The following is a 102,577-nucleotide window of genomic DNA, read 5'->3' as shown; positions in this document are numbered from 1 at the left end:
GAATCAGTGCCTCAAAAAAAAAAAAAAAATCTGTAATAGAGTGCAGCAGGACTACCCAGAAGTGGGTTAGCATATCAGCACTTCTGGTTACCTCGCTAAGTCAGTGGGATTTTTATTATTTGCCTGAAATAAGCTCTATCATTAATACAAGCTTAAGAGATTTTCATGTTTTGTTCTGTGATATAAAACATGTCAGTGAATGCCCCACTCAAAAAAAGGCGGCTGCTAACAGCTGGCTAAATGAGACTACAGTGGTTTTTGCAAACATTAAACAAACACTAGTCACTTAGTGGGGGTGATGCTGAGTCACGCAACTGTGATGTAGTTTGTTTAAAGTCTAACATTAGCTTTTTACTTTTGGGGATTGCATTTAGACTTTGAAAATCATCAAAAGTAGTGTTCATTTGTGAAGATTACCTCGCTGAACAAAACGTTTAGGTATCATAAACTTCTGTTTGTCACAAAGCTTGTTTTATGCATGGGAACCAGAGTGGTGCTAACTTCCATGATGGCCTACAAAAATACATAATCCCTGCAGCACTTTACGAGGGCCAGTAATGGTTCAAGTTCAAGGACCAATGCCTGTTATCTAACCGAATCGGACTTGGAAGCTGTAAGTTTTGCCATGTTTTATGCTCTTTTAGTGATTATTTCATAGGTTAACCTGTTGAACTCTGCATTAGCATGCTGTGTGGCTAATATGGCTTCTACCACAGGCTGGGCCAAACTTGGACTAATGTTGTAATATTGAGGTACGGTTAAGAGAAGCTGTGTGACTATTAAGCCTTATTTGAGGAAATTTACTGGACAGACATATAACATCGAGTAACCGAACGCCCAGCAACTAGCTTGCTCAGGTGACATGAGATCCACAGATAACCTTACACTTAATGTTGCTGTACCAAAGTAGTTAATTTATCATACCGCATACCGCCCTATTGTGCTAACCTTAATAACCACAGGGGAAATTCTGTCACTGCAACAGCCCTAAATTGAAGTAATAAATTCCTCATTGCCTGTTCTCCTGCTAACGAAGCGTGCAAATGGCGCCTGCATGTACCAGGATGCATTGCATGCAAGCTTCTGATGCCCACACCACTGTAGCTTATAGCTTTCACTTTGTTGGTCAAAACATAGCTTTAAGTGACAAAAATGCACGTCTAGCATCAGGGTCAAACATGGTGCCATCTGTACGACTGGTTCTTACCAGACCAGCGCCGATTTTGGTGTCTCATTTTGGTGCCACATGCCTGAGCTGTCGGTCAAAATAGCTGCCCTCTGGTGCAGACATTACAGGCAACAGAAGCATTACAACACATGCCATTGCTAGTTAACATGATGTCTCTGGCAGCAGGCAACATAAGCCTACCGTTGGCTAGTAACTATCTTAAAGACTGTTAAAATTCCAAGCTTAATGGTTGGAAGTGTTGCTCTATTTCACCCAACAGTGGGGGCAATGTGCAACGACATATTATCAATATATTGTCCAATTTCAAGTTCAAATTTAGCGGTGAAAAAAAGACATTCTTTAATGTTGTCAGCTATCATTTTGTGCTTCAAAACACTGACTTCAACTTCAATGCTGACTGAACATCCATGTGAAAAGTGCAGACTTTTCCTTCAGATGGTGACGGGTGTACAGCCACTGTTTTATATGAATGTGCTTCTCATGCACCATGAGGGCCACAGACTATTCTTATACATGATTCAGAGAGTGAAATTCACTATTAAAGAGGAGCCGGGGCCGCTACTAGGACAATGTCGCCATTACGCCTCAGTTCTACATGAGAGCCAGGTCAGCCGAAAAAAAGATTCCTGGGATTCCTCCCTGGCTGGCTCCAGCACTCATGACAACAGTGACAAAGCAGCCATGAAGGGGGGAACTGGACGTAAAGGACATCCATCCTGTTAACAGAGCCTTGAGCTTGAAATTAAAACAGCCTTCAGAGCAGCTCTCATCATTACTGGCTTTGTGGTGAGCTCTGACGCAGTATGGCGCTCTGAAGACACAAAAGCAGAGGGTGAGTGTATTCTGGCCCTGCAAGACAGTAAAGTAGAATAAACACATGAGGCAATGACTGTGGTGTGTCAGTGTGTAAAAGGTCACAAAGCAGGGCAGTTCCTGGCAAGCCTCACAGAGCTTTAATTGGAACTTTTTGGGTTTATCTTTAATACACATTCTTGGAGTTGATTAATTTTCGCACAGATAGAGTATGTGAGCGCCTTATCTGAAGTTGGGTATCAGCCAGATGTGATCTACGGTACAAGCAGCGGTGTGTCAAGATGTGTCCAGGAGGGAGGCTTTGTTTCCCGCCCCACAGGACGCATCTCTCAGTTTCCAGCTGAGGAAGTGAGTCACGAGTGTGTGCCGAGTTCAGGTTTCCGTGCGCACTCAACTTTGGCCATGGACACCGGTACACTGCCCAGCTCTCACCGCTTCAGGAACACCTCTTAACGTCATCCGTATCTCTGACTTACTGTACCATCCTGACGCCTTATCTGACCAGCATGCGCCCACCACTGCCTCAACTCGCCAAAGAGATAGCAGCAGCCCTTCACTCACCGCTGGAATGGGTGTTTTCGCTCTGTGTACGTGAGCACAAAGGGCAGGAAATTGTGGCCCAACAGGCCTCTTACCTTCCAGCATGATGGATGGATTTTGTATCATGGAGACAGACAGTGCGAGTCTGTTTTTCTAGGTCCACAAAAAGCTCTGTCAGGAGGATCTCCTCGTCTAATGGATAGGTAGTGTGAAATGAGAGGTATAGACATTTATCCCTGTAGGCCGACCAAAAGCTCCGGATAAATCCAAGATCCTCAGACACATCAATCATGACAATTCTAGGGGCTGAGTATTGTCCCCTCCAGGAAAAACAACCCATTATTTGACCTACTGATGATCTTTCTAAGAGTTTATTGATGAATTGAAGAGTGTCTGAACATGCCTGCTACAGAGAGGCAAGTCCAGAGTGTCACTGATGCATGCTGGGATAGACTATCATGACGCTTAGAGGAAATTATAGCAGAGGTGGGACCAAATCATTGTTTTGCAAGTCTCAAGTCTTTGCACTCAAGCCCCAAGTCCTAAACTTTTAGTTTTGTGTCCAGAACAAGTCATATGGACTTTTCACCAAAAGTAATGGTATTTTAAACACACAGTATGTGAATTGTGCAGCTAGAAACAAACGAACAACAACAACAACAATAACAAAAAAATCAATAACAAGACATAGTTTGGTGAAATTGTGAAGTGGTGTAAAATGATCTTCACAGTTTAACAGCCACCATAGCTGATAAACATTTTTTTTTTTTTTTTTTTACATTTTTTGACATGTGGAATTGTTCCACATTATAGCTTTATCAACAGAACCTTGGCTTACTGTTACTTGTGCAACTTCAGATGTCAAACAAAGTTGTTGCATCTCCGTCTGTAATTTTCGATCTGCATGTTATACATACTGCAATTTATTTTTTGTTGTCTGACTCCTTGTTTTTGCCCACAAATGAAAATTTCAACTGGTATAATTTTGTCTGACCAGCACTCAGTATGTTTTTCATGGTCTGTGGATCTGGAAAACTGAGTGTTGACTTGCTCAGGGTCAATTGCTAATCAATTATATCTTTCTAAAAATCCATGAGCTAAAAAGGCATCAGAATGCTTGATTCATGAATGTCTCAGAGCCTCCCTGCTGACTTGGACTATTCAGTGTTTGTGCTGCACGTCTGCAGAAATGATTCAGGAAGACAGTGGTCAACTCGTGTAAACAAATGGCTCAGCGTGGTGTACAGACTGTTGAAAAATGAAGCAAATCTACCCCAGCAATGCTGTAAAAAAAGGAGAAAACAAGAGAATACTAGAAGATAATACCTACTCTAGCCAGTGCCTGTTCACCCTGATGCCATCTGGCAGGAGATACAGAAGTATCCGTTGCCGCTTCTTCCCTCGGGCTGTGAGACTGCTTTATTCATCCTCTGCACTCTACCATGAATAACAATTTATTTTTATGACTTATTTATTCAAGGATTAAAAAATGGCAAGAACAAGGGATGTAGAGGGCCCAAGTGCCTGTGAGTGCTGCAGATTAAATCTGCCCCTGGACTCGCTGAGAATGAATGGTGTTCACGCTAGTTGATTCAGGAAATTAAGGGAAATGAATTGATTCATGGCACACGTTTTAAATAACACACTTTGTAACCTTTAGCCTTGGTGTAAGGTATCAAGTATTTTTTCAAGTCAAAAGGCACAAGCCCAAGTGAGCTCATGAGTAATGGGTATTAAAGGCCAAGTCTAGTTGCAAGTCTGATTTTGTCAAGTTGATTCTAAAATCATCAAATTAGTCCATACCTATGAATTATAGCATGGAGGAAATAAAGATACAATATTCTCCAGCATTTTTGCTCAGTTTTCCACCACTGCACTTTCCATGTGACTATTCAAGTCCTCTAATTATTATCATACAAGTCAGAAAAAAATGTAAACATCAAATGCAGGATAAAGAGAACAGGTGCTGTGTGACATCCATGAACTTCACACATCAGTGATTATCAAAGGAGAGCTACTTTGGAAAACATCTTTGACATGAAGGGCGCATACGTGGCGCACATTCCAGTCGCAGCCTGCTCGCCTCGCGCTGTATTAGAAGTGAGGTGATTGCAGGTTTTTGCAGAGACCACTGTACAGGCATTCTGCAGCTTTCCAGAGATGGAGCACCGTCTGCAGTCGTCCAACATGCCACGTGTCCACCGGGCCAGCCAGCCAGCCACCATCTGCCTTGAAGACAAGACTGGCACTCTCCCCCGCTATAAAATGCAGCTGGGAGAATCAACAGCTGTTGAAGAAGAGCTCTTTCCAAATAACAAGGGGTGTGTGTTAAAGGGAGGAAGGGAGGGTTACTGTACATGAAAAGGAGGATAGTGAGGATGTGAGGCGGGTGAGTGAAAGTACAGTGCTTATGTCTTAAAAGGTAAATCTGTCAGCACTTGTGCAGAAGCCTTTGGTAATAGCCGCTTAATGATTAAGTGCAAGAACAATCCAAAATGTTTTTTTGTGTTTTGAGTACGTGTGACTTCAGCTCCATGATAACCTCTTTGTTTGTGCTCTGAGAATCAGAGGATAAGAAAATCTGTCATGCTGGAAAAAAGTGAGAACGGAGTGCATGTGGCTCCCTCTTTGGCAGATAAATTTGCATGCTAACATATACGTATACAGCATGTGGATGCAGACATGGGATGCACACACCCACACAGACATGCTCTGGTGCTTCAATTAACGTGCAAACGATTTCTCTTATCTCCCTCCACACCCTTCCTTTCTCCTCCCTTTGCGCACATCCTTGAGACGCCGGACTCCAGGTGAATTTCAATGTCAAAGACATGAAGGTAACGCAAGCGCTGCAATCTGTTCATTCTGTCAAGTGGTTGGGTGTGAAGGTGTGCGCGTGCACTCGTGTGTACTGTATGTGCAATGTGATTGGTGGGGGGTAGGCCTATTCATCTGTCTGGTGTGATCGTGGCTCTCTCTGTAACTGGGCCTAGGCGTGAGTATGCACTCTGTGATCTCCCAGATAAGAGTCATCCATCTGCTGTGTGTATCTGTCAGGGCCCAGGCAGCTCCGCTTATCGCTGCACTCATCCATTTCCCTCAATCATACTCACTCCATTCTCCATTCTCATCCCTCTCTGTTTTCCCCCTCTGCACAGTTCAAATGCTGCGCTTAATCTTGATTAGCTGACAAGCGGACAATCACGCACACACGTGCAAACACAATGCCTGTGAAAAGCTGCAAATATGCATGTGGCGTGCAGCTTCTTGATTTGATCTGTTTCGGCCATTTAAAAAAAATAATGCGAATATAGAAAAACAAAAAACAAATATTCAACAGACTTTAAATGAGCGACATGAATTAAGAGTTGATGTCCGAAAAGGAGAAGGAAGTAGCAGCATTCTTGTCTTTTGTACTAATAAAGTCAAGTCAAAGTTTATTATAGCTTGAGATCACAAAGCATGTCTCATAAAACAGAACAATAACAGAAATATTTCAAAATATTTAGAAAATTATAGTGAAATACAAATATACACAAAATACACATGAAAAACTCTTTTACATAAGACAAACTAGATGAAGTTGAAGGCTGAGGCAAAGAAGAAAAGTACCTTGGCAAGAAAAAGCTCTGCCACCAAATGATGATGATGATGTTGAGTTTATTTATTCTTGGAAATGTCAGGAGACCTGCATTTTGTGATCACAGAGCCCTAACAGGTATATGTGGACTGACTAAGGATGATAAAAAGGATGGTACAAGTCTGTGTAATATTTTATAGGTTAAAAGTACGACCTTGAAATCGGATCTAACATGTGCAGGGAGCCAGCGCAGTGAATTACTTACAGGGATGATATGATCAAACCTTCTGGAAATGGTTAATATTCTAGCAGCAGTGTTTTTTTGTTTTTTTTATTGTTGTAATTTTTTAATGGTTGATTCAGGAAGGTCAGAGAGTCTGTGACTGGAAATATGCACACTTTGTAATGTTGTTGATAAGTTTTTCAAAAGAGAGATCTGTCACAAACACAACAAAGAGATTTCTAATAGTAGAGCTTTAGGAAATTGTTGAACCACCTAATTTAAGAATGAGATCATTGAATTTTTCTCTGATTTGCTTTAGACCAAGAACCATTTAAGAGAGGAATTTAAGAGGAGAAAGTGATGACTCCATCACTTGGTTCCTATTAAGCGTTCTTCAAGCTTAACCAGCTGATGGCAGGCGTCAAGCTTGATGAAGATGTACAGTAGAGCTGAGTATCATCTGCATATGAATGGAAACCAAGATTATAATGATTATTTAATGCACCAATCCATCAATAAACAATCGATCACTTATACCCGCTCCACTCTCCACGGTCCGTCCCCACAACAGAACCACTGTGTTCATCACCTTTACGCCTAATTAACAGCACTTCAAAATGAAAAATGTTAAAAGGAAAAGAAAAGAAAACCAATAACAACAACATGGCTGTAAACTACATTCTCCTTCTTTATTTCTGTACCTCACAAAATAATTTCTTTTTAAACTGATGTTTTTACACTGTTAGATTTCTTCCCCTGAGTCACTTCTACACAAACACCCACAAACTGATATGCACATACTTATAATAATACGAAAATGACACTGTGCCAAAATAAATTTCCCTCTTTAGTCATGACTCCCCCCATCTGTCGAAGAACATTTTACAACAAAGCTACATTAATTAACATTAGTTAATGCAGTAATAAGCATTAACTAATGTTACTTGTTTACATCTAACAAGGGCTCAGGTAAAGGACTAACAGGACTAATATTAGTTTGTAACTGAAAGATGTTAATTATCATGAATGTCATGAAGTTCACAGCTGAGCCATTTCAAAAAGAATATTGTAACAAAAGAATTACTGAACAATAATTTTCCATTTATTTATACTCTATGTGACCCCTATTGTAAAGCTGAAAACATGCATTCCTAAAGCCTTTAATAAGACATACATATAGACATTTGTTAACCATTAAAGCTTATTATTGTATTAATTAATGTTAATAGAACCTTTACAAACTATTAAATACTGTATAAATACCTTAGTTAAGGCTACTACAAGGAACTTTCATATTTTGTTGATTTTGGAGGCCCCTGCAGACAAAAACAGGGGTGTTTCCACTGAAGTAACATCAAAAATAAGATTATCAAAATAAAAATGTCCTCCTGCTTCCTTTTAATTGGCTAAAGCACCTCTTACTGTAACTTTGCCTGGGAAAATATAAACACAGACTCTTTCATGTGATTTCAAGGAGAATCTGACCTTGTGGCAGGTATTAAGAACAACTCTACAGAAACAGCCAATCTTCTCGCTGACGGTTTCATTAATCAGTCAGTAATCATAACCACTGAAAAACTCCTTGTAGTAGCTTTAACATGAACACCATTAGTAAATGATTATAAGACACATTAGTTAACTGTTAGTTAATAATTATTACTGCATGAACTTATGTTACTTAATGTACACTTATTGTGAGGCGCTAGTTTCTTTTTTTTTTTTTTTGTATGTTGCCAGGGAGTAAATTATTTCTTTCTGCACATATGCATGCATGCATGGAAGTGCATAAAGAATGCAAGCTTTCACAAACAAGCCTGCAGCATACATGTCTGCATGTGCAGAAACACACTCACTCACACACACACACACACACACACACTCATACACAGGTAGTTGGTATTCAGGGGCCTTACCTCAACCTATCAGATTACTCAGTGTAGATGTGCCTCAGAGAGTAGCAGAAGCCCTTTTCTTTTTCACTTTACAGGAGAAAATATGCTTCCCAACATCAATCACACAGATGAAGAATGAGCTGCTGTGAGTTATCTTTTCATTTTTCAGACTACAGTGAATCAGTCTGAGTAGCAGATTCCGCCGAACTACACTGTGAAACGTGAGAGCATGAAGCAGCATGACAAGATGATTTGTGTACAGTAGCAACACCGGCTCAGCCCAGAGGAGTGTAGTTTACACTGGGGAATCCGTTTAGGCCTTTGCCACCCCATACATAACAAAGGCTTCACAGACAACCCTCAGACCGCAAAGCAGCCCGAGGACGGCTTTGTTGTCCCAGCAATCTGTACTTAGTTTGTCACGATCAATATTGTAGGAACCAACCGCATTATTAATTCATAGTCATAAAAACATGTTGTGCTCAGAGGGGGGCTGAATAAAGCTGCTTCAAAGAGGAGACAAACACTGCGTTTCACATGGGATCACTTCATGGGGTATAACGTGTTTCCATCATCAGTATTAATAGTATATGTGCCCATCCTAGACTGCATACCCTGGGTGCTGCCGCTGGTGGGCCTACAGCAGGACAGGTTTTTGCTGGTGGAATATTTATAGCTGTGCATTAAAAGTGGAATCAAGGGTTTAAGTGTACCATTGCAACACCGCTGCTGCTCCTTTGTCTGGGCCTGTCCAAAAATGTCCTCCCCGGGGCTATTTGCAGTGCTACATTCAAAATGTCAGATATCAGACGCTGCCGTCACATCAAAGATGGAATACATGAAAGAACAGCTGTATCTCAGTGGGTTTTGTTTGATTCTTCTCTTCAAGAGGAACGTGTTGCAGCCAAGCATATCAGAGAGGTGACTTTTATGTAAATAAGTCACACATGTGTGGTTTGTTATTGAGAGTTCTGAGGATTTGAGACAGTTGAGTAAAGGAAAGATGTCACCGTTTCTTATTTATGCACATTTAAAAGTTTAAGTACTGACATAAAAGAGTTGTAGAATAAACTGTGTTCACCCACAACTAACATTAACAACTACAGTCTGACAAAAGATGTGACAATAATCTGAACTACGGTGCCACCTTGTGGTTCTCTTATGCACAAACTCCAGTTCAGTGAAACGAAGGTTCTCAATTTTTTTTCAAGTATCCAAACAAAAAAAAAAAACTGGGAACCCATGCATGTATTTTGGAATACATTTTCGTGATGTTGTAGCTGTCATCACTGTTTTGATGTTTTTTTTTTCTGTGTCATTACATCTGCTCAGGGACTACAGCTGAAAATTGGCCGAGATGGCTAAAGTGGCACATTTACAGAAATGCTATATTAATATGAATTATTAAAATAAAGTGTCCTGTAGCTTTCAACTCAATAAATTCTTTTTAAAAACATTTTTTTTAAACTATTTTTATCTTATTTTATTTACCATTTATTCCAATGTGAAAGAAAAAGAGAACACAAGAGAAATGTATTATGTATATACATAATGTATTAAAAATATTTGCCCTAAGTCACCACACACACATCAAGTTTTTCATTCTTAGAAAACAACAAAAAACAACAATAGGTGTCACCTTGGACTTGAATATGATAGAGAGTCAGTTTCTACCATTAATGAGTGATGTGTGGGTGATTTGTGCTCCACAGGCAGGAGGAAGATTTATAGAGCTGCAACGATTAGTTGATTAATCGAGTGGTCAATCAAAAGAAAATTAGTTACTAACTATATTGATAATCAATTAATTGTTTCAAACCTGCAAAAAATTAGCAGGTTCCAGATTCCTAAATGTCAGGATTTTCTGCTTTTCTTTGTCTTTTATGACAGTAAATGAAAAGTGTTTGGGTTTTGGACTGTTAGTTGGTCAAAAGAAGCAATTTAAAGAACATCGTCACCTGGGCTCTGGGAAGCTGTGATGAGTATTTTTCCACAAAATCGGAGAAAATATTTCGATCATCATAAATAAAATGAATGAATCTAAAAAACATTTCACAAACCCCCTGGCAGGGTGCCACATACAGGGGTGTATTTCAGAGATATTGCAATGAAAAACAGGCTCATTTATGCAGGAAGTGAAAACTTTTTGGAAATAGAAAATGGACTGAACACTGCAATCATGTGAACCAAAATTACATTTCAAGTATGGTTTACCTATTCACCATACACTTAACAGTTGTGATGCTCTTCTATATTGTTTTTTTATTATTATTATTATTATTGTTATTAAAAAAAATTCCCCCTCTCCTCTTTGTTGCTAAAAGCAGTAGATTTGACTATAAAGTTGAGTCCCTTCTTTCTAATTGTGACTGTTTTGCAGCTTGAATTTATCTTGTAAATATTATGTATTTATGACATTTATTTTCCTTTATTAATGATTATGATTATCCTTACTTTAATGAATCTCAATTTATCATTTTATATCTTTGCCTTAAAAGCATCAATATTATAAATATGTATGTAGATAGATATATAGATATAGATGTATAGATAGATGTGTGCTGTTGTATTGTTGTCTTATGTTATTGTATGTCCTTTTTCTTGTTATATTTATATTGCACAATGATATGCATTCACAGCATGGAGTACAAAGTATGTGAAATAAGTCAAAGTACATCATTTAGAAAATGTAGAATGCTACTGTACATGTAAATCACAACAAACAGCGAGGTGAAACAACTGCCTATTTTATTAGGTCTGAGTCAAAAGGTGGACATTTATCTTAAAGCAAACAGAATTAACCAAAGCAACAAACGAGTAGGTATCTTTAAACTACAGTGTTCTATAAAACACAGCACACAAAATATAACTTTCTGATCATGTTTATGAAAAAACCTCCAGATTATTTGATAAATTTATCCATGGATTAAACACGTGTACTTGTCTCGTCCAAAAGACAAAGCTGAAATATTATTTACAGTTCATTGCTAAGAAAAGTAAGCAAATACAAATACTAATTTTGTTACAGTGCACTCCATAACGTTGCTGTGAATTGAACATCGACATTTACTGACACTGTGTGCACAGAAAGAGCCTTGTTAAGTAATGTAATCATCCTGTCCTACATTTCATGCTCACAGGCATGCCATGATGTGGACGTGTAGAAAAACAACATAATAAATACCAGAAAACACAAATCTTAGAACACATTACATGAAAACAAATCTTGAATGTTTTAGAAATCAAATTAAGTTAAAATCTAAAAGAAAATACAAAACTCTATTTATTGTAGGAGCGCGTTACAAAAATGTAGGAATTCACAGAAACATTGGTCAAACTACGCCATGATTTTTTTTTTTTTTTTTTAAAAACATCAGAGATGGTTTACAGGTTGTTAACAGGGGTGGACGTCGGTGTGGAACAAGACTGAACATAGAGATGAAGAAGGAGAAACACAGGTAGCATATTAAAACAATATTTGTTCCTATTTACTACAGTAGAGTACACGTTTCCTTATACAGCCAACACTAACCAGAGAGAGTGTAAATGTCTGAAAAGTCAGTAATGTTCTTTCAATAAAACTACCACCATGATCATCCCTGAGAACAAATTTTGGTTCAGTACTCAGTGCATCTGAAGGGTACTGTTACAATATCAATTTAGCTTGTGACATGTTTATTTTATCACGTCAAATCTAAAAACGGCCAAAACTTTATCTTTAAATGACCACTAGCAATAATAATAATGATGATGATAATAATAATAACAATAATAATAATAATAATGATAATAATGCCACTGAAGGTTTCTGCATTACATGTCTGAAGAATTTGCACTGCAAAATTTTATGCCGACAAGCAGCGGCCATTAAAATCTCACCGATATATGATGTTCCTCATTTAACAGAAGAACACTACTTGTATGAATTGGTTTAGAAAAAAAACACTTTGCAAAAAGTGAATTATAGTACATCAGAATACACAGTACCGACTGTATAAAATAGAGGGGAAAACATGCTGCCTTGGCTTTGTTATTATAGTTAACCCTGATTTTTAGATGTTTCTATGTTTTTATTTAGGTATAAAACAACAAAAACGGATTTTCTGTGCATAAAAATGACAATAAATTGCTCTGGTACTCCTCGCCAACCTGGGCATCCTCCTCGTCGTCCTGGTCTCTGGTCCCTTGATGACTAGTCTTCTTCGCCGATGCGTCTTTTCAGGCCTCCTCCTCCTCCTCCTGCTCACTGTCATCAGAGCCTACAGCACAGAAGACGGTTAGAATTTCAGGGGATCCTTGGTGATATGAAGCATGATTTTGATAACACCCCAAACTCTTTATTTAGTGTTAAAGAAAAGCTTAGTCAGATCTGTGAAATGAAGGCAGCGGAAGTAAAAAAGTACAAAATGTGGAATCAAGATGAACTGCCGACCCCGACCCCGCCCCCCACTGATTGTTTGTTGTTGTGTTGTTGTGTCTTACCGTCAATCACAATTTCTCCACCATCATCCTCCTCCTCTGGGCTCTCATCTGAGGAGGAGATATTTCCTGTCTATTCAGTTTAGCCTGTATTACCCAGACATTTATATTACAGCTACAACACAAGCCAGCTGAACTTGATGCTATCAAGCTCTTGGCCTCTAGTTCACAACATGAGCAACAGCAAACACTGTGGATTTTAAACACAAATCATTTCATAACAGCTATTTCCTGACATCTATTCTTCATAATGTGCTAAATTAAGCTTAGAAATACAAATATATGTGTAAAATTTAATTTAAAAGGATAGTTTATATTATTTTAAGTGGCATTGCATGAGGTATGTAGTGGTAGTCAGTGTATTACCTACAGTAGACAGTAGACAGATCAACACGCCCCCAGTTTGGAGAAGCAGCAGGAGTACTGTGAGGGAAGCTAAGCAATGTACTGCTGTGGGACAGGGTCAGCAGCAAAACAACAGTTGGCAAATTCTGAAATTTTACATCACAGAACACAGGAGTTGCTCATCTACCGCCGCCCTGATCAGTTAGTTACTTTGTGTTACTGCGTGACTTCTGTGTTTTAAAAGGTTAATTTGGATTCACCAAACCAACTAACAGATTGAGGCAGTGGTGGACCAGCAACTCCGGTGTTCTGTCAGGGAAAATTATTGTTTGTGCAAAAGGAGTCTGACTGAGCAAGAGAGAAAGAGATATTTGGCTTATACGAGAGTTTCCTGTCAATGCATAACATTAACGTAAAGCGACAAAAATATCCCAAATATAGAGTACACTTAAAACTTTTTAAGTGGCTAAAATGCATTTTGCTGCTAACTCACAGCAAACCACTGCTTAGCTTCCATGCTGTTACTCCTCACTGCTTCTCCAAACTGGAGGTGTGCTGACTGCCATCTACTGTTGAATGATGCTGAATGAGACCTAAAACCACCAGCACTTCGTTTTTTCTCGTCTTGAAGTCAATGGGATTGAACAGTTTTTTTTTTATTATTCGTCTTAAATGAGGTCTGAAGTTTTCACAAACTTAGGTTTTCATGTTTTGTTCTACAATATAAAATATGGCAGGTAAAAGCCCATAAAAGTGTTGTACTTTTGTGAAGATTATCAGTATCAACTTTCACCACAGTGCATCACAGAGCCCAACTTAAAATAATCTGAACTATCCTTTAATATGAAATGTGTGTCTGTGTATTTTATAAATAACTGGTCAGTGTAGCCCAACCAGCCACGTGGACCAGTGGGACTTTAGCCATCTCTATAAATTCTATTTTAGCACTGACCAGCGCTTGGCCCCCTTTCTTCCTCTTCCTCTTCTTCTTCCTCCTCCTCCTCCTCTTCATCGTCCTCTTCCTCCTCCCTACTGTGGCCCTGTTCAGCCTCACCGGCTTCTTCACCAGGTTCATCGTCTGAGTCAGAGATCACCACACAGTCATCTCCATTACCGTTGTCGGCCGCTCGGGCCCCGCTGCCGCCACTGGAGAAGAGACACACACACACCTGTGTTAACACACACACACTCATTGTTCCGGTATGCATCCCACCTGGTCTTACCAGCTGGAAAATAAGGAAGAAAAAAAAAATCAGGAAACTCTTAAATTTTAAACATAAACTATAATTTGAAGGCCTTGGGGCTGAGAATATGTCTAGAATTTATAGCTTAATAATAAGTGGTTTGTCCACTGACTACACATTACACACTGTATTTGTCTGTGGCCTAAATACACAAATGTTTTACCTGCCGTTCTCCCTCGGTTCCCAGAGTGGAGTGAGGTAGTATCTCAAGGGGTCTCTGTACAGGTCGTCCTTGAGTATCTAAAAGCCAGCACAGACGTCATTTCAATACATTTCAGTTCAAAACATGTTGATACATGTGTCATAGTTGCATTAATTAAAAAATAACATTTACTACTGACGGTAAAATTCTAATCATAAACTGGAAAAAAAGCTGAATGAATGAAGAGGAAATTACATTTTGTTAAACCACTCAGAATTATACCCTCTCCTGGCACAGATGTGGCGCATAATGATTACAGTTAATGGTTGTCTAGTGGGACAAAATGTTACAAAGACAGAGAAAAACAGATGTGGGTTGGCACATCTGAATTAGAGCTGTTTGCAGAGATAAAACTAGACTAGTCAACTTGTTTAAAAGCAATAAAAAGCAGTGAACTATGTCATATTGGTTTGCCAAGTATGGCTTATGTTAATTAATTCTGACACAGCGCACATGCAATCTTATTTTCATTGTCTAGAGCAAAATACTGCCAAAGCCCACTGGTGTTGTAAGACTTCATCACTACTTCCCACCTCACTGGTTCATATCTAGCAATTAGTTCAATGGACTGGTATTTCTGGTGCTGACTAGCCAGGGTAGCAACATTTAATCGCTAAGATAACTAATCACCCACATCTCTAGTTTGATTATATGCCATGCTCAGCTCAATGATCTCTGTGTGTTCAAACTTGGGGTGGGGGAAGTGCCTGATTCTTAGATGCATCGTGATGCGGACAGAGATTCAGAATTGATTCACAAATGCCAAAAATCAATTTTCTAAATGTTAGTTAACAACGCGATGTTGAGGGGGTGCAAAATGGCAGAATTCAGCTGTGCAGCACCCGAACAGTCTACAGCATACACACGCTGGAGTTATCTTGTTAGGGAGGAATGTACTTCATCTTCTCAAAAAGCAGCAGTTGCAAGCATGTTTTGATTAAGTCTCTAAATAACTGTGTTTGTGAGACAAACGTGAAGTGTACTATGGGTAAATTCCAAGCCATCACCTAGAGATTAATGTTATGACGTTAACAGAGCAGGGTTTTGATGAGGATGCAACTGCAGATGGACACAATCCAACCGCCACCCCATGATTTAAAAGCTTTAAATTTTGATGCCTCAGAACACATCAAGATGCTTCGAAAAATAATTTACTCATTGCATCGTAGCCCTCTGAATCAGAATCAAATCAAACCATGAGGTACCAAGAGATTCCCAGCCTTCCTATAAACATGAGACTTTGTCAGCATGATGATACCTGTGCTACATCATCTTGTCCTGGGTTGCTATGGTCACTGAACCAGCTGAAAAAGGTCTGATAGACCCCACGCGACGACTTCCTGGGTTCGCTGTGGGCTGTCAGGTTGTGTCCACGGTGCCACAGGATGGGGTTGGAGAATGACATGGGAGATCCTGAAACATGAGTGTCAAATTTTAGGTAGCCTCAAAATAAGATCAATACTCTTTATATGAAATGTCTGTCAGTTAGACAGATAGAGATTTCTTTAAACCTTTGAACCTAATCTTCCCTTGGCACAACAAGTGCTCATTTACATAATGTGATGCAACGGCCCTGCCAAACTAAATCTGTCAAACATTACAATACAACAAGTCTGGAGCAACTGTGCGAGTGGTGGTGTATGAAATTACACCGTTCTGAAAGGTGTTAAAATCTGTCCATACATATTTACATACATAGGGAACACAACAATAGCAATACCGTCACACTTAATTGTAGCATTAACTGCACGGCTGCAGTGTTTTGTCATTGTGAGTGTGAAGTTAACAAGTTTGTTGAACTCTGTCCCTGTTTTTCTGACTATGTACTCGTTACTCTCACCACTTTTTGGCAGTCGCTCCGGAGAACATGCTGTTATTTGTCCTTTTATTACAAAATATGACTTAATGTTTTCTTGTACCAAATGAAAAAGAAAATAATATAGTTGGCAATAAATTCAAATATCAAGTAATAGTAATTTTTTTTGATTAATCGTTGCAGCTTTGATTTGCAACTAGGCATTTTTCCATGTCTGTATACCAGTGTTATATACTGTTTATTATCACCTGGCTCTACAGCAAATAAGACTTTAAAGTGCTATAATGCAAAGTAGACTCTGTGCATAACACTGTGCATTCATTACGTATGAAAACTTTGCCTTGGCTTGACAACCACATGCGTATTTTTACCTCCCATCCCGAGGTGCAGCTCCTTCATGATGATGTTGTTCTGGAAATATGGGTTCCGTCTGAAGTGGAAACGGATCCTGTAGCCTAGTTTGTTATTCTTGAAAGACTCGATCTGGAAAAACATGAGGGCAAACATGAATTTTGCTACTAGGCATATACAGCAGTCAGACTTTGTAAGAACACGCCTACTCTTCCTACCTCAAGATCAGTCATGTAACTAAGAGCGTCTTCATCAGTCTCGTCAATGTGAGATGAGAGATGAGGATGGTTCAACAGCTGGCACATCACAGTTAAGAGAAGACCAAACATATGTGTATTTAAAATACTCAAACACAACACAAGAATGGACAAAAGAAAAAAAAATCTTTTCTTATTTTAAGGATACAGCTGTCACCCAGAAGCCAGGGATGGTTTTAGCAATGGAGCTGCGCTGATCCAGATGTGGGCGCCGCTGACGACTGATCTTCAGCTCCAGCCGTTGGTGAAGCCGGGCGCTTTTCTTCTCGAGAGCTTCCAGCCTCATTTGTACCTGTGCCAGGAGAGCCACTGACTGCCTCATCTCAGGGGCCATCTTAACTGACACAATGGCACACTCCCCATCATCATTGTCCTCATTGTCTGACGGGAAAGAGGAGCTCGGAGTAGATGATGATCCAGATATGGACTCATCACCTTCTTCTCCTTCTGGCATCTCATCTGCATCTTCTCTGTCAGTACTGTGCACAGACGTGGAGCTGTCTGCAGCAGCTGCCTGCGTTTTAGAGCCTGTTTTTGAGGACTGATGGTGGGCCCCACGTTGTTTGAATTTGCTCCCCTGTTTCACCTGTTTAGCCTTTTCAGATGAGCAAGGAGTCTCTTGACTGTCCTCCCCGTCTCCTCCTGTGAGACTGGCAAGTGCCTCAGCAGCTGCTATGGCTGCAGAGTCAGACTGGTCCAGAGGCGTTGAGGAACGCTGCTTTGCTCCAGCTGTTTTCTCTGTATCTTCCTGTGCATCAGCAGATACCTGTGCATCTGAGGACTGTGGTTTCTCACTGTTGCTGGCATCGTTGGAGTTGTTGTTGACAGGCGGTGCACTGCTGGAGCCATCCGTGCTGTCTGAACCCTGAGCAGCTGGTTCTTTCTCACTGTCTTTTGCCTGGCCTTCGCTCCCAGCTATGTCTTTACTCTCTGCTTCACTGTTTTTACAACTTTCCGCGATCGCCCCCGCTTCGTTTGACGCGTCACTTACTTTCGTGGACTTCTTGGGGATCGTGCTGCCTTCATCGTGGTCGGGTGATGGACACCGTTTCCTCGATGCAGAGTCAGCGGACTGTTTGCAGTCCGTCACTTCACTCATGCTAGCTAGCTAGCCAGATAGCTAACAAGCTAGGTAGCCCGCGAGCTCAACTAAAATAAACTTCACTGCAATCGATTACACCACTGAACAATCGACTAGCACAACCGTTGTGATGATGTAACTCCTATCACGATGTAACCTACATTCTCAATGAAGCTACAACAGGAAGCAGCTCTTGTAATTTCTCCGCGGCCTTGCGGAACGTTAAGAATTAGCGGCTTAATGCTAACGTTGGTTAGCTCACGTTACCCGATTGGCGCGTCCTCGCAGTGATGGCTGCACCACATCTTCACCAATAAAATTCCAACAAGAGGGATTAGTTCCAAATAATCAAACCTTTCTGGGCTATACAGCCTTTAGCGACAATCCGTGTTCTTTATATTAGTTTATGTTTGCATTATTCGTTAGCTTACTATCCGTGCACCGACGTGACAGAAAAACAATCCCCTGATTGGCTACGGCACGCCGCGCTAAAATCTCTCCACCAATCACTTACAAGGGTGTGTTTACATGGTAATCCATCTGTGAGCGGGGAAGAGGGAACTCCAGACACGCGAACGAACTCGCGAGATTGAGCATTTTTAACCCAATGATATTTCTTTATAACCATACCCACATTTTTTCTATCCATTAACTTACCCAGAACGTAACAAAAGCATTCTCACATTACAAAACACAATTAGCATGTTCAAAGTGCGTGATGAAAATGCAACACGTATGAATCTCGCGAGATTCTAAATCTAGGGTTCCCTTCTAGACAGGACCTAACTGCGCAGCAGGCAAGTGCAGCAGTTGACGGTTGTCGTGAGGCAGTTGTAACGTCAGTGAAAGTGAAATATTTGAACAGACTGTACATTTCATGACTTCATCACAGCTTTTAACTCTGTATCTGTGTGATTACCCCTTGAACATTTGACGTGTGAATGTAGGAAATGTTTAATTAATCACACATATCTCAGTGTCGAGCAAAATGTAAACAAGGACTTCAGTGGAAATGGAAGGCCTGAACAGATGCCATGGTGCGTTCAAATGGCACCGTTATTATTACATTTTTATTTCATTACGTTTTATGCTTATTATTTTCTAATTAAATTACTTATTAACCCAATTTATTGACTATAACTTGGTACAAGGATTGACACTAGGCCGAGGCCTACATAAAACAGGAATGTTAGCCACTGCATTTAATAGGTGCAATTGCATTTTAGGTGTAAATGCTTTGGTTACACTTAAACTGGTTATATAACATTACACATAGCTAGATCCTCTTGCATCATGCAATTACTCAAATGCTGGAATAATTAATAGATATAAATCATAGACACAAACAGCTCATACCGGGTACAGAATAAATAGGATATATTATCTCTTTTATGCAACTTTCTAAGCAATGACCATGGGACATCATTCAACATTTACTAATTGGTAGGCCTATAACAATCTAAAAATCCCAGTATGAGTTAATTTATTTTCACTGTGAATTAGAAAATGGTCATCCACCCACCATCTGACACGGGCCTTCAATTGAGTATCACTGGTTTAGATAATCTTTATGTCAGTGGTTGAGATACCAGCAGGAATGTGTTTATTCCCATAAAAAATGGACGCTCAATAGCAGGTTTAGCAGGCTTATACAGTTTGTTTGTTGTCTACTCAGACATCTTTTTCCTACTACGTGAAATGGTTCTTGTATACAGTGGCTGTACATAGGCTCAGTAGTGAAATTCTGAAATGACATATTTTAGAAGTGAGTATATTAAAGTAAATTAAATTTTGATTCCTTGCCTTATCAGGATGAGGTACTTAATGTTCAAAAAAATACCTCCCTATGAAATAGATATTTTCTCCCAGCAGCCATTTTGGCATGAAATAGTAGTATAAACTCGGGTGTTATCAATGGTACCTATTAAGTTCTGTTCCATTCAGGTCAAACAGAGCCGAATTGTTGCTGTTGGGCATGTTGGCTCACCGGGGAGGTTCTGCTCAATGGAACCTGGATTCATAATAACATAAGAGCGAATAATTTCCGGGGTTTTTTTTTGTTTCTGTACCCCATTTTTCTTTTTGGTGCTTTTTCTTTTTGATTTATAGACCTTGTAATTATTTTTAGTTGTATTTAACAATAACAGTGTTTGTTATTTGAATTTGTTGAATAAAGGTTTGAAAAAAATATTATTAGTATCTATACATCTGTTTAAAAATGTGTCAAACCTTAGTATATTGACGGTTAATTTTAATTTATATTATTTTGTTTTGGTTTTGCTATTTTTGATTTATGTCGCTTTGAATTATTCTTAGCCGTATCTAAAAATGAGACTGCGTGTTTGTTATTTGAAGACGTTGAATAAAGGTTTAAAAATGTGTCATATGACTGACAGCAGTTGCCCGACATGATATTGCTTTAATATCTGGTTTCCAGTAGTGGGCGTTTAGCCAGCCCGAACCAAACGGAACTCAGGAGGGGAGTCTGAGGATTATACCAACTTAAAAGACACATTTGGAGCATGGAGAGCCCGGTAGGTCAGTGCTATAATTAGAGGCTGCTCCTTCCGCGACAGCAGCCAAATTGCGATGCATAAAGTCATGTAAACCGGGGGGATACACTATCACAAGGGCTGGCAGTAAAGGCACGTTTTCCATGGCTGACATTTAACGCCACACGTTGAGCTGAGCTGAGGAGGCTGTGCGTAACGCTGCTGGATCTACACTGGCTATTATTTGGTGGTGTTTTTGGAGACGCCATATGTACTCCATGAGTGTACACTCCTGCAGAAATGTCTTTTCTATCCATCCCGAGCCAAGAGGGCCTTTTTACCACGGTTAAATCAGGCAAGTCAGACGAGCAGGCAGAGAGCAGGTCCCCACTGGACGACGAGGACAATAATGATGATGATGATGAAGACGATGACACCGACGTGCGCCTCATCCCGAGATGCTCCCCTGTGCCCAGGAAGCGCGGCGCGTCCATCTTCGATGAGACGGCCGAGTACATGCGCATCCACCAGGCGCTGTCCGCCGGAAAGAGGGTGTCGTTCGCGGATGCAACAGGTGGAGATCTGGTAGATGTGAAGACATTTGTTGCATTTGACTCGGACGATGAAGAGGGTAACGCCAGGTGGGAGGAAGAAGAGGCAAAGTATCGCAAGCAGCAGAGAGAGCCGATCTATCAGGTGCACCCAGAGTTCAACGCGCCCGGCAGCAGTGCGCTGCTGCAGGCTGTGCGCTCCAACAAGGTGGAGGTCGAGCTCCTGTCTCCAGTAGAGAATGAGCCTCTCGCTTTCACTGGGGTGGTAAGAGTCCTGAACATCTCCTTCAATAAAGCAGTGTACATCAGATCGTCCATGGACAACTGGGCCACTTACTTTGACCACCCAGCAGAGTATGTCCAGGGGTCTTGTGATGGGGACACTGACAAGTTCTCCTTCAAGCTGTCTTTTGCACCACCTTACACCACACACGGCTCTCGCATTGAGTTCGTTGTTCGCTATGAGACCTCAGATGGTGATTACTGGGCTAATAACTCCTCTATGAATTATGTGGTGACTCTGCTGCTGTCCTATGAAGATGATTCGGCTCAGACAACCAGCAACATCCAGCAAACGAGAGGTATCCTGAAACCTCCGAAAGCTTACAGGTAAATCCCCTGTCACATGCTTGTCAGACACAGATGGAGGGATACAAATTTAACAGAGCATTTGTGGAATATTCTGTCCACTGTCTGCCTGAGATTCATTTGACCTCCACAGCCTGAGCTGATCACTGTTCTTCACTGTTGGCAAAATCTCATTCTGCTTAAAGGACCAGTGTGTGAGATTTAGTGGCATCTAGCAGTGAGCTTGCCAATCAAAAACACACCAGGGGTGGGCCTAAGACAAACACGGGCATGGGGCCTTTCACACCTTTTGTTCTCCTCTCTTTTCTATCCGTGATTAAATAATAAGTCACAAAAATAAATGTTAGTTATGGCGGAGTGCTGAGGATAATTAAAAAGTGTCGCAGCCTGAGGACAGAAGTTGCTCTGCACTGGATACTTCTGTATCTCTTGCTCTTGCTAGACGGCAGCAGGTTGAACAGGCTGTGCAGACTATCTTTTCTTTTTTCCCTTGGTAGCTTGGGGTCTGAGGCAATTGCAGACTTTTGCCTAAGTCCCTCTCTGATGTATGAATGGACAAGACTGGGCATTCCCATTCAGCCCTGCATCCAATTTTTGCCAGTGGCCACTCACAGTATTGCAGCGAAAAATTCCCTACGAGCCCAAAAAGCATTTTCCTCCGTAGGCCACTATTACAAAAGAGATGTCTGTAGAACTGCTGACAGGACAGCTCAAACTGCAAACAAGGTCACCTATGACTCTTTCTATGATGAATTTTGATGCTCAGAGGTTTTATATTTGTAAAACTGTCCCAGAGCCAAGAAAAGAGATTTTAATAACTGCGGCATCATCACAATGTAAAAGGCCCAGTGGGATAAACACTGCTGAACATACTCAGAATTCTATGGAAATAAGCCCAGACGCTCAAAAACTTTATTTGGTGTATGTGCTTGTCAAGCAATTCCCACTGGACTGAATGAGCGCCATCTTTGTTTCCGAAGTCTAATTTCATATAATACGTCTCTGTGTTTCACCCTCCCCTTCCAAGCGTGTCATGGCTTGACCAGGTGCAGCTGCATTGCGTTGCAGCTTCGCCACATCTGCTGGAGCTGACTGCTGCCATTCTCTTCACCCTAATTCGCTTCAAATATGCGGTGAATCTATTTTCAATTTAAAAGACCCTGTGCAAACTCACTATCATAAAAACAGACAAAAAATGAACTTGCCTATTTATCCATAGTAGAAGCAAAAAAAAAAAAAAAGCAAAGAAAGAGGACCAAACCAACATAATCTGAGCATACGATCCTGAAATGCTGCTGGTGGGACGTGCAGCCAGATAGAGGATGGATCAAAACTGTGGCGTAGTTGTGTCATGCCCTGTGGGATGAACAGGGTTAGAGAAACTACAGTGGCAGTAAAACTTGCAAAAAACACGAAAGGTCCTATCTAGAACCAGTGTTTGGTTCATCTATTCTGAGCTATTGTGTAAAAAGAAATGGTGCAACATGCAACACCCTCTTTAGATAAGGGCTTCCTCTTGAGATAAAGAAAACACATTTACATTTCACATTTCAGAATTCTTATTTTCAGGTGATTATACATTAATGTAAACATACTTATGAATCTTATATTCGATTTCTTAGAGTAAAACACTGTAAAATCTTACACACCGGACCTTTAAAGGCAGGTTTTTAAGGTGTCCAACCTTCTAACCAAAGTCAAAGTTAAGACGCTCTAAGCCACAGTAATATTTCAGTAATATAACATGCTCAGACCAAAGTGAACAATAAATAGCCTAACTCTGGCAAAGGGCTTCCCCACAGAAGCAGTTGGGAACAGGCGTACCCTGCTTATTTTACTTGGCTTAGTTGTGGATGTCTGTGAGATCATGGTTATTTGATCCATAGACGCTCAACAATTGAGCCAAAACAGCCTAATAATGCAGCCTGACATAACTTCAGACCACACCAAATGCATTAAAAAAAAAAGGTCTGTCCAAAGGCATTTATTAGTTTCTGACTCGGTGAAAGTGGGAAAAACAGCAAAATTCCCCAAAAACTACTTTAACCCACCTCTCACACATTTAGGCTATTCTATGTGACCTCCTTTTGATAAGTACTGTAATATTTTTTGTTTTTGATTCACTGAGCCTCCCCTGAAAGTGTTTGGAGCCCCCCTGGGGAGACCTCCCTCCTGCTTTGAAAACCTCTGGCAGAAGTTTCATATTAGTCATCAAATTATAAGTAGATAGATGTAAACAAAGTCACAAAATCACCAGACATTGGAGTTGTGCAACAGCTGCAGAGCTCCTGTTGCCTACTAATTCCCTTTGAGGTTTTGTGCAACGGGCATACGGCTTTATTCGCCAGCTCTGCCTGGAGACTGCATTCAGCACAGCAAGAACTCAAATCTGAAGTAAAGCAGGATGTTAACAACCACAGTTGCACAGTTTGTTGCGTAACGAGAGCACAAGAGTCAGAGCTACCTCATAAAGTTTGTTTAAGGCCGGTTTTAATCCTACGCTTTATACTCTGGTGTCTTCGCTCTGCAGTGAGACATGGCCTAGAAGGAGTTGTGGACAGACAGGCAGAGTACACACCCCCCTCAGAATGCCAATCATCCAGTGGTGTGTGAGGGCGATCAAAATAGGCAAAGGGCAGGTGTCGTTTTCAGGCCTGACGTTTCCCTGCATTAAATTTACCTCTTGACCTTTTCTATCAGAGTCATAGGGGAGCAGAGCCGTTTCAATGGAGCAGATTGGCCTCTTTTTCCCTCATGTAAAACGGGCACACGAACCCCCTTCTCTTCCTTCTATTCCTGCATTTAAGTCGACCAATCCCTGAGAGGAACGTTTAAATGCCCGGTTTATTGTTTCATCAACATGAAAGCCGGTGATGAATCTCATGACGGTGACAGATAGCAGCGGGGAAGATCCCCAAAGCTTATGAGGACCCATAAAAGGAGCAAACAGGGTGTAAACTGATGTAGTTGTCATGTAGGTCGCCTCTGCTGGAGCTGTTTGGAAGTAGGAAAGGGCCAGATGGGCTGTTAGGGATGGATGAGTCACTGATTGAAAAGGAGGAGTTTGGGGAGCAGAAAGTGTACCGGCACTCCCACCATAGCAACCATTATAGATTCATTAGGTGCTTTGAAGTTCGCTGATAATTGGATTTTAACGCATTAACAAGGCAGGCAGCGGGAGGGAAGGTCACTATGAAACAAGTCTAGACACCAGAATGTTTTACTGTATGTTAATATCAGTTACACACATACAGTAGGTTTGCAGTGTAAGCCTACTGCTGGTTTAGTTTAAATTTAACTTAAGTATCTCCACCTCTGGTAAATATAGATATCACACTGAATCGTGATGGAGCTGATAGTGAATGCTGAGAGCAGAGCAGGAGCAATGCTGTTTTTCTGTTTGTCTGTCTCGATCGCCAAGTGTTTGCTGTTGTATTTTCTCATATCTTAATCTTTTTTGCATCTAAAGTCAGCTATTAAAATTTACTGACAACTCTTTTGAGACAGTTTTTAAGAAAAAAATGCCCAAATTCTCAAATTTCAGCTTCTCAGATGTTCATATATTCTGGTTTATTTACTCCTCTGTGGCAGTAAGCTGAATATCTTTGGGCTGTGGACAAAACAAGACATTTGAGGACGTCATCAAATTTTCACCATATTCTGGCTTTTTATGAACTGAATGATCGACAGATTAATCCGTAATGAAATTGATCGTTGCAGACACGTGTGCATGAACTCGCTGCTTAGATTTTTGCAACATGACCTGGGCTAAACGGAGCTTCAGCCCCACATCTCAGGCTGGAGTAGGGCTAATAAAAATTTAAAATAATCTACATTTTTAAGAAGTCCTTTGATCATTTATCGTATATAAAGACCCCCACACACACCTGCCCACACGATAGCACTAAACACTGTTTTTATTTCTACATTTTCTAATTTTAGATCTCAGTTTTTGTAAAGATTTGGAACAGACCCAGCTAGAAAATGTACTGTACGTTCCCAGAATGTTCTGAGAATGTCTTCGCTGGTCTAAAGGAAGTCACCAGGGAATGTTCTCAGAATGTTCCCGAATGTCATGATGCGGCGTTCTTTAAATGGTTGGGGGACATTATTTGGCGGACTTTACGGGAACATTCAGGAAGTAAATTTAGGGGATCACCATGATTGGATGTTCCCTCTAAGTGTCTGCGCCATGTTCCCATAACCTTTGCAGAACCTTCGGTGACATTATAGGATCCTTAAAGGGACCAGCCTATAATGCTGAGTTGAGTTTATTTATATTCATGCTCAAAGTTGACAACTGAAAAAAAACAGAATATACATTTAAAATAGAAATATCTATTTTAGTCCATATCCACATATACACACACACAGGCACTGACATATTAATGCTCAGCACAGCTTTAACTTACATGCGTACATATACATATTAAAATACCACAAAGCATCAATTTACAACACAAACGCACACAGAACTTTTGCAGAACCTTTAAGGGACCTAAAAATTGTTACCTTGAAACATGCAAAGTCCACACAGAACAGCGCAGCCTGTTTCAGTTCTTATAAATTATTTTATTGAACCTGACGTTCAGTATTGCCATTGCTGACGTTACGTGTTGCTGGATAGCAGATCTGGCTTGATTGACAATTTAAAATAAACTGTAGCATTCCTGTTTATACTGCTGGACTTTCCCCAGACTGCCAGAAGTTTTAGAAGCGTAATATCTGACTTTAGTGTAGATTTTACCGACAAAAATATTCATTTGCATTCAGTCTTTCTTTTCTTCTTTTCTTTTTCTTTTGTGCCTTTTCCTTATCTGATATTAACAATCAATATTCAGTCAATCATTAATAAGCAAAACAATACAAATTCTAGAGGCACGTTACTTATGTGAAATATTAATTTAAGAAGCACAAACAGTTTAAAACAAACAGAAATACCTGCTCTTGTCTTCCTGTCCTTAATCAATAAATGTCTCAAGAAATGTCAAATAGAGTGCAATCAATGCTGTTTCTAGTCTATCGAGGACGACCAAACCCAATCACAAGAAAACCTGATAACATGCATTGTTGCTTTTAATTGGTTAAATTCTGAACAGATTAATCAATACATGACTAAACATTAACATCCCTTGTTTCTGTCATGTCATGAAATTGCCAATAGGCAGACGTAATGTATTCTATATTCTCTTAGGATGTGACTGAGAGGAAATCATGTGAGAATGTTCTCTTGGCATCTTTAATGTCCTCTTTGTAATGTTGCCTTGTGACCATAAAATAACCAAAATGGAACATCCCCCTAAAGTCATAAAGGAAACTTCCAGCTGCAGCATTTTCATAACCAAAAGAGGACGTTTGAGGAACGTCCTGGATGTTCTCTAAATGTTCAGGACATGTGTCACCTTTTTAAAACTCCTAGGGAACAGTATGCAGGGTCCCCATTAGTCTCCTCCCATGTGTGGACATGTGCCTGAGTGTCTTGAGTAAAATCTCAAATGTAACCTTCAAACCGCATAATGAAAAGTTTTATGTCTGCTTTTTTTTTTTCAGGAATCAGGACTCAATTTTTCCAAAGATTGGTTTTGTAATTATGAAGATTCTGCGCTTGCCATAATAGAGTCTGAAACCTTTAAAAAGTTAACAGCATGTGGAGAGCTTAGCGATTAATGATGACTTCACATCAGCAGACATGTATAATGCAAAGATCTCTGTCAGATCTCTATCAGAGTTTAAATCTGCACCGCTGATATTAAACCTGAAGTGCAATAAGAACAAGGAACAGGAGCAGCTTGTCAGGATATCCGCTCTCTATTTGTGCAGCTCCTGTCACATGCTCGTCTCACTTGTTGACCTTTATTTCATTTGGCATCTTCTGCAGGAGTCTCGGCAATGTTGCACCTTCCTCTTTCAACACAAGTGTCTTCTTATAGAAAACATTTCTGCCTCATTATTTGGCAGAGGATTTTAAAATGAATCATGTCTATTCTTTATTGATATAAATATACATTTATAAATATTCAAGATCTGATGTAACCACATATGAAAGCACCCAGCGCAGGTCTTAGAAGGACATGGATTATACTCCAGTGGGAATATCCGAGTAAATACATTTACCTGAAATAGCCCAGTGTCTCCTTCCGTAAGTGCTGTCACCCCAGTCACATTTGATATATCAGAATAATTGGGGTGACTTCTACAACTTCAACTACCTTATTATATCTTTGCACCATTCAGTGACCTCTACCCTCAGTCCACAGTGTCTCACTCAGTAATTTACCACCTCGCCATCTATTTTAACAAAACAGTCTAACGAGGTGGGTCATCGCTGAGGCTTTTTGGCTTTAAAACACCCTGCTTAGCTGGTTTAGCATCTCAGAAACCAGAATGTGCAGTAAAATACAGTACGTGATCAGTTAAAAGAGCCAATTCAGCACATTTAGTTGAAATGCATCAGCAAATATTAAGCCTAATTATCCAGAACAGGTGTTGACGATGGTTTATGGACCCCTTCTTCTGCCTGTTTGAATGTGTCTTCTTCATACATCACGTAACAGTCAATCTCGGGGTCCTTTCTTTTCGTACATGGCTGCTGCATTTATCAGCTGATTCAGATTCTGCCTTTGTAGCCCAAGATGAGCCATCAATACAATTTACAAAACTGTCTGAGTAATCTTGAGGATACAAAGCCACAGCACACAATGGACATTTTCTTTTCCTGGAGTCCGTCCTCAGCTGTGTATCTGAATCTTTTTATTCCAAAGGTCTCACCTTTCAATCAGTGGACTGTGTATCGACAACGCTACTGTCTGTGGACTCGTGTTTTGCATTAATGCAGTGCTGTTTTTAGGCATTAGATGTGTGTGTAAAGTGAACGATCATGTAGATATTTGCTGTATATTTTAAAGCATGTATTACTGAATAGTTTTGGCTTGTTTTTAAGTTGTCTTATAACCCAAATGTCTCTGTTTTCTTTCAGTATGAATGATGATTTTGATTCAGAGGATGAGCAGGAAAAGGAAGAAGGTATAGTATGAGCACTGTTGTCACTACTGACATACATAATTAAACCTTAATATATTGGATAATTATACATGGTGGCAAGATGTAGAATGGCTCAGTTTACTCAAAGCAAGTATACTCTGCAATTATCGCATTTCCGTAATGTTGGGTTACCCACAAGAGACAGATTAAAAATTAGCAGTGAAAAATTGATGCAGGAGAATCCAAGATGTCCTGACTTTAAAGGGATGGTTCAGATTTTTTAATGTGCAGTTGTATGAGGTACTTATCCAGAGTCAGTGTACTGCCTACGGTCAACACAGTGTGGAGAAGCAGCAGGTGTAGGAAGTTAAGCAATGAACTGTTGTAGACGGGGTCAGCAGCAAAATGTACATCTAGAAAAGTTACACCAAAAAACATCAATATCAGCTGAAGCGTATGCTATGTTTTGAATATTTTCACCACTTTATCTTTCCATCAGACAGACTTTTCCACAGGAAACTGCCATCATATAAGACAAATATCACTCTGTCCAAAGCAACCAGACTCCATTGGCAAAATTAGTCATTTTAAATCACAGAACAGGGGAGTTTCTGATCTGTTGCTGGCCTCGATTGGTTAGTTTGTTTGTATTATTGTGTGACTTAAGTGCTTTAAAGGGTTAGTTTTGAGTCAGTAACACCAACAACTACCATGTTCTGCAAGGTAGGTTTACTGTTTTTTTGCCAAAGGAGTCTGGTGGTTGGGAGGGAACGATGTTACAAATGATATAACTTAAGTTTCTTGTTTGAAAAGACTGTTTGACAGCAAGGTAAAGCAGTGAAAAGACTCTAAATGTAGCATACACTTAAACTGATAATGATGTTTTAAGTGGTTAAAGTACATTTTGCTGCTGACCCTGTCCACAGCAGTACATTGCTTAGCTTCCTGCACCTGTACTCCTGCTGCTTTTCCAAGCTGGTAGCGTGCCGACCGCCATCTACCGGAGGTAATACACTGACCATGGATACGTGCCGCATACAACCCCACTTGAAAAGGTCAAAACTATCCCTTTAACTCTCATATGAGTCTATCCTCAAATATGCTTGATCCTACATTTCCCATAGTGTATTTCAGTACTGTCTCCAGCTGTAGATACACATGCATACACCTCCAGCATGTAATGCAGCCTGTCTGTGTCTCAAACCCAAACTGAGATTACTCTGATGACATAAGGATTACTTTTTCAAACTTTAGTAAGATCCGATCTAAGGCACAGAAGTAATTTACACAAATATTTTCATGAGTGGAGTTCCCCTTAAATTGCTCGTGTAATGTACATAAAAACATTGATTAAATATTAAGATAATTGCTTTCTCTATTCAGACTAATCAGGCTCTCACTGTGTAATTATTTGTTTTACATCAACAGAAGAAGCAGGGACGTCCATGTCAGGACTTGTCAGGCCCACAGCTGTGTGCCCGGTCATCGTACAGCCAGAGATCGACATAGAGGTAAGAGTAAAACAAGAAGAAGAAGAAATCAAGGAAGAGCTTTTAATGGAATAAACTGTTAACCGACAGAAGGGTTCATCAGGGTTATTCTCTTTATGAACTTTCTATGACCTGCAAAACTCAAAATAGTCCATCACATTTACTTGCTTGCCAACACAGGACACACACTTAGCAAATTACTTGTCGGATTATGTTCAAAGTATCAGGATTTGCATGCAGTTGTTGACACTTTCCCATTTAACAGGTAAGCAGGCTAAGTGCTTTATGCAAGTCAGTGTTGTGAAGAAGCTGAACTACAGCAAAGCTACACCAATTAGAAATCTGATGTTGTTGGTTAATCAACAAAAAAGTAGTTCAAAGTGCTTCGTGGAAAGTGATCAAAGTGACAATGTACATGTCATATCAAATTATAACAAAATATAATACAAAAATGCCACTCAGTTGCGTTTATTGCAAAAGAGTCAGTGGAGTTAAGCCGCTGTGCCAAAAGATGGCAAAAACAGTCATTTAACTACTTAAATCAACGTGCAAATATAAGTTTAGCTGAAATACTACAAGCTATCGCAAATGTAGTTAAATTGTAAATTTAATTCCATGAAGTTCACTGCTCCCCAACACTGGTAATAAAACATAACATTTTCGTTCCACTTTTAAAGCTCACCATCAATGGCTTGGTTGTTTATATTGTTCACAGCTCATTGAAGCTTCAGCCACAACTTAGGTAACGTGTCGCTTCTCGCCGCTGTAGCACGAGTACTGTATGTTAGTCTCCTTGTCAGCTTCGTATTGTATTGCATTGTATTGTACTGTATTGTATGTTCATATCATGATGCATGCTCATGTCTTTGCACCGTTTGATTTCGTCCGCATTCATTTTGAATCCGTGTCTTTTTCAGTTGTTAGTGATTCAGAGCACTAATACTCCCTCAGACCGTATGGAATCATGTCCAATGCTTCGCTTTGCGTTCGACGCAGGCGGGGTGTGAGGGTCCGATCATCACTGCCCGCAGATTTCATTTGTATTGAGATACATTACTGAAACTCATCTCAGACCAAACACAGTGATGCATAACCACTGCAACCCTGGTGCTATCTTAAAGGAATAGTCTGACATTTTGGGAAATGCGCTTACTTGCTTTCTTGTTGAGATTTAGATGAGAAGACCGATACCACTCGCTAAATATGCAGCAAAGCAGGAGGAACAGCCAGCCTGGCTCAGTCCAAAGGTAAAATCAGACACCTTCAGACCAGAGGTGCACAGAGACATCATTATATCTATCTGTATTTTGATAGGAGACAGGAAGCGGCTGTGGATGCTTATTATTGATTTACAATGCAGTTGTTGTTCATACCAAGCATCAAAATGATTTAACACCGGCATATGATTGATTATGAGATGTATTTCTTCATACTGTTTAATCTATCTCTCTGTCTCTTTTTATTTTTGGCTAACATAAGTTTTACCACCACCTCCCCTCTTTAACTGGGGGATATTGAAAAATCAGAACCTGACAAAAATGCTTTATAACTCAAAGGACTTTGTTTTTCATTGGAAATAGAAACTCTACAGTAAAGACATACAAACATATAAAAATATCCTTCAGCTGAAGGTACTAATCTTGGTGCATTTAATCAGCGACTGATTAAGGTAGATGCAGAAGTAATCATGGAGCTGACTTTTTCTGAATAATAATCAGCAGCTTCAGACAGAAGAAATAACTGTTTCTCCTTTTGTTTCTCCATACATGATCTCATTTGTTCATCTACATCTACAGCTCATCTACAAAAAACCAAAATGTTTTCACATCATTTCTCTGCAGGGGGTTTTGTGCCAGACTATTTCTTGGCCGATACTTCCTGGAGTCTCGTCTTTCAGGCTTTCATGCTGCTGTAAATCATTTTAAAGTGGCTCAACTTAAAAACTTTCCAGTTCCTCTGCTCCCTTAATATCATGAGTTAACTGAACTTAGGCTGAATAATAAGTGCAAAGAAGTTTTATCAGTCTTTTGAGTTAACTGAACTTAATATCATATATAACTCTTAAGCAAAGCAATCTGGGCTAATATGCCGATCATGTTCCCAGAAACTTACATTAATGAGTTGAAGGAACTCTCTGCAGTGCATTCAACTCATTAAATTAGGTTTATTAACAGAGTTTGGACCCACCTGACCCACTTCCAAGAGTCTACAGTAATAATCATTCTTGCGATGATATGACTCTGACACAGTGTTACTGAAACAAATAACTGAAACTGTGAGTTACTTAAACAAATAATGTTATTGAAACAAATACTAATAATCTACTAATTACTTAAGACAATAATCTCAGACCTTCAAGCCATATTCTCTGACTTTTATGTCATATTCTTTGTTAGCATCCATATCATAACCTTGCAAATGATGTCTGAGAATAAACTAGTTTAATTTGGCTAATGCAGGAAACTGTTGTGAAACAAAATAGCAAAATTTGCATTGTAACAAGCCTAAAATTTATTTTCCTATTGTTCAGCAATAAGGAGTGATTTTACCAAGCCGATGGCCTTTCCATTAGATTCTTGGTGTCAATATTATATGAAAAAGTGGGTTCACAAACCCCAGGGGACGTTTGTTGACCTCGGCAACATCACAAATTCTCAACTAGACACCATTAGGGTAAAAAAAAAAATCAGGTTACAAAAAATTGCCATAATTAATTTTGTCTAGAATCACTGCTGGTTATCATAATGAGAAAAAATGTATTGATTCCTCTGAATTCCTACATGATGTTTTACACTGAGCTAAGCTAACTGTCTCCTAATTGGGAGCAGCATCAGTAACTCATGGCAAGAAAGGAAATAAGCGTGTTTCCCAAAATATCAACCTGTTCCTCAAAATGCGGAGTTGCCACATGTCAGCGAATTGCAGCGATGCTCGATGCCGCCGTGTAGGCAACTTTTTATCTGGCTTTTTTGACGGTAAAATGGTGGAAGAGAGAGTTGTTGAGCTGCTTAAAACTAGGATTACCAGGGGGGCTTACATTTGCATTTTGGTAAACAAAAGTTGATATTTGAACAGTTCCTTTAATAAAACATATCATACTGGAAGACGTTTATATGTCAGGAGAAAAGGAAACTACGCTGACACTGATTAAACTACCTCACACAGCCTGGACAGAATAGTCTAACAGAATAACATGATAACATATGATCTGGTATTAATGTCTCACTGATACTATCAGTTAGTTTCTATCTGTCAGGCATGTACTCATCCAGCTCATCTTAATGTTCACATGCATGCTGTTTCCCTTCTGTAGAGCATCAAAATTACAATTAAACCAGTCGACTACTGTATTAACATCAGCTCCTTCCAAGTGGTAAATGCTTTCTTTCTCTACACGTCATCCAGCGTGTTTTGAGAATCTAATTCAGGAGTGTTCAGGGGGTTAAACATTCAAACTTTATCATTTGTGACAAATTAATTCTTCAAGTTTTGTGTAATAACTCTCAAGTTAAATGTTGTCAGTTTAATTGCCAGAATCCACTGTTTTAATTAAATTCACTAGTGTCAGCTTTTTTTGCTCATTTTGTGGTGGAATTAAGTCATTTCTTAATAGATTTTTCTCTGAGATCTACACAAAGTGCTCTCTCGAGACAAGCGGAAAACCTGAGGAAATATTTGGTGTAAATTTATGAAGCGTAGAGTTTTGGTAACAAAGATTGTAGCATTCAACGCTGTGATGTTTTGCCTTGAAATTGGATACGAGGTCACAGCTGGGTTTTCATCTGGAAACGTGAGAATAACACAATGTTAAATCTTAAGATGTTCTTCTATATCTAACACATCCTCAGTCACAACCGTCTGTTATCTGTGTTTCATGTGTCTTGCTTTTGCATTTGTTCCTCTGGGTGACGTTGCTATTAAATGTCTGTCAGGCTTATATTCTTCTGTTGATTGTTGATTTAATCTCAATTTGACTCTCAATATTTGTCACACAGCAGGCTAAACTCTTTTCTAGATTATTAGCTATTTTCCTTTTTTAATAAAATCAAGTGAAAATGAAATCAAGGTTCATTCAAAGGGAAAACAATCACCACTAAATTCAGTATGTGAAAATAGGTACATTGGCTAAACTTGAAGATAAAATAATCGACCCAGAGCTATTTCCTGTTCCACGACGTGCTATGTGCTAGCCTCGTCTACTGTGATAAGAAAACCAAATTTTGAAGACGATTAAAATATGTTGCTGGGGAACCTGTAAAAGCAACATATATATTCACATCTTAACTTAGCTAATGCTAGCAAAATTCTGGCTAACTAGCTAGCGAATGATTGCTGTAAACTAGCAAGATAGTCAGGCAGCATGACACTCAGTTCTCTTTGATAATGGAGTAATATTTTTGAAAATAGTACTTTTTCAATGTAATAATAAAAAGGAAGAAGGAAATAATTAATCAACACCCCTCTTGGGCCACTGAGTCAAACAAATTTGGACATGCCCCTTTATGTGATGTCAATTTAGTCAGCTGGCTGTCAACTGTGTCTGTTCATAATGATTCATAAAATGAGTTTATGTCAACAAAAAAAACATGCTATGCCTGATGTGTCTTCTTTGTGTTATGAATGATTTTATGTGTCTGACACAGTTGACCAAATTCAAGTCCTCAGCTACAGAAAATGCTTTTCAATAAAAACCTAAATCACTTGGAGGTTGGCCCATAACAAGATTTAACAGCCAAGAGCTTGACCTTTTAAAATATATTTTTCCAGCACAATCGAAGAGGAAAAAATCAAACCCCGCTAAAAGTAGAATTAGTATATAGTGTGTATCGCTTTTTCCAGCAACATCTTTCCACCATCCTCAAAATTTGGTTTTCTTTTCAACACAAACAAGAATAGCATATCTAAGAACAGGAAACAGGAAATGACTCATTTAAAAAGTGCCAATTATGAAAAATTGCATTGATCTCCTGTTCCTTTTCCTTGGATGCCCTTCTGCTATGTGTAAGTATTTTTGTACTGTCACTTTCCACCGTTTATACTCATGACAAGAGAAGTCACAGCATCAGAAAGTACGTTTTTGCCAATCATCATACTGCTCCTGTTTTGTTTGCCTTCCCTCACAATTACAATGTCAGCATGGGTTCCATCTCTCAGAAAAGCATTAGTATGCAGTAAAATGCTTTTCTGCTCTCTGTGTGTGCAATGTTAATGTGGAATACAAATCTTTCCTCTTTGTCTTTATACTCTCCTCGCTGTCACTGTTGTCTCACTGTTTTACTTTAACAGATTGCAGTTCACCCATCTGGTCCCTCTGTCCCACCCAACCAAGAGCTTCCATCTGCTGATGGCACGCTGTCCGCTCACACTGTATCCCCAGGTGAACGATTCCCTTGTATGTCATCCGAAACCACACTTCAAACTAATTCATCCTTTGTACTCTGTGCCAGCGAATCAGTCCAGCCAAATAAGTCACAGCCTTTACCCAGACTCCACTGTGAATTAGGCAACCAAACGTCAGAGCAGCCCTTAGACAGTAGTCCCTCTGCACTGCTGCCTGCTTCAACTCCTTCCCTACAAGAAGAGTTGAGGCGGAGATCAGACAGCTCCCAGGCTGGCGGAGAGGAAATCCCTCCCTCAGAGGCCTCGGGCATACATCTTCCAACCGCAGAGACGAGTCTTTCAACCACAGAGACGAATCTGTGGCCAGAAACAGGCGAAGACAGGTCGACCAAAGGCCCAGACGGTCATCGTCCTTATCTCGAACTCGCTGCTTCAGCTCCTTCCTTGCAACAAGAGTCAAGGCCGAGATCAGACAGCTCCCCGGCTGGAGGTCAGGACATCCTTGCTTCAGAGGCTTCGTGCAGGCATCTTCCAACCGCAGAGATGAATCTTCCGGCCACAGAGATGAATCTTCCGACCGCAGGGACAAATCTGTGGCTTGAAAAAGGAGAGGATGGATCCACCATCAGCCCAGATAGTTGTCCTTCTCTTGAACTGCCTGCTTCAACTCTTTCCTTGCAACAAGAGTCAAGGCCAAGATCAGACAGCGCCCGGGCTGGCGGAGAGGAAATCACTCCCTCAGTGGCTTTGTGCATGCATCTTCCAACTGCCAAGACGCATCCCCCAACCACAGAGATGAATCTTTTGACCGCAGAGACGAATCTTCTGACCACAGAGACAAATCTGTGGCCAGAAACAGAACGAGACAGATCGACCGACAGCCCAGCCAGTCGTCCTTGTCTAGAACTGCCTGGTTCAATTCCTTCCCTGCAACAAGAGTTAAGGCAGAGATCAGACAGCTTCCAGGCTGGCAGAGAAGAAATCCCTGCCTCAGAGGCTTTGTGTATGCATCTTCGAGCCGCTGAGATGAATGTGTGGCCAGAAACGGGAGAAGACAGATCGACCGATGACCCAGCCGGTCGTCCTTGTCTTGAACTGCCTGCTGAGTGCATCTCTGCTCCCAGTGTGACTCAGGGCTTTAAGCGAGAGGTCGCAGAGGGATTGAATGAACTTGTTGCCGGATTATCAAGAGGTTCCTCCAGGTCTGCAGCAGCACATCATAAAGGCACTACGCCCTCACTCTCGTCTGCTTTGGCAAAGAGTCAGGCGTCTCTGGGAGCAGAAGGTGAAACTCCACTATCACCTGAACTCGCGGAGAACCCCACGGTGAGCGCAGGTGTCACTGAGGTGAGCCAAAACTCAGCTCTCCTTCAGTCTGTCTCAGCATGGGAAGAGGAGGAAGATGCTGCCCAGATTTCCCCTGACACATTATTAGAGAATCTACCAAACACACAGTCAGAGGTTTCCGAGCTCCAGTCTGAGCATGACGTAAGCAGGAATCTGATGCCATCCGTCGTCTTTGTGAGTGGAGTTGTCTCGCTCTCGATAGTGCTGCAGGAACCCAGTGCTCTCTTCTTCATTGGACTGCTGATGGTCTTGCACCGTTTGTGATTAAGCCACAAAAATTATGCTCTCAAGTTAAGTGCCTTTTTGTGATTCCAAAATAAGCCAACAATTAAAAAAACACACGTCTCCTACTGAAGTTGTGTATCACTGTGTGAGCTTGTTAGATTAATATATATTTTCATCTAATGAAAGATTGGGTACAATTTATGGGTATTTCCATGTAAAATCCAATTCAAGTAGAAAGCAGTTATACTATATTGGTGACTTTTTCATGCATTTTGTCAAACGTTTTAAAGTGGAAACAGACAACTTAGCAGCCCCCTAGTATTTCCATTTTCTGCTATAACTAACCAGAACTGGTAGGGGTAATGTTCAGCTATGGGAAACACTATCTGAACACACTTCCTCAGAGTCAGAGCTGAGCTCTGTGAAGAAATTATGAAAAATACTTTAGAAATAAGAGAGAAGTAAGAAGCATGTTCACTGAAGAGGTAAATTGAAATTGTGACAATTTTATATTGAATTCAGGAACAGCCATCAGCTATGGTAATGACGTGTATTGCATAGTAAAAACATAGTTTGAGTGACATTATTGCTTTGCACCAACAGCGGCTGGTGTTGTGGTGGAGGTTGGAGTACCGTTAGAAGACAACATTAGGAGAAAAGAAAAGAACACGACCACAAATGGCACTGGTAATATTTCTAATATTTCTACTAACTATAGAGCAGTGTTCCCAAACCCTGGTCCTCAGGGACCCCTGTCCTGCATGTTTTAGATGTTTCCTTGTTCCAACACACCTGAAATGATCATCATCAAGCCTCTGCAGGAGCCTGACAACAACCTGATCATTTGAATCAGGTGTGTTGGAGCAGGGAAACATTTAAAACATGCAGGACAGGGGTCCCTGAGGACCAGGGTTGGGGAACACTAATATAGAGGATTGGCAGATATTGACAATTCATCATGTGGATGAAAAAAATCAATGGAACTGAACCTCCAGGGAAACAACAGAAAGAGGAAGAGAAATGAAAAGAGTTGGAAAGCATGGGACGCATATTTCATCATTTATCAAAATCAGATAATTTATACCAGATATAATATATAATTGATATAATTTAAAGTAGATTCACTCGCAGAGAACAAAAAATAAAACAGATGCTGAAACATGGTTGCTGAATGGAAAAGGGCAGTGTTTCGCGTAGCGTCCCTGCTCACTGTAAATCTGTCTCTTGCGTGAACTGTCCACATCAGAATAGGGTAGGTAGGCCTCTGCTACTGTATTTCAGTGTGGGTCATACTGGTTGCACTTGGAGGGTGTAATGTTTTCTGAGGTTGTACGTGATGTAAAAAGTTTGAGAAAAACTGATTTAGTCTATAATGGAGACAGAATTTTACCAGGAAGAATCATGCCTGGAGGCCCGACCGATTTGCACAGTGAAAGCAAACCAATCTAAATGTGGATGGTGTCATTATTCTATAGCTGTTACACTGACTGTGCAATCAAAACTTACTTCATAATGAAAAGTTAAACCAAAATGTTGTCTGTTTCCACTTTAAGTAATAGAATAGTTGTCAATTATTATCCCATTTCTACCTTAACATTATGATCGCTTGATTACTGAAGCACAGTATGTTATCAGAGATGTTTTGTAAGTGGTCTGTGATTACTTTTCTCTTGTCTGGTGGAGTATGTGTGTATGTGGTGTTATATTCTGATTTATTCAATCAGTACTATAATGCATTCGTTGTTTTTGATTGTTTTTGTTGATGTAGCTGAGGTTGTTGTCTAACCACACTGCCATGAGTTGAACTTTTGTGAATTCCATGTGTTATAATGTCTTTAAAAAAGGACAAAAAAAACATTACCGTAGAGGGAAACTAAAGAGATGTATTACACAAATGGTATTTTGTTTACAAAATGCAAAAGCAAGAGCTGGGTATGTGAAGTATTTTTGCCTTAATGCCTGAAAAAATTAAAAACCTGATGACCTGCGGTGAACATCAGTTGGAAATAGATGCTGCTTAAGGGACAAAACAAATAGATACAGAGTGATATTTATCATGAGAGAACACCAGCGTCCTCAACGTCTCCTCACTATTGCACATATGTCTTCATAAGTCTTCCTGTTGATCTTTGCTAGTGATACCATATCATTGTTGTTGCACAAGACAAAGTTTTATAGCACTACTTTGACAACCTCACAGACAGACTGAAGCACTGAATGATATGTTTGAAGTGATGAAAGTTTTTGCAGTGTATTGCCATTAAACATGGTCGTATGCCCTGTACCGTGATGTGTCTTTGTTCATTTCTTCGTCTTTTCATCCACTCAGAAACAATAATGTGTGCATGACAGCTTCATGCACAGTAATGACGCTGCAGCAGAGAGCAGAAAATTTGGGAGAGACTGACTGACACGCCACAAAAATAACATCAGAGCCTTTAGCGCTTCTGTCTCTGGAGCGCGTTCAGCTTAGCTTGAAGTGGAAATACACAGAGAGCAACCTGAGCTGCAGATAAAAGCCAAAGGTCACGCATTGCACTGAAGTCACGGTGTCATACTGAAGCAAAGCGCACGCAGGCCATTGTAAGCTGAGATCAGTGTTTGAAGGTTGACAATTCTCAGGAAAGCCCCTCCGATTCTACAAAATGAGATGTCACTGAATATAACTGATTGTGATACGCTGATATCTTAAAGAGACAGATCACCCCTGAATCAAAATATTTTTGGCCCTACCTGTAGTGCTGTTTATCCAGCTAGATTGTTTTGGTGTGAGTTGTTGAGTTTTGGAGATGTCTGCCTTTTCTTGGGTGTAATAGAAGTAGATGGCACTCGGTTTTTGCTCAAAGAGCCAAAAAATGCATTTGAAAAACTCAAAAGCAGTGTCTCTTTTCCGAAATGATGACCCAGTTACTCAACCCTAATCCACAGACCTTGTTGTGAGCAGTTTCATGTAGGAACTACTTTCTTTCAATCAAACGACACCCACCAGCTGCATTACTGTGCTAGCTAGCTCAGTGTTGCTTACACTACAGCTGAGGAGGACACCATTAAAGTAGGCTGACTCTCTAGATGTTGTCTGCAGGCATAAATCTGCCATTGGATGCTTAGTTTCAGGCGGCATTACGGTATTTGCTACATTGCTATTTGCAATAACCTCTCACCTAGCAACAAACATACTGAAAATGGCAAATTAGCACCTTGAACACGAAAGATATGAACATAAACAAGCTAAGCTAGCAGCTGTTAGCTTTTCTTTTCAACGTGCAAATATTGCATGAAAACAGTTTCCCTTCAAACATTATTTTGCAGGACCACCATTGCTGCATCCTTGGCTTAGCCCCACCCACAATGATAATGATTGGTTTAGAGAAATACAAACATGTCAGAGTGTTGTTGATAATGTGCAGAACCAGACTGGTGGAGATAGTTTGACTGTGTGAGACTACCTTTAAAGTATAACTTCACCTCCAGGTCTGAGCCAAACTCCATTCACCACGTAACTTTGATAAATGTTAAGAAAAATGATCAAATGGACTTAGGAGAGGCCAGGTGAAGGTTCACAGGACAGCTACTGCAGGGGGCGTGGCCACACTGATCACAGCTCAGTGTCGTGGTAAACACTGCAGCAATCGGAGCTGACCAACCTCAGGCAGCTGCTGTCCGACTCTCCGTGTCTGTGTTTTACTTCTGGTGTAGTTAGCCAAGCTAACGTTAGCAGCTCAGAGAGGCTGAAATGCTCTTCTCAGTATCATGGGAACATCTAGTCAACAATCTCATCTAGTGGAGCTTGTACAGCCGTCAAAAACAGGTTAGCAAAAAACAGTGCAAACTCCTGTGAATGATGAGTCTGTCAGAATAAATGTGAAAGTGTTTAACCAACCCTCACTCAAGGTCAGCCGCTCTGACTAAAAGGTGTTAACTTTCTTTTTTTTTTTTTAATAATATAAATCTCGCGACATAGATTAGTCCCAAACAGTTGACTTGGATGAATCATTGGCCTCGCAAGATTCAGGATGATTTCAAAATGTATATGAACAGTTTTAAACCCATGAAATGCCAGTGTGCAGTGCATCTTTAGTGCAGCACACTTATACTTGTTTTTAGTAATTAGACTTTTTTTTTCCTCATAATTTTCATTTTTGGGTGAAGTATCCCTTTAATGTTTACATCTCACACTGTCACGAGTACAACACTCTGCGAGGTGAAACAGTTGGTGGGTGATCTACTCACAACATCATCATTTGTCTTGAGTAACCACGTCATGGTTTTTAGAAAGACACATTGCCGCTGAGTTTGAGCACCACAAGCCAAGTGCCATCAAAGGTCCATCACATTCAAGAGGAGGCAGACATCTCTACTTAGAGTATCTCCAAAAATCAGCGAATCACACCAAACCTATTTAGATGAATAAATAGCACTGCAGGCCAAAATATGTACTTTTAATTTTGGGGTGAACTGTCCCTTTAAATATTTAATATTTTATTCTTTAACCATGGGATCTTTTATGAGTTATATGAGCTGCTTCATGTTTCCCCACTGAATCAATCCACTGTATCTCATATTAACTTTATTAACTTCAAACCCACAAACGTCCTTGGACGTCAGGTATCATTTGGATTATGTGGATTATCTATTAGGCCTTAAAACAAAATTATTAATCAGAGCACACTTGGATTTCACAGACTTGTGCGGGGAGAAGGGTGGGGGTGACTAATTTGTGTGATGGTCACATAGCTCGAGTGTGGAATGTATTAAAAATTTAAGCGGACTTAAAACTGACCCAAGGAGGATAATCAGTGTGAATTCCACCACAGACGTTCACTTTGAAATAATTAACGCCTTTTTAAGCAACACGCCACTGAAAGCCGTGTTAAGCAGTGGTTTCAAAAGAGGTTCCTCTGTGAGTGTTGTGACATTATTACCAAACAGCAGTTAAAGGGGCTATTTTCTAACTCTTTATTTCTTACCCAGTGTGATATCACTCTATTTCATCACAAGACACAGCGGAAACAGTGAGGAGCACCAGATTTCGCTTAAATAACATCTTTGACAGCAAAAAAACCCCACAAGACAAGACAAGACAAATCTTGTTTTCCATAATACCCCTCCTTCAACATGTCGTTGTGCTCAAAAAGAATTAACACCTGTGGTCCACGGATGTTCACAGGCTTTATCCGGTCCATTACAGTTTAGTACATTTGTTTAACTCCAAATCAGACATCTATTCAGTCCATTCATTCAAGATTTTCTTAAAACACTCCACTTTAAGTGTTGAATAAAGCTTTAAAACCCTTGAATATTGCTTTTTAAAGAAGACATCTATTCAACATTTATCCAAGGACCAAACTTAAACTGCTTATCAGGTAAGCTGTCTTGTCAGGTAATCAGTTTAGGGCATAAGAGTTTAGCTATTTAGCTGACATTACTGTAGATATATTGCTCATTCTCAGATGCTTGTTTTTCCAAAGGAAAAAAGGTGTTGCTGATAATAACCTATAAGACGGCTAATGTTCTTTCACATGAACATTGTAAACAACACTTTAAAGATCATTTGTGTAGGGACTTATAGCATGAACCAATGCCACACACTAAAGCAAGTATAGCCTAAGCTAATTTGTGATGCCTGTCCCTTTAGACAAGCCTTTAAAATACATAAAACTCAACAATAAATACACAAAACTCAGAACTCAACAAGGAAATAGACAGAACGTCTGATCCTGTTGGCCTGGGGTTTTAGTGGAATCAGACAATTATGAGTTTTGTCATTTAAAAAATGTCCATCTCCAGGGGATAAGATAAAATTAATTATTAAATAATTAATCCTGAAAAAATTTAAACCGCTAATGCTTGGTATATACACTGAAATAATTGTGTGCTCAGTAGATGATTTGAGGTATGATACCAAGCCCATTGTCAGAAAAATGACCAAAATGCTGTGCAATAATCTGCCTTACTCCTCTCCATCACTCAGTAGCAGAGAGAGTGCAGGAGCTGTGGGTTTCTGTAGCCTCATTGATCCTTTATCTGACTGAGGTTTGCGCAAGTTAGGATCTATGACCCCGACCATGGCTCTGAAATACCAGTCTGACTGTGCTGTGTATTGATAAATCCATGGAGCTGTACGTGGTGCTGAAGTCTGAGTTGTGCCCTGTTGTTTGTTTTGTCTTAAAAAAATACAGTTTGCTAGTCGCAGGTGAATGAAACGATCACCTACTGCCGACTGCCTAAAGGTAATGCATTTGATTATTACCTGTCAACAGTGTTATGTTTTTTATTTGTGCATCAATATTGTAAAAAAATAGTTCTGGGGTTTCAGTCTGTGAATGTCTCTGCCACTTGCCAGTTTAACTTTACATAAGGCCTCTGGGTGTTTTACATGAGTTTGAGGGTGAATCTGCAAGTAAGATCAGTTTTTTTAATTTAGAAAAAAAAAAAAGTCCATCCCAAGGGATAAGATAAAACTGTATTAATCCAGATGAAAAATTTTATACCCCAAATCCTTGGTACACATAGAGGAATAACTGCATTTCATAATACACACATGACAAGAGGAGGTCACTCAGTAGAGCTCAGATCCCTGCCAGGGAACAGATGATGAAGCACCTGCTGCAATGACACCACAACTGCCAGATGCAACCGGCTGAGATTTGCAACATTAAAAAGACCTCCACGTATTTTGTCCAGAGCTGATCAAACTGATAATTTGCGGTGGAAATACCACCGGTTTTATCCACAGGGGCCTCAAAAATCAACACAATTGCTAAGTTCCTTGTAGTAGCTTTAATTAGTGTCACTGATAACACCTGTGTTTACCCTACTACTTCATATTAATATGGCCTGCCTAAAAAAATACAAAGCATAAATAGAAATTGGAAAATAAACTCTATGGGATATGGACATTTGAGTTTTATTATCTTATTGTGGCGAATGAGGCTCAGTGTTGTATTGTTCCAGTGGACCCAGAAGTCATTGCTGCTGCCCTGTCAGGCCCGTCTGTATCATTTTGGAGGTCCAATCAGCCCAGTCTGACACCATTAAAGGGATAGTTCACCCAAAAACTAAAATTCAATCATGATCTCCTCAACCTCACGCCGATTCAAGGTCAGCTTTAGTGTTTTTCGGTCCACAAAAGGCTGCTGGAGTTTCACAGGAAAACAGCACTGCAGAATCTCCCAAACAGTTTAAATGAATGGTGACCAGGTTTCAAATGAAAGAAAAACATAAAATGCCTCCATACTGCTCGTCCTAAAGCCCCGACATACCAAGTTGACCTGAAAGACGCCATTTACACCATGTTTTTTAGTATAAATCTTCACTGTAGATTCTTAGCTTGAGGCCACATTCACGTGTGCACGCACACCGTCTGAACTGGGTGCGACAGCGTGCACACACAAGTGAACAGCATGTCTGGGCTTTAGGAGACCTGTATTACACCAGATGAGCATTTTCATTTAAAAAAAATTCTGCAACGCTGTTTTCCTGTGAAACTCCTGCGCTGTTTTGCAGAGTAAAATGACTGAATTTCCTTTTTTTTTTTTAGTGAACTGTCCCTTTAAGGGCAGAAGACCAGTAAAAGACACAGTTTGTTGACAAGCTGAGCTCCACTTTGTCCACAATGGAGACAACAACACATGAAGCCTGAGAGAGACAGTTAGAATAAAACATCACTCACAAGTTATTATGGCTCACAATAATACTGCACAGGTCTCTCTCCCTCTGTGTGTGTGTGTGTGTGTGTGTGTGTGTGTGTGTGTGTGTGTGTGTGTGTGTGTGTGTGTCCCTCTCTCTCTCTCTCTCTCCCTCCCTCTCTCTCTCTCTGTCTCCGAATAAAACCGACGGTTTCCGCGAATGTGCGAGCTGCCTCCTTGCAAGCAGCCATAATTGGGATTATTCAGGACTAATTCGCCTAATCCAGCCGCGTTGTTTTTGTTTCCCTTTACATATATTTTTTATTTTATCGCACGTACGCACGCGTAAATATGATCGAATCGTGATCTCGGCCGCGTCGGCGATGTGAATTTCTTCGTGACATCGCTGGATTTGTCAAAAGAAAAATGTATCTGTTCTGTCATGGAGGCTTTTTATTGTGGACTATTGAGATGTAGTCCACCGCCGCCGCCGCCGCCGCCGCCGCCGCCAACACCACCTTCACTGGACAGCAAAACAAAGACTGCATATTAACAGCTGAGGGTAAATACATCGACTGAAAGATGGAAAAGAGAGACGTATCGAGGCTGTTGTCTGTGTGGACTAATTGTTCTGCTGCCACCAGCCGATATACATGCCAAGACGATTCATTTAGGGGATGCGCGATCTTTTTTTCTGCCTCTCTATCGTTTGTGGGTGGGTTATTATAAGAAGCATTGAAAATCTGACATCATTTGGATTATATGAGCAACATCTATATGTTTTTAATCGCGTCCGTTTCTCGGCTTCTGGATCTTCGACGTGATGCAACATAAAATCTGTTTTCTCGGATGATATTCAGACCAAATGAACACATCCCTCTCCTCTCCTCCATGAAACTGTAAAAGGGGGAGAAAAAAAAAAGGGTGGCAGTGGATTTTTCTTTTTCTTTTATTTTTAAAAGAAAAAAAAAACACACATATCTCCTAAATGTGGCCTCAACCTGGACTGTTTGATCAGCTGTTGATTATTAGATATAGCCTCCATCGTCTTTATGTTTGTTATATGTGGATGGATTTATGCATAACAGGTGTTGTTTGAGCCCGAGAAGCACAGCAGCAGCAGCAGCAGCAGCAGCAGCAAGAAGAGGAGCATGAGGCTTTATTATGTGTTTTTCTCTCCATTTGACAACCAGTGAGACAAAGCGACTGGGAGCATTTCTCTGCTTTTTTGGACGTGAGAGAAGACAAGAGACCCCCCAAAATGAGAAAGGGATGAAAGGTAGGTTGGCATCTTTCTTTCTCCTCCTCACATACACACACACACACACACGCACGCACAAACACATACACACATACACAGGCGAGGTGATTTTGACACCTGTTCATCTGTTTTTTTCACTCCAGCAGCCTGTGTTTCAGGCCTTGCTGACATGGCAGCCGTCTAATCAGGTGAAATGATATTTGTCAAGGTGGCAGAGGGAAAATAAGCCCACAGTTAACAGCAGAAATACAGCAAATCATGTTGTGTTTCATGGCCTACATAGACAAGGCCCACCCAGACAAGCACAGCTATGTTTTATTATCAGCCTCTGCCTGGAACTGAGGGGGCTGCATCCTGAATTTCTGTTTTTGTTAATTCAATTTTCTTTTTTTTTTTTCTTTTGGAACATAACAAGGCCGTTTCTTTACTAAAACACTGAGACTATGAAAATCACTGTAAGTTAAGAGCTACAACGATTAGTCGATTAGTTGGTAACTCTTACATTGATCGCCAGCTATTTTATTTTTTAATTTAAAATTTTTAAAAATAAGTCCATATTCTCTGATTTTAGCCCCTCAAATGTGAATATTTGCTGGTTTCATCAGTCCCTCTGCCTGTAAATGATGTTTTTAGGAGAGATTAAATCATGTTTTTTGGGTATTTTTAATTCAGTTTTCATGTTTTTAATTGTAACAAGGCTGATTCTTTGCTAAAACACAGAGGCTTGACTGAATATTACAATGATAACGTTGGAACTGCAGTGATTTGTCGATTAGTTGGTGACTACAACATTTATAAACTGTTTTGATAATTGAAATCCAATGAAATGTCCAAATTCTCTGTTTTCGGCCTCTCAAATATAAATAGTTTCTGGTTTCTTCAGTCCTTCTGCCTGTAAATGATGTTTTCAGGAGATGCTGAATCATATATTTTGTTCAATTCTCACGTTTTTAATCATAACAAGGCCGATTCTTTGCTAAAACTGTGAGGCCCGTCTATGAAAATCACAATAATAAATTTGGAGCTGCAACAATTAGTCGATTAGCTGTCAACTATCAAACTGATTGCCAACTATTTTGATATTCAAAATGACAAAAACTGTCAACATTCTCTGTCAACAAACAATCAACAGATTATTCGATAATGAAAATATTTGTCAGTTGCAGCCCTCTAATCGATTAGTAGTCGACTATTAAATTAATCTTTTGATGACCGATAAATCATTTTGAATATTTTTTTAGGAAAAATAGTGCAAATTCTCTGATTTCAGCTCCTTAAATGTGAATATTTTCTAGTTTCTGTACTCCTTTATGACAGTAAATAAATGAATATCTTTGGGTTGTGAACAAAACAAGACATTTGAGGACGTCATCCTGGGCTTTTTAAAACACTAATTGATATTTTTCACCATTTTATGGACCAAACAATTGATTTCAGGTTCTTAAATGTGAATGTCTTCTGGTTTCTTTAATCCTCTATGACAGTAAACTGAATGTCTTCAGGTCGTGGACAAAAGAGGACCATTGAGGACTTCATATTGGGCTTTTGAAAACAAATTTTTCACAATGTTTGGACATTTTATGGATCAAAACAACCAAACAATTAAACGAGAAAACAGCCAACAGATCGACAATGGAAATAATCATTAGTTGCAGATCTAATACAACAATAAACAGAATTTCCTCGGTTTGTGAGCAAAACAAGACATTTCAGGACGTCATCTTGGGCTTTTAGAAACAGCGATCTATATTTTTCATCATTTTCTGACATTTTATGAACCAAACAACTAGTCAGTCGATTGAGAAAATGATCGAGAGATGACTCAGTGATGAAAAGAATTGTTAGTTGCAGCCCTATAATCAATTAGTTGTCAACTATTAAATTAATCACCAACAATTTTGACAACTGCTAAATAATTTTGAGTCATTTAGCTCCTTAAATTGTGAGTATTTTCTGGTTTCTTTAGTCCTCTGTGACAGCAAACCGAATGTCTTTGGGTTGTGCACAAAACGAGACACTCGAGGACGTCACGGTGATCAACATTTTTCACCATTTTCTGTCACTTTACGGATCAAACAACCAATCTGTTAATGGAGAAAATGATCGACAGATTAATCGATGCTGAAAATAATTGCCCCAGATAAGTTTCTCCTTCTGATGAGTAAAATTTCACACGTAGGCAATACAATAAAAAAAAAAAAAAAAAAACACAAATGGCTGCCCGCTCTGCTCCATTCTGTTCTCATATTTGTTATGTGCTGTGAACGGTACAGATTACACCCTCTTTAACTGACTGTCACGCACACACAGACACACATACACACACATACAGCAGCAGCAGCAGTGGAGAGAAAGAAAGCATAAAATGTTCTTTGCTCATTTACAACATCTCTGTTTGTTGGACATGCCCAGTGTTGGTTGTACTGTGTCTGCTCCATCCCCCTGTACACCCCCATGCATTCACTCAAACACCCACACTTGCACAAAGTATGTGAGCTGTTGTATCTTAGCAACGGGCAAGGTAATTACTGAGAGAGCCAAGGAGCTGGCATGCTGTAGAGCTGCTGATCTGATCCCAGCCATAGAGAAACAGGAAGGCAGAGATTTCCACTGTGTTGCCCAACACAGCACTTCTACATCAATGCTGCTAAATGTAAGTTTTGTTTCCGTTTAGCCGACTGACAAGCACGTCAGACATCTTGTTTCTCCATCCCTCAAAATGTGTGTCTCTGTTCACAGGTGGTGAGGTTGTGGACAAAGAGGAAAGATGAGTCTGTCATGTAGAAAAGATCCTCACGGCCTCTCCTTGTAAAGACGAGAGAGAGAGCCGCGGGAGACGGCGGCTGTGCGAGGAGGATCGGTAGCGTTTATAAAGGGCCCCCCGAACCAGGCAGGCTCTCGTGGAAGGTGATAGAATGGCTAACCAGAGCTTTGCCATCGACGGCCCCGGCAGTCTGCTGGCCGTGCTGGCCTCGCAGAGCGGACTGGCTCGAGGCGGCAGCAGCAGCAGCAGCAGCAGTGACAGCAGCAGCAACAGTGGAGGAATCTCCGCCACAGATGTGTCCGCCTACTTTAAGCTGGTCTTCTTGGGTCTGATCATCTGTGTCAGCCTCGTAGGCAACCTCTTGGTGTCCCTGCTGGTCCTACGAGACAGGACACTTCACAAGGCTCCTTACTTCTTTCTCCTGGACCTGTGCCTGGCCGATGCAGTCCGCTCCGCTGCCTGCTTCCCCTTCGTGCTGGTTTCCGTCCACAACAGCTCGGCCTGGACTTACAGTGCCTTGAGTTGTAAAGTTGTGGCGTTTATGGCCGTGCTGTTTTGTTTTCACGCTGCCTTCATGCTGTTTTGTGTGGCTGTCACCCGCTACCTTGCCATCGCCCACCACCGATTCTACGCCAAGCGCATGACCATCTGGACCTGCGCCGCCATCATTTGCATGGTGTGGACTCTGGCCGTCGCCATGGCGTTCCCGCCCGTCTTCGACGTGGGGACGTACAAGTTCATCCGTGATGAGGATCAGTGCATTTTTGAACACCGCTACCTGAAGACCAACGACACCCTGGGCTTCATGCTCATGCTGGCTGTGGTGGTCCTCGCCACCCACGGTTTCTACGCCAAGCTGCTGCTGTTTGAGTACCGGCACCGCAAGATGAAACCGGTCCAGCTGGTGCCGGCCATCAGCCAGAACTGGACCTTCCACGGTCCCGGGGCCACAGGTCAAGCCGCAGCTAACTGGATTGCAGGGTTCGGTCGTGGCCCCATGCCACCCACTCTGTTGGGCATCAGGCAAAATTTACACAATCAACACCGGCGGCTGCTCGGGATGGAGGAGGTGAGGTCAGAGCGGAGGCTGGGCAGGATGTTCTACACCATCACCCTGCTCTTCCTGGTCCTCTGGGCTCCCTACATCGTGGCGTGCTTCTGGAGGGTGTTCGTCAAGTCCTGCACCATCCCCCACAGGTACCTGTCCATCACGGTGTGGATGAGCTTCGCCCAGGCCGGGGTCAACCCCATCTTCTGTCTCCTGCTCAACGAGGACCTGAGAAAAGTGCTGCGAGCTCACCTGCCCACCTACTGGAGGACTAAACAACACCTGCCCCAGGACGAGGCCTACTGCATCATGTGATAAGATGGGAGCTTAACGAAGAGAATGTTTCAGGTCTTAAAGGGAAATCTGGAGAGTAGATGCGATTTAATGCACCTTGGTTAAATGTCTGTTTTGTTGTTTTTGCACAACAAAATCCAATTTTTGCCAACAAATGCAGGCACAGTGCCATTTCATTAAGAATGTTGATATTTGAGTAAATGTGTCAGGTGCAAAGGTTTGAACGGGGCGATAGAAAAAAAGCCCTGGTTTGTATTTCTGATGATGTACTGTATGATTAATAAGTAGGAAAGATCACAACAATCACCACTCCAACTAAGTGTGACAGATGCCATTTTAAAATAATGTTGCCTTATTTCAGTGGGACACGCCCCAGAGCTTTCAACCGAGAATTAGTTTCTGTGTCACATGAGGCACAAAACAGACACGCAGAGGGTTGAAATCCTTGAAGAAAAAAAGAAAAGTGCTGCGGACTGTGAATAGAAAGTGTTGATCAGAGCGTTACTAACTCTGAAACACATCAAGGAACTCAAAGGGTCTGAACGGATTGATAGACCACCCCGGACGCCTTTTCATGTAATTCAAAGGAGACTGCAGAATATCGAATGGACCCGATAACCTTGGATACATTTAAATAGCTGTTGTGAACCCAAGAAGCCCCTAACATGCTTGATTTTTTGGACTTGATTTAGGGCGTGTCAGGTTTCTTTGTATCATAAAAAAAATTGCCTGTTTTCCTTTATTTGTAAACTATACATGTTAAGCAGATGACACTATTTTGAAATATGACTTGATTTCATATTGTATAGACTGTACAGGAATGTACATTCCTGCTTGTGTGTTTTTATATAGCAAAATTGTGTGTATGTGTGCGTGAGAGGAAGAGGTAGACAGAGAGGAGAGGAGGAAGATGAGAGAAATAACGATGATAGAATAGGTTCCAGTAATATTGAGTCAGTATGAAAGCAGCCTCATCTTGGTGTCTCAAAAATCATGCAAAAATTGAACAATCATCATATGGAAATTTATCCTTTAAATGGATTTCCGTAACTGGAATTGTAGTCTGATTTTTAACGGTAATGTACAAGCAAATGTGAACTGTAGACGGATAATGAAAAAGGGGGAGGGAATAATTAGAAAACAAACACTTGTACAATGCAAACAGGCCATAGGATTTAATGACTTGAATGATGATGTGAATTGCGTCGTTTTAAAAAAATCATTAGCAAATGAACATTTATTTGCAAATGATGATCATGGGAATGTTTTTAAAGTACTGTTTTGCTCTCACCAGAATACAAAAAAAAAAAAAGTGAAGAAAATGAAGTGGCACTTAATGTGAAGGAAACTTGAATGTTACAAGGCCCTCTTATTACTTTTTTCCCCTCAACATCAAATGTCACCATTTGAGAGTCACAAAATCTAAACGTCTTCAGGCTGAGATGTTTGGTGTATGGAAAAAAAAAAACGGCTTAGACTACATTAAGTTGTGTCTCCAAATTAAGATTCATGTAATACAAAATGTCAGACCTACAGTATGTTAGGCATAGATATATTTGTGCAGTCAATTTTCTAAATGTGGACACTTGCACAGCATACTGTATTAGCATGCATTCCACTGCATTTCATAGATTCAAGACTGTGGATTACAACTTGTACAGATGTTGATACGGAAAGACGAAGCGAAACGTGAACCGAGGTCCATAATTTTTACGTCTGGCATTCCTTCGCGAGATGATGATGATGATGATGATGATATTCTGTAACTGTACAGTTAAACTGAGGTGGTTCTTTTTGCCCACTCATCAATAAAGACTCTACTTTTGATGCATTTCTGAGTCATGACCTGCCTGGACGTTGACATGGCCGGATCCCCTGTGGAGAACACTTCACAGCAAACAGGCCACTTTTACACTATCTACAGCACAAACTACATCCTGTGTGCGTTTTGGTTTCTGAACATGAACGAAAAGAAAAGGTGACGTGTTGGTTTAGCTTTTGTACACTTCGAGGCATGAAAGGAAAAAAAATGATCCTGACACTTTGTTCTCCACTGAGCACTGACCAGCAAGCACTGCAGAGTTTGTGATTTCTTACTCAGGTACCAACCTTGGAGTCAGTGGAGACGGGTGTATAAATACCAGGGTTGGAGGTCCGTCTTGAGACTTGTTTGACCAGCATTTAAAGACTGGATTTTGACTTAATTCATAACTTGAGACCTGGGGCCTCATTTAGACTAAAATTTGAGCTTAAGTTTGCCTTACTAAAACCTTACTTTGGTGGGGAAATGATTTTTTTTCTAAGCAAACTCTAGACTTCCTGTTGGCTATGTCGGGGTACTGCAGCCTGTGACGAACTTGGCACTCGCTGTATGAACAATGCGACAGGAACGATCAATTAAAAGTGTGAGGAATTAATTGTGACACACTCCCAAATGACGTGTTTGTCTTTGTTTGTCAAACCACTGTTTACCCCACAGAATAATACATGTTGTCTGGTTCAAGTCTCTTCTACCATTACTGAAATCTCCTCTTCCAAACAGTTTGCTTTTCTTTTTTTTTCTGTGGTTATTCCTGATTAAACCTTCATTTGTGCTGCACTTTACAAAGGGAAATCACAGAGTGTAAAATCGGAAGTTAATTTGAGACTTGCAGATCTTTAATGAATCAAAGTTAAGCGCGCCTTCGGAAATGATCTAAAGACTAAGTTCAAGTAAAAATCAAAGACCGTTTTAATAAATGAGGCGCCTGGCTTAGACTGGAGACTTGACTATTTTAGTAAATTATAACATTTTTCTATTGAAACATTGAAAGGTTAGATTTTGTTTTTGGAACATGATTTCAAAGAACATTGTGTGCGAACCTGACAACCCACTAAATTGTGCATTTTTATTGAGAAGACATATCGGTCTGTCATTTAACTGATTCAAATGTGGATACCGGATCATTATAATTCCATATAACTTGACTTGTGACTTGCTTGACCTGAGCAATGACTTGCTGACTTGCTTGATTCTCACCACAGTACTTTGGAACGTGTTTGAGACTTCAAGGTTAAGACTTGAGGCCTGTGACTTGCATGCGTGACTCACCCCCACCTCTAATAAATACACAAAAACCTTGACAGGTATCTGCGAATAAGAATTGTCATACAAGACCTGATTGGAATAATTGTGTGAGAACAAAAATGTGGCTGGATTTAATAAGTAAGTTTCTTAAGTATGGAAGCAGAGAAGAGCCATGCTTGTGATTATTTTTTAATACCGTAATCTTGAGATCACAAGTAAATTATTTCATTATACTTAGATAAGAAAGGGCAAGTTTCTTTAGATAACAAGATAATATATTATCATCATCATGGAGAACTCATAAATGAGTGTCTGGTTCATTTGATCACATCTGATTTCAGCCTTCGAGATCAATGTCATGACTAACTGAGAAGGATTTAAACCTGAACAGTGGGACAATCTTATCCATTGCCTGAACTGGAGAGGACTCTCAGCCTCAGTACATGGGGCACGTGCTCTACCAACTGAGCCATCAGGTCACTGAACATTTTCAGAGCTGTTAAACTAGCAATGTGTTTAAATTGGTAAAAGTTAAATCATAGACACCGTAAATGTATGGTTGTGTTTGCATAAGCATAGTTTTGGATGGAATTTTAGATGGAAATGGATCACAAACAGGAAAGAAATGTAAGGAAAGTGTGTTATACCATAATATATTTGTAAAATTATACATTTATTATACTATAATTGTGCTGGGTGTTTGTATTGTTATTAAAGTGAGTCTATAGGTTCCACCGTAAATACCAAAGAACATACCTCTGTGGGTGATCAGGTCAGTTTCTGTTTGTGTTGAGCTGCACAGGGACATGATGCTAATCCTACACTGGTCACAGAAATGACGAGGACTGATCTGGATGTTGTCTCTAACAGAAAGACAAAATGCTATTTCTGCCCATGTTAGACCTTGGCTGAAGTCCGATGTGTTGATCAATAATGGGCAATGTTTGATTTGACATTTTCAGCTTAAATCATTTGCTACAGTTGTCAAGATGCCTGCTGTGCTGTGCATGCTGACCTGGCACTACTGATCTCCTACATCACAGGAGGAATCCAACTTTCACAAGAGGAATCTAACTTTTGTTTGCTCGTGAAAACGGGTTGATCATTTCGTTATCTTGCTCAGGGATGTCACAATACCAGAAATGTAGTAGTTGATGCCAATACAAATGAATTTCCACAAGTGGCATCTGAAATTTAAAACTCTTTTGAGCTTGTAGGAGAAAAGATGGAGGGGCATATTTACTAAGTCTGACCCAAGTCACTATCAGGGGAGCATGTTGCCCATTTCTGGAGAGTAATGGAGTGCAAAAATGATTTTTGCTGCTGAACTTTGAATATAAGTTGAACTACCAGCTATGGTTACATTAGCTAAACATGGTAGCTTTGAGCATTTAGCCGTTGCAAACGTTGTGGAGCACGGTTGGCTCCACAGCAATGGCAGCTGTCTCAAACAAAAATAATGGTAATGTATAACATTATTATTCGCTAAATGAATTGAAACTCGCTTATCATTTTGGTGTTGGTCTTTTAGGTGCTTCGCTAAGTTGTAAGTGTTTCCTCCTTTCATCTAAAAAAGTTTGATGGCACCATTTGCAGACCGGTTTTTGCAAATTCATTATTAATCCCTGAAGATCTGCCTCGAGTGCACAGTGCTTCCGGACACTGCTTTTCGTTTTGATGAATTGAGGTGGAGCTGTTGCTTCAGCTGCACTTGTTTCCATCCGAACGTGTTGTTGACAACAACACCTACCAGCACTTTTCCTCCTCCAGGTGCCTGCAGTATTGTTAACAGAAAAAAAACTGGCATTAACTTGGTACCTCAGTATGAGTTGTCATGGCATCCCTAATCTTAATATAGCAAAGCTTGTTTTCTCAAGATAACTGCATTAAAAAAGCATGGCCGTTCTTAACCCTCTAAGGTACGGTGTTGCCTCTAAGTAACATCCATTTTTGGCTCTTTACTCACACATAATATATCCTCAACTATGGTGCAATACTTGCTAAATTCAGCTCCCAAAGGAAACCAATAGCAGTGTTTTAATTTGTCTCTCTGGAGGTCATGTTGAATCCCTTTTTTGCAGCCTTCATCACACGGTTCAACTCCATCATCTCTTGCTTATCCTAAAAACATTATATTTTTTAAATGGGTCTATTTTATGACACACGCAAAAAAATCCAAAGCAGTAACAACAGCAATTAAGCGGCGGCCAGTATGGCTATGAAAGAAAATTGCAGGATAATTATAGATGCTAACACAGTGGCACAAATAGAGAAAAGTCACAAAGTCAAGGGTATAACTAGGCAGTGTTGGTTCTAGCCCAGTTTTACTTGGGAGCCAGTTGTTTTGTCTGAGATACCACTTCTGACCTGGTTATTTGTGTCAGTAACATGGTGTCAGCACTGTAATATTGCAAGAAAGTGATAATTTTATTATTATCAAAAGCGCCCCAGTGACAAGGCACTTTCATACAATGTCATACAACGATACTTATCCAAAGTTTGCTAACATTAGCCACCATAAGCTACAGGTAAAGTGAGGCTACAGCATCAAACCTCCTGACAGGAGCAAGGCTGCATTTTTACACTTTTCATGAAATCAACTTTTCATTTGCAAGAGAAAAAATTTATTTCTCCCTGAAAAAGTCGACTAGTTCCACTCACCTCTCACAGCAAAAACTAATATATGACAAGGTCCTTGAAATGTGTTATAAAATCAGACAAAAGAATGAGATGACTCAGGCATAAACATAAACATACTGAAGGACATGCGCTCAGTCATAAACAAATCCAAGGATGATGTTCATTAACATTGAGACTTAGAACATTTAGATCCACCAAAGCAGAACCTTTAAATTTGATGGACTGTTTTTTTTTAAATCGCATCATATGACATATGGAGGAAGAGAACATTTAATACAACATAAAATCCAAAAATGGTGACTGTAAAATAATGTAAATCCTCTGTACCAGGCTTTTTATGTGGCAGCTGTGGAATCTTTTGTGTAGACCGAGAAATGGGTTTAAGGCGGCATCCAATTGCTCAATAGACCAGAAAAACAAAATTTAGTCTTTGAAGGTAGAGTGAGTGGATTTGTCCGAGCTGTTCCTAAACACATCAGGATGATGGGCTGGTGAAACGTCCCGAGCGCAGCAAAACAATGATGAAAAATAAGGAAATACAGGCAGATGCTGGGGAGTCTGCAGATACAGCCACCACCACGCACTTCTATAATAATAATGGTCTTATAATAATATGTTTATAGAGCCCTTTTCAAAATTCACATTACAAAATGCTTCACAAAGGCAGCAAAATAAAATAGCACGTTGCTATAAAATGCTAAATAAAACAGACAGGTTTGAAAGTCAGATAAAAACAGGTAAACAGATAAAATAATTCAGTGTAAAATGGCAAGAATAGGGAAATAAAAACATCTTAAGAAATAAAAACAGTTAAAACTCAGGTAAAATCAGACAAGACTCTTCGACAAACGTGTGTTTTAAGAAGGGATTTAAAAGAGATCACTGATTTCCTCTGGCAGATTGTTTGAGAGCCTCAGGACATCCTGTCCCTTTTAGTTTTCAGTGGGGTCTGTGGAACAGACAAAAGAACCCCACCCGAGGATCTCAGTGTACATCCTGGTGTGTATGGTACTAATAAGTCAGGGATATAAGAGGGAGCGAGGCCATTAAGAGCCTGAAAAATCATCAGTAAAATCCAAGGGTGGAAGCAATTAAGTAGTTTGTGGGGTATTTTTATGAGTAGATTGTACTTTTGCTTGTACTTAGTTACTTTTAAAATCATAATTGAGTACTGAGTACAATTTGAATTAATATCCAGACCTTTAATCTGCATTTTAGTAGCCAATCAGGTGATCTGATCACAATGACCAATGAAAACCAGGACATGTGGATGAAAAACAAAACAAAGCGCTGCAGCAGCACACATCTGGAGTGAGGATGTCAATCATTAATCATTTCATTCTCGTTAAGAATTTAATCAGTTAAAAACGTATTCATGGATATTTAATCAATAGACATGGTGGTAATTTGCACCTCATTTGATGTTGTTAGCATTTTTGTTAAGGAAAACGCACAAAATTTGCAGCCCTAGTTTGGAGAGGTGGCTGTGACATCAGCAGTTAAAAGTAACTAATACTCTTTTAATTTTTGCAATGAATACTTTGTACTTCAACTTGAGTATTTTTCTACTAGTACTTTTACTTTTAATTGAGTATTACTCTAGCAATGTAACAGTACTTGGACTTGAGCACAGATTTTCAGTGCTCTTTCCACCGCTGGTAAAATCTTAAAATCTATTCTAAAACATACTGGGAGCCTGTGACGTGATCGTGTTTCTCATTCCTGGTTAAAAGCCTTTCTGGCCTTTCTTTGAAAAATGTGTTTTCTTTAGCAAAATGTTGCAGATTATACATTTAAAGCCCACTGTATGCTTGTGGTGAGATACCTGTATTAGTCGCAGTTAATTTCTCAAGTAAAAAATACTACTGCTGATCTGATAATAGAAAGCATTTTGAATATTGTCGACCAAGGTTAACTCCTCTGCAACATAAGTAGCATAAATCACATAAAAAAAAACAAAAAAAACACTTCGTGTACTGAATCTCTCTCAGGTCTGGTGGTAAAATAAATCATACAGTCTCTACATCCGCAGCAGACCTTATGCAACCAGCCATACTACATAATTATGCTTCTGACGTTATGAAATAAAATGGAAAGGATGAGGAGAGAATAATATTTTCAATTCTTAATTAGGGCCCGATTGAAATCCAGCTATTGTACGATCATGTATTCTCTCGATAAACAATTCCTCTATGTTTTGAATTTGAATGAGAGATAATTTCCATTGTCTTTATTTCTGCACTCAGACCGATGGAAAAGATGTTTCCATAGTGAGCAGCATCAGCTGTGTGAACATCCTCTAAATAGTGCAGGTTTAACAGGTTGTATCCGACTGTGCTTCTCTGTCTCACCAGAAGTGATGTTGAAGCTTCATCTAAAGTTCTTATTTTTAGTTTTCTTCCCACTTCTCTCCAAGATACACCACAACAAAGGCTGTCTTACTCATTTGTGAAAACTTATCCTCGCCCACTGTATGTTCTGAAGATGCACAGTTGTGCAGAGGCCTTGTTGCACTGTCCTGAGCACTCGGGTTCACGCAGGAGAACTTTCCTCTTGGATAAGAGTTCCTGATTTTTTTTTGTTTTTTTTTTAATCTGCATCCATCCTGCCTGTTTCAAACAAAGCCCCGTCCTGACCTTCCCAGACAGCAGCCATTCATTGTGCTTTCACTCCCACACAGCCACATTTATACGTCACAATACCCTCACCAACCTTGAGAAGGAAAATCAAGTCTGAGAGCGCTGTATTTGTGCATAAATCATACATAATGTGTTTGAAACTTTGAAGCACAGATTTCCATGCACACTGTGCTTCACAGTGACTTTTTCCCGACCTGTTTCCACAATTTTTTAGTTTGTTTCTTTCACTGAGAAAGTGCAAGTAGTGTGGAGATGACAATGAGAGTCACACATTAACATCGTACATCAGTTTGACAATGCAACAAGAATGTATAATCTTCATAGCTTTTACAGACACAGATGTACGCGGGCTTGAATGTGTGGTTCCCAAACTGAGGGTCAGGACCCAACAAGGGGTACCAATAAATATTTTGGGGGTTACCAGACACATCAGCTAAACAGAATTGTACATTTTTTCAGGTTATGCTGTTTTTCTTATGTAATACTGGATACTTTCACCTCTTTGGCCTCTAAAAAACCTTCTAATGAAACAATACCAGAACAGAAAAAACATAACGCCTGGGGTGAACTGCTCTCAACTCATATCCACACTTAGACTGAGGTGTCACGCACTGACGTTAAATTATTTTAAAGGGATAGTTCACCCAAAAATGAAATTTCAGTCATTATCTATTCACCCTCATGTTCGGGTTTAGTTTTTCAGTCCACAAAACACTGCTGGAGTTTCACAAGAAAACAGCGCTGCAGAATCTCCTAAACAATGTAAGTGAAATTAAAATGCCTCCATACGGCTCGTCATCTAAAGGAGAGTAGGTGTGTTAAGCGCTGAAATAATTGTCATTCATCCTGATGAAAATGCCTGTTGTGCAAACATGTGAGCGTGCATGAACAAGCTGTACACTTAAGGGTCCAGGTTTGAAATGCTCTCCATACAGACTATTTAACTGAACATTTCAATACTGATCATTTGAGATCATTTTTGGGTTTGACTGTTGTGCTTTATAAATACTCAAACACACTACATCCCTGAATAAGAGACGACACAGGGCTAAATGGGCTAACAATGCTAACATGCTGATGTTTACCATAGTTTAGCATGATAGCATGCTAATATCTGTTAGTTGAAATATAAATGAGGATGTGTGCAGTTACAGTATATAGGTCTTATCAGCAACCATGTAGAAAAAATTGGCCTATCAGTTCCTTTTGTAACAGTGAAATAAGAAAACATCTTTAACTGAAGATTCTCGAGGGTATTTTCATGAGTGAGGTAACTGTTAACTGGAGAAACAAAGCTCATAATTTAAACACTGACAAGTCAAGAATAAAATGAACCGTGTGTTGATTGTTAGGAAATCATTTAAGGCGAGGAAAGTCAGATAAGGTGAAGCTCTGAGGCTGAGCTCAGAGCTTCACCTTATTTGAGCTCAGAGCTCCACAATATGCTGTAAAACTGATTATACAGCCTATGAATTTTGAAATTTATACAATCCTTTGTTAGATGAAAGCTTTACAAAACCAGTGTAAGTCTAGTAAGTTCAGAAAATCACTTTACTGTAATGCAGCCCTTAAAACAGGAAAAGACAACACTCATCACAAAATATAGAATGCTGTCTAGTGTCACATCACAGTATTGGTTGAGTAATATTATATATTTAATAGAAACCTTAATATTGACAATGTGAGGACATTTTGGGGTTTGATTGTTACTTCACTGAATCACTGAACAAGACCACAAAGCATCATGGGCTAAATGCTAATGTCAGCAAGCTAACATGCTTGCAGTGCTAATGAATTCATGTTCACTATCTTAGTTTAGTGTGCTAGCATGCTAATATTTGCTAATTAGCACCAAACAAAGTTCAGCTGAGGCTAAATAAATAAATAAATGTCATTATGTTATAGGTACAGCATTTGGTCATAATCATCGACAGATATTTTGCAGTCATATTGTCTTTGTAACAGTGAAATGAGAACACATTTATCCAAAGATCCTCAGGGGTGTTTTCAATCATGTGTGAGATTCGTCTGTTAATTGGAGACACAAACTTTATAATTTTAACAGTGACAAACCTTGAAAAAAAAAAATTAACAGCTTAGGAAATAATTGAAAGTGAGAGAAGTCAAATAAGGTGAAGCTCTGAGGTTGAGCTGAGTCAAATATTTCTGCTCTCATTTCCACAACATGCTGTAACTTATTATATATTATACCACTTTAGAAAATTCCACAACCATTTATAGATGAATGCTTTACAAAACCATTTCAGAAAATTGCAGCACTTAACTGTAATGCAGCTTTTAAAATTAAAAAATACAACACCAAGACCAAATCAATTCTCATATCATAATATTGATATAATATTGATAAATAACCCAACCCTATAAAATCAAGTATCATGATATATTTGACTGAAAATATAAATATTGATAATATTAACACGTATTAAGGTTTGATTGCTGGTGCTTACAGACAGTAAATTGTTGAACAAGACAACACAACAAAAAATGCTAACATGCTGATGTTCACCATCTTAGTTTAGCATGTTAGCATGCTAATATTTGCTAATTAGCACCAAACAAAGCACAGCTGAGGTTAATGTAAATGTAAACTATGGTTATATAATGTCAGCAGCCATATTTACAAAAATATATGTTACTTTTGCAAAAGTGAAATGACAACACATCTTTAACTGAAGGGTGTTGTCATGAGTGAGATTCATATTAATTGGAGACACCAGACCTTGTTATTTAAACACTGACAAAACTGAGCATAAAATTAGCGCTTCATTCTTAGGAAGTAATTCAAGGTGAGGAAAGTCAAGTAAGGTGAAGCTCTAAGGTTAGATGGAGTCAAATATTACTCCTCAACTCTGGAAACCCTTTAGATGAATGCTTTACAGAACCAATTTAACAGTCCAATTCAGAAATTACCTTATTGTAATGCAAAGCGTTATGCCATGTCACAACAAAATCCAAAATTTAAGGTATCTAGTCTCATACAATACTGATGTAATCAATATATTGCCCAGCCCAAAAAATCAAGTATTAACCTCAAAGACAAAAACATTTTGAGACTGATTGCCAGTACATTAAAGAGATTAGACACAATAAATCATTGAACAAGACTACAGCAGTTGGACTAAATGCTAATGGCAGCATGTTACATGCTCACATGTGAATGGTAACATGATGTTTACCATCTTAGTTTACTATGATAACATGCTAATATTTACCAATTAGCACCAAACAAAGTTCAGCTGATTGATGTGATTGTTATTAGTTTAGAGGTAGGCCTACTGTAGTCTTTGGTCAAAATGTCAGCGACCATATTGCAAAAACAACAGCTACAACAACAACAACAACTACAAAAACTACAAAACAGTTGGTTTTCCAAAAGTGAAATGACAACACATTTATCCAAAGACTCTCTGGGGTACTTTCATGACTGAGATTCCTGTTAATTTGAAACACAGCCCTTATAATTTAAACACTGACAAGCCTGGAATAAAATTAACATTTTAGAAAATGATTAAAAGTGAGGAAAGTCAAATTAGGTGAAGCTCTGAGGTCAAGTCAGATATTACTGCTCTCATCTCCAGAACAAGCTGTATAACTGAGCATTTTTTAATTGATTTAACAGCAAATTACTTGACTTGCTATCCTCAAAACCAGGAACAGCAGTAATGTGAAGTCATGTAGGGGTTGATTGTTGTGATTTAGAGATAGCTAACACACAATAAAATCACTGAACAAGACTACAGTGTTTTGGGCTAAATGCTAATGTCTGCATGCTAACATGGCCACAGTGTCAATGCTAACATACTAATGTTTGTCATCTTAATTTAGCATGTTAGCATACTAATATTTGGTTTATACATAAACAGTTTATATATACATAAAGTACAGCATGCCATTAGTTCAAACATCAGTTTTTGTAACAATGAAATGACAGCACATCTTCAACTGAAGATACTCGGGGGGGGGGGGGGGTATTTTTTTTTTATGATTAAGATACTGAGTGAGAAACTTGTTAATTGGAGAGAATTAATTTAAACACAGCGAGCCCTGAATAAACTTAAAAGTTGATTGTTTGAAAATAATTAAAGGTGCAGAAAGTCAAATAAGGTGAAGCTCTGAGGTAGAGCTGTGTCAGATATTCATGCTGGGGAACTGATTACATATGATTTTTGAAAATTCCACAACCCTTTGATAGATTAATGCTTTGCAAAACCAATTTAACAGTCTGGTAAATGTAAGAAATTACATTTCGCTGCAGCCTTTAAAACTACAAAAGACCACATTTTTATAATGATATCCAAAATCTAAGATGATATCTAGTCTCATATCATGGTATTTATAAAATATTGATATGATGTCCAGCCCTACGAAATAACTAACCTGACATGCCAGATGGTTTGTTACACAGAATCATCAGGGAAGTTGTCTTTAGAAACAGTTTGGAAAAGGGCAGGTACTTTGCAGATGATTGGATGAACCATCTGTCTATCACATCTAACGTGGGCTCTCAAAAACACGTTTTCCATCAAGAAAAGCCGTCAGTGCCGTTCTTTGCTCTTCTTTAAATGAAGAAGCACGATCACAGTATTTACGCTAACATCTTCAGGAGCCGCCATTGTTTGACAATACTGATTGCTCTCAAACTGTCGTCATCCTTTCGGAATTCTGTACAACTTCAGGCGAACAGTAGAGAATTGATTCTGACGTACCATATACGCAACAACCAGACATTTTGGTGATTCTGGTGCTGATAATATGTTTAATTCATCATTTGCATCTTGATAACTCATCTGATGACTGGGGGTGACCGCTTCTTTTGTTGCCAAAAAAACATGTGCAGCTTTTCGATGATGTCAGCTGTAAAAGGGTCTATAAAAAGTACAGCTGTGGATGTTTTGAATGTCATTAGTTGTGCAGATTTTTGCTCATAAATTAATCTTTACTAGTAGTCCAACTGTCTGGCCACATGAAGTCCCGCCGCTAGCATGGCCATTATCAATGTGTTATGATCGGCGGCCAAACAGACAACAGAGTTTGTGCTCTTTCCTCAGCTACAAAGTATTATTGAAAATATATTTAGTTTGAAAGATGTTTAAAAAAACAACATATAAGCTCTTTCACAATTAAAAAAAAAACACCTTACATCATAACACAATATTGTAGATATATCACCCTACTCCAAATGCAACAGCACATTTTAACACATATTTTAGTCACTGATGTAGGGGGGAATCCTGTGTAGATCTCGAAGACCCACACAATGACTAATGCACTCCTACACTGTAGATTTGACCACCTTACATTGAGCTCCTCTGTTATTACTATTTCCGTTTTTCCTGTTGTTTCACATACATTTTGTGGGGAAAAAAAAGACACAAAGACTGTCGACAGTTACAGTAGTTTATTCTGCATGTGTGTTAAATAAATTATATGAATCTGCAACCAGCATGAACTTGACACACGCACGCACGCACACACACACACACACACACACACACACACACAGATAGAAGTACAAACACATACTTAAAAACACACTTGTTTGTCTTTTGTGATGATCAGCTCGATATCCCTACCGACTGATACGGAGTTCAATGTCATGCACAGGGTCTCAAATGCAAACAGGCAATTGCAGAACTGACAGCAAATAAGGCAGTTTTACTACACTTGATTACACTGCTTGAATAACAGTTACATAAATAGTGAACTAGATCTATGCCAGAGGGACTGTCAGTGTGATACAAAGTGTTGGATGTGGTTTCTCTGGAAGATTACGTCGGATCCTCTGCACATAAATTCAGTTGTATCCATACGAGTCAGAGGTAAGCCATGACACATGCATGGGAGTAGTGCTCTCTCTTTCTTTCTTTCTTTGAAAAGCAATTTCTCAGCTGTAGGAGTACACACGCACGTACGCACACACACAACCCATCCCCCCACCTCTTGAATTTCTACGACATCCCTACCACCTACACAACATGGTGTTCTATCTGATTGCACTTGAGTATCATTAATTTAAATGTTTAATGCAGCCTGTTACAATCCAGTGAGGATCTACAGACTTGTTATTGGACGGTTACAGAGCAGCAGGCCTTTTGTATGCGGTGGATGGAAGCTTTTTTTTTTATTGGTGGATCAGTCACTTCTGCTCCCGCCTCCAGATGATGACCATGCCGGTGGAATCGGCAGATGCCAGTAAACTCTCGTCACAGTTGAAGCTGACGTCCAGCACTGGTCCCCCATGACCCTGCAACTTGTTCACTATCGCCTTGGTGTTGCGCTCGACATCGAAGAAGTAGACACAGGCATCCTCGCTGCCAGTCACTGTGTCAGAGGTAAAATCAGAGGACCAAGAAGTTAAATTTAAATAGGTAAGAATATGAAGCAATTTAAACACGTAAAAATCACTTTGTATTGCTGCAGACTAATTTTTGTTTAACTCTGAATGAATTTTCTGGGAAAATTCAAAGGATGTGATGTTTATGCACGCTCCCAAGTACCTTCTCTTCAGCTCCCCTATACAGCACCAAGAGTGTGCAACACTAGCTAACATTAGTTTAGAAATGGATTCCGCTAATGTCAATAAATGATCTGCACCCCCACAACACAACATGAAACACAAAGTCCAAAGACAAAGCTTACATTCCTGCAAAACATGCGAAATATGTAGTGATATTTGGATTTAGGCTGGTTAGGCTGTCAGTGAATGTCAGGTGTCTTACTAACACAGATGAATTACTCGCTAGCTAATATAGCAAAATATGTTTTTTAGTTGATAACATCAATTAATGAATCCAGACCCCATCTGGGGGTGATCTGGCTGGTAGACTGGCTAGCTTATTGTTTACAGGTTGCTTTGTTGACTGGTTGGATCCATGCAGCATGGCTAGGTTGCAGCTAGATGGCTAACCTTAGCATGCTTTCTTGGTAATGTTATCACTAGCAAAGTTCTGTTTGAGAGGATGTTAGTTGACTACCTTGCCAAATTAGTCCACTAGCTAAAGTGATCCATGATAATACTTTAATGTATTAAGGCAAACCATGCTAATTTTAGGTGAGATTAAATGATGTAATGGTGAAGAGCAAGTGTATAACTAACAATTGCTTTCTGTTAACCAAGAGTGATCCAAGGCAGGGGTGGCCAACTAGCTAACTGTGACCTAAACTAATATTGGCTGGACGGCTGTGGTTTGCCTGCACAGCATGGATCTGGCATTGGTTGCTTTGTAGCACTGGCGATTTGCAAACTACTCAATATCAAGGAGCCAATAATACAAATAAAATATAGGAACATTACAGATAGTCACATTATCCTAAATATGACTGTAATCTATTTTCCAGCATTTCAGCATTCACTGGCGTATGTTACTGTTTTGCTTGCTCACACCTATGGAGTGTGAGCGCAAGCAACAGAACCTTGACACTCAAAGGCCACTGGTGTCATTAATAACAACGTTTTTGTTGACGTTGCATACAAAAACTTCAAAAGGTCCAGAGTGTAGGATTTAGTGGCATCTAGTGGAGAGCTTAGAGCGTCTCCCCTTCCAAGAGTGTAGGAGAATCTACGGTGACTGTGCACAAAAAGCACAATTTTTGGTTTGTTGGTTCTGGGCTTCTGTAGAAACATGGCAATACAACATGGCAGCCTTGATGGAAGACGACCCACGCCCTCTGTAGACAAAACGTCGTTCTAAGGTATTTTCAGGTGATTATACACCAAAGACAGCACACTTATGAATATTGTATAAAATGTCTGCTAATAAATTCCCATAAATCTTACACACTGGATCTTTAAATGGTGCAGAGAAGTTACAATGACATCTAAATAAATAAATGACAGACGGCTCATTAAAACAATTCAACCTGGGATGATGATGAGTGCCTCATACTCTCACGGAGAGGCAGTATTAAAATAAGTTGTATGCACAATACACTTTAAATTTCTAGAGGGGAAAAAACAATCGTAGATGCCACTCAACACTTCAGAGATGCAGACATGAGGGCAGGCTTGCCACAAACACTTCAGTCAGTCAGTCAGTTCAAGTCAGGCCACGTCCACTTTGAAGCAATGTCAGCAACCATGTTGCAAAATATCAGCTGCTTTGGTAACAGTGAAATGATGACACACCCTTAAATGAAGACTCTCAAGAGTATTTTCATGAGTGAGACACAACTGTCAAACTGATAATTAAACAATGAGTGTTGAAAAAAATTAACATTTGATTGTTAGAATAAAAGGTGGGGAAAGTCAAATAAGGTGAAGCTCTGAGGTTGAGCGGTGTCATATTACTGCTCTCATGTACACAAAAAGCTGTATAACTGCTTACACACTCCTACAATTTGTGAAAATTCAACAACCCTTTGGTAGATGAACACTGTGCAGAACCAAATTTAAATCATTTAAAAATACATACAGGCTTTTAAAAGGTTACTTAATTGCTGCAAGGTTGCTATTTCAGCTTTTCTTTTTATCTAAAAGCAGGAATATGCTATTTTTTGTGCATCGTCTTGTCCACATCGGATAGCCTGCAGCATATAATGAACTGTAGTCTAACTTTCTATTCAAACATCACAGCGGGAACACAGAGAGACGTCTTACCCACACAGGCCCCCTGTCTGAAAGACATGAGGGGGCAGAAGATGCTATGAACGAGCTGGGATCCATGCTGAATCGGGAAGCTTCTCTTCAGCTGTAGTGTGCCATCATTGTCCACCACCCTGCCAACATGAAGGTGCCACGACTGATCAGATTCAGTGTCACAATGTAAATCAACTATTCTTGAGAAAAAGGACAAATCAAAATAAAAAACTTTAACACAACATGTTAATTCCAATGTTTTGGTGAAAATTTAGTTTTCAAGGATTTATGCACGTGTAATTTATGAAATGTTTTGGTTTGCTTTAATCTTTTTTTTTTATTGCTAAAAGTGCAAGAAAACAGTCTTGTCACAGGCAAGAATCCACAATGTCAAACTATTTAGAAATGTCTTAAAAATCTAACACTAACAATACCTACTGATAACAGAGGTGTAAAAATGTGCTACTATAATAATCTTTGTCACATTTTTACAAAAACATGATATAACCAGGCATAAAAAAGGGTTAGCTATACCCGAAGCTCCCACCTTTTTTAAACCAGCAAGTGTCCTGACTTTAAAAAGGTGGGAATACTGCTCAAGCACTGGTAAGCTTTCTATTTTTTGACAAATTTATTAAATAATATTCCTATCAGGTGCATCTCAGCCATAACATGTCGACTCCGTAGCACTTCTACATCAAAGCTAAATAGGAATTAGCTTAGCAACTCATAAATAAAATGGCTACTCACTATAACTATGCTGTGAAATAAAAGAAATAAACATTTTGTCAACTTCTACTACATTTCATTAAAAAAAAATGAATAATTTGGAGGTTGGTCCATTACAAGGTTTAATAGCTTTGTAATGGCCTTTCCTGCATAATGGAAGAGTAAAAATCAAAACCAGCCCAAAAAGGGAATGAAAATATAATATTGGCAATCCGTGCTGGCAAGCACATAATGTGAGTTTTCACTCAAGTTAATATGCATTTCTGTATAATATTATATAACATTTTTATTAGCATAAACATGTTCAAACACTTTTTCCTTCCATCGCTGAATCAAGTGAGATATGTAACATAGTTAATTCCATTTATTAGTTGTAGATAATATTTCAGTTTAGTATAACGGGTTGGCAATTTTATGTCAACCAATATGCATTCCTCTATTTAGTTTACCAAAAACATGGAACACAGAACAGAAACAGATTTTTGTCCCGATTCTCATTAACGAAATGCATCTTCACATACATGCTAAACCAATGAAGGCGGCTTTAAATTATATCTCAGCACAGCAGACACAAAACTGCCTGTTAATAAACAGCGACTTGCCCTCACAGACTGACCTGTACAGCAGCAGCTTATTGACACAGGCGTTCACCAGCAGGGAGGGGTCTCTGGCCTCTCGGCTTATCCAAGACCGAGCAGATATGCTGCAGATGGAGCTGCCTTCACTCACCACCAGACGCTTGGCTTTGGTCAGCTTCCCTGTTGGGGTGGGCAGGCAGAAACAGCGGAGACCGGCAGAGACATATCAACCGCTTTCCCTCTCAAACAGAGACACCATTCAGTGCATGATACAAAAACTAATCATCATTTGTGGTTCAGTAACGGCACACTTTGCTCTTCGCCAAGTGGAAATGTTGTGACTCTACCTGTGGCCATGTCAAAGAGGAAGGAGAAGATGCTCCCTCTGTCATCACCAGCCCAAAGGATCCTCCCCGGAGCATCAAAGGACAGAGACAGCACGCGGCCTGTCAGCTTACTGGAGCCCCCCTTCACCTTCTTCCCAGTGGAGATGTTCACCACCTGCAGGTGGTGCTTGCTGTTTCCCACCTGCAACACAGAACTGGGAGTGAGGATCTTCATTACTTCCACAGAGCAGCACTGAGAAACTGACTGGGAAAAGCACTGGTTGTAGTTATTTTTGCTGGTGCAGTTAGACTGGTGAAACGAGACAAATGGATCTCTGAAAAAATATTAAACATTTCTTTGAGGTCTAATACTAGGCCTACTGCTCTGATAGATAGACCAGTTAACCCAGTAGAAACCTTTCTCTCCTCTAATGTTCTTGCTTACTGTTGCTGCTATCAGATAAAAACATCCATCTCCTTCATGTTCCATTTAACAAGGCGTAAATGAACACTGCTGTGCACAACTGTTTTCATTTCACACTCATCAATAAACATATTTGCCAGTGAAAAATTAGAGCAAAAACCAAATTATCCAAGACATTTACCACTTTTGTTTTGGAAACAAAAGATGACATTCAGTTGTAAAATTTTAATCAATGTCTGCACAGTGTAAATATGCATGAAGTAATTGGGAAGGAGATGAAAAGCTATTATTAGGAAGCCTGGCCTCTGCCCTGCATTTTGTGAATAATATACTTGTTTTGGGTAAAATAAGATGCATGGTGATTAATTAATTTTACAGCATGTTTTGCATGTTGGAGGGGAAATAAAAGCTGCCAAAGACACCCTTGGTAATTTGGGGTTGGTTTCTGGGTATACCAGGACCAGAGCAGGGCAGAATTTAACCTTTTCCAAAATTCTGAACGTCATATGTAAGAAAATTGCACTGTACGTTCAAGTGTAAAAATAACAGTTGAGGTGTTGCAGTAAATCAGCTGGTTGTGTGATGACAGATACATGACAAGAAACATATTAAGTGTTTTTTTGTTTTGTTTTTTTAGTTTAACTAGTGTCTTGCCTCACAAATGCAAACTAGTCAGAATATCGCCATTCATTTTTGATTTACAAGTGGTGTTATCAACGGCCGCAGAACAAAATGCATCTGGATGCAACTGCACAGACCTAAAACCAATCTGAACAACGAAACTTGTGAAATAAAGCTGAGTGGCACATAGGAAGTTGGGGCGATGCTTGGACAGTTTTCAAGCCGGAAAAAATTGTGGTCTGGTGACAAACCTTCTCAAATTACAGCTAAACAGGATGTTAAAATCTGTTTCTGGAAACATCTGCCGTGAGAAATAGCCAATGCAATAACAGAATCATGCTCCATATTTCATCAGCACTGCCTAGTTTGACAGTAGGGCTGGGCAATATATAGATATTATATTATATCATGATATGAGACTAGATATAATAGATTTTGGATATGGTAAGTGTTGTTTTTTCCTGGTTTTAAAGGCTGCATTACAGTAAAGTGATGTAATTTTCTGAACTTACCAGCCTGTTCTATTTGTTATTAGCTACTGTTATTGTTATTTGCTATTATTTGTCATTACCCAGTGAGTAATATCACATTACTGATCAAAAAATCTCATTGTTTCAATATTTTTTGAAAACACAAATAGCCATCCCTACAATATTGTTGCAATATCAATACTGAGATATTTTGGCAAAAATATTGTGATATTTAATTTTGTCTATATGACCCAGTGATAATACAACAGACTTTTTTTGTCACCTTTGCCACTTCCACACTTTAGAATACACAACATGTCAGCAGTCACAACCTACATGATCAATAATTATCGCTATCGACTGATATGAAACCTCACTATCATGATGAATTTTTCAGCTATATCGCCCAGGCCTATTTGACAGTTTTATCCGAGTTTCATGAGCCTAATGTGTGGTGCTCAAAATCTGGACCAGTGGTGCTGCGCTGTAAGTCATCGCATCAAACCAGCCCCATATACTAAATAAACAGCTGTGATTGGCAGCAGATATCCATGATGATAATTTGTTTGAACAGTAATGCATGCAGCTATGCTACTTGTCTAAAGACTGAGAAGGAGATTATTAAATATTACTAAAAATAGATTTAGAATTCTACTTTTAATAAGAGATTCTGAATTAACTCTGATCCACTGTGACATCAGCATCAAAGTATCACAGCTGGTGCTGAACTGAAACATTTAGTCCAGAAGTACAACTATTGCTAACTGTGTTTGAGCTGACAAAAAAAAAAAACACATTAGCAAGGATTTTGTTGTTGGTACCCTAAAATAGAACATATGAAACTGCAGGTGAGAAGGAAAACAAGCAGGAAGTATAACAATGTACCACTTCACCTGAGTTATAAATGTTAATGGTGAGGACACAAAAAGATATGTGGGATCAATAAGTAAATTAGAAAAACTAAAAACACAAAGAGGATCTGCCCATTTTTTCTACTCTTGCATTTAGTTCTTAGGTGTTTTTCGGTGTAATTACCCATAACTGAGTTGTGCATGTTTTTGTGGTAGTCGGGAATGAGTAATAGAGAATACAAAAAAGTTATCATGTCTCAAATGGGACTCACCACAGTAAGGTTGTTATTCATGGGCTGGAAGGTGCAGCAGAGCAACTCGCTGGATTCTGGGTCTCTGACCTCTCGAATGCACCGACCATCCTCCGTGTTCCAGATACGCAGAGTCCCATCTAGTGATGTCGACACAATGATGTCATTGCTCAGAGACCAAGCAAAGTCTGTGACGGGACCTCCGTGACCTTTCAGGGTCACCTTAACGCTGGGAGGAGACGGGGACAGTGTCATGATGGACAGGGTGCCGTCCAGCGAGCAGCAAGCCAGGAGGTGCTTGTCATCATTGGCAAACTGCAACCGTGGAACTAAAAGGACAAGGACAGGAAGATAGAGTGAAATAAATGTTGAAGCTCAGTGTATACAAATGAGTTAATATAAAAGAGAAACAATTCACTCACCAGCAGAGTCCACATGTTGGTCAAATATGTGATGCATGCCAGCAAAAGCATAATTTTCACTCAAAGTTGTGTCTCCTGCCATTGCACGACTAGCCTCTGCCACTGAGGTGGGCACCAAGCTGCCCGGAGGCCTGCGACCAGAAATAAAAACCGCCATGTAAGCATATAATCAATACAACACACCTCATGACCCCCACCTACAGCTGACAACTCAATATGAGAGATCTGATCATTACTCAGTGCAACCAAACCAGAATTACAGCCAGTAAATCCAACAAAAGGCATCAGCTCAAAGGCTAACTAAATCAAAGAGAATTCAATTGCCCGAGGCGATGAGACAAGTTGCTGGATGTGAGCTGAGGATCTCTGTGCGGGTACCTCTCATCATAGACGGCTCTGTTCATCTGAGCCTGTAGCTGGTAGGAACCTCTGCTGACGGACCGGCGGTGACCACGAGCCCCTTGTGCGCGGGGGTCCTCCTCGAAGTCCTGTCCAAGAGGAGAGGAGAGGGAGGGGAGCCGTGGAGGAGACAGAACCTCATAGGAGTAAGTGCAAGTATACGTGACCACAAGTAATCATTGATTAACTATTAATAATTCTTGAAAACTTACTAAAATGACCATGCATTTTTAAGTTAATGATTTGCTCATATACAAGGGCAATGCCAGCCATTTCAACCAAGCTGCTCAGCTTAATATGCATGGGCAACCAAAGTGTTGTTTGGCTATGCTGCTGATGGATGAAAACCAAGGTCTAGCCAACCAGATGGCTCTCATATGCTGTATCCTATATTTTCATTCCAACTCTCAGATATTTTTATCTCTCCTTTTCCCAATTAGTACAAACACCCCCACCCTCCTATTCCTTCTCTTCTACTTTCCCTGCCCTTTCTGTTTCTTTGGGTCTGACCTCCATGCGGTCCAGTGTGGTGCGGGAGCTGCGCACACTGCTGGCCCTGAAGCTGCTCTGCTCAGACAGGGGCCCGTAGCGCAGGGCCAGCAGCTGACTGCGCAGCCTCAGGTACTGCCTGCGCAGCCCCGGCTCAAAGCCACACTTGGCGTTCTCTCTGAGCAGCTGGCTGCGTCGGCGGATGTACTGAGTTCGGAACTGTGGGAACGTAGGCGTGCGGTAAGCATTGTACCTGGGGAGAGAGAGAAGTGACACAGCACACACAATAACTCACAACTGATCCATAAGCAATTACACGTCTGAATAGCTCCTTCATCAGTTTGGACTATTAAAGGCAGCTGCATGATTGAGTCTCACCTTGCGTCCACTGCCAAAACCTGCTGCCAAACTGCTGCCATTCCACAAGCACTCTGGGTAGAGAGGAATCCACTGCCAGGGCAGACTCCTGTCAAAATACACAACAAACAGCTCACATTTTAGATACTTTCACTAAGATTTTACATTTATGCACTAAATGAGAATGTGGCTTAGCTAACATCAATGTTACATTCATAGGACTGAATTATCACCCCCACCCTCTCATCCACTGAATCAAGTGATGATGCAGATGTAATGGCACCACAGGGAAAAGACAGACTGTAGACTAGGAAAAGACCTTGTTATTGAACAATGTTTTACTATGTCAGTTTGACACCCGAACGCAATTGTTTAAGTCAACTACAATAGCTAAATAATGAATGGTTTGGGCATTTTTTCGTCTGCTGTTATCAAGCAGCATCAAGAGCAGGAGAGCCTCCTGACAGCTAACGTCGCAAAGCTAACATTAGCTAGCAATTAGCATGTTAGCCACAACATCATCTGCGATGTTCTCACATAAAAGTCAGTTTTACATTCACTCCTCAATATACTCAGACAGTCTATCAGTTAGCAATTTTATACACAGTATAAGGTATTGCATTGTGATAATATATCAAAGGTATACAAAGAAATACATTAGAAAACGGCTCACCTTCCTTAGCTTTTCTCCATCGCTGCTCTCGCTATCAAGTCACATGACACGGTCGAACCAGCCCACTTACTCGTGTTTAGAAGGGAACCCTGAATATGCCAAACTCTCGCGAGATACGTAAGCGAGTTGATTTTTCTTTAAACTAATTACGTTTTATCAGGTGACAACTTTATTTTTATATTCGGAATTTGAATACAGTCAGAGACCATTTGAATAAGTCAAGGAAAATATCATGTTTCGGATTACAATTCTAACTCTCGCGAGGTCTTCCGCGGGTCTGGGGTTCCGATCTAGTCAGGGCTCTTTTAGGTGTGGAGCTACATGAGTCTGGATGATTCAGATCATTTACATGAGCCAACCACAGATGGATGGATTTGAATAAGCAGCAAACCACGACCAGACACATGCACACACTTGATATAAAACAGAATGGTTTCAAATTATATTTTTATTTATATATAACTATAACATTTTGTAACATCATGAATTTATTTTGTTTACCATCATGCCCTCACTCCTACACACAAACACAAAGGAACAATAACAATAGTATTACTAATATTTGCATATTTGAAGTGGTGCCTTCAGGGACCACAGGGGTCCTCGAGGTGCAAAATAATCAATTGATTAATATCAGCAATATTTTACCAGGCTGCGTGGAAGTCAGTGAAGAATGCAATGGATGGCAAAATTGAGCCTCACTTAATGATCCCTGCTATTCTGCCCTTCAAAGACAGAGAGCAGTAACTGCAGAAAAGCTGAGGTGGAGAAAATAAGGGTTTAAGCAGACTGGGAGAACTGTAAGGGATGGATATTGATGCAATTCCTTTTTATTATATGTTTTTGAACATATTATTTTATTTTAAAAAATGATGTAAATCTTTGGTGAAACTTAAGGGAATATGATCGAGAGGAAAACAGAGTGTCAATGAACAAAATTGTTTTGTTTTTTTTGTTTTTTTTTATTTTAAATTAATATAATACAGTATATCAGTTTACAACAAAGTAATTTAAAAGTAAACCCCACAAAATTTACAACCACACAAAAAACCTGGCAGTTGCTATTATGCAAAGCTAACATTTAATAAGTTAGCTTTTTATTAGGACTAGTTTGGCTGATTCATTGTAACTGGACTGAGCAACTGCTTTACTTATAAATTACCCAGGTGTTACTTCACAGATATTTGTGTGTTTAAAAGTTACAAGGCTTTACTCGAGGCCAGCTGTTGCTATTTCTAGCTAGCTGCAACAGGATTTGGCTCCACTACTTTAGCTAACTGTAGCTGTTTTTGATTTTAGCCCTGTGACGTTTTAATTGCTCATGTATGATATTTACTTTACAAATTATACATTTTATGGTATAAAAAATGTTATATGACAACATGAATGTCAACAAATCATCAATATTTTTGATCAATATTTTGATCTTAACTAAATACACAGACTCAAAAACTGATCTTGAAGTTACTACTACTCAGCTAAGCTAACTTTAGGCTAGTTAGCTTTTTAGGAAGATTAGTTTAACACTTTTTATTAATCCATGACTAGATTTAACTTCTGCCTTATTTATGTGGGATAACAAACTAATTTACCAAGATGTTAGTTCTCCAAAATTTTTATTTATTCATCGGTGACGGGGCGTCAGCCAAGGCTAGTTGGATTATCTCTCTAGCTAGCTTTAGCAGGATGCTGCTATAGCTAACTGTGTTGTTGTCTGTTTGGTTTGATTTTTAGCTGCTTTGTTTTAACTGCACTTTTAACATGTTGTTTTCTTTAGAATTATGCGTTATTATGGCATAAAATAGGTTAAATGGCAAAATAAATGTCAAGAAGTCAGATTTTGGTCTTATAATTTTGACTAAATATGTAGTTACAGCATTTTGCCTTTGTAGGGCAGTATAGCATAGTCATATAACACAAATATTCTCATTTTAGGACAAAATCCAAATCCTCTGATAAAACATGAAAGAAGTTATCTCTGACCAACTAGACTATTTCAAAAAAAAAAAAAAAAACTCACTATCACGGTAACATGATGAAAACGCTTTCTTGTCCTGGACAATAGGTGAACACACAGTTCCAGTGGCTTCACAATGGCAGTATTACAAGGTCAGCTCTGAGGTTTCGCCTGGCTCAGCAAAGACCTGCAGAGCTGTGGGGCATGCTGCTCAGCTGACGGGGCTCTTTGCTTGTTCATGGTGCTCTTTCTCGAAGGGGCCCCAGTGACAGAGCCATTCAGAAGCACGGGCCATAAATGACCGAGTTGAACACCACATTAAGCACTGCATTCTCAGAAATCAGCACCGACTCTGGAGCACAGCCAAAATGCCAGGAACAAAAGGTGAGTAAAGAACAAAAATACAAAATATTTTTGTTTAATTTACCTGGACAAAAAATGTGCATTCAACAACATATAAAAATTAAATGACAAATAAAAAAATGTCTATTTTCAGGTAATAAGTCGGACAAGAAGTCAGCTACCAAGGTAGGAAAGTCATTACTATGCTAGTTCAAAATCCTAATTTTCTTCTCAATCTGTACATTTTTGTTGCCTAACTTAATTCTTATTTATTTTAATTTCACAGCAACCTCAGAGTCCTAAAGAGCAGCCGAAGAAAGGTGATCAGAAAGGAGATGATAACAAGAAGCAAGGAGGTAAACATTTATACTAACCTACATTTTCCTATTTTAGCCCAGTTAATCAAACCTGTGCACAGACTGCATGAAAAAAAAAAAAAATATATATATATATATATACAGTTTTGTGCAGGGTTGCTAAAGGCCGTCAGTGGTTTGGGATGTCTGGCACACTGTGTGGAAATGAGATGCTGTGATTGCTGTGTCCCCAGTGAAGGTATCTGTCTGTGTTTCATCCCCTCGCAGGACAGCCGAAGGGAGAGAAGCAATAACTTCCAGGCATTTGTGAAGATGGCTTTGGAGACACTGCTGGGGTCCTGTCGTCGTAAACATGGCGGCCCCCGGGGAAAACAGGGCTGAGTGCACACCACGCTTCGCCCCCCCACCCCGAGCCTGCAGACTGGGCTGCTGTGAGACCAGTTCCAATACGGCATCTGCTCACCTCTCACAGAGGCAGAAAGTGAACCTGCTCTCCATCCATCACCATCTGTTGTTCGACCTCTGTTCCTCCACCTCCACCCCCACCTCTCCAACTCCAAACTTTGTCTGTCCCCTTCCCCACACTGTCCACCCTGGCTTATTGGATGCTCAGAAATAGTTTCCAGGTTAAACCGGACCATTGCTTTGAGCTAAAAAGAAGTTTGTCACCCCCTTCTGATCCTTCCCCTAACTCACCCTCATATCACAATAGACTGTCTAACAGTCTATATTCTTCTTGTAAATAATCATTCAAATAAACAACACTTTCTTACGGCAGTCCATGTGTCTCTGACTTCTTTTTATACCATTCATCATAACACAGGGTTTTCAAGCTAAACTTTTGTTTTAAGACCTTTTTAAGACAAATCTATTATCATTTATTATCATTATTATTTCACTGCTTCTGGATTAATCAGCAACTGAACAGACAATGGATCGTGAAAATTTAGAGGGACATCAGGTCATTTTTCAAGCTGACGCAATGTATTTGGTTACCAGTTAGCACTGTGAGACAACAGCTAATGTTAGCATTCTGTCACTGCCTAGCTAACGTCACTGACATCAGTGCTGACACATCATCATTTCACCGCTTCCTGATTTTTCAGCAACTGAAAAGACAATGGATAGTGAAAATCTGGATGGACATTACGCCAGTTTTAAAGCTGAAACAACGTATTTGATAAATAATTACCTACCGTGAGATAGCAGGTAATGTTAGCATTCAGTCACTTCTTAGCTAATGTTGCTGACACCATCACTGACAAATTATATTTTCACAGCTTCCTGATTGATCAGCCACTGAAAAGACAATTAATAGTGAAAATCTTCTTCACTTTCAATTAGGCAAAAACGACTAATGGTTAATAATTTAATATTTTCAGTTGCGACCATTTAATTTTCAAGCATCCATATAATGACAAGTCAGGTTCACAGCTCACTATGAAGACTTTTTATATATGTATATATATATATATATATATATATATATATATATATATATATATATATATATATGTATATGTATATATATACATATATATATACGGAGTTTTGGGGTTTTCTAAAACTCAAAGACTCAAGTTTAGCGAAAGCAGAAAAGTAAATCATCTCAACAAAAGATTATAGGTTGGCAAAACTTAAAAAAAAAAAAATCAGAACTTTGCAAATCTAGTGAAGACAGTTGCCTTAAAACAACAAGGTTTATCAACTTTTTTTTCATAGTGTAAACTGATATTTTAAACAATAAAGAAAATATTTAAAACTTACTTACTTTACTTTATATAATGAGTATCTTTGAAACAAGAATAAAACAGTGTTTTACAAAACACAGTTTGATTTTGCTGTTGTGTGTCTTGATGTTAATGTTAAACTTCATACTTCAATCTAATTTTTAAGACTTAAGTTTTGTATTTAAGACATTTAAGACATTTTAGGGCCTAAAATTCAGATTATCGTATTTTAAACTTAAGAACATGTGGAAACCCTGTAAACACATCACATCTTTTCCCAATAAACAAACAACGACGGCAATTCAGGTTTCATGTAAAATTTTATAAAAATATCACAGGTGTATCAGTGCCTTCACATTTACAGGGAGAAAAGTTAAAGTAAATATCGGAATAATAGTTAAAATACTGTAGTACTTGTTGGATCGAGTGGTACTAGGTCTGCAGAGACTGAGCACTTGTTCTCAGGCATGAACGAACATTCAGGCTCTAATCTAACACACTACATCTGAGTCAAGAAGCAAAATCCTTTGACGTTCTAGATTTAAGAAAGATAAGATAGACAAAATGTGGACACAATCTGATACAGACGCTTGTTTGATTCTCTCATCAGTTAAATCATTAGTTACATAAATGCATCATTAAAAGCAGCAGTGTGATAAAAATCTGTACTTAAGGATAAATATGTATTATAGTGTACTTTCATCATTTCATCTAATATGAAACTGGAAGAGTTTAAACATGTTTCCTCTACAGTAACACGTGTGGAATACCCTGATTCTAAGCTTTAATTCTCAATACTGAAGAGTTTTTCAAATGTTCACAAATACTAATGAGATCGTATCTAAGAAAAAGCAAATAATAAAAAAGGAAATTGTCAAAATAACACAAAATAATACAAACACCATTAGGAAATCTCACCACAAAAATTAATTCATAGACTTGCTGATTAGTTTTCTAAAATTCACAAAAGGGGAAGTAATTGTTGGCGACATTATAATTGCTGCCTGTGCTCTTTTCATTCAGAAGTAAACTCTTTGTCGTCTTTCACATGCTCTGTTAAAGGAGAAGTCTGGGGGGTAAGTTGGTGTTTCTAATCTCGTCTTTTGATTCACATTCTCAAAACAGGTATTAAAAAACAAAAAGGGTGATTATTTGATTTTTCGTTTTGAAATACAACAATTACGATTGAAATACAAGGTGTTATTTTGTCATGGTCATAAATAGATGAGTAAAATTTTAAAAATTGTTTGATATTAATTTTCAATTTGGTGTAATAAAAAAATCACAAGAAAACAGAAACAAACAAACAAAAAAGCCCCAAAACGTTTTTTTTTTTTTCTTTCATATTCTGAGACCGGATGTGCTCATTTATAAGACAAGAACACCAAATGTAAGATTTCCAGTGTTGCTTTGCCTAAAATGTCTTTGTAAACCCACTCTGATATGATTTTATAGACATGGCAGAACAAAGCTGTCATCTGCAGAAATCTCACTGCGGTCAAGTCAGCTGTCATTTCTCAAACAGAGCTGCCTAGATTTTCAACACAGTCCTGCTCACGATGACGACTATATCAATGTTAAATCTAAAGATAGTTTACTGTTCAATTTTTTGGGAAAAGTATCAATGGTGTAACATAATTTGAGATGACTTTTGCTTTAATTTTCTCAGAAACTGAACAGTAAATTAGCAGATTCTGAAAAAACAGCCTTTTTCCATTTCTGCTTTCTAGTGATTTTATGTTTTGTTACACAAAATAGAAAAACAAAAAGTCATTTGTTATATAACCCTCTTTGACCATGAAAAAGAAAAATGCCTTTCATTTCAACTTTAACTTTTGTATTTTAAAATGAAAATCAAATCACCACACATTTTTTTGTTTTTTTACTACCCATTTCTGAAAAGAAACTCACATGACAACAAGACACACTGGCCCAGGTGATATTCTGTACTTTTCTTATTGCTAACAAATCACATGAAAAGACAATCGATCTGATTGATTCTATTAATAAGTTTTGTCTCTGTAGCTGAAGGCTGTTGTATCTGATTGTGTTTTTCTGTGTCACAGACTTCATTGTTGTCCAGAACGTATCAATGAGCCGCACTGTTAAACTGGGTGACATGTTCCTTCATTACAATGAACGTGGGCACTGTAGTTTATTTTCAGCCAGTCCCACATACACCATCCTGCTTCTGTAGCTCACTAAAGCCAAAATGCATATTAATCCGCTGCTTAAAATAGTTTCAACGAATGTTTGCTACAAACTACAGTGCCCAGCGAATTATTCAGCCGTTTTAAAAATGTAAGCAAACAGAATGAGTTTGGCTGAGAGCCACAAGACGAGGGAAAGAACTGAGAGATGGACGAATGCGTTGTTGCTTTTGGGTCTTTTAGGATCTGTTCAAAATAAGAAAAACATAGAATACCACCAGCCTCATCCTTCAAACCTACCAATACGATTGTAAAACACTTGAAGGGGGAAACCACATCTGGAGGGCATCTGCTGCAGTCGATGCTGAAACCTAGATAATGGGCTCTATCATGTGTCCACAGAAAGGAGCAGCCGATCTCCACCATGCTGATAGGTATTGATTGTGACTCGCAGTGAGACATCGGTAACTGCTGTCACGACGTGAGGGCTCGACAACTGCGGCTCTGATAAAAAGGATGCGATACGGAGAGGAGGAGGGAGGGAGGAAGGGAGGGAAGGAGGGAGGGAGGAGGAGGAGGAGCGGGCTTATCATTTCATGGATATCAAAACTAGTCCCCAGCAGGTTATAATAATGGATTACCCAGCCAACATGCGGCGCAACCTGAACACTGCGTGTTGGTTTATTGTTGTGTACAGGTTGATTCAGTTCTCTTCGGTCTGATGCAGGATAAAGTCACAGTGCAGAAGTGGAGAACCAGCCTTGACAAATCTCATTATTGCTTCCTTTACCTTCTCTGTTTCTCTGTCTCTGTTTATTAGAGAATCAGACGGTACAATATCCAGCAGCCGAATGTGACCCAGTGGCTCGTCCAGCTCAGCTCTGACCACTTCTGGATGGTATGATGAGTTATATCGTCCTGTAGGGGGCAGCACATACAGGACTATGTAAGCCAATGGATTTAATGCATAAAAAACAAACCTTTACTCACTTATTCCTTTCATTAAAGCCTTTTAAAACCCCAAACGGGAATAATCATTTGTTTTATTTTCTGAGAGAACAATCTAAAACCACTCATACACTAAAATAATAACAGCGGAAACAGTTAATGGTGATCAGAGTTACACTAATCAGCTGATATGGATCAAACAGTTTGGGACAGATTCACTCCACCGCAAATGTGTTCATGTAGTCTGCTCATTTTGACTCTTTTTTTTTTCATATAAATGACAACACATGGTGAAAAAAATATTTTCCAGTAATTCTATTTCTTTTTTAGCTTTACTCCCATGATGCTTTGCCTTGTGTTAACCCATCTGGCTACCTGTCAGAACCCCAGAGTTATGAAACGAGCTGCCTGAGGAAATCAGGTCAGCGGAGTCAGTGACTTCTTTTTAAATCTCTTCTTAAAACATAGTTTTTACCGGAGCGTGTTTCCTGCCCTGTACTGGTTTTATGTTTTGTTTGCTTGTATTTTATTGACTGTCCTTTTGCAAGTTTTATTTGTTTGCTTGGAAAATTGTTTTCATGATCTGCAGGTTATGAGGTTGCTGCCTGTGTGAAGCACTTCCTACATGTTTAGAAAAGTGCTCTATGAACAGATATTTTTTTTTACCTGAGGCTGCTGCTGTGTGCACATTGAAACCATGACAAGGAAAAGAAAGTAATTTTTATCAACAAAAATTTTGTATCCTAGAAGCTCATGACAAACTACCAAAAAGTGAACCAAGGCGATGCAGCAGAGAAACTAAAATAACCTATATTTTATCTACAGCACTGGACTGTATTATAGTGCAATTGAAATATACACAGCATAGTAATTTGTTTGAATTACTGCACAAATTACACAGTCAGTAAAATTCAGCAAATAGCGGTCCGTTTCATTGACAATAGTGTCAATTAGATGCGCTGTAACAAAAAAAAAAATCCTCCTTTACTAGATTTTCAAGTTTTGAATGTTTCACAATAACCTAAATAAATTTTTGCCAACCTATAATCTTTTATTAAAGTAATTTACTTGTCTTCTTTAGATACACTTGAGTCTTTGAGTTTTAGAAACCCAAAACAATTTATATTTCAAAATTTGTTGACAGTGAGCTGTGAACCTGATTCATCATTTAAAATTAAATGGCTGCAACTGCAAATATTAAATTATTGACCATTATTCTCTTTGACTTCAATGAGTTTGTCTTAAAGCTACCACACTGAGTTCTTAAGTTATTATGAAACAGTCTCAGTTTAATTCTGATGTATATATGACCTACATAAATTGACAAGACCATCAGCAAGAGGATCGGCTATTTCTGTATTGTTATTCTCCGTGGGATTCTCTGTAAAATCAGATTAAACAAGCCTGTATTTACATTTTCCGAGGCAGAGTTTGGTGAGAAGTATGTTAGTCAGTTAAGGAAAAGCAGGAGGAGATTTTTAGGCCATTTAGACAATTGTAATTTTGACATTAGGCTATAGTTTGTGGTTATTACGGTGGAAAAACTACTACTTCTGTCCCACAGGGGCCTCCAAAATTAACAAAATATGAAAGTTCTTTGTAGTAGCTTTAAGAAAAAAAAGTAAATTATCTCAACAAAATATTAATAGTTTAGTATTAATAGTTTAGTATTAAAACTCAACTCAAACCTAGACCATGAGTTGATGTTTCTCAACATTTTCATTTTTACAGTGTGGTAATCTGCATTAAAGTTTACAACAAAGAAAAAAGTTGTAATAATCACGTATTTATAGTGATCAGTTAGATCTGTATAGACGTGGTCACTGTCAGAAGTTTCCACTGTGTATGACAGTTCACTTTCTATCTTTGAACTATAAATACTGTGGCTACGGTTACTTTCCTGTATAGCATTTCACATGTTCATAGATCACATAGTGAACTGCACATTTTATAGGGTGTCATTTTAAGTTCTGTACACACGACATCTATCGCACGTCCTGGAAGAGAGATCCCTCCTCTGTTGCTCTTACTGAGGTTTCTTTCAGTAATTCCCCGTTAAGGTGGTGTTTTTCCTTATCTGAATCGATCAATAAAATTGTCTTGACTGTATAAATATAGTTCCCCATATTCCTCTGAACATGTTGTGACCTCACCTCATCCTCCTCCATGTAGTCCACACTGGAGTTGAACACAGAGCCCAGGTACGTCAGGTGGAGTATTGCCAAAGCGCTGAATGCTATGTTAATCATGTACACCCATAGCGCCTGCGGGGGGAGAGACAGGACATCGTGTAAGGAAAAGGAATCAGTATTTCTGACACTTTTATCCATTTCTTTTTATTGTAATATGTGTGGGTTTTTTCTATAAAAGGTTCTGAAAACTTATCAACTTCTCACTCAGTCTTGATGAAGCAGATTAGCTGAATGTTTGACTATTAAACTCTTAAAAAACAAACCTTCTTCTGTTGCAGATTTAGAAATGAGCATGCAGTGTTATGAAGAAATGCTTAAAGGGATTGCTCGGATTATTTGAAGTGGGTTTGCATGAGATTCTTAGTGTATTAGCTACAGTGGAGAAGCAGCAGGACCACAAGCGTATGAAGCTAAACAACGTATACTGCTGTGGTCAGCAGCAAAATATATTATAGCCACCTAAAAGAAGCAACATCAGTTCAAGTGTACACTACATTTAGAATATTTTTACTGCTTTACGTTGCCATCAGACAGCCTTTTCTGACAGGTAAACACTGTTATATAAGCCAAATACTGCCCTCTCCAAACCAACCAAACTCCATAGGAAAAATCAGTAATTTTACCTAACAGAACACAGGAGTTACTGTGCTACAACTGCCTCAGTTGGTTAGTTTGTTTGCGTTATTGTGTGACTTTAGTGACTCTGAACTAACTCTTTAAAACACAGAGGTCACACAATAACACAAACAACCTAACCACCAAAGCAGCAGTGAATGAGCAACTCCCATGTTTTGTGAGGTAAAATTACCATTTTTGCCAATGGAGTCTGGTAGTTTTGTAGAGAGTGGTGTTTGTCTTATATAACTATGGTTTCTCATTGGAAAAGGCTGCCTGACATCAAGGTAAAGGGGTGAAAATATTCCAAATTAAGCATTCACTTCATTCAAACTTATATCAGTTTTTTTATACAGCTAAAATAGATTTTGCTGCTGACCCTGTTCACATTTACATTTCCAATTTTCCACCCATCAACCACTCTGATCCTCAAAACTTGGCCTTGTATCCACTGCCCTCTCCAACTGCAAAACAAAAGGTGCTGTTTGCTGTTTTAGCCCCAACCCTCTGGAACAATCTACCCCCATCGATCAGACTGGCAGAATCTCTCGACTGTTTTAAGCGGCTTCTCTCTAGGCAAGCCTCTTTATAGATCTTTCCCTGTTTATGTTTTGGTTTTGTTAATTTGGTCTGTCTCTTATTGTGCTGTGCTCTGAATTGCAATTTATTTATTATTTTTTTAGATTTTCTGTGTCTGTGTGAAGCACTTTGTAACTGTGTGTTTTAAAAAGCGCTATATAAATAAAGCTTTACTTACAGCAGCACATTGCGTAGCTTCCTACACCAGTAGTCGTGCCGCTTCTCCACACTGAGGGCGTGCCGACCGCCATCTACTGTACTTAATACACTGACTGTGGATAAGTACCTCATACAACCCCACTTCAAATAATCCAAACTATCCATTTAAGATTTTAAACCACATTTTCAGGGGCTTTAACGGATCATTGCTTGAAATACGATGGGAATGATCAGCACTATGTTGCAGACCATGCAGGCTGCTTCTTCTTGGCATAAATCATTATTCCCCCTCCCCGCTGCTCTTGATGTGTGTAACCAATATAACATAAGGGATTTTTGCTGGGCAACTTGCCAGCAAACTCCCAAAATATATCAACTGACAGCGCAAGGCGGACCATGGGGGCTGCTGTACCTTAACTGCCGCAGATGTGTTTTTTTTTCCACACTACTTTAGAAATACATTAAGTGCATCTTTTTAATGATTAGACTATATGATCGTGTCATTTTCCCTGCTGAGGAAGTGTATCATTATCATTATTATAGGCTCAACTCAAATGGGGAATATTATTAGGGGGCTTATTTTCATATTTTTAAATACATTCAGAGTAAAAATAGGGAGCACATTTTCTCTGAATGCTAACTAGGCCAGAAGAGCTACTAGGTAGGCACCCTTTGAGCACCTCCTGCTCTGAAAGGAAGTGCCAGCAATGCCAGTGCAATGGCCAATTGCTCAGATAAAATAGCTGGAAGGAAACCAGGATATGCACAAAACATGTGCAAAACACCACAGGCCTGTGGTCACAAGAGAGACTTCAATTTGTGCAGCATGAAGCATTAGCTGAACATACAACAAAAAATTAAAAACAGAAAAAAAAATAATTAACTACAACTAAACAGAAACGAAAATAAAAACCTTTCATGCTAAGCTGGGGCAACCCCATAATCAATGTCAAAAACAGTCAAGAGCCCAGATATCAGTGGCCAAAATAATTATGAACACAGATATCAAGGCGAAAAATGGTTAAGAACCCAGATATTAAGCTTAAAATTGTCAAGGACATCACTAAAAACTGTTAGGAACCCAGATATCAATGCTAAAAATGGTTGAAAATCTCAGTATAATTGCTTGAAAAAGCTAACAAGCTCCTGACTCTAGTCTCATATTTAGCATTTAGTTTACATATCTAGAGACATGTGAGTTGAACTGATCTCATCTAACTCTCTGCAAGAAAGCAATTAAACCTATTTCTCAAAATGTCTAACTTTTTCTTCTTTAATATTCACACAAAACTGAAGAGCCCACGGTTAATCTTAAATGACTGGTAATAAAGACTCCTCTCCTCTCTCTCCTTTCAAAACAAGAGAAGGAAAAGAAAGTTTGCAGTCTACCTTTTTGTTCTTGTGAGTGCAGTTTGGCTGACATTTCTTTGACAGTACACAGGCGTTAAAAATGGCTGCGAGCCTCTTCCGCAACACTGAAACACAAAACAAGACCAAAGCATTAAAGATGAAGCCAGAGGAGGAGTTCCTTTCCTTTTTCCAACCATAAGAGGTAAATTACAGGCTCTGCAGTGAACAGAAACGCTGTGTTATAGCGGGGGCAATTAACCATTACTGCAAAGCTAAGCACCTTCTCTAAATGGAAAGGTTCTAATGTGGAAAAGAGACGACATTAGGCAGACGCTCACCGTGCTCAATGTACGTGATGAACCCGAGAGATATGAGTACTGCACCCAGATGAAAACTCAAACCCTGCCAGACACAAGAGTTAGACTCAAAACAATCCACTTGTTCAAAAAGACTTGCTTATGCGAGACTGTCCACATGGTACTCACATGCAGGAGAGCGCTGGCCGTATACGTCACCATGACGGCAGAGAACGTCCCAAATTTGAGAGCGCTCTTGAAAACATCTGTGAGACGAGAGCATCAGCTCGCTTTGAGAGTTTGAATGAGCCATTATCGTGTCGTTCATAATGAGATCGGAAAGCAAGAACAGCTGCTGCCATCGGGCAATCGCTGTTAACGCCGTAACACTCACAGGTGTGCAGAAAGGAAGACATGGGCAGATTCCACGACGTCACCACCTCCACCATCGACCGGGGAAACTCTATGTTCAGTGGCTTGGATACAGTCATGTCCCTACAAGACAACAGGTAAAGGTGAGGTTAAATGTGAATATAGAGAAACACACTTTCTGTTAAAGGACTAGTTTGGATTACTTTAAGTGATGTTGTATAAGGTTCTTTTTCATAGCCAGTGTATTACCTACAGAAGATGGCGGTCGCCACCCCCAGTACACTGTATTTAGAATATTTTCACCAATTTATCTTGCAGTCATATGGTCTTTTGCAACAGGAATATAAGACAAATATTGCTCTCTCCACACCAACCAGACTCCACTGACAAAATGAGTAGTTTTACCTCGCAGAACAACCAAGCATGTACTTGGACCAACCAAACATCTCACCTGGTTGCACTTGCCTTGCACTTTATGTAATCCTGTGTGGTCTATGAATGTTATGTTGTCTTCTTAAGTTTATAATAATTTCTCTTTTGTAGTTCCAGGTAGCACCTTGGTCCCTGAGAAATGTTTTTTCATTTGTATGTAGTTGAAATAACAAGTAAAGACAATCTGCAGTCAGTCTACAGACCAGCAACTCCCATTGTCCCTTTTTACCAATTGAATCTAATGGCTTTGGACAAAGTGACATTTGGCTCAGAAAAGGCTGCGTGATGGTGAGGTAAAGCAATCTAAAGCAAGCTAAATACAGCAAGAGAGAAGCAAATAATCTGAACTATTCCTTTTTATGCTGCACATTACATACTGACCATTTGAGGTTTTCTTTCTCCTCCGTGAAGCCTGCTCCTGCCAGTGTCGTAGTGGTTTCGCTCAAATAACCAACAAAATAATTGCTAAAGTGGAAAGACATTGTGTTCTCATACGCCAGCAGCCACCTAATGACGTTAAAAGAGGAAGAAACAGACGGATATTACATTCTAATTTTAGGTTAAAATCAAGCGTAATGAATTAATTAATCATAATACAATGATAAAAGACATACTTTGCTGGTGTACCTCTGAGAAGCAGCAGAACAAAGAGAAGAGGCGCAGCAGTTAATTTGACTGATACATTAAATTCATATAAATGCTCTTCTGACTTGCCATGTGATGAACTACGTCACGCCACGTTTTTCAAGATGGGGAAGCAGTTGTGGTAAATGAGAAGGTGAGATGGGGGTCCTGGCACACATGTGGCTGCACAGAGAGGGGGAATGATGGGGACACATGCGTGCAGGTGAAGGTATTGCACAAATGGTAAATGCATTAAAGGTTAACTTTGGTATTTTTCAGCCTGGACCCTATCGTCCCATTGTTTTTGTGTCTAAGTGGTCCAGTACTGGTGTTTTTGATGTTTTCTCAGTTCCATGTGATTTCAGTCTCCCTGATCGCCCACTCAAGGTCTTTGTTTTTCCTCTCCATTAGCTTGATGTTCAATTTTGTTTAAATGGAAGGATGCAACACCTCCATCATATAACCAATGGATGTGATGTGAAGCTGGAAAAAAAAGATGCACCTTCAACAGCTCGATTAAGAAATTTTATAAAACCCAGGACCCTTTAATAAACTGTGTGAACAATGAACTGTCATATGTAAGCGTTTTGTCTTTTTATGCCATCTGTTTATTTTGTTTGTTGTTATTGGTTTTATTTTTGTCACCTTCCAGCATCCTTTCTCTTCTTGCACATATCTGTAACTTAAGATGACAACCTATGTTAATGTCTTATATGAGAAATGGGAAAAGTCTCTATAAATAACATGTAAAAAAAGATCAATGTTGTTTGCATTGTTTGAAACACTCTTGATGAAGGTCCAGAGGGGCCGAAACATTGTTGTGATCAATATATTGTGTTGTTGAACAAGAACAGTGTGTTTTCATAAAAAATGTTGTCCTTATTAGTCCCTTACACACAAAAAGAAGGCTCCAGGTAGAAAAATACCTAAGTTACCCTTTAAAGAATCCAACATTTATGGGAGGGGATGAAACAGTGTTAAGTTGGTTCAGATTCACTGATGTGGAAAATTAATTACCTGATCTTCCTCCTCTTTTTGCTGCAAACAAAGCAGATAAAAGAAGATGAGAATTAAGCTGTAAGCGATCCAAGCCTGAGGATAAACAGGGATTTCTGATTTGTTTACGAGTACGTCTGCATTCCACTCACCTTCGTAGTAGCTTGTCTCCGTAGACGGGTATGAAATAAGGGAAGAGGTAAGGCGCCACACAGTTGGAAATAACAAGGCAGACCTGGCTCTTCACCCAGCTAACAGACACTTTTAAAAGCCATGAAAAGCTCTGAGGAGAGGAAAGAGCCAAAAAATTTCAACAGTTAGCGGCTCGTCTCGGGATAAATCTTTTAAATAATCCTCACCCCCACCTTCTTCTGCACTTAACAGATACAGTATCACACTTACCAGCTTACGTCCCTCTAAAGCTTCTTTGTAGCTGTTGAAGCTGATCCAGGGACCGAAGATGACTGTGCCCACAAAGTAAATGTAGCCCATGAACTCGATGGGCGAGGGGACACTGGTCACAACACCTCTGTCCAGATCGAAGGCCAGAGAGATGGCTTTCATGGCAACCACCATCTGTGAACCTGAACAACAGCACCAACACGTAAAGGGATGGTTCAGTTTTTTTAAGCTGGTTTGCATGAGGTACTAATACATAGTTAGTGTTTTATCTACAGTAGATGGTGGTCAGTCATACTATTTTCTCAGGAGACTTTTTCATTGCCCTCTCCTGGATTTTTCACACTTTTTTTTTCATATTCATAATCACAACCTTTTTCTGGCACGGTACGGCGTGTACTGTTTCCGTCTCACAGCTGCATGTGAGACGGAATAGAGCTGCATCCAGTTCGCCTCTAATACATCGATGCTCACACCTCCTCCTCCTCAGTGAGTAAGAGACAACGAGAGAAACGGAGGGTAGTAAGAAAAAAATCTCTGGTTCCTTACACAAAGCTTTAAAAGTTGCAATCAAGAGCAATGTAACTAAAATGCACTTTAAAAAACATTTGTAAAATGTCCAGAGTGCAGGAAACAAAGTCTATGAGTCTGCTTTAGTTTCAAAATTATCCCTATTTTTGAGGTCTCAATGTTGGCATGTATGTGGTCAACACGTCCTCACTTTGGAGAAGCAGCAGGAGTCCCAGTGTAGGAAGCTAGGCAATGTACTCCTGTGGACAGGATCAACAGCAGAAAGTAATTCAGCCTACAGTCTTATCTCAAGTCAGGTCTTGAGATGGATGTATTGAACAAATTCCCCATGATCAAAACTTTTTTTTTCTGAGTCAATACTCCAGGCTTTTTAGATTTGGAAATCTCATCAGGTTAACTGATAAACGTTTTGAAAAACTTCAGCTGCATTGTAAAAGAGTAAACTACAGAGAACTTGGGTTGGGTGAGTCTATGTGATTTGAAAGGTCTGTGCACTTTTATAGTTTGTATGTAGGCATCAGGGCAATAACATGCACAAGAAATCACAGAGTTCTTTTGCATTTTTAATGCAAAAGCAGTCTAACAAGTTTTACTTTTCTCAGTAGGTAATGCTGTAATGTAACTAGTTACTTTTTCATGGCAGTGATCTTGTAATGTAACAAGTTAGGTAAAGGTAGGTAAAGGTAGGTAAAGTGGCAAAAAATGCTAAATATAGTGACTTATTCAAAATCTAATCCTTTTTTTAGGTGGCTAAAATGAGTTTTGCTAGTGATCCTGTCCACAGCAGTACTTCTGTGCTGGTACTCCTGCTACTTCTTCAAACTGGGTGCATGTTGACCGCCATCTACTGTCGGTAACACTGATTATGAAAAAGTACCTCATAAAACCCCACTTCAAAAAATCTGAACCCTTTAAATAGTCACTAGAGTCCAACATAAGAAAATTATCAATGCAGAATATAAAGGTAAACCTAGAACAGTCACACTTTCTGTTTTTATCCAGCAGAAATGTGTCAAATGTTGCTGGCTCTAGAAAAGACGCTGCCTGACCTACCTCTCATCTTGTGCCAGTTGGTGGTGTCCATCATGTGCAGCTCTCTGATAAAATCGGATAAGAATAGTTTCAGTTTTGATGTACATCTCACCGCAAATTCAACTTCACTGCAACGTCTGACTTTGAGAAACTTCAAACACAGAGTTGACGTGTGCCGCTGAGCTGTCAGGCTTCAGAGGAGGACTCTCTTACCCCAGCAGCAGGTAGATGAGCACAGTGATGGAGAGGAAGGTGCCTCGGATGGTCGAGTGGCGGCACAGGAAGAGGAAGAGGTAGCAGAGAAGGCTGAGAAGGACCACCCAGATCATGTGAAGCTCAAAAAACAGGTAGAGAGTGTAGAAACCTCCTGCCACTGTGCCCAGGTGTTTCACAAAGGAGGGGAGGCCTGACAGAACAAAAACGAAAAGAAGAAATAAAGGGTAGTACAGGTGATTATGATGACGCAAGGGTGAATAAAACTGAGCGGGCAGGAAAAATAGCTGGACCCTCACCCAACATCCAGAGGAGTCGACACAGCAGGCAGATAACCAGCAGCTGCCATACCTGCTCCAGGCCCTGCTGAGCTGTAGGCAGCAGGCAGCCGTGAGCGAGCTCCTGGAAAAACTTCTGCCGGCTGAACGCTCCCATCACTAGACTGGAAAAGCAGAGGGAAGCCAAACGCGCTGCTCTTACACAGCGAGAAAAAAATGGAATCTGTATCACTAGAGTCAGCACATATCTGATTGTCTATGGCTATAATTACAACAGTGTTCAGGTACTGCACTTAAAGGGACAGCTCGCCTCACAACCAGAGTTTTGGCCAAAGAGATTTCAGCCTTCTCTTGAATATAATGGAACTGGATGGCACTCAGTTTGTTGTCTCCCTTTGTCTTTCCTCTTCCTCCTCTCTTTTTTCCCCATTATTTTTATTATTTATTTTGTTTTCTTCATTTCTTTTCTTTTTCCCTCTCTTTCCCCTTTTTTCTCCTTTTTGTTTCGTATTTTATTTTATTTACTTCTCTTCCCTTTTTTCTATTTTTCTTCTTTCCTTTATTGCATTTTGATGATGTGTCACTTGGTGTTTGACTAATAGGGTTGCACCTTCACAGGGAACTACCCTCCCACTCAACTCATTCCTGCAACAAAACATAGGTGTGCAAGTTACTGCTGATGAACCCTGACAAAGAGATACGAGTTGGTCATTCTTAACTCTTTCTGCTCTGCAAACTAAAGGCATTTTAATTCTATACAAACCTTACAGTGTGCCTTGAGTGTTTTTGAAGGAGACTTGCATTTTTGATTTTTTGCTGAGACTGTTTCACCCGTACAATGAGCCGTTCACCTGCAGAACAAGCACAAAATGCGTGAAGTATAGAATGCACTTGTCTGTGACCAACAGAAAGACCCAGCAGTGCTGCCACTCTATTATCTTCATGTCCAAAAAGCACACTTGAAAAACTCGAAAGCAATGTCTCTGTGCAGAAATCGTGACCAGGTTACTCAAGACAATCCACAGATCTTGTCGAGAGAAGTTTCATGTAGGAACTTTTTTCTTTATACAAGGATTGTTCTAATATCAGTATCAGAAAATGCCTCAGGTGTTGCTGAACATGCTGGTATCAGTATTGGTGGGTATGTGAGTCTACGCACTGATCTGATACCATGTAATTTATTAAAGCCGAAACAGAACTTTGCTATTTCCCATATGCCATTTTTTCCAGAGGACTATGAAGTCATGTTTTATGGCATTCATTCTGCTTTATAAAGGGTTTAAACTGAGTCAGGCCATACAACAAGAAGAGCAATTATATCACATCCATTCAGAGATTAGCAGTATAGAGCAGCTAAAATACTGTTTTTCCTGTGAAACTCTAGCTGTGTTTTGTGGACCAAAAAACTAAACCCGACCTTCAATCAGCATGAGGATGAGTAGATAATGATTGAATTTTCTTTTTTGGGTGAAATATCCTTTAACATAAGTTGAATGCCACCTAGTTCCATTTATACTGACATACAATTCTTCGACAGGTATCGCCAAAATTTACCAACTTGCACCAAAACAATCTATATGGATGAACAGTACTACAGGCCAAAGGATATAAATGCATGAAATATGCATTTTTGGGGCAAACGGTGCCATAAAAGTGAAAATTCAGCACTTTTCATGTGTCCCATCATTGTTGATGGTAAATGTAGTTAACTGAAATTAATAAATTCCTCAGTGCTGCTATGGTGACTAAGAAATCTGAGTTCTCCTGCTCACGATGCCTACATGTACCAGGATGCATTGCAGGCAACTTTCTTACACCTGTACTCATGTTGCTGAGTGTCACTACCCAAGCCTACAGCTATTATTTTGTTAGCTAAAACATAGTGTTAGATGATAAAAATACTCATCTAGCATGCCACCTGGCTACCCAGAGATGGAGACTAGAAATCCAACCTGAAATAGCATGTAGTTCTTCCTTACCCCCAATGACATCACTGTGACATCACTGGATGCAGGAAGAGCAACAGATTTTGCAGCAGGAGAGTTCAAGCTTCTCGGTAAATATAGCAGCAATGAGGAATTTATTTCTTCACTTCACTACATTTTATGTCTGCAAGAAATGATTATTTTCTTAGTTTTATTAATTGTTTGATCATTTTCTTGATTAATAAATTAATAGATGTTTGTTTTAAAATGTCAGAAAATGGTGCCAATGCTAATCTGTGTTTTACCATCAACACTGACTGAACATCCACATAAAAAGCGCCCGGGTGTCCCTTTAAGCACACATATGAAAACTTGCAATCAGTCACTCACTGTCAATAGACACACACCACCTTAAACTTCAAATCCCAGCATGCATAGCACCTTACTACAAATCTGTGCAAATCCATGCAATAGCTGTTACAATTTCAGTGACGATAATTAAATATCTTTGTGCTCTTTTCTGGGATTTAAATATGCAATAAGTCACATTTTAATTTTGTAATAAATGCATCAAATTGGATTTAAGGGAATAATTACGCCTCAGAATGAAACCTCAGGATGTGTAAAAGCATGGAGACCTCAGCATAATAAAATCAATATTGGTGTATTAAGACTTATACTCTGAGCTGAAGAATAGTAGACACATGCTGTTCTGCAAGGCATGCTCTCTCCGCAATGCAGTCGACCAGGGGGATGAGTTGACTCACAGCTGCCTTCCTTCATACAACCGCTGCATTAACATTAACATTAACAGCACAGCCAGTCCAGGTCTGTGCGACTTGCCATCTTAGATTTACGCAGGAATTTAAGGTGGTAAAGGTCGCTAACCTTGCTTCACCTCGCCAGCAGGATTTACAGTTTTGCTCCCGACGTGTTTGAGAGCTGCTCCCCCTGCCCCCCACCACGCAGGAAACAGCTAACTGCTCGCCCCGGGCATGTCAGTTTGTTTCCAGGGGTAAACTCACCCTCTCAGAGCAGCAGCTGGAGCCTCTTCCTCCCCGTGTCTTTTTTTAAAACCCAGCTGCCTTCCCCGTTTCCTCCACAGTCAGCTGAGCGTGTGTGTGTGTGTGAGTGTGTGTGTGTGTGTGTGCTGCCGGCCGCTGTGTCTAAACACACTCGGTCCAGATGCTGCTGCTGATCTGGATGACTCCCATTGTCACAGCATCAGCACCACTCGGCTGTCATCTAAGCAGCCAGGCGGAGACACCATCAGCCAATCTGCTGCTCAGGTCCGGCCGCGACAGCCAATCACAGCTGTCGTTACCTTAAAGTGGCAGCCACGGCAGCCAATCAGAGCCAACGCCCACCATTACCGGTGAGCTCTGACCAATAGGATGTGTACAGCGTGCAGATGGACTCAGACAGCAGACAGTGAAGCCTCATCTGGCTCTTGAGATGTGGTACAGGAGGTTGAGGAGGGATGAACTGTGGTTATGACTAATAAAATCAATAAACACTTAACCTACTTTTATTTCTGGGAAAGTTCCTTAGCTACAAATCCAAATGAAAGAACAGAAACCGGTTTATATTAATGTCTCAGTGAGACTGAAAGCTATAAAACCTCATCAAGAGACAAAAACAAATGGTGTTTCTTGGAAATGTGAGGCATATATTAATTTTTCCTACTTTTTATTTTTGCTGTTTATTATTTATTGTTTCTTTGCTTAGTTATGCAGCTGCTTTGACTCACAATTAATTTTTATTAATTAATTTAAAAATATTTTTTGAAGATTATTTAACATTCAAATCAAGAAACGAAAAAGAAAGGGTAATGAAGGAAATAATAAATAAAACAAAGACAAACAAGAAAAGATCAGCAACATCAGAAAATATATAATAACATAATAATAAAAAATAAAAAAAGAGAATTAAAAAGGAGCTAATTACGTATGCATTATTTCATAGGATATAACTAAACAAAACGATAGATTCAGGTTTAGGTTAGATGAACATTATCAAACAACTGGCTACCATAGGTACATGAATATACACAAATACTTATTTGTACGTACATGCATGCATGAGTGTGCGTGTACCAAAACATGAACACGTAGTTACACACACTTTCATGTGAATGATAGACAACAACAAAACAAAACTTTTTTTTGCAAGTATTTGTCCAGATGCTGATAGTGTAAAGAGATTTAAACCTGAAAGTTGTGTTTAAGTTGCTCTTAAACCTTGAAACTGATGTATCAAGAATTAGTACATTGTTTTAACCATCCAGTGCAATATATAGTTTCACTGTGCAATCATCCTGTGCAATTATATCTGTTCATACTGTGAAATTATCCTGTGAAACTCCTGCAGTGCAATCAAAGCTCTGCGCAATTAGCCATTTCTCAGGGCTTTTTTTCCCCTTAATATTATGCTCGACACCATGCATGTAACAATATACGTGCAACTGTTCTGTACTATCATCCATATAACTGTCTAGGTGAAAGGTGCCTATAGTTTTTTTTTTCTTATTTGTATTTTTACTTATCCTTCACTCTTTTCTATCTCTACTTTTGGTTGTTGAGCTTCTGCAAAAAGTGAATTTCCAGAGTGTGGGACTGGTGAATTTTATCTTATCTTAATCACAATGGTTTGTAAAAGTGCCTTTTTGGAAAGTGATACAGTAGCTGAAGAAAGCATAAGACAACATATTTTCTAATTTTACTCTAAAATGATCGTTATGACGTGTGCAACCACATAAACCTTTTACTAAACAGATTCCTCAGAAGTAGGTTGTACTGAGCAACAGCCTTTTTTAGTCTTACTTCTAAACCATGGTGTACTATTTAAAGTAAAAGTATCCTTTAGGAACCACAACCAAATTCAGTGAGAAAAAAGCCCAGCGAATGAAGGCGTGAAGGCACTTTATTGTTATTGTACTCTGAGCTTTTTTTCTGCAATAGGATTGCATCGCAGCTCACAGAACAAGCTGGCCATTTTAATGCAATATGACACACTGATAAGAGGTCAGCGCACGACACACAATCAGACAGTTTTGGGTCAGTTTAAACAATCCCTCTAGTGCCACCATCAGGACAAATCTGACAAATCTTTTTGGCCTGCTAATCTTTGACCTTTTGGCCAAAGAACCACCCGTTCTCAGGTCAAAAAAAGTCCAGTAAATATGGAGTGGGCATTTTATTTCTTAATGTGCTGTTATGTACAGACCACATTTCAGTTTAGGCACATTGCAGTTCATGTGAGAATCTTATAAGGACATAATGCTGAGTTACAACTACAAATACAATGACTTAACAGCAGATCACTTAAAAGTTTGTTTGGAGAGTTTTAAAGTCAGTGTTTCAAAGCCCAAACCAAATGACAATGACAAAGGCATGAAGCAAAAAAAGATTTTGAAAACATTTATTATTATTATAAAGTCATTATCCTTTACATGTGGTAATTGAATCTGATATAAAGTTGATTTAAAAAATACACAAAAACAAGATTAGTAACAAGCTCAAACCAGTAGCTTCAGAGTCAGTGACTGTGATGCATCCAATTAATGCACAATGCAAAATGTTTGATTTGTGTTCCTTCATGGAGTCTCTGTCTATCAACTACAGAACAGCAGCCCTGCAGCAGGCGGGGAGGTAGTGTCGTATGTTTAGCAGGTGCTGTTATGGAAAAAAGTAGCTGGCAGGTAGTTTCCTCACTAAATAAACGATGCTGCTTTCTGCCAATTCCACATTTAAGTACATACAAATAAAAAAAACTTTTATGCTCGCAGGGCTGCAATGATTAGTCGATTAGTTGTCAACTGTTGTGAAAATTATCCTCTATTTTGATAATCCATTAATTGAGTAATTTTTTAAGAAAAAATATTCAAATTCTCTGATTTCAGCCTCTCAAACATTAATATTTTCTGGTTTCTTTACTCCTCTATGACAGTGAACTGAATATCTTCAGGCTGTAGACAAAACAAGATATTTGAGGACATCAGATTGGACTTGGGAGAATGATCAACAGAGTAATCAATAGTTGCAGCCCTGAATATCTGAATTTTTACAGTGTATTTGTACATACATATATATATATATTTATATTCGGGTTAAAAAAAAACACAAATTCTACAGCATAATATAAAACAACAAACATGCCCATGTGGTTCCCGGTCGCTGAAGTAGATGGGAAAACTTCAATGACAATTATTTTCAGATAAGATGCTTGATAATGATATTGAAGATATCACTTATAGCAATGTGCATTTGCTCACAGACCAAACTGGCAATTATCCCACAAACTGCTAAGTACAGAACAAAACCTGCAGTCCAAATGCTACCTGGTCCAACTTTAAAACTCAGGTCAGAGTTCCTTCTTAAAGATGCAGTGTGTAGGATTTATGGGGATTTACTGGCAGTTTTCATTTGTGTATAATCGCCTAAAAATAAGCATCATTGTGTTTTTGTTACATTAAAATTAGTAATTTATATCTACTGCAGGTGTGGGTCCACCATGTTGCACTGCCATTTTTCTATAGTCACAAAGAACAGACAAACTGAACACCGGCTCTAGGTATGACTTTTCACAGTTTTGCAGCCACCATAGTTTCTCCTACACTTCTGGGACTTGAAGGTGAGACAAAGTGCTTGCAATCTGCAAGCTCACCACTAGATGCCATGAAATCCTACACACTGATCCTTTAATTACATTAACAGTATTATTTACCAAACAGTGGAAAACTAATTCTACTTTGTCAGTGATTAAGAAGTCTCAGCATCCTAAAAACATGTTACTGTTAGAACATAAAAAAAATAGCAGCATTATGAGTCACTCACTTACATTAAAATATATCTCTGCTGAACCAGATTAGGCCTCACTGGTGATTAAAGAAAAGTGTGCCGCAATAAATTCATAGTATACATATATCACAGAAACGTTTAACAAAACATGGAAACTTGGAACAAGAATTAACCTATATTAGCTTATATTTTAGCTGCAGTGTCTACAAAACACAGAATGCCTCATTAGTTTTATGACACAAAGCACAAGTCTAGGTCTAAAAGGAGGGACATGTGAAACATTACGGCTGAGGCAAAGTGAAATGTTCAGGACTCGCTCACTGTTTGCTTTTAAAAGTGACACATCCCCCTTCTCTGTTTAGATCAGAGCACAATCTCCAGGTCATAAGCAGTTTTTTCCGTTATGATGTGCTTGACGGTTTTCTCAGCTGGAGTCAGCGGCTGCTTGTGCCGCTCCTCCTTCACAATATCCTTCTCCTCCTTAATAACTACTGGTTTGCTTAAAATGTACTCATAATTTCTTTTAACCTCAAAGAATGCTGAGGTGAGGTTCTGAGGTGAAAAGATCTTCAGTGAGGGTGGGAGTTGGGGCTGAATGAGGGTTTCAGGGTACTCGTCCCTTGAGTAGCTCGGCACTGGCAGGTGTGGACGCAGATCAGGGAAAGGTTTTATCAACACCGGTACAGGGATTTCTGTTAAGATTCTTGTGTGTGAGGCTGGAGGTAGAGCGTTAAGGGGCTTCTTGGGTAAAGGTCCAGGGCTTGTGGGTGCAGGCGAAGCGGTCTGCTCAGTAGTTGTACACAAATGAGTTGAAGTCACGGTGCCCTGAGCATCATCTTCCAGGTCAACAGTCTGGTTTGTCTCCGGCTTCTCCAGTAGCCCACTTTCTGGCACCAAATTAGTGTCTAAATCTTGAGACTCAGTGATGAAGGAATCCTCTTCAGCCTCAGATTCAAACTGTTTGGTCGGTTCAGTCTGTGGAAGGAATAAAATGTGATTATGTTCTCGACAGAAGAGGACGCCGCACTTGCTGCACTTCCTCCCATCTTTGATATGCAGCAGTTTGTGACGCTTGAGGTTGTGACTTGTTGTAAAAGATCGGTCGCACATGTTGCACGGAAAGGACGGCTCATGGATGTGCTGGTGCTCAGTGAAATCTTCCTCACACGTGAAGGCCTCTTCACAAATTTCACAGCTAAAGGACCTTTTTTCTTCATGCAGCTGTATGTGTTTCACGAGCTGTGATGTGATAGTGAACTTCTCATCACACAGCTCACACTGATACTCACCTCCTGGTACAAATATGGGTTTTAGGAGCACAATGGGAAACCTGATGTCTTGTTCTGTGAAGTCTGCCGGTAATATAAGTGATGGTGATACCTTACTTGGACTTAATGTTGCTTGTGATTCGATTGTTTTGACTTCAATTTTAGTGTCAGCCTCTTCAGTCCATTTTTCACCCTCCTATGAAACAGAAACAAAAGTCATCCTCTCCAAGTGAAAGTTTGTGCATTTTACAACACAAAGTAAAATATACTTGACTTTATGTTTTCAAAAAGCATAAAATAAATGCAGAAATACTGAGTAATGGCTACTACCTTTGGCGCAGATGGAGATGATGGTGCCTCTGTTTCATCCATCACAACAGAGGACTTGGGGCCAACAAGAGATTCATCTCTAGGTGGAGCTGTTTTTTCTTCTGCTCCTATGTTGGCTGTGCGCCGCCGCCGTTTTCTATAACCTAAAAACCTTTGGAAATTTGAAAAAAGTGTGAAAACTTATTGATTGAAACTCAAAATACATTAATATCTACTCAACAAAGTGGATAAAGAAAAGGTCAGATTTTTCAAACAGAGTAAAGATGGTGAGCATGAACAACTTGTGCTGGGAGTGGCATAAGTGCCGCAAAACATTAGCTACTGTGCTGCATAATCATACAAGTTCACTGACCAAATGTTTACAATGGCACAATTATAAAGACACATGTACAGCTTGTCAACAGTAACAATGTTTACTTGTTTATATAGAAGAAAACCACACACTGTAGTGTGTAGTGGCCAAATGTACAATATATATGCAAATGACTGAGAATTGCAGTATTTCTGCTTCATGAGATATTACCTCAAGGCATGTGTAAGGCATTAAGTGCCATGAAAACAGGGCTGTTGTTATAAATTGGTCTGGCAATTTTTTCTTGACCTTTTCTTGTTTTCCTCCCCAATAAAATGTCAGAAATTGTGACAAAAATGTTTTTTTTAGAATTTCCAACAGCATATTTAAAAGCATTTAAAAGCAAGATAGAGTAAGCATCCCTCACATGAGGTTATCAAACACACTTGACAAAGACATTTAACTATGTAACACAGGCAGGATATATTACAGTTTAGTGATAACCTTTGTCTATCTGACATACCTACTACAAGACACACCCCCAAAATGGTCAAAGGTTACCTTTGGCCAACAAAACCACATGTTTAGATTTAGGCACAAAAAACATGTTGCGTGGGTTCAGGCCATTGTTGACAAAAATATTGATAAATATCGATACAGAATACTTGATGTAACAAGACGTCCAAAGAGGCGGAAATAACGTAACAAGCAATGTAACAAAATGAAAACGATGTAACCAGATGAAAAACAACATAACAGCAAAAAAGACATAATAAAAATATAAATATAATAATAAACATAATATTTTACGTCCTCAGTGTTGAGTCAGTTTTTTTTCGGTGGTATTGAATCTCAATATTTTTCAAGGTATTTCATCGAAAAGAAATTTTTCATTATTATGACAGCAATAGACCAGGCGCATAAAATACTTGAGAAAAGATAGCAGCTTGGGTCTGCGTCAATTATTCACGTTATCTCAGGAGGTGTGTCGTGAAATTATGTGGGCGTGTCGTGTAACTAAGTGGGCGTGTCTTCTAAACGCGTAGGAGAAAGTACGGTGGTCGCGAGAGTCGGGAAAAAAAATGCGAAAGGTCGTATCTAGAACCGATGTTTGGGCTGTCTCCTCTAGGCAACTGTAGACACACCTCATTCAAAGGTAACGAAAACGCAGTCATTTTTATTTTGAGGTGATTGTACACTAATGATACGTATGAATACTGTATTCCATTTCTGCCACATTTTCCAAATAAATCCATTAAACTTAGCTAGCTAGCAACATTAGCTAACATACTTGTCTTACCATTTCGCTTTTTTCTTGGGGTTTCTGTTCTGTTTAGCACACGAAAACAAAGAAGGCACAAAGTCGGGACTGCGAGGGTCCACGGACGCTTCTCCTGCAAAACATAAAAGACACACAAAGGTTTTTTTTTAACAACTTTGGAGTTACCTAACCACACCTCGTCTTCCACCAAACTTTATGTTGTCCATCAAGTAATCCAGCCGTTATAGCTTGAAGTGAGGTAACCATGGTGATCTTACCTGATATAAAATGAGCGCCACAAACACGAGCATTTCTTTCGAGCTGCTCGCTGCTGCCGTTCACTTGTTGGATCGCTTCAAGCCATAAACGTCTCCTGTTGGCCTGAAACGGTATTCTGTAAAATTTGAGTTTGCTGGTTGGTGAATGTTGATTTTTGCAGCCAAACACGCAGCAGGCCGACATTTTACTTTAAAAACGCTCAGATTCTCCGCTTAGCTTCCTATCCAACACCGCTGCTTCAGTTAAGGAAGTTACCTCTAACAACAAACTGACTTCCGTTGCGAAGACGCGCGCGCGCTTCACAGCTTTATGAAGTTAGGTTTGTGAATGTAAGGAATTTTTTTTTTACGGTTAACGTCGTCTAGTCTTGTGTCATGTCTTCGTTGTCTAAATCTGTTGTAGCTTTAGTTTTCAGGTAAAAACAAAGCAAGTCTCAGCGGACAGGCTGGTATTCCTTCAAGCAAAACAACAGTGTAGGAAAGTATGGTGGTCGCAATTAGAAGGGAACCCCAGATCCGTGAAAGATCTCGCGAGATTGATCATTTTAATCCAAACCTTGATCTTTCCCTAAACCCTAACCGAGTGTTTTACCCGTAAACCTACCCAGATTTTAAGCACAGCGTTGTCACATTGTAAAATATAATTAGTTTGAATAACGTGCACAGTATAGAAAAACATCGTGCAAATCTCGCGAGAGTTTTGGAAATTAGGAGTTACCTTCTAGAGAAACCGAGCTTTGTTGTGTGTGTGTGTGTGTGTGTCTCTTTTCCACTTGGCAGAGCGCCCCCACCTCCACACGGCGCATTGAGGCCCCCTGCTGGCCGTTTTTGTAATTAGGTTCAATGACTTCAATAACTGCAAATGTTTAATCACTCTTAATCAGTAATAACTAGTTAACTGATCACTGATTTTGATAGCTGTGATTTCTGCAGTTAGAAATGTTTACAAGGTCACTGATAAAGGTTTATGAGTTTTCTGCGTTCTAATAAGCCAACCTGGCAACCCCAAAATGGGTTTTATAAAACAGCTAATTGATCAATAAAACATTACTGAATTATTTATTAACCATTGACAAAACATTAATCACAACAGTTTATAAAGGATTCCTTATCATTATTCATTAGCACGTACATCAACACATGGGAACTGGTCACAACATTAGTGCAACATCTGTAACCTGTAGCCCATGTTGTTATACTTACAGAACAGTGACAACTTTATAACAATATTTTAGCAAATATAGTTCATATAGGGTAAAAATTAAAACATTATTAAAGGTATAATATGCCATATTTTCCTAAAGAAAACAATGTATAGATATAAACATATCCCTCACTTATCACTTATCAACCATTAGA

At 39.4% G+C, this 102,577-nt stretch overlaps 7 protein-coding genes across 10 annotated transcripts; 3 read left to right on the top strand and 4 right to left on the bottom strand.

The window, feature by feature from the left end:
* Positions 1 to 10,968: 10,968 nt before the first annotated feature.
* tspy (testis specific protein Y-linked) lies at positions 10,969 to 18,491 on the bottom strand. Of its 2 annotated transcripts, XM_084720516.1 has the most exons (8): positions 17,080 to 18,490; positions 16,893 to 16,970; positions 16,695 to 16,806; positions 15,766 to 15,920; positions 14,469 to 14,545; positions 14,014 to 14,207; positions 12,720 to 12,767; positions 10,969 to 12,496 (listed from the first exon to the last, which is right to left on the bottom strand). In XM_084720516.1, the coding sequence occupies exons 1-8, from the start codon at positions 18,028 to 18,030 to the stop codon at positions 12,456 to 12,458; spliced, it is 1,656 nt and encodes a 551-aa protein (XP_084576642.1). In that variant the 5' UTR covers positions 18,031 to 18,490; the 3' UTR covers positions 10,969 to 12,455. The 2 variants fall into 2 exon arrangements, with proteins under 2 accessions (XP_084576642.1, XP_084576643.1); XM_084720517.1 differs by lacking the exon at positions 12,720 to 12,767 and having other exon boundaries at positions 17,080 to 18,491.
* Positions 18,492 to 20,567: 2,076 nt separating this feature from the next.
* On the top strand, positions 20,568 to 37,156 carry LOC146324893 (uncharacterized). The gene is made up of 4 exons (XM_084720515.1): positions 20,568 to 21,664; positions 28,620 to 28,666; positions 30,053 to 30,135; positions 35,401 to 37,156. Exons 1-4 carry the CDS (start codon positions 20,805 to 20,807, stop codon positions 37,063 to 37,065), a joined length of 2,655 nt encoding a protein of 884 aa, XP_084576641.1. The 5' UTR covers positions 20,568 to 20,804; the 3' UTR covers positions 37,066 to 37,156.
* An 8,461-nt stretch (positions 37,157 to 45,617) lies between these two features.
* On the top strand, positions 45,618 to 51,852 carry LOC146324892 (putative G-protein coupled receptor 173). The gene is made up of 2 exons (XM_084720514.1): positions 45,618 to 45,933; positions 48,655 to 51,852. The coding sequence occupies exon 2, from the start codon at positions 48,831 to 48,833 to the stop codon at positions 50,040 to 50,042; it is 1,212 nt and encodes a 403-aa protein (XP_084576640.1). The 5' UTR covers positions 45,618 to 45,933; positions 48,655 to 48,830; the 3' UTR covers positions 50,043 to 51,852.
* An 11,919-nt stretch (positions 51,853 to 63,771) lies between these two features.
* On the bottom strand, positions 63,772 to 73,621 carry wdr13 (WD repeat domain 13). Of its 2 annotated transcripts, XM_084720511.1 has the most exons (10): positions 73,554 to 73,621; positions 72,902 to 72,989; positions 72,545 to 72,776; positions 72,014 to 72,123; positions 71,636 to 71,766; positions 71,235 to 71,542; positions 68,618 to 68,798; positions 68,309 to 68,450; positions 66,985 to 67,103; positions 63,772 to 64,709 (listed from the first exon to the last, which is right to left on the bottom strand). In XM_084720511.1, exons 2-10 carry the CDS (start codon positions 72,940 to 72,942, stop codon positions 64,525 to 64,527), a joined length of 1,449 nt encoding a protein of 482 aa, XP_084576637.1. In that variant the 5' UTR covers positions 72,943 to 72,989; positions 73,554 to 73,621; the 3' UTR covers positions 63,772 to 64,524. The 2 variants fall into 2 exon arrangements, with proteins under 2 accessions (XP_084576637.1, XP_084576638.1); XM_084720512.1 differs by lacking the exons at positions 72,545 to 72,776; positions 73,554 to 73,621 and adding an exon at positions 73,120 to 73,142.
* A 2,148-nt stretch (positions 73,622 to 75,769) lies between these two features.
* Positions 75,770 to 76,946, top strand: LOC146324890 (uncharacterized). The gene is made up of 4 exons (XM_084719964.1): positions 75,770 to 75,894; positions 76,007 to 76,038; positions 76,139 to 76,208; positions 76,437 to 76,946. Exons 1-4 carry the CDS (start codon positions 75,808 to 75,810, stop codon positions 76,548 to 76,550), a joined length of 303 nt encoding a protein of 100 aa, XP_084576090.1. The 5' UTR covers positions 75,770 to 75,807; the 3' UTR covers positions 76,551 to 76,946.
* A 1,254-nt stretch (positions 76,947 to 78,200) lies between these two features.
* LOC146324889 (protein-serine O-palmitoleoyltransferase porcupine-like) lies at positions 78,201 to 94,534 on the bottom strand. Of its 2 annotated transcripts, none has more exons than XM_084720510.1 (15): positions 94,016 to 94,534; positions 91,087 to 91,257; positions 90,788 to 90,980; positions 90,596 to 90,639; positions 89,015 to 89,196; positions 88,765 to 88,895; positions 88,634 to 88,654; positions 87,607 to 87,621; positions 87,374 to 87,499; positions 86,583 to 86,683; positions 86,378 to 86,454; positions 86,231 to 86,294; positions 85,932 to 86,017; positions 83,151 to 83,261; positions 78,201 to 80,967 (listed from the first exon to the last, which is right to left on the bottom strand). In XM_084720510.1, the coding sequence occupies exons 2-15, from the start codon at positions 91,220 to 91,222 to the stop codon at positions 80,866 to 80,868; spliced, it is 1,389 nt and encodes a 462-aa protein (XP_084576636.1). In that variant the 5' UTR covers positions 91,223 to 91,257; positions 94,016 to 94,534; the 3' UTR covers positions 78,201 to 80,865. The 2 variants fall into 2 exon arrangements, with proteins under 2 accessions (XP_084576636.1, XP_084576635.1); XM_084720509.1 differs by having other exon boundaries at positions 91,087 to 91,229; positions 94,016 to 94,533.
* Positions 94,535 to 98,007: 3,473 nt separating this feature from the next.
* On the bottom strand, positions 98,008 to 101,695 carry LOC146324888 (uncharacterized). The gene is made up of 4 exons (XM_084720507.1): positions 101,219 to 101,695; positions 100,980 to 101,073; positions 99,388 to 99,538; positions 98,008 to 99,253 (listed from the first exon to the last, which is right to left on the bottom strand). Exons 1-4 carry the CDS (start codon positions 101,400 to 101,402, stop codon positions 98,153 to 98,155), a joined length of 1,530 nt encoding a protein of 509 aa, XP_084576633.1. The 5' UTR covers positions 101,403 to 101,695; the 3' UTR covers positions 98,008 to 98,152.
* Positions 101,696 to 102,577: the final 882 nt, after the last annotated feature.

Source organism: Lutjanus erythropterus, chromosome 6 (genome assembly GCF_056507025.1).
Source record: "Lutjanus erythropterus isolate fLutEry1 chromosome 6, fLutEry1.hap2, whole genome shotgun sequence".
Classification (NCBI taxonomy): domain Eukaryota; kingdom Metazoa; phylum Chordata; class Actinopteri; order Lutjaniformes; family Lutjanidae; genus Lutjanus; species Lutjanus erythropterus.
Note: the sequence above shows the minus strand (reverse complement) of the source record. Positions and strands in the feature narration are given on the sequence as shown.

What these genes read in the sequence shown, in the direction of transcription:
- tspy (XM_084720516.1), bottom strand. Translation starts at nt 18,030, where the DNA reads ATGAGTGAAGTGACGGACTGCAAACAGTCCGCTGACTCTGCATCGAGG. An exon ending in GACAAGATGATGTAGCACAG is followed by an intron (nt 14,546 to 15,765) that starts GTATCATCATGC and finishes GCTGGCTTTTAG; the next exon opens with ATACTCAAGGACGACCTGTA. An exon ending in GAACCGAGGGAGAACGGCAG is followed by an intron (nt 14,208 to 14,468) that starts GTAAAACATTTG and finishes TCTCTTCTCCAG; the next exon opens with TGGCGGCAGCGGGGCCCGAG.
- LOC146324893 (XM_084720515.1), top strand. Translation starts at nt 20,805, where the DNA reads ATGTCTTTTCTATCCATCCCGAGCCAAGAGGGCCTTTTTACCACGGTT. An exon ending in AAACCTCCGAAAGCTTACAG is followed by an intron (nt 21,665 to 28,619) that starts GTAAATCCCCTG and finishes GTTTTCTTTCAG; the next exon opens with TATGAATGATGATTTTGATT. An exon ending in AGCCAGAGATCGACATAGAG is followed by an intron (nt 30,136 to 35,400) that starts GTAAGAGTAAAA and finishes TTACTTTAACAG; the next exon opens with ATTGCAGTTCACCCATCTGG.
- LOC146324892 (XM_084720514.1), top strand. Translation starts at nt 48,831, where the DNA reads ATGGCTAACCAGAGCTTTGCCATCGACGGCCCCGGCAGTCTGCTGGCC.
- wdr13 (XM_084720511.1), bottom strand. Translation starts at nt 72,942, where the DNA reads ATGGCAGCAGTTTGGCAGCAGGTTTTGGCAGTGGACGCAAG. An exon ending in CCAACATGTGGACTCTGCTG is followed by an intron (nt 71,543 to 71,635) that starts GTGAGTGAATTG and finishes TTGTCCTTTTAG; the next exon opens with TTCCACGGTTGCAGTTTGCC. An exon ending in TGAATAACAACCTTACTGTG is followed by an intron (nt 68,799 to 71,234) that starts GTGAGTCCCATT and finishes TCTGTGTTGCAG; the next exon opens with GTGGGAAACAGCAAGCACCA.
- LOC146324890 (XM_084719964.1), top strand. Translation starts at nt 75,808, where the DNA reads ATGACCGAGTTGAACACCACATTAAGCACTGCATTCTCAGAAATCAGC. An exon ending in CAAAATGCCAGGAACAAAAG is followed by an intron (nt 75,895 to 76,006) that starts GTGAGTAAAGAA and finishes GTCTATTTTCAG; the next exon opens with GTAATAAGTCGGACAAGAAG. An exon ending in TGATAACAAGAAGCAAGGAG is followed by an intron (nt 76,209 to 76,436) that starts GTAAACATTTAT and finishes ATCCCCTCGCAG; the next exon opens with GACAGCCGAAGGGAGAGAAG.
- LOC146324889 (XM_084720510.1), bottom strand. Translation starts at nt 91,222, where the DNA reads ATGGGAGCGTTCAGCCGGCAGAAGTTTTTCCAGGAGCTCGCTCACGGC. An exon ending in GTCTTCCTTTCTGCACACCT is followed by an intron (nt 86,455 to 86,582) that starts GTGAGTGTTACG and finishes CTCGTCTCACAG; the next exon opens with ATGTTTTCAAGAGCGCTCTC. An exon ending in ACTACATGGAGGAGGATGAG is followed by an intron (nt 80,968 to 83,150) that starts GTGAGGTCACAA and finishes TGCCCCCTACAG; the next exon opens with GACGATATAACTCATCATAC.
- LOC146324888 (XM_084720507.1), bottom strand. Translation starts at nt 101,402, where the DNA reads ATGTCGGCCTGCTGCGTGTTTGGCTGCAAAAATCAACATTCACCAACC. An exon ending in CCCAAGAAAAAAGCGAAATG is followed by an intron (nt 99,539 to 100,979) that starts GTAAGACAAGTA and finishes AAATTTCCAAAG; the next exon opens with GTTTTTAGGTTATAGAAAAC. An exon ending in CATCTCCATCTGCGCCAAAG is followed by an intron (nt 99,254 to 99,387) that starts GTAGTAGCCATT and finishes TCTGTTTCATAG; the next exon opens with GAGGGTGAAAAATGGACTGA.